This window comes from Enoplosus armatus, chromosome 15 (assembly GCF_043641665.1).
Source record: "Enoplosus armatus isolate fEnoArm2 chromosome 15, fEnoArm2.hap1, whole genome shotgun sequence".
NCBI lineage: Eukaryota > Metazoa > Chordata > Actinopteri > Centrarchiformes > Enoplosidae > Enoplosus > Enoplosus armatus.
The window spans coordinates 10,244,146-10,359,972 of record NC_092194.1 but is presented as its reverse complement, the minus strand read 5'-3'; the positions used below and the strand labels follow the sequence as shown (position 1 = coordinate 10,359,972).

At 42.5% G+C, this 115,827-nt stretch overlaps 12 protein-coding genes across 15 annotated transcripts; 6 read left to right on the top strand and 6 right to left on the bottom strand.

Annotated features, from left to right (window-relative positions):
* Positions 1 to 562: 562 nt before the first annotated feature.
* Positions 563 to 34,007, top strand: LOC139297560 (protein unc-79 homolog). Its single transcript, XM_070920284.1, has 51 exons — positions 563 to 584; positions 2,106 to 2,226; positions 5,561 to 5,874; positions 6,628 to 6,798; positions 7,028 to 7,123; positions 7,218 to 7,273; positions 8,052 to 8,181; positions 8,314 to 8,378; positions 9,666 to 9,754; positions 10,147 to 10,187; positions 10,523 to 10,551; positions 11,784 to 12,013; positions 12,224 to 12,395; positions 12,549 to 12,779; positions 13,053 to 13,243; positions 14,355 to 14,478; positions 15,295 to 15,435; positions 15,958 to 16,173; positions 16,518 to 16,745; positions 17,004 to 17,145; positions 18,035 to 18,114; positions 18,245 to 18,393; positions 18,498 to 18,655; positions 19,901 to 20,082; positions 20,780 to 20,981; positions 21,118 to 21,300; positions 21,885 to 21,943; positions 22,387 to 22,671; positions 22,825 to 23,007; positions 23,165 to 23,327; positions 23,474 to 23,623; positions 23,750 to 25,027; positions 26,251 to 26,352; positions 26,838 to 26,954; positions 27,439 to 27,541; positions 27,627 to 27,767; positions 27,894 to 27,932; positions 28,060 to 28,172; positions 28,457 to 28,542; positions 28,934 to 29,107; positions 29,439 to 29,507; positions 29,603 to 29,713; positions 30,978 to 31,082; positions 31,187 to 31,264; positions 31,386 to 31,475; positions 31,603 to 31,778; positions 32,331 to 32,514; positions 32,622 to 32,825; positions 33,035 to 33,112; positions 33,206 to 33,247; positions 33,358 to 34,007. Exons 1-51 carry the CDS (start codon positions 563 to 565, stop codon positions 33,544 to 33,546), a joined length of 8,082 nt encoding a protein of 2,693 aa, XP_070776385.1. The 3' UTR covers positions 33,547 to 34,007.
* Positions 34,008 to 38,390: 4,383 nt separating this feature from the next.
* prima1 (proline rich membrane anchor 1) lies at positions 38,391 to 47,513 on the bottom strand. Its single transcript, XM_070921080.1, has 4 exons — positions 47,232 to 47,513; positions 46,235 to 46,376; positions 43,681 to 43,813; positions 38,391 to 38,490 (listed from the first exon to the last, which is right to left on the bottom strand). The coding sequence occupies exons 1-4, from the start codon at positions 47,511 to 47,513 to the stop codon at positions 38,391 to 38,393; spliced, it is 657 nt and encodes a 218-aa protein (XP_070777181.1).
* A 6,405-nt stretch (positions 47,514 to 53,918) lies between these two features.
* Positions 53,919 to 54,698, top strand: LOC139298180 (protein FAM181A-like). The gene has a single exon (XM_070921084.1). It carries the CDS (start codon positions 53,919 to 53,921, stop codon positions 54,696 to 54,698), a length of 780 nt encoding a protein of 259 aa, XP_070777185.1.
* Positions 54,699 to 54,843: 145 nt separating this feature from the next.
* Positions 54,844 to 58,322, bottom strand: asb2b (ankyrin repeat and SOCS box containing 2b). Its single transcript, XM_070920401.1, has 8 exons — positions 58,189 to 58,322; positions 57,691 to 57,860; positions 57,353 to 57,508; positions 56,983 to 57,228; positions 56,728 to 56,899; positions 55,941 to 56,541; positions 55,686 to 55,839; positions 54,844 to 55,555 (listed from the first exon to the last, which is right to left on the bottom strand). The coding sequence occupies exons 1-8, from the start codon at positions 58,320 to 58,322 to the stop codon at positions 55,425 to 55,427; spliced, it is 1,764 nt and encodes a 587-aa protein (XP_070776502.1). The 3' UTR covers positions 54,844 to 55,424.
* A 3,766-nt stretch (positions 58,323 to 62,088) lies between these two features.
* Positions 62,089 to 64,427, top strand: ccdc197 (coiled-coil domain containing 197). Its single transcript, XM_070920141.1, has 9 exons — positions 62,089 to 62,195; positions 62,293 to 62,338; positions 62,499 to 62,675; positions 62,777 to 62,934; positions 63,023 to 63,105; positions 63,187 to 63,359; positions 63,445 to 63,555; positions 63,638 to 63,754; positions 63,841 to 64,427. The coding sequence occupies exons 1-9, from the start codon at positions 62,089 to 62,091 to the stop codon at positions 64,024 to 64,026; spliced, it is 1,158 nt and encodes a 385-aa protein (XP_070776242.1). The 3' UTR covers positions 64,027 to 64,427.
* A 1,096-nt stretch (positions 64,428 to 65,523) lies between these two features.
* LOC139297462 (ubiquitin thioesterase OTUB2-like) lies at positions 65,524 to 68,214 on the top strand. 2 transcript variants are annotated; one of them, XM_070920142.1, is made up of 6 exons: positions 65,524 to 65,585; positions 65,708 to 65,788; positions 65,898 to 66,016; positions 66,135 to 66,219; positions 67,097 to 67,288; positions 67,397 to 68,214. In XM_070920142.1, the coding sequence occupies exons 2-6, from the start codon at positions 65,708 to 65,710 to the stop codon at positions 67,601 to 67,603; spliced, it is 684 nt and encodes a 227-aa protein (XP_070776243.1). In that variant the 5' UTR covers positions 65,524 to 65,585; the 3' UTR covers positions 67,604 to 68,214. The 2 variants fall into 2 exon arrangements, with proteins under 2 accessions (XP_070776243.1, XP_070776244.1); XM_070920143.1 differs by lacking the exon at positions 65,524 to 65,585 and having other exon boundaries at positions 65,696 to 65,788.
* ddx24 (DEAD (Asp-Glu-Ala-Asp) box helicase 24) lies at positions 67,716 to 72,398 on the bottom strand. Its single transcript, XM_070920140.1, has 8 exons — positions 71,516 to 72,398; positions 70,948 to 71,406; positions 70,706 to 70,859; positions 69,378 to 69,893; positions 68,770 to 68,845; positions 68,457 to 68,645; positions 68,240 to 68,369; positions 67,716 to 68,144 (listed from the first exon to the last, which is right to left on the bottom strand). Exons 1-8 carry the CDS (start codon positions 72,396 to 72,398, stop codon positions 67,855 to 67,857), a joined length of 2,697 nt encoding a protein of 898 aa, XP_070776241.1. The 3' UTR covers positions 67,716 to 67,854.
* Positions 72,399 to 73,721: 1,323 nt separating this feature from the next.
* On the bottom strand, positions 73,722 to 75,633 carry serpina10b (serpin peptidase inhibitor, clade A (alpha-1 antiproteinase, antitrypsin), member 10b). Its single transcript, XM_070920913.1, is given in 6 exon segments — positions 73,722 to 73,979; positions 74,074 to 74,221; positions 74,421 to 74,694; positions 74,797 to 75,421; positions 75,423 to 75,433; positions 75,597 to 75,633. Coding segments are annotated over 6 exon segments (1,287 nt in total). The 3' UTR covers positions 73,722 to 73,787.
* A 1,533-nt stretch (positions 75,634 to 77,166) lies between these two features.
* atxn3 (ataxin 3) lies at positions 77,167 to 80,651 on the bottom strand. 3 transcript variants are annotated; one of them, XM_070920038.1, is made up of 11 exons: positions 80,597 to 80,651; positions 79,871 to 80,035; positions 79,739 to 79,783; positions 79,556 to 79,641; positions 79,380 to 79,446; positions 79,217 to 79,304; positions 79,007 to 79,136; positions 78,689 to 78,852; positions 78,338 to 78,494; positions 77,919 to 77,983; positions 77,167 to 77,835 (listed from the first exon to the last, which is right to left on the bottom strand). In XM_070920038.1, exons 1-11 carry the CDS (start codon positions 80,639 to 80,641, stop codon positions 77,783 to 77,785), a joined length of 1,065 nt encoding a protein of 354 aa, XP_070776139.1. In that variant the 5' UTR covers positions 80,642 to 80,651; the 3' UTR covers positions 77,167 to 77,782. The 3 variants fall into 3 exon arrangements, with proteins under 3 accessions (XP_070776139.1, XP_070776138.1, XP_070776140.1); XM_070920037.1 differs by having other exon boundaries at positions 77,783 to 77,835; positions 77,928 to 77,983; positions 78,689 to 78,869; positions 78,940 to 79,136; XM_070920039.1 differs by having other exon boundaries at positions 77,783 to 77,835; positions 77,928 to 77,983; positions 78,689 to 78,855; positions 79,001 to 79,136.
* Positions 80,652 to 81,232: 581 nt separating this feature from the next.
* ubr1 (ubiquitin protein ligase E3 component n-recognin 1) lies at positions 81,233 to 96,882 on the top strand. The gene is made up of 47 exons (XM_070919942.1): positions 81,233 to 81,277; positions 82,665 to 82,924; positions 83,453 to 83,531; positions 83,887 to 83,997; positions 85,193 to 85,320; positions 85,404 to 85,542; positions 85,647 to 85,709; positions 85,838 to 85,961; positions 86,071 to 86,178; positions 86,273 to 86,361; positions 86,444 to 86,542; positions 86,851 to 87,008; positions 87,093 to 87,192; positions 87,281 to 87,409; positions 87,534 to 87,714; positions 87,807 to 87,859; positions 88,028 to 88,138; positions 88,250 to 88,315; positions 88,426 to 88,527; positions 88,612 to 88,675; positions 88,753 to 88,877; positions 88,973 to 89,025; positions 89,116 to 89,218; positions 89,306 to 89,354; positions 89,469 to 89,623; positions 89,729 to 89,828; positions 89,948 to 90,051; positions 90,183 to 90,263; positions 90,741 to 90,922; positions 91,013 to 91,221; positions 91,319 to 91,418; positions 91,647 to 91,799; positions 91,890 to 91,990; positions 92,347 to 92,446; positions 92,539 to 92,687; positions 92,776 to 92,831; positions 92,945 to 93,041; positions 93,223 to 93,290; positions 93,406 to 93,553; positions 93,694 to 93,781; positions 94,854 to 94,990; positions 95,076 to 95,184; positions 95,288 to 95,344; positions 95,433 to 95,510; positions 95,607 to 95,777; positions 95,882 to 95,983; positions 96,339 to 96,882. Exons 1-47 carry the CDS (start codon positions 81,233 to 81,235, stop codon positions 96,478 to 96,480), a joined length of 5,226 nt encoding a protein of 1,741 aa, XP_070776043.1. The 3' UTR covers positions 96,481 to 96,882.
* A 2,273-nt stretch (positions 96,883 to 99,155) lies between these two features.
* On the bottom strand, positions 99,156 to 101,679 carry LOC139297793 (photoreceptor outer segment membrane glycoprotein 2-like). The gene is made up of 3 exons (XM_070920591.1): positions 101,099 to 101,679; positions 100,479 to 100,725; positions 99,156 to 99,428 (listed from the first exon to the last, which is right to left on the bottom strand). Exons 1-3 carry the CDS (start codon positions 101,677 to 101,679, stop codon positions 99,156 to 99,158), a joined length of 1,101 nt encoding a protein of 366 aa, XP_070776692.1.
* Positions 101,680 to 113,569: 11,890 nt separating this feature from the next.
* LOC139298120 (transmembrane protein 179-like) lies at positions 113,570 to 115,009 on the top strand. Its single transcript, XM_070920992.1, has 4 exons — positions 113,570 to 113,955; positions 114,437 to 114,574; positions 114,670 to 114,748; positions 114,836 to 115,009. The coding sequence occupies exons 1-4, from the start codon at positions 113,654 to 113,656 to the stop codon at positions 115,007 to 115,009; spliced, it is 693 nt and encodes a 230-aa protein (XP_070777093.1). The 5' UTR covers positions 113,570 to 113,653.
* The last annotated feature ends 818 nt before the right edge of the window (positions 115,010 to 115,827 follow it).

Below are 115,827 nucleotides of genomic sequence, written 5' to 3'. Positions count from 1 at the left end.
AAAAAATATGTTAATATGTTTTCCTCCTGGACACGTCATGATTATGATTGACAACGTGACAACCATCTGTTGCATGTTTATCCTTTTATATGCAGCACAGACACACAAATGCGCAGGAATATTTAGGCAAACACACCGAGGTCCTTGGTATTTCCCTCGTATAATCACACCAAAGAGGAGCTGATAGGGTTGTTGGAATTCTTGAATGACAATTTGTCAAAGCTGGATCAGTCCATTTGGAAAGGTATGCTGTGGCACATGGATACCAACGTTCCTCTCCGCCGTGAACGAATACGGTTCTTAAATTTTTAAAATTGACTCACAAAATGGGTCTTCGTTTTAATTCCGCTGAAAGCTCGCGAAAACGACCGCGCCACCTCTAAAAAGCCACAGTGTATAAATCCTTCGCGCAGAGTGGTACAATCAAGCCGAGCTTGGGCTGCAAGGGGGGTATATTCACTTTTTCACGACCGAGGGAAACACAACGCCGGGGAGGAAGAAAAAAAAAAAACACTAAAACAACTGACAGTCTGGGTTTTATGTTTCCCCAAGTGTCTGCGAGATGTCTACGAAGGCAGAGCAGTGTAAGTACGGCCGTGTGTGTGCGTTTTTTTCCTGTCTTGTCATGGAGGGGGGGGGGGGGGGGGGGGTTGGAAACTGGAAATGTGATTTTTGTTTTAACCAAGAAAGCGAATGAGGGGAGCTGTCCTTGGTGATGAAACCGCGGTTGCCATGGCAGGTTGCAACACGTCCTCTCACTGCAGAGGATGGCTGGAGGGCTCAGAGCACACAGGAAGCCTCTGTATATGTATATTCTTGTATTTCTCGGCGTGTTAATGGGAACGAATTTCATGCCTAGATCGCACTCATGTTATTATTCTTTTTTTTTGTTGTTTGTTTTGATTGACGTGACCGGATGAGGTGCGTGCGAAAAGCGAGGTGTGCTGCTGGTCTCAAGGTCGACCTGGCAGATTCTTTACTGAACAATATGGTGGCATTAGATGTATCGATAATGTGGATTGATCACGCCGTCCTATATGGCTGTTAATTTCCTCCTCCTTCCTCCGATGGCTTTTGAACAGGTGGAAAACAGCCTCTATCTTCAGATTCTCTTCCATGTTACTGAATGATCTATGCACACTTTTAATCAGACATCGCTTTAAGTATATAATAGACATCAAATATAGGGTCAAACTTGGTGTTTGGGGCTTCCATGTCAATTGGCTAAAAGTTGTGCCTTGTTGCTATTGCATGGGAGAATTAATCAGGCTAATGATGAATCCTGATTATGTGATTACACTTACTACTGTCTACTGTTAACATATTGGCAGCTGTTACCTCCTATATTTCTTAAATGTATTAGGTTGTTTAGGCATCAAAATGTTATATATATATATATATATATATATATATATATATATATATAATATAATAATTTGTCTCTCAAGATGTTTTTTAATTTAAGAGAGGAGCATGTGTGCTGCAGTATGTATGTATTACAGCGCAGGCTTTCACTACACATGCTCAAAGCCTGCAGCTGTTATTTTTATTTTGGGGTTTGTCATTTACAGGTCAGGGAGGAAGCTTAACACTACTGCCCAAGGTCACAGAAAATGGGTCAGCGATCACCCGCTCCAACTTATTTGAACTCATACATGTAACTCCTGTCCTTGCTGAAATGTCCCTCAGTATCATCTGTTAAGGGATGAGTAAGTCCCCTCTCATGATCACCCCCCTGACCACATTTCCCCAGCTTGTCTTGGGACTTGAACTGGCAACCCTTTGTACATGAGCTTGTTTCTGTAAGCAATAGTTCACTGCCCCCTCTAGGGCTTCCTGTGACCTCCCTGCTGTACCAAAAAGGTCACCTGGTGAAGACCAGAGAGCCATGGGAACACAGGCCCTTTGTTTGACTTGATAATTGGAGCATCCGTGTTACATGCTGTCCAGTGTGTATCTTAGCCAAGAAACAACAACAACAGAGCAGCTTCATGCATGTTCAACCTCATTTGCCTCATCTTTGTACTCAGATGAATCTTTTTTACACTCCATGATAGCCTCACGAGTGTTGATTTGCTTGTTACTCTGCTCTTTATTTTGTCTAGTTGCCTCTAAGATACGATACTTGCAAGAGTATCACAACCGTGTGCAACACAATATTTACCCTGTGCCCTCCGGAACAGACATTGCAAACACACTGAAATACTTTTCCCAAACCCTGCTCAGGTAAGTACCCTGCTCTGGAGCCAACAGGTGAAGTAACTGTAGAATGTTTGATATTTAGAGAGATAAACTTACAGCAGCTTGTTCTGACACACTTTCTGAAAGGGATGACACCATTAAATGGCTAACATGAATTTAGTATGTCGAAAAGGAAGTTAGGGAAGTGGCCAACTCCGTCTACTGCCTTGCCTGCCCTTCTTTGAAAGCTAGAAGAAAATAGAGACTGTAGCAGATTTCCTATGTAGGTATGGTGTTGTGTTAAAGCAGCAGCAGAGATAGACGGCTCTGTGACGTTTATTGATTCAGTGGTCGGCTGCTAGATGAACGCTTCCCTTGGACGGCCTGGTGTGTCCTTCCCAGAGGGGCCGGCGGAGAGGGCAGCTCCTCTGGCTCTGCAGTTGCAGGGTCAGCCTACTCCCCTGGGTGTTGTGAAAGCCAGAGGAAGGAACAACATGTTATTTCCTCCTCCAACACAGGTCAAGTAGGCAGCCATTTTGGACACATCTTGTTTCACGATGTGTCTTTTTTTTCCCCCGACTGGAGCTTCTTTCTATATCAAAATACACTGCAGAGATAGGATATTTCTGTATGTCATATGCTTGGGTTAGTCTTACTGCCACAGGAAATAGTAGTGCTGTCCTAACTTATCAGCTAATTTACAAAAAGGGTGGGATTACTGGAGGCAGAACTTGTATGTCCCACTTATCATTATCAGCTTAGGGTGCAATCTATTTGAGATTGGCAGCCGGCCTCAATTCTATACTTTATGCCTCAGCCCCATAAGGATTATTCCTCTGCTGTAGCGCTGTCCAGCACCAGCAGCCACTGTGCTGTATTAAACACGGCCTCTCATATGTCTTTGGCACAGATGGAGCGTGACAGGGGGCTGCAACTGTAGGAATCTGTGTGAACTCAAGTGACAGTCTTGTCTCTGAGGGGCAGCGTCGTTTGAGTGCGAAAGGACTCGCTTGCTATGATGCCACTTTTAAAAGTTGCTTGATATTTTCCCAAAGCAGAGCCTCTTAGCCTCATATATGCAGAGCAAATAATCCCCCCCCCCCCCCCCCATCACCACCACCATTAGAGGGGTCTGGTTTCCTCAGCAGGGACTCCAGGATTATCCATACACCTGTGCCTTCTGAAGCCGGGGGTGAAGAAAGTGAGAGAAAATGAAAAAGAGAGAGAGACTGAGAAAGAGGGAGTAGTGAGCCTTGAGAAGTGGAACAAGCATGTTTCATGTTCCTGGAAAGAAACACTGAAATGGCCAAAGGAGGTGATTGATGATTCACACACTAATCTTAGATTCAGCACAGGTCAGATGCAGAAAAGGGTTAGATTTGTCTATTAACTGACAATTATATATGCCTTTATATACATATATATATATATATATATATGACAATAGCTAGGGCATATATATATATATACTGTATATATATATATGCCCTAGCTTTGTCATATTTCTCCAAGTCAGGCTGAGCTCTCTGCATCAGTGAGCCATGCTGACTTCATCATCACTCACGAGAAGAAGAAACCATATCTAGCGCTGTTTAGACGTGATTTTGGATTTAGCACAGTTTTGTTTCTAACCTCACACACCTGAAAGTCTGTTAATTTAGGAGGTCTGATTGTGCTTTGAATTACTGCCACATACACAGTCACTGTTTTTTTTACTGACAGTGCAGGGTTTGACAGTCAGTGTATGTCATGTGTCTGTATCAGTGCATTTCTACATGTGTTTTATGTGTCGTATATGTTTGTGGTTTTTTGTGTCGTTTGTACGTATGTATGTGCGCACATGTGTGTGTGTGTGTCTTTACGTGTATATGTTCAATGTGTGCGCGTGAGTGTGTCTGTTTATGTCTATGTTCATTGTTCAAAATAATGATGTTTTTCTATATGAGGAATGGGCAGTGAAAAAGTCATACTCTGAGATACAGTCTGTTGTTGAGTATTAGTCCTGTTTGAGTTCATGCTGTATAATAACGCAGCTTTTATGAGTGAATCTACACTGACTAAAATCTTACAGAGTATAACTTTGAGGGGATAAGTTAGAAAATGTTATATTCTGCTGTTGACAGTATAAACTGTTAAGCTACAGGCTCAACATTATGCATCTAATGTTATGTTAAAATCTCAATGAAATCCCCTTTCTCACTTGCTGAAAATGCTGTAACTCTACTTTTTGAGTGACCTTTCAAAATAAAATTTAAAAAAATACATCAGCATTTATAATCTGGGCTCTCTTGATAAATCCCAATCATTTGCCTGATAGAACAGCTTAGCTCTCTGATAATGTGCAGTAAAAAGAGCAATGCTCTCTGGCCCCCCCTTCCCCCTCCTCCACCCTAGACTCTCCACACTCAACCCAACTAGTTTCTTGCTTTTGTTTTTTCCCTCCCTTAAAATTGAATATGTCCACCACCTTCCCCAGGGGACAGCAAACACAATTGTCCATCCTGCATTAGCTCACAAACATAATGCTACCAGTCATCTCCCCTTGATACAACCTATTCCTTTGTCATTATAGTTTCTCCTCTACCGTAGATTAGTTGTTTATTTTAGAAACCTGAATCCATATGCCTGTTGGATCTCATTATTTCTCCTGATGATACTGATACAGTATCATAACGTATGCATACGGACATTATTTCTCTGGTGCAATAAACATGTGCTGTGACCTAGGAGCACTTGATCTAACCTCACACACATGTTTATTACTGGCTGAAGCATGTTTCAAAAGTGTCACCTCTGTATTTTCCCGAACCAATTTGGTGTCACTCCCATCCTTGACAGCCCCACTAAAGACAAGGAAATTTCTTTCTTTCTTTTTTTTTTTTCTTTTTTAATTCCACGGCTCATTGGCCTTTTCGAATGGTAGCCTCTGACCTTGCTGATTGGAAGATGGCAGCCATGGAGGGACAGTCATTTGCACTGTGCCTTTTTGGAGAAGTATGGGGTTGCCACTGAAAACATGCCATTTTTTATATTTTTGCTCCTTGTCACCAGATACGCATGAGATGCAGTGATCATTGCAGTTTGTGCTCATGTTTTTTTTGTTTTCCAAGTGCAAAGATAGACAAAATGAGATAAATTGAATTAAAGTCACTCTGAACAGACAAAGCAGGGAAAAATTGCCCGTGCCTTCAGTGATACAGTCAAATAGTGAGACACTGCATCCTATGTGGGGTTTATCTGGGTTTGTTTTTTTCTATTTACGCTGTCTCTGTAGTGCCATTTCAATGTAATGTGCTGTTTTTTTGTGTCTTTGTTGTCTCTTTTTTTCCCTTGTTCCCTTCCCCTACCCTCCCTCCCCTCCCCTCCCGCCCCGGAGCAGCATTCTGTCCCGCACAGGCAGGAAGGAGAACCAGGAAGCTTCCAATTTGGCCGTGCCCATGACCATGTGTCTTTTTCCTGTGCCATTCCCACTCACCCCATCTCTAAGACCACAAGTCAGTTCCATCAACCCTACAGTTACTCGCTCCCTCCTTTACAGCGTTCTGCGCGATGCCCCGTCAGACCGCGGGGGGCAGGGGCAGCAGAGTCGGGACGCTCAGCTCTCAGAGTACCCCTCTCTGGACTATCAGGGCCTCTATGTGACCCTCGTGACCCTGCTTGACCTGGTGCCCCTGCTGCAGCACGGTCAGCATGGTGAGTCAAGGCCCAGTGCACCACTGTTTGTCATCATCATCCCCGAGCCGTCTGGCCTGCATGAAGCCACTGCTGCTTTTTTGGCCTCTTTTGTAACTGGAGGAGAGAAGCTCTGCTGAGGATCTTGAGGGATGCATGGGGGGATTGGGAGCACGCTGGATCCTGTCAACTTATTCGTTCATAAGCCATTGGATACACCAGACATAGGCCTTCTCTTCTGTGTATCATACTTGACTGCATGTTTGTTATGTAAAGTGGGAGAAATGTTTTACTTATGTTGTCATGTGCAAATATATGTAAGTATAAGTATAAGTATAAGTTAAATAGAAAACACATGCAAATGCAATGTTTTATTTCGTTTAATACATTTAGAATACACCTGAGAATGACTTCCACATTGTTGTTCACGGGCCCACAGCTGCATCACAGTCAGTGCTCTTGTTGTTCATGAATATTTTACCACTGTTAAAAAAAGCTCAAAAGCATGAAAACCCATCTCCTTGACTAGAATGCTCTACATTTCCTGAGGGCAAACGTTACCTCAGCGGCTTTTAAAGAAAGCTGACTGCCCTCAACTGAAGCTCATATTTCAAATGTTCTCCTTTTTACTGGTAAATGACTGAAATTCCATGTAACCTTGACATCTGTGGCTGCATACAGTATGTGAATACTGTATGTACTGTTAATTGAATGAGTGTCTGTGTATCTCTCTTTGTCTTTTTTTTTTTTTTTGCCTTTTCCCTTTCTCATCAGATCTGGGACAGTCCATATTTTACACAACAACTTGCCTCCTGCCCTTTCTCAGTGATGATATTCTCAGCACTTTGCCCTATACTATGATCTCCACTTTAGCCACATTTCCCCCTTTCCTCCACAAAGACATCATTGAGTACCTGAGCACATCTTTCCTCCCCATGGCTATATGTGAGTATGACATATCATCAGAGACTAATTCCCTTCCTGTCATAATGAAACTGTACCTATATAATGGTGATTTATAATTTATAACATAACGCTATTAAAGCTTTGACACCAACCCCAAAACACTCTGAATCACATAAACCAGGGCTACTGTCTATACTACTATCTTAAACAGAGCCTGAAAGAATCTTTTAAGTGGATATCATTCTTTCTCTTCCTTGCTCGTCTGTAGTGGGCTCCACTCGGAGGGAGGGGGGAGTCCCGGCCTATGTCAATCTGTCTGCCTCCTCTATGCTCATGATTGCAATGCAGTACACCTCAAATCCAGGTGAACCATCATGTTGGCTGCTTTTGAAGCATGCATGCATATATAACCCACACTGTAACGTTGTGTAACGGCTCTCTCCTCTGCTTCTTTCTAGTATATCACTGTCAGTTGTTGGAGTGTTTAATGAAGCACAAACAGGAAGTGTGGAAGGTACCTCTCCTCTAAACACATAATGCATATATATGGTAATTTGTGTTAAGTACAATTTCAATCCAAATAGAGAGCCTAAGTCATGACGTCATGTCCAGGCTAGCCTCTGCTCCAATGCAGTCTCTCATTCAGCATTTCTTCATGAAAAAATTATGCCTGTTCCTGAGGTTTACCTTCAATATTCAAGGCTGTATTTTAGTTATTAGTGTACTTACAAATGTCACTGAGATTTTGAATGAGGTTTTCTCAGTTCTGGAACAAAACCCGGATGTTCCGGTTTCACTTCGGCTCTCTATTTAGAAATGTTATTTTGGAAACACACACTGTCTGGCCTAAAAGTAAAAACTCTTTACATAATACTGCATAAGCTTTCTTCCTGAGAGAGAATATCCCTCAGTTCATGTGCTGAATTTGAAGCTAGAGCCAGAAAACAGCTAGCTTAGCTTAGCATAGACACATGAACATGGGGAACAGCTAGCCTTCCTAGCTTCATGTATAGCAACATTAGAGTGGTATCCATTTTTTCATCTAGTAACTCTTGGCAAAAAAGCAAATAAGCATATTTACCAAAATGTCTGCCTATTCCTTTAATTATATAGGGTCCTCGGTGTTGACCAAAATATTGAGCAACATCAGGCAACGTTTAGTCTTTACAAAATATATATAAAGCATGTTGGAATGATAACTTTCAACCAGTCGCCTTCCATTCATTAGTATGTGAATGTCTTTGAATATCATTGCACTTTTTAATCACTGTTGATGTTTAAACTGTGTGCAGGACCTTCTTTATGTCATATCATATGGCCCGTCCCAAGTAAAGCCTCCAGCTGTGCAGATGCTGTTTCATTACTGGCCCAACCTGAAGCCACCAGGAGCCATCAGTGAATACAGGGGGCTGCAGTATACAGGTCAGATTCTCTTAATGTCACATCTGCTGCTTGATGAGTCCTTGAACTGACTAAAGGTCTAAGCTATCCTCCGTTTTTCTCCTTTTCTCCTCCTCTACTGCCAAACCGTCTCTCTTCAATTTCCTGGATCAGCCTGGAACCCCATCCACTGTCAACATATCGAGTGCCACAATGCCATCAATAAACCTGCTGTCAAGGTGACTTCAGTCTTAGAACATATATTAAATAAGCCTTCAACATGAACTCTTACGTCACTGAAACATTTATTGTTGTTGGTTGTATAAAACCCCCCCCACATCCCTTTACGTCTACAATGCCTTGTTACAGTAAGAAGATAGATTAGCAGCACTCTGTATTCAAAAGCTGTTTCCGTTGAGAACTTCATCGGGATGCATGGGGCATGTGCCAGATTGCCTTACCGGGTCCAACCGTGCGTGTCGGCATGTTTGCTTTTGTGAGCCCCTCGGTAAATAAATCAGTGCATGCCCAGGCAGCTGTGTGAGTGGGGTAATGATATCAGCTTGTATGCTACTTTACACCAGTCTCTGCTGCTGCTGCTCTGCTTTATCAGCTCCGCCTGCCTTTACTCAACTGTGCTCAAAACTGACAAATAGAGTAGGAACAGGGGCACGGACAGGGGCCGGATTTCAATTACCAGGAGCAGGAGGGAGGGGGTACGAGGGGGAAGGGGGGCTTAATTGGAAGCGGCGACCCTGTGCAGCCCTTGAGGATAGGGTGGCATCAAGTGAGCACAGTAAATTACAGTGCACCAGCTGAACATTGAGGCCATGAGCACTGAGGTTTAGCACCAGGCCAGGCACAGGTTGCAAGAGAACTGAGTGCAGCATATGCACGCAGCCATCCACACAGAGGCATGGGGAGACAGGTATGGGTGTCACATGATTTCTTGGACAAGATCATGATATACTACCTTTAGAGAGGACTATGTGAAAGGGACAAATGGAAAATATTAGCCACAGAAAATGTAGTGAAAATGATTAGGGGGGAAGAGGGTTCAGAAAAGGGGAGGGTTAGGTATTTTTTCTTTTTGTTGAAGGAAGGGTCTAAACTTTTTGGCAGAGTCGGGAGGGTCTTTAGTGCTTGAACTTCAGAGCGCATGTCATTTATCACTATTCTATAACAACTCCTGCCTTGACTTTATTCTGCATCTTAACAGCAAACAGAACTACAATGAAGTTAAATGTGTCAAAACACACACAAGGTTTTATATAATGTGACAGTGACAACTCTTGGTTCAAAAATAAACAATGGCTGCTGCCGGAATATAAATATAAACAGGAGGCATAATTTTGTTATGTTTGCCATTATTTTGGCAAATTCTAACTCTTTTTCAATTGGTGGCTCTGTGGAAATTAACATTTCATTAACAAAGTTTAAATTGAAGAACACCAACTTCAAGTCTTTTTGCACTTTTGGTTATTAGTAAATATCCATGTTCTAACACTACCTGTCTTACTTTGCAGATGTGTATAGATCCTACTCTTTCTGTTGCCCTGGGAGACAAGCCCCCTCCTCTTTATATATGCGAGGAGTGCAGCCAGAGGATAGCAGGGTATGCATCTGTTTCACCTCTTTTTGTACTGCTCCTTCAATAAGATGCCGTTCCAAACATACATCACCTACTGCCTGCTCCATTATTCCTCACTTTAACCCAGGGGAAATACATTGCCATGGTTACGTAATCCCCTCGCGCTGATAATGAGATCATCATCATAAAATCACGCAGCCACTTGTTTCTCTTTTTCTCCAGCGTGTTGCATGTTATAATTGCATGGTTCTGCAGGTTTTGTATTTACTTTGATATTGAGGGAAGATGTTTTGTGTTCCAGCTCTGTTAGGAAGTTGAGACTGCTGCATATACGATAGGTGGAAATGTATATAGGCCCTGAGGAGCAGTCTGCCTTTAAATCAAACATTGTTTATAGATTTCTTTGACCTTTTCAGAGACCATGCTGAATGGCTTGTTGACGTACTCCTGCCCCAAGGTGAGAGGTCACAAACAATGAGGTGTTTGACTTTCAGTCTCTCTTGCTCTCTCACAGACAAAGGGACATTTATACAGTAAATGGGATATACATGGAATATATTCAGTTTTTAAGCACAATACTATTATAATAGAGGTTAGTATAGGTACACATATTTGTTGCTGGACTGTGATTATGTTCAAAGGCATATGAGGATATACTTGAAAAGAGGTGTTTCCCCATAATATATACACAATATATATATATATATATATATATATAAGTTATTACTTTCCATTGAAACACATGACTAATTTTAAAAAGCGACTTCTGTTTTTGTTCATTTGTCTTTGCAGCAGAGATATCTGCTATTTGTCAAAAGAAGGTAAGATTTGTATTTGCACAGCAACATGAACATTAATGTCCCTGCCTACACTCTCATTTGTCATCTATCCCACTACAGCATGATGTCATATTGAACATTGTCCAATGTTTCTCCATATTTAGGACAAATAAACCTTTGCAGTCATTTGTGGCTTGCCTTAAACTGCACATAGAAAACACAAATCAAACAGCACACATGCTTTAAATAGTTTTATCCTTGAAAACAGAAACAAATTATACTTGTTAACCTCTGCAGAAGATATTTCATGAAATCCATTTTTACCTGTGATCCATAGCAAGGTCATTTATTTATGAACCTGAAATGTTTTCTTCATTGAGAAGTCCATTCACTGGAGCGGCTCAGTAAAGGCCAAATCATTTCAAATGAAGCTGCTGGGGCGTGATGTTTGTTCGCTGTTGTTGAACGCGCTGCCGAGGGCAAGTGCTCCCTGCTGGTTTCCAGGGAGACACTGGGAAAACTGAGTGTGAGATGATCTCAGGTATTCCCGTCAGGCTGAGCAGCTGCCTGGTGTTGTCAGGGGAAACGGCTGGCCTCCATCCTGGTTTGTCCATCAGTTTATAATCCACAGCCTCTCCTTCTGATCAGGCTTTGTCACACTCATTTCAGAAAGCCCTTTAAACTCCCACCTGGATTTAGACCAGCTCTGTCATTATTAACTGAGACATTACTCTTCATCTGAGAATAGCTACTTATAAATACACCATGATACCCAAGATAGAACCTACTGTAAACAACATCAGTAACATCAGGGTGGTGTTTTTTTGTCGTTGAAAGCCGGATGGGTGAATGAGAGAACTCGCCATCAGAGGACAGATATGTTAATTTGATAGGGAGCACTGCATCCCTCTAATGGCACAAGATTAGAGGCTGATCAGATTAGGATGGCTCTCTCGTGCCATGCTTTTTATTTTTAGAAACCTGAGACACTGTGGGGACACATAAAGACTTGTTCTATCACTGCAGATGTAGACAGTTCAACATCTCTAAACAAGTGCATATTATTCATATTCACTGTCAGAGCAGTTAGTTTCTTTTGAGGCCTGGAAATATGTTTATTTTTAGAGGCTTGTCATAAGGCATTATTGGATGATTTGCTCTGATTGAGGAATGTTTTTATTTTATTGCCTACTGCCCAGAATAGAAATAAACTAATCTCTCCTCCTCCTCCTCCTCCTCCTCCTCTTCTTCCTCCTCCTTTCTTGGCTTTGTAGAATTGTAGCTCTCATGTTAGGAGGGCTGTGGTCACCTGCTTCTCGGCTGGCTGCTGTGGGCGCCATGGCAACCGGCCTGTCCGCTACTGCAAGCGTTGCCATGTCAACCACCACAGCAGCGAGGTGGGGGCTGCGGCGGAGACCCATCTGTACCAGACCTCGCCCCCTCCCATCAACACCCGGGAGTGCGGAGCAGAGGAGCTCGTGTGCACTGTGGAAGCTGTTATAAGGTACATTCACAGGGTTTACACTATCACAGCCACAGTTACAGGGCATATGCCTGTAATGCTGTGAAACATGTTTTACATGAGTATTTAGACAACAATACTGCATGAAATTAAATTATTAATGTGGATGCCGTGTCAGGGTATTGTCTGTCTGTGTTTTTATTTTTCTCCTTCGCTCTGTGAATCCCCCTCATCCTCTCCATATCCATCCAGCCTTCTCAAGGAGGCGGAAATACATGCAGAACAGCGTGAGTTTGAGCTGAACAGGCGTCGTCAGATGGGCCTGTCCGCCTCCCACCACTCTCTGGACAACATCGAGTTTGATAACAAGGAGGATGACCAGCACGACCAGCGGCTCCTCAGTCAGTTTGGCATCTGGTTCCTGGTGTGTAATCACAGGCTTTTGCTGTGTCTGTCAATAACAGGGAGTTGTGAGATAAGGATGTGTACAGTAACATGGCCTCTTATCACTACCCTGCTGAATTCATGGTTACCTGATTGATTAGTTTACCTCTGTAACCTTCGCTCACATCCTCAGGTGAGCCTGTGCACGCCCAATGAGAACACACCCACGGAGAGCCTGGCTCGGCTGGTCAGCATGGTCTTCCAGTGGTTTCACTCCACCGCCTACATGATGGACGACGAGGTTGGAAGCCTGGTGGAGAAGCTAAAGCCTCAGTTTGTCACTAAGTGGCTAAAGACAGTGTGTGAAGTGCGATTTGACGTCATGGTCATGTGTCTGCTGCCCAAGCCTGTCGAGTTTGCCAGGGTAAGGCCAAAGTCCAGGTCAACTAAACACAGTATGGTTAAGGTGAAGAGGATACCGGGTGCTGATATAGGATGTAGATGAGAAAAGGTTATGAGTCTATTCAGAAAACACAACTAATATAGACATTGTAACTCCAAATATCAAGATGCACATCCCAACTCCTGTTTATCTCAGTTATAGCTCCTGTTAAGGTTTATTTAAGTCATGGTGGGCAGGTCACTATCTGAACTCTCTTGGCTGTGTTTGATCTAAACCAGTCCACTTTTTCCTCAGGTGGGAGGTTACTGGGACAAGTCATGTAGCACGGTGACCCAACTGAAGGAGGGCCTGAACCGGATCCTGTGTCTGATACCTTACAATGTCATCAGTCAGCCACTGTGGGAGTGCTTTATGCCTGAGTGGCTGGAGGCCATCCGCACCGAGGTGCCTGACAACCAGCTCAAAGAGTTCCGGGAAGTGCTCAGGTACGCCCAGCACCTCGTAGTGTTTGACATTTGTTATTGCATATAAGCAGGGGCGAGGGCGATAAGATATTTAAGATACATAAGTTTCCTGTAGCTGTGCTTATTCTGATATATACAGTATATATACACAACTAACAAACAGATCTGTTCCTTGATTTCTGGGACAGTTTTGTCACTTGCTGGTGTATTTTTCATATTCCTGGATATGACTGGCCAAATGCACACAACATGACATAACATGATATTTCCAGTGCATCTACAACACAGTCTGAGAGCAGATATTTATTTTTAGAAGTCTGATCACTAAAGATAAATGTCTGTGTGATGTTTTGATTTGAACTCCACGGATTCAGTGAAAGAAGGCTCTTTTCCAAAAATACTATCTACCGAGATTCAGCAGCCAAACACACTGTAGTAGTTTAACTATTCAGCCTCAATGGTCTATAATGCATGACATTAGCAGCACGGAAAAATCTCAGACTAAGACGGTTGATGCGTTTTGACGTTTTTGCTTTCTTGCCAAGAGTTGATTAATACCACTCTGATGTCTGTGCGCTAGAACCAGGTGTGTTTAGCATAAAGGCCCAAAGCAGGGGTAAACAGCTAAGTTAGTAATTAACAAATTGTTCGGTTAAAACTACAACTTGCCGTTTTTACATTCTGCTTGAGTACTGATTAAACAAACAAACTACAAGGTGTTTATGACATGTTCATAGATGTATTGTAGAAAGACAGGCTAGAAAGCAAATCAGCATGTTTCCCAAATTGTTGAACTATTCCTTTAACCAGCCCAATTTTTTGGACTTGCCAACCCACTTTAGATGAAACATGTCTACTGCTGTCATATATTCTTTAAAAGTTTTACTATCTTGCAGTTAATATTCTATCATTAACACATTGCTGTTGCTAGTGTCTTCCATTTATATGTCATAATGGAAAATGTATGTATACATGAAACCACCAGCTGAAGAAGAGAGAGAAGAGGCAGTGTGAGGACAAAATAAAACTGCAGCAAGAAACAACATTAGAAATAACAGGAGTGAACTGAACATCACTGATTGTGTAACAGTTCTCGAGGAACGTTATATTTTGTCCTGCCTTGTTCTTACAGTAAGATGTTTGATATTGAGCTGTGCCCCCTGCCCTTCTCCATGGAGGAAATGTTTGGCTTCATCAGCTGCAGATTCTCTGGCTACCCAGCGTCTGTGCAAGAGCAGGCTCTGCTGTGGCTGCATGTAAGCACACACACACACACACACACACACACACACACACACACACACACTTGCTGCCTTGTGTCCAGTACACATCCTGCGGTTCTGTCCACAGTGCGTGTGAATTGAACAGGTTGTCATAGAGTGTGAGAGTGCGGGCAGGGGCTGTGCTGAATATGGATCTGGGTCACAGAGTGAGACTGAGAGAGATAGGAGGGATTTTGCCTTTCATCCCATATGCACTCACAGCTTGCCGCCCTGTATACATGGATCAATTTCAAGTTTTCTGTCACAACTATGATCAAGAGATTGCCTTAATTTACCCTCATTAAATAGGTCACATTCAAATCAGTTAGAGAAGTGGTGCCCAGTTTGGACGTGGTGTACCTCTGTGGTGTGCGGTCATATAGGTATTTATACTGCTATAAGAGTCAGTTCACCCACATTTTGTCACTTAACTCATTTTTATTTAGCTCCACATGTTGTGTTTATGTTATAGCATAGAGGAAAAAGCTCCACAACTGCAATTTTCATTACATTTTTCCTGAGAAGAAAATGGTTCCTGACGAAAACACAATGAGGTCTGTGCGTCATCCTGAGTAACTTGGAATTTGTTTCTGGAAAGTCACATTGCTGTTGTGTTTATGTGGTGTTATTTTTCAATGTTTTAAGCAGCAATAAAAAAATCCATTCACCTCCATTGTATCGGGACGGTGGCAGACTTTTTTGCATTGGAAATAAAACCAAAACTATCTGCATAGTAAGAAGAGCACACATTTATTTTGTGATTATTGTGAATGGAACCTTTAAACGTTTGCGTCTCTTGTCTGGACCTAGGTGCTGTCAGAACTGGACATTGTGGTGCCTCTTCAGCTGCTGATTGGGATGTTCTCGGATGGCGTGAACTCTTTGAAGGAACTGGCCAATCAGAGGAAGGCACGCGCCTCTGATCTGTCTGGCAACACTGGGGCCCGCAGGGTGAGGGAAACAGCAATGCCAAAGCTACTCCCCCAAAAATTAAAAGATATGAGGGTTCAATGCTTGTTTTCATTTCATTTTATTCCACTTCAGTTGCCAAATGAGTAATAAGCCAGCCATCTCACTTCACTCTGCTCAAAACATCAACTGACTAGATATTATTACACCTTTGGGAGCTTCTCTTTGGACATTTTGTGCTCTGTCAGATGCCTGTTTAGGATTAGGATGTACACACTTATATCTTAATTTTATACCATTCATTGGAGTGTACTGTATGTTGCCATGGTAACTGCCAATGTCTAAATATAGCTCCCTTAAAGGGTTTAATTGAACTTGACTGTGATGTAGATTCATCATTGAAATTTATAGCCGTGCAACTCTGCACTCATGTGTCATTATAACGGGCAGTAGCAGGGGAAGATTAAAAGAGCTGGAGATTAAAAGACTGTCAGAGGCATAAATGGTTTGAGTTTGAAGTGAAACACATATATTTTACTCTAGTCATGTGCTCTTTGCTTGTAGGTGAGTGTGGTGTCAGATCCAGGACGCCGCAGGCAGCACAACACCCTCAGTCCATTCCCCAGCCCCTTCAGGAGCCCGTTCCGCAGCCCCCTGCGCTGCAGCCCCTTTAAAAACTTGGGTCACGCCACCGGCCACTGCGCTCTGGATCTGGACTGTGACGATGATGACATGAACCTCGGCTGCTTCATCCTCATGTTTGACCTCATCCTAAAGCAGGTGGACCACACCTTTTTACACCAATTGCTAAAATTATAATAATTATATTTCTAAAGGGACTCAGGGTCTATTTCTGATGATGATGATATTGATACAATATTCTTATAGGGACTTATTTTGTTGCCAGATATTTGTGTGTCGTATTACTAAACATATGCCAAGGATGTGCACTGCAGTGTATTTTTACTCACATGCAACACAGTTTCAATTATTCCTCTTGCTCATTCATATAGAGAAAAATGACGCAATGACAACAATGCACACAGGTGGGATCTTGAGATTTGTGTGTCGTGCTCCACTTTTTGTTCCCCTGTTTTTTACGGTCGTCTCCTCTGCTGTCCCAGATGGAGCTTCAAGATGACGGTGTGATGCTGGGTCTAGACAGCAGCCTGGGGAAGGATATCGTGGGCATCATCAACAACGTCTTCCAGGCCCCGTGGGGGGGCTCACACACCTGCCAGAAGGATGAGAAGGCCCTGGAGTGCAGCCTGTGCCAATCCAGCATCCTGTGCTACCAGCTGGGCTGTGAGCTCCTGGAGAGGCTGACCCCCCGGGAAGAGATTCGCCTTGTGGTGAGACACACAGCATGAATGTTTATGCACTAAATATAAATGAACCCTGTGCATTAAGGTGGTAAGGCTTTGAAATGAATGCCAAGTAGTCGCCCTGTCCCCAAAACACAATGCTGAAAACACCACAGCTTATATTGTTGTAGATGACATAAAGTATAAATAGGTAGTTCTAAAATGACTTGTGAATGACACTAATGAATATCATGCTCAGTGGAACATATAAAGGAGACGTTTTGACGTGTTTTATTCCCTCTGCAGGAACCTACAGATAGTTTGGAGGAAACCTTGCTCTTGTCTCAGCCAGATTTCTGTCTCGGGACGGAGAATGGAAGTGAGGAAGGAGACAACCCAAGTGGGGCCCACACTGACAACCCCAATAACCACTCCCCTGATAATGCACGTGTGTATCAGTTCTATACACAATTTTGTTCAAATGACTGTATTGTAACAACTGTAGCCATGTTGTTTTCTTGCCCAGAGTCAGATGAGAAGATACCACTTTTACATCTGTGTGTGTAATATGTAGCTGGAGCCAACAGGAGGTTAGCTTAGCTTAGCAGAGGACAAGGTTATCTAAATATTGTACATAAAATTCATTAAATGTATCAGTCAAAACAAATTATAATTTCATTGAACTGTTTACTGCTGGAGGAATACCAATAATCCTTAAAGGAATACTTTGGGAAATAAGCCTGTTTGCTTTAGCTGAGATAAGCTATTAGCTAAACTTGCTCGATGTAGCTTCATATTTAAAGAAATTGTTTGACATTTTGGGAAATACCACTCTCATGTTTGTATGGTGAATATGAAGCTAGTCTCTGGTTAGCTTAGCTTACCATAAAGACTGGATACATGGGTAAACAGCTAGCCTGGCTCTGTCCAAAGGCAACAAAATCTATCAGCACCTCTATTGCTCACTAGTTACCTCATATCTCCTCATATATTTGTTTAATCCATATAAAAACAGCAATTCACTGTTTCACAGGGGGTTTATATACCCAACTATTTCTTGGCCAGGTGGGGTGTCTTGCTAGTCTTGTTGTCACTGTGTCGACACTCCAGGAAGTTAACTTACAGCTCCCAGGCAAGAAATAGCTGTTTCCCCCTGTTTCTAGTCTTTATGCTAAGCTAAGCTAACTAGCTCCAGCCACACATTTACCATACAGATGTGAAAGAGGTATCAATTTAGGACTCATGTTTGAATCAATATGTGTCACACTTCTGTCTGCTGTTATAGTGCAGAGTAACTTGAAAGTTGAGTTGTTTCACCACACTATTCTTGCTTCCAGCCATGAAGAATAACTCGGATTCGAAGTTCTCCTACCAGCAGCTCCCAGTATCTTTGAAGCTCATATACACCATTCTGCAGGTACTTGTTCTGAATAACTGAATATTAAAACTGAGGCACAAATAGACCGGAGACATTCAAGAACGTGTTCTGTGATTTATTTGAGTGTACATGTGGTACACTCTCAGTCACACATCTCCTCTGTATTCAGGAAATGTCCAAGTTTGAGGAGCCTGATATCTTGTTCAACATGCTGAACTGTCTGAGGATCCTCTGTCTCCATGGAGAGTGTCTGTACCTTGCCCGCAAGGATAACCCCCAGTTTCTGGCCTATGTCCAGGAAAAGATGCTCATCCCGAGGTGTGTGCTGACAGATCATTTTAAGAGAATTGTTGCAAAATTATTGTATTGAACCAAATCCTTTGCAATGTATGTGTGTGTCTAATTTGGTGTTTGTGTTTCAGTCTGTGGTCCATGTTGAAGTCAGAGTTTTGCCAGCTGGCCTCCCTGGCTGTGCCTCAGCTTCTCCACGCCCTCTCTTTGTCACATGGGGCGGACATCTTCTGGAACCTCATCAACACAAACTTCAACAGCAAAGACTGGAAAATACGATTCGAAGCGGGTGAGAGATGAGAGGCTTATGGTGTGAAATGACATATATTGTGTGTGTGATATCTGCATTTGCTTCTCAAGATGATTATATATACATTATGTACAAGCTCATATGCAGGTATAAACATCTCATCTTTAATGACTTGTTTTGAGAGCAAAGTGGTTGTGGTTGTGTATGAATGAATTGTTAGAGGAAGGCCCCCAGTCTGCTTATATAATATGCTTCCTAAACCACCGCCTGCCCACATCTCCCACTTCTGTTGTCATGGTTACCGTGTGGATCAAACAGGCAGCAAAGAGGAATTGTGGGATTAATAAGGTTGTTTTTTCTTGCCTTGTGATTGGCAGAGAGGAGCTGTATGACCTTGAGACAGAGGCAGAGGACAGGTCCTCTGACTCGATGTATGAATAGGGGGAAACAGGGGAACAATTGAATTGACAGTAGCCCCAAACATACTGTAAATATTTCTCAAAAGGTGTAAAGTTATTAGCCTATAGTGTATATAAATACCCTTTAAATTGGTAAAATAAATTCAGTCATTCAGTCTTTCCACCCAGTAAAATGATCACAATGACAGGTTGAAAGGCTGATGGTCTATATCATGACCACAAGCTCTAATAATGTTATTATACCCTCTTATTAATAAATCATACAATAAATATGTACATCCTTTTTTAAAACCTTGAATATGACCAACAGGCAATGTGGCACTTCTCTGGGATGCCTCTTAAAACCCACACTGACACCTAGTGGTCAACACTGGGTGCTATCCATCAGCCCAGAGTGGGTGAGAGCTTATGGATTTCAGAATAAAGCCTCTATTTTTAGATTTTAGTCTGAGTCATGATAAATAAAGCCAACAATTACTGGAAGGATCGTCTTCTTTGAAATGACTGAATTCGTTCTTTTTTCACGCCACACACACGGGATGTGGGACATGTGGGACATGTCTTGTGAACACTGTCTTGCATTTACTGCATTACATTATAGAAACAATTTACATCCATAGAGTAGATGACCGGTGAGACTTTGTTTACCTCTTTTCATACATTTGCATTTAAAAGATACATAGAACAGATATTATGTAATTTTAACCAATTTTAAGTATATTTTATATTATTTATATGATTTATTCCATAATTTCTTAGCTCTTAAACAAAAATGGTTCATGTTGATACACCCATGCACTTGTGTAATCTGTCTGTGCTGCTGATGATGTTCCCTTTCACTCTGTATTCTCGTGAAAACTCCCAGTGGAGAAGGTAGCGGTCCTGTGTCGGTTCCTGGACATCGGTGCAGTGACGAAAAACCACTCGCTGAAGTATTCCCTGGCCCACGCTTTCTGCTGCTTCCTGGCCTCTGTGGAGGACGTCAACCCAGCTGTGGCCACCCGGGCCAGACTGCTACTGGACACCATCAAGAGGCCAGCCCTGCAGGTGACCTCTCACAGTCACTGGGGGCTTTCCTCCAAAACTTTGTTTGACCCATAATGGAAATTTTGGTGCAATTTTGTGAGGTCCAATGCTCATCGTTGGACTTAAATGGGGCACTACAAAATTTAAGTTAATTTACTAAATCCCATTCTGCACCAAAATGTATTACCTCTACATTTACAGCTTTTTCTGTTTTGGGAGTGCAGGGTTTTTTGCGTAATGGCAGCTAAATATAGATCATACATGCTGAAATAGGAGTGAATATCTGTTTATAGACATTTACATTGGTAATATAACAATAGTCTTCAGCTCTGTCTGTGAAACTTAAAAGTAACCCTTAATGCAAACCTGTGAAGAATATGTGTAAATCCAGAACCAACTGCTTTTGGCGACTTTATGTTGCTTTACTAATCTTTCCTTTTTGCGGAAAACCAATAGAAAATTGAGAGGAAAAGCAGCAAATTCTCAGATTTTAAAATCTAGAACCATCCAATGTTTGACAGTGTTGCTTGAAAAAGTTACTTATTGCCAAATAATTTTCAGTCAACTAATCAATTCATCTATCACTGAGTTGACTAATTGTTTCAGCTAAAATTCACATTATATTCAGCATAAACAAAGCTTTGTGTTTTCACAAATATGATATGCATATGTTCATGTCCTGCTGTGTGTTTATATGTGTGTGTTGTCCATTGTCCAGGGGTTATGCCTGTGCCTGGATTTCCAGTTCGACACTGTTGTGAGGGATCGGCCCATCATCCTCAGCAAGCTCCTGCTGCTGCACTTCCTGAAGAAGGACATTCCTGCGCTTAGCTGGGAGTTCTTTGTCAACCGCTTTGAAACATTATCTCTGGAGGCTCAGTTACACCTGGACTGCAACAAGGAGTTCCCTTTCCCTACTAGTATGTAGCTGCTATGTCCCCATTCAGAGTTTTTACACCTGCTCCACCTACTCTGTATGTTTCTTGATATTTATTCTAACAGAAGCATCACAGCCTGATGGTGCCACAAATTAAGTTTGAATCTTTCTTATGACAGCCATCACAGCTGTACGAACCAACGTAGCCAACCTCAGTGACGCAGCAATGTGGAAGATAAGAAGGGCCCGTTTTGCCAGGAATCGGCAGAAGAGTGTACGTTCCCTCCGAGACAGCGTGAAGGGAGGCCCAACTGAGTCTAAACGGGCCTTTTCACTCCCTGAGTCACTGAGCAACCGACTTCGTGAGTAGCACAGATCAGCCAGTCTGTCTGTCTATTAATTTGAATCTTAACCTGTGTCACTTTCACTCAGCCTGTGGTCTAACAGTATTTGCAAATAACTTCTGAGACTTTAAGTGCCTCACAGGAGAGACAATTCATGACTGTATCTGTCCATTTTCTCTTCCTTGTGGGTGAAATCAAATGTTTTTTTATTTGCAAATACTATTTGACCAAAGCCTGGACCCATTTTCCTAATGTTTCTCTCCTCACTCGTTTGTTCCCAACGTTCATTTCACTTGAATGTCTAAAAACACTACTTTGTTTAGTAAAGGAGGAACTCCCCACCATGTCATATATCTTTGGCTCTGCACAGAAGGCTGTCTGAGTTTCTGGGAGATGCTACTTGGTGGTTATTTGATATTTGTGATTCGTCAAAATGTCCTAATTCTTGATAACACTTGGATTGTATGTTGTTTTGAGGCCATACAGTTTGGTATGTGTTTTGTGTGTGCACATGTGTAGAATGACGATGAAGCTCAGACACGTGTCCTGTACTACTCCCCTGTATATTCTCCTAAATCGTGTTCTTCATATGTGGTTTTTAGCTCTAAGGCTTACGAGGCAAGAGCACTCTGCCCCGACACTGGGAGATATGATAGAGAAAGTCCTGCCAGGTAAATAACAACCTAAATCTAAAACATACAGTGTTATTCTTCATAATCACATCATATTGGAGGAAAAGTGCAGTATGATTATCAAGAAAAGCTAATGACAGAAAATATGAAAAAGCAATGTGACAGTCATTGTTTTTTCCTGCTTCTGGCGTACAATAACTCTGACACTGAAAAGAGTGAAAAGCAACACTCATTTTTTGTGTATACTCCGTTTACATATTCAATGAACACATTGCACTGATATATTGCATGAGGATGTCTCCACCTCTCTTAACAGAGAAGTGGACAGGATGAGATGACTCCCCCCACCTCTGTGTTGTCACCCTCCACCCCCCTGCTCCTGCACCCTTCCCTCTCCCCATCTTCTCCCTTGTCTGCAGCACGTTTCCTCCCGCACTTTAACCCTGATGCTTCAGCCCCTCTTGTAGGCCAGACCCCATCTCCTGAGGACGACACCGTCATCAGAGACCTGCTTCCCGAGGACGCTGGCATAGATCACCAGACGGTTCACCAGCTGATCATGGTGCTCATGAAGTTTATGGCCAAAGACCAGAGCAGTGCAGAGGCCGACATCGGCAGTGCCAAGGCTTTCAACACGGTGAAGCGTCACCTGTACGTGCTGCTGGGCTATGACCAACAGGAGGGCTGCTTCATGATTGCACCTCAGAAGATGCGCACCTCCACTTGCTTCAACGCCTTCATCGCCGGCATTGCACAAGTAACTGATATATAATCTATCATCGCTTTATTGCATCTTTTTTTAGTATTTTGTGACTGTAGCTAGAGATGATCGGGTATGTTTAGTAGCATGTTGTGAGGAATATAACAGTATAACATGAATGCTAATGAATTTAACTGTTGTTTCTTCCAGGTGATGGACTACAATATTGGTTTGGGGACGCAGCTGCTCCCCCTGGTGGTCCAGGTGTTGAAGTACTGCACATGTCCCCAGCTGAGACACTATTTCCAGCAGCCGCCTCGATGCTCTCTCTGGGCCTTGAGGCCACACATCAGACAGATGTGGCTCAAAGCCCTGCTAGTTATCCTCTATAAGGTACTCTTTGTTGTCTGTGGGATTTCATTGCATGGATCATTATTCATTCAGTCTTGTTGTTACATATTTTCTTTATATCGTATGATTTACAGTATGAATTACAAAAGGAGTATCAATTATACAACATTAGTTTATTATATTTTTTTATTCACCACAGTACCCTTACAGAGACATGGACGGCAGCAAAGTGGTCCTCCACCTGATACACATCACCATCAACACACTGAATGCCCAGTATCACAGCTGTCGTCCCCACGCTACAGCAGGGCCACTCTACAGCGACAACTCGAACATGAGCCGCTACAGTGAGAAAGAAAAAGGTGAATCAAAATAAAGAATGTTGTTTATCTCAACACCAGACTTCTAAAACGCCTTGTAATGGCAAGATAGGATGAAAGTGACACTCGTCACAGTATCTGTTTCCCTCTTAAATGCAGTACTGATGTTAATGTTTTCTCCATCTTAGAAGAGGACAGTGTATTTGATGAGTCAGATGTCCATGACACGCCGACTGGTGCTGCTAACAAGGAGTCACAGACCTTCTTTGCCCGCCTGAAGAGGATTGGTGGCAGCAAGTCTGTGAAATACCAGCCGGTAGAGCTGAATGCCAAGAAAAGTAAGAAGCAGAGGCTTTCAGAGTAAAGTGTAGTGTAACAGCACATCGATTTAATCTTTTTCAGCAGATTGCAGGAGGCTTTTTGCTTTCACTGGGATAAAGTCTCATTTTTCTTCTGTTTATCAGGTGAAATTGAGCTGTCAGAGTACCGTGAAGCCAGCGCCCTTCAGGACAGCATTCTGCACTGTGTGAGGGAGGAGAGCACCAGGAAGAAGCGGCTGCAGGCCATGCACAAGCAGAAGTCTCTGGACATTTCCAACACTGACTCCATCCTCTTCAATCTAGATGAACATCGACGAAAATCCTGCATTGATCGCTGTGACATGCAGGCGCCCCCTGTGGTCCTGCCCCCATCTTCGGCCACGTCCCACGGCAGGCATCACGGCAAAGGATCATCCGATGGCTCTTCGGTTCGGGTGGAGGGCAGTGATGCTGTGGACCGGCGAGGCTCACGAGGCGGCCATTCCGACACTTCCAAGCCTGTCATCCCAGAAGTCCGCCTCAGCTGCATGGAGACCTTTGAGGACAAGTTTGACCAGGGCTCGCTAGGAGGATCAGCTCAGGGGAAGGAGGACCAAGACCTCATTGACCTCTCCTCCGACTGCACCTCCATTCCAGAGAAACACTCACTGCTCTCCATGTCCGACAGCGACTCCTTGGTGTTTGAACCATTGCCTCCTCTGAGGATCGTAGAGAGCGACGAGGAGTTCGACCTTAACACCATCATAGCCTCCAAGTTCAACGGGAGTCCAAAGGTCTCGGCTTCCCCTGCAAGCAGCAACACTTTGCGTCTGTCTCCTGTAGTTCAGGTGAGTGTAGAGGACTGTTCTAGTAACAAAAAGACCCCCGGCCTTCTGATGGGAAAGGGAGGCTCAGAGCAACCGTTTCTGGAAAAGAAGCCGAACCGTGTGACACCTAGCACCTCTCTGGATCTCCCTGACAGACCAGAATATGTCTGCCACGAAAGCCCCATGACCCTGAAGCAGAAGAGAGACCTACTGAGGAAGACCCAACATGTCCCTTACACATCTCTAGATGACACGGTTGTGACATCTGAGGAGGTAAAGACCGGGATGGGACCAGGGACAAGTCCCTCTGGTAGGACCATCTTCTTGGACATCCCGGAAGACAAAGCAGAGCCTCTTTCCTCGTCAGAAAAAAGTAACAGCAACGACGAAGAAGAGGACGGGGATGATGAAGAGGACGACGACATGGGTGACGAAGCCGACAGCGACCCCAAACCTGACAATGGGGACGACAATGATGAGGCGGAGTTCAAAATCCAGATTGTTCCCCGACAGCGGAAGCAGAGGAAGATAGCTGTCAGTGCCATCCAGAGGGAATACCTGGACATCACGTTCAACATGTTCGACAAGCTGGGTGGTGAGCAGACCACAGAAACTGGTAAGAAGGAAGGACACATAGTTCCTACTGGTTCCTGCTGGTCAGGTGCCGTGTAATTTGTGTCAAAGTGATCTTTTAAGGAGATGCCTAAGATTTGAGGAGGCTTATCCAAACCCTTAAAAGCATGATAATTCCTTTTTGTGCCAGTGTGGTCTCCATCTTTTTCTCAACCATTTAAACTACAATAATAAACTTTTAGGTCACATTTAACCATTTTGCAAACCATGCTGATGTGTTTTTCCATGGTTCCTGGCATCCAGTGGTTTCCATTTTCCTACAATGTGAAAATCACAGCCTCACTCCTCACAGTTTATGTTCCTAACAGATCAGTATGTTCTGCTGACTCTCACATGAACTTTTCCTGGGTCCAGGACTAAAGCCTTGAGTGATGCTACGCTGAGTTGATACACCCCCAGAGTCTGGAACAGTCCCCCTCTAGATCTGAGAGCGTGCACCTCACTTACAACTTTTAAAATTCACTTTTAATCACACAATAGGAATTGTCATTTATTTACTATGGACTATTACTATTTGTTGTTAAATCTCTGATTTGTCCCTTTAGAAAAACATCCTTTCTGCCATATTTTTAATGTTGTAACATTGACAAAAATGAATACAGGCTTAATGTTCACTGTGATGGAGAGCACAGCTCAGGCAGAGTCTACTGATAGATTTTCACTCCATATTCCAAATAAAATAGAAACTAATGGCAGCCTGGCATGATGGGAAAAATGGATGGCATGCCTTGGACAATGGACAGCATAAATGTAAAGGATACATGGTTTGTAGTAAAGGAGATAAATATTGCCAACACACAGGTATGCTCCTTTAAGTCATTAGAATATAAGCTGCCTCAAATCTTTATTTAACCAACCACTCCAGCTGTGTGGTGTCCTGTGGTGTGTTTCTATATATGTGTTCACGTTTCCTTTCCTTTCATACTAACACTTTTTTCAGCACCCATCAGAAGCTGTGAAACTACATAAATTGACTTAACAATAAAGAAGTAGAAGAGGTGGTGAGGGAAACAAAACACTAAACTTCACATAAGAAACGGATATTAAATTAGCCCTAAATCAGCTTTAACTATCTCCTAATGGTAGCGACAGTAGTGCTTATTACTACTGAATGTCTATATCTTGTGCAGTTTTTTTTATTGGCGTAAAACGGCATATATTCTGATGCCAATGCCCCGCCCGTTGTTCACCCATATTGCCTTGCAGATCACAAAGTTCTGTCTACATTGGAAAAGCCACGAGAATCTGCCTCAGCCCCAACGCTTGAAGCTGCTATGCCTGAAACAAGCCACCGCTCTTCAGTATCAAGTAGGATCCAAATACTTCAATAAATTTGACTGTTGTCGTATCATAATGAGGGCCTTAATTTACCGTTTTTAAAATTATATGTGTGCTATCTCATATATTACCTGTGCAGACAACAAAAAAAGCATATTTTATACTTTCTTTTTGCAAACATCATATTGAATGTAGAAATATGCAATAAAATCACTTAATATTATTTGACTTCTTATTGTAAAGTCGGTAAAATCCCTGAGAAAGTTTTATAAATTCAAATTAGTTTCACTCTAAAATATTGTTATAATGCTGTAGTTCCTCAAAAGAGCTAAATACTTAATTTCGTCCTTATGATATAATAAAATTACATTGACCATCTCTTTTCATGTGTGTCTTACCTATCTCCATGTAACCACACACACACACACACACACACACACACACACGTTGGTATTGCTGAAACGGTCTTGGCAGGTACTTCAACCCGGGTGTTGTCTTCTGTGTCCGACCTTTAGCTCAGTACCGTCAGGTGAAACGAGGCTCTCTGGGAGCTCTGACCATGAGCCAGCTAATGAAGAGACAGCTGGAGCATCAATCCAGTGCGCCACACAACATCAGCACTTGGGAGACGGGTCAGTCGCTTTGGACTTTAGACTTTTCCTTGAGAAGATATGTGGACATACTTTAGTAACACGTGTGATAAAAAACCCCAATAACAGATATAAAGAGGAAAAAGATAAGTAAGCAAATAAACAAACATGCAAATGAACAAATATAGGTCTTCATTAGTTACTTAAAAGTAGCCTTTTTTTTTTGACAAATTCACTTTTAGTTACTTTTAGTATTGAATCCTTTTTCTCATTTTAAGAGTGCTTGGATTAATCCTCTCCAAACTCCATAAAATAGTCTTGGAATATAGTCAAGTAGCCTAAATATCTCTTCTTTGAAATTGTTAGATTATGACAAGTGCACTTAAATTTAGATTTAAATTTTAGATTCGTTCTGTACAAGGGGCTAAAAAAAGAAAACTATCGTGTTTTTTTTCTCAGTGACCTCATTCAGCCTCTAATAACTGAATCTTACCAAAAGCTTCCTGTTCATTTATTTCCTTTGTAGCTCCAACGAAGACCAGTCTGCTCTCTGCTCCGAGCACTGTCAGCATGTTTGTCCCTGCGCCTGAGGAGTTCATTGATGAGCAGCCGACCACAATGTCTGACAGGTGGATGAATCAATCAACAGCTACAACTGTCTTGAAACAAGTCATCTTGATGCTAAAGCCGGTTTATTTCGATGTGATGTCCCAGGTGTCGGGACTGTGCAGCCGTGCTGGAGGAATACGACGAGGAGACTCTCGGCCTGGCGGTGGTTGTTCTTTCCATGTTCATCCACCTCAGCCCTGATTTAGCTGCTCCGATGCTTCTCGACATCATGCAGTCTGTGGGCAGGTACGGCCGCTCCAACAATCTACATCCACACAGCACTTCACCGTTAAATGAAGTTTCATAACTCACCCTTAGAACTCATGCATAATTCATCCCTGAGTCCTAATCCACTGCTTTAACTTCTTTCAGGTTGGCATCTAGTGCCAATTTTTCTGGACAAGCTGAGAGGTATGAGACATTAAAGCTGTCACACCAGTGTGCTCAGATATTCACTGTGCTTGCAGATGAGTTTAATAATGGATGTGAAGTGTGACCGGTAGTCCAACACAGCCATTCTCCCTGTGATGTTTTGCAGTATGTTGATCCCAGGGAACGTAGCAGGTGTAGCCAAGCAGTTCCTCCGCTGTATGTTTCACCAGCTGGCCCCTAATGGCATCTTGCCCCAGCTCTTCCAGAGTAACATCAAAGGTCTGCTCACACCACTGACTGCTAAACTCAAAAATGCTTGAAATGTACCTGCACTATTTCTATAGAGATTCTTAGCGTCTTAGCTGCTCAAGCCTGTGTTTTGACCTCGTTGTACTGTGTTTTATATTTTGTAACCTGTGGCAGATGCACATTTTACTGCTTTTCTTTCCATATTTATTTTAATGCATCTATTTTTTCCCATAATGATAAGGCTAACTTAATATGTTCACACTAGTCATACTGTCACCTTCTTTCTGTTTATATCCACCTTTCTTTTCTTGCAGATGGAAGTTTTCTGCGAACACTCGCGTCTTCCCTGATAGATTTCAATGAATTGAGTTCCGTTGCTGCCCTCAACATGCTGCTCGAGGTGGGATTTTTCTTCACGTAATTCTGTTGAGTCAGAGTCAACCAGCAGGAGGAGCTCTTGTCAAAGCAAAACGCTTCAGTGGCTCCAGCTCCATGTGCAGCATAAGCCCCTCTAAAACAACAAATCATCGGGGCATTCAAGAAAACCTGCCTTACTCTGCACCACTGTGCCACTTTATTGTTACTGTTAAGCTAAATAAATGACACAGATAGGAGCCCGCTGATGCATGAGCCCTTCGAGCAATCATCTGTGCTTCATTGTCCTGAATCCCCCGCTCTCATCATGAGCATTGTGATTGATCAGGACTGAATGATCAGCTAAATGGAAATATCCTCACTTATAGAATGTCATTATATAACCCTGTTACGATTTATGCCTCTGTGCCCTCCAGGGCTTGAACAACAAGAAGAGTCTGCCAGCAGGGGGCACAATGCTGCACTGCCTGGAAAACATCGCCACCTTCATGGAGGCTCTCCCCATGGACTCTCCTAGCAACCTGTGGACGACCATCTGCAACCAGTTCCAGACCTTCCTCACAAAACTGCCCTCTGTGCTTCCTCTTAAGGTAGATATCGACTCTTCCGTTCACTTAGTCATGGTCTGATATGGTTTAATGTGATTATGGCTCAAGGAAAAAGCATCTAGCAGTGCCCTTGTCGGGTTCAATAGGACAGAGTCTTAAAATTGTAATTGATTTGACTCTGATGCTTTTGACCTTGGAGGTCAGATTAGTGTACTCTAATAAATTTATCACTGCAGACACATTTCAAACACCATGTCCAGGAATATGGCTTTGCACCATGCAGTAACTTTCAACTTTTGCACTTTAAAACCTACTGACAGTTACAAATGTTCAACTGTTGTTTTTTTTTTTTGCAATCTGCGTGTCTCATTAGTGCCCCATGGATTCCAGCTTGAGGATTATCATTTGTCTACTGAAAATCCCAACTACAAATGCAACCCGGGTAAGCCCTGAGCACAATTGTACATACTGATGTGTCCGAATTCTGGCCTTTTAATATCTAACTTCTCTTCTAACTCTTCTTCTTCCATCCTACAGAGCCTCCTGGAGCCTTTCTCCAAACTGCTGAGCTTTGTCATCCAGTATGGCATGTTCAGTCTGTCCTACCTCGTAGAACTATGTGGACTGTGTTACAAAGCCTTCAACAAGGTACTCATGAGTGTGTTGACATTATTTATTTGTGAGTTTCATGTGTAGGAATAAAACAGGTGCTGACATCCAGTATTTGTGCAGTCTTGAAAGAGTTAAACCTTTTAAACTAATCTGCAGCGTTAAAAATGTTGAGCTCCTGTTCGCAGACCTCCTGCTCATGACTCTTTTGGTGCTACACCTACTTCCCTGACTCTCCAGTCAGCTAGAAATGTGGCCATGTGTCACAGATGATTAAGTAGGCAATCAACCAGTATTGATTAACATGATTAGTTGGTGCGCTAAGGCCGAGGATGTATGGTGTGTTTCTGAGTGGCCATCTCAGACAGAGATGGAGCCAGGGCTGTCTGCACTGTTGGGCCAGATGGATCCTCAGTCCTCCACCACTGTCAACGCTGCATGCTTTATGTCTCCTGCAGTATTGATTTTCTACACCCTCTTTAATTCCTCACCATATAATATCCGCTTTTCAAAACCCAGAGTCACTATGAGCAATTGCCTTTGGAACCTGTCCTGTGCCTGTTGTGTTATGGAGAGGTGAGATTTCTGCGAAGCACAGGGAGGATTTTTCAGCCGGTTCAGTTATCTTTGGAGGTCAGGTTTTAAGGACAAAAAGTCGGGTTTTCTAGACCTACTAAAGTTTGTCACACCATGCACCATTTGTCACAGCTACACTGCACTATGCACCGAATGCGACTGGGCCTATGATTTGCTATTTACCAAATGGACATGCTCCATTAACTTTTAATTATGAGAGTGCTGCGTACAGGTATGCACATTAACAAGCCACACAGTGAGAAATCTCAGAAGCAGCTCTGTATTCTGTAAGAGGCGAGGAGCATGTGCCTGCGCCTAACATAAGCAAACATGACTGCATAGAGAAAGAGAGAGGCAAAGTGGAAGCCAGAAGATGACAGTGTGGTTTGTAAACAGGCAGCTGGGCTTTGTGTGGAAGGGATGAACAAAGAGAGCAGCCTGTCCTCAGGGAGGGAGAAGGCAGCCTGACAGCCTCATCTGAGCTGCCTGGGACTCTGGGAGGAGAGATCTGGACTGGCCTAAATCTACTCCTCAGCTTCACTATTCTCTGTCTATTCTCTGTCTCCCTGCCTCCCCTCCCTCCCCTCTTGCTGCCTGTCCTTCCCCCTCTATTCAGACTACAGAGTTTATGCTCTCCTCGCAGCATGAGTAAGGGAGAGTGATAATAGAAAAAGGCAGTCTTGCTGCATCAGTACATTTACTCCACTCTGTATCTCCTCGCATCCAGGAGAGAGATAAGTTCTACATGTCCCGCATTGTGGTGTTAGAGCTTCTGCAGGCTCTCAAGTTCAAGTCTCCTCTGCCTGACACAAACTTGTTACTGCTGGTCCAGGTAAAAAAAATACTGTCTTTTATGCACTTCTGTTTACACGAAAGAAATACATCACAGTGTTTTCTCCTGAATACAATTCTAAAGCTCGCTGTGGAATTTCTCAGTTTGTTTGTGCAGATATTGGTACACGGCTAGCAGAATCCACCATCATTCAAAAGCACATGATCTTAACGCTGCCGGGGGTAAGACTTTAGTCGATGTGTGTTTGGATCTTATTAGAATCAGCCTCATAAAACAGCAGGAAATAAAGATAGACCCCGCTGCGATTCCTCCTAAAGGATAAACTGCTTTTGTTCCCGACAGTGCACAACAGCAGCCATGGAGTGCATGAGACAATACATAAGTGAACTCCTGGACTTCATTGCAGATATGCACACACTAACCAAACTTAAAGTAAGTCTTGTTCTTCATCTGAGCACCTCAACATGCGCAATATCTTATCATATGTAGAGTTTTTTGTCCTCCATATTTTGCCTATTGTTCTGCCTTGTCTTTTGCTTACTCCATATCTATTATGCAGAGCCATATGAAGGCTTGCTGTCAGCCGCTGCATGAGGACACTTTCGGGGGGAACCTGAAAGTGGGCTTGGCACAAGTCGCCGCCATGGAGATCAGCAAAGGCAATCACCGTGATAACAAAGCTGTTGTCCGTTATCTTCCCTGGCTTTATCATCCACCATCCACCATGCAACAAGGGTAAGAATGACAAAACGACAGACGAGTTTAGAAATGATTCAATTATTTAAAGGGTCAGTTCACCTGAATTAAAAAAACCCAAACATATTTCCTCATATATCTCTCCTGATATCTAGCTTTATTTGTCCAGGCTGTGAGATAGCAGTCTATGAGATTTCTGCCTCCAGTCCAATATAACACAGGTGAATGTAATTGTTTGGTGGTACTTACAAAATTCAAAAATTGCACTTGCACAAATCAAAAACAACATCACGTTCCAGCAGAATCAATAGCCCATAGCTGCTCTGGATAATCCACAGATAGTGCTGTTTTTCCTATAGGAGGGAAGAAAGGAGGGAGGGAAGAAATCTCATAACCTGGAAAAAAAAAATTCACGGCTGGATACCACTGGAGATAAGGGAGAAAATATGTTTTTATGTAACACAAATGTTGGCAAGATTAACTGATGGTGAAATATGAGTATAAGCCTGAGAAGTACGAGAATACAGTTTTATAGAATATATTGTGGGCCGATTTTTAAAACTGAATTTCAATGGGTTTTTTTCTCTGCAGGCCAAAAGAATTCATCGAGTGTGTGTCCCACATTCGTCAGCTCTCCTGGCTCCTCTTGGGCTCCCTGACACATTGTGCCCTGCACCAGGGCTCCACCTCCTGTATGCCCATCCCTCTGGATGCTGGCTCCCACATCGCAGATCATCTTATAGTCATCCTCATTGGTTTCCCGGAACAGTCAAAGGTCTGGCAGAGACAAATCCCTTCACATGACCCCAGCCAGGTTCTGTTAATATGATCTATAACCACCTCACTGGCCTTTTCTGTTTTGATCTCGATCTCTGTCCCCAGACGTCGGTGCTGCACATGTGCTCTCTGTTCCACGCCTTCATGTTTGCCCAGCTGTGGACCATCTACTGCGAGCAGGCGGCCGCTGCTCCGTCCCTTCTGAACCAGAACCAGACAGAGTTTTCCTCCAGCGCCATCCTCACTGGCCTGGAGTTCTGGAGTCGGGTTACACCCAGCATCCTGCAGCTTATGGCCCACAATAAAGTGGTGAGTGCTCTGCCTTATACTTTCCCACTGGGGATCTATTTAAGCTAGCTACAGTAGGAAAAAGGCCCTGGAAATGTGGTGTTCATTTGTGAAATACAAAGAGAAGAGTTTAGTTTCAACTTTTGGGTTCATTCCTGTTTTATGTTTGATGAGGAAACTGTAACTATGTTATAGAAAATAACAGTTATGATTGATATTTTTCCTCTCAGATGGTAGAGATGGTGTGTCTTCATGTCATTAGTTTGATGGAAGCCCTGCAGGAGTGCAACTCGACCATCTTTGTCAAGGTTTTCTGTAACTCTGGTATTTTTCTACATGGTTAATATATGATCGCCTTAACACGTAGCCTAATACTCATCCATCCTCATTTTCTCCTATAGCTAATTCCTATGTGGCTACCCATGATTCAGTCAAACCTTAAGGTAAGGCTTAAGGCTATTATTGATGCAGATTAATAATATAAAAGTCACTATGGACTCTTTTGTTGATTTCAAACTAAAATGTTGTCATCTTCCCTCCCTTCCTTCATCAGCATCTGTCTGCGGGGCTGCAGCTGCGTCTCCAGGCCATCCAGAACCGGGTGAACCACCAGTGTCTGCAGGGCCCGACATCCGGAGCCCCTCCATTTGCTCTGCGCAAATGGCTGCAGTGCACCCAGTTCAAGATGGCTCAGGTGGAGATCCAGTCGTCTGAGGCTGCCTCGCAGTTCTACCCCATGTGACCTGCTCTGTGGTCACCTCGGGTCCAGTCTGGTTCCTTAGACCTGCATGCATCTTATCTGGCTGAAACCTCTGACCAAAAAAGGACTCTTATGTAAACTGACGCTGTGTGGGATTCATTTGGACTGAATCGTTTTTCAGCACCTTTAGTATAAAACCTGTGTATGTACAGTAAATCTATGCTATTTTAAAGTGCTAGCACTGGAGCTGACAATTGAAGGTTTGGCAGGCTTGTGTGTGATAATTGCATCAGGTGCCTAAATCTGTTGAATTCAACAGATCTGAAGAGTCAATAGATGACTGAGAGAATTTCTATAGACCCGTGTTGGTAACAGTGAGGGTCTGAAAGCAAACGTTTGTAGAATCTTAGATATGCTCACCCTGTGACATTCATATTCTATCACTTTTTAAGTTGCTTGGTTGCAAGCTGGATAATAAAAGTACGAGTTTTTCTAAACGTTGAGACGCTTTGTCATTTCCTATGAATCGTCCACCCCTTCAAAATTCAAATGTGACATTTACTGCCCTTTGATGTCCTGGCTGATGCAGAAAATGACCAGTTTAGCATAATGCAGATGGCAGAGTGATAAAATCTGCTCTGTTGTTTACTCCTCCTGGACGAGAAACTGAACCTCAGGTGTCTCCGGGAAAATGACATGACATGCATTACTCAGCTCCCGTCTGAGATCCTTGTCAGACTGTCAGTCATGCTGCCTCTCGCCATCAGAGCGCAGATCGATCAGAGGCCAATTTGACTTGCAGCAGCAGCTTTGTAACTCGATAAGGTGGAGCCAGACATTGGAGGTAAACAAGACTATTTCGGTTGTGCCCCCCTCCCCGCCCCAAAGTGGAAAGCCAGCCCCCACCCCTTCTTCCCCATCCCTCCTCTTCATTGGCAGCAGCGAAACAGATTGGGCCGTGCATATACCAAGCAAACACAATTACCTTTGGCCTAATGTGGTTTGTTGTGATTAAGCATTGTTGTGAGGTCTAACCGCATTACCACGAAGCTCTCGTCTGAGAATAACAGATGACATGACAGCAGGGCTAGAAAGCCGAACAGCACATTAATCTTTGTTTTTATCTTCAGTGCTGCAAGGATTTCATTATCAAGCTTTAAGACGAATTAGATCTGATGATATAAATGTATTCTGCACGAAGAAATTGCTTTATTGGACAAAAATAAGCCCAATTTGATTTGCATATATTCTTTTAAAAAAAATAGTCACTGCATGTATAAGAGGACCCATGTTGAGAGGTGTGTGCCAAATGAGTCACTAGTATAATGATATCACACAATATGACTAATGAACACACACACACACACACACACACACACACACACACACACACACACACACACACACACTCCCCGGTGACCCCAAGCTAGCTGAATCAGGCTGCAGTGCCCCTTCTCATCAACCTCTAGACTTGGCTCATCAAAGAGCACCTCTCCTGCTGTGTGCCTCTGTGTGTGCGAGTGTGTATTAAAGTGAGGCTGGATGCAGGTGTGTATGTGCATGTGTCCCAGCATGTGCATAGGTGTGTGTGTTTAATCAAGTCCCCCTTGCTCTGGGGTTGCATCTGTCAGCCACTGCCACCGTTGTGATCGTTTGAACTTGCAGCCCTTTCCGAAAGAACCTCTCTCATTAGCGACAGCTTATGTAATCAGTGTCCCACAGGTATCCAGCACTTTCCCCGCCCCTGCCTGCCTGCCTGCTGCCTCCTGGAGGACCATATGGGAGCGCTGACCTGATGAGCAGGCAGCTGGAGGTACTGTGGGTAATTAACGCTGACCAAAGGCCTCTCAGGTAGAGAGGGTGTGAGTGGGTCCTCAAAGATTGTGAAGGTCAGCTTTGAAAGGGCCGTGCGAGCTCTCATACACACACACACACACACACACACACACACACACACACACATATACGCACTCATGCACCAGGTGCGTGCATTGGTGACATTCCTTGATTAAAGAGTAGGTTGAGAGAGGTAGTCTCATATGGGCTGCAGCAGATCAAAATAACCAGTCGTTTTGTACAGAAACAATTTCAAGAACCCACACTTTTAAAGGAATCTGTGTATCAGCGTCCTTTTGCTCTGTGGAAATACCTTCTGAGAGCCTCATAAAGCCTGTTGAGACAGTGACAATCCCTGGTCCCCCCGCCTAGTGCTGTCACATTGCTTTTATTACAGTGAAATCCACAGCGCCCTGGCTGGACAATGCATGAATGTTTAAATTGCTCAGAGTGTCCATTGGCATTACCATCAAGTGGCACATCTAAAGCAAGGGAAGGCGAAGTACTCTATGGTCCCTCATTCACATTGTAATTCATTGACATTCCTCTTCAGTGCACCTCTGCATCAGCCTGTGTACTACAGGTTTGTCCCCCTTGTTTGTTTCACATCATTAACTACAGCTAATGTATAATGTGCAAATTAAAATAGAAATGGGAAAATGTCTTTATGATTTAATGTAAGAATGTAGCCTCTTCCACAGAGGTGTTTTGAATGTATTACCTTCCTTTAGCTTCTTTTAAATCCTAATTTTGTTATAGCAGCTTGGAGCCAGGAGACAAGGCACAACGCAGCACAGTGCAGACAGGATGGGCAGCAGACTAAATATAACAGTCTCACTTTTATCACCTTCGCCACTCACGGGCCAGTTTGTCTGCCGTAGCATGACAACACATGTATCTCTTTAAACACAATAGACCGTCGCTCCGTTGTTCTGTACAGTTTTATTTACAACTGAAAAACTCAGCAATTAAATCAACTTATGCTCATCTTTCTATCTGTTTGGTATAATGCATAAATTGTGTATGTACTATTGATTGCCATATATACATTAATGGCTTGCTCCATCAACATGACAACATTGACATAATTCTAAATGGTAGCACATTGTTTTAAGTTTTACTATGTATAAACATATGTTCTGTTACACTGTACATTAATTAACAGTCCAGAAGGCAGATATTTAAATATCAATATTTACATTCATGCATCCATCATTTCTCTCATATAGGTACATGGTGGGGTATACTGTTAGCTAATAACCTGTGCATGTTTAGATGCAAGCATGTGTTTTTCCAAATTTCCACAGTTTAGCCAATATCTATACTTAACTGACAGCCACAGAGTACAGCCCACTCTCACTGAGTACACTCATCTGCATGCACACTCACAGACAGACAGACAGACACACTCACACATGCGCACACGCACACACACACACACACACACACACACACACACGCACAGACACACTCAGATTTAATGTAAAAAAAAAAAAAAAAAAAAGCAAGAAAAAAAAAAGCAGAGCAGCGTTGAGTGATGCTCCAGTTCAGCTCAGTTGTGTTTTTCCAGCGGGGATGTGGAGGATGCCTGTGACAGCACTGAGTCACACACATCCCTGCTGAGGCCATCCTCTGTGCAACCTGATCTCTGGCTATTGGCTAAGTCTTCTGTCTCTCACCAGTCACAAGGTCAGCCCTGGGCTCATGTCCCCTGTTTCTATAGCGATGGGCTAAGCCCTACTTGACAGATAGAAGAACGAAGATTGTCAAATCCAACAAAACACGGCTGAAGGCATCTGGCTGACCCCAAGACTCTGAAACAACAAGATTTAACCAAATGACTTGTGATAGCAGGTTTAACTTTTGGGGGGCTTGCAATGAGTTGACAAAGCGAAAATGCTGGCGTATGCTGCAGCACAGAAATAATGTTTGGAAAACACACATTCACATAGCACATCATAGAGACCCCTGACATTTTAGCTGAAGTCTCTGGGAAACAGAGAAAAGCATATCAAACACCCAGAGACAAGAACAACTGATACCAAAACTCTTTGCAGAGCAAGCGTGTTTTCTGCATCAGTGTCTCAACAAACTGACAGCAGGCTTAAAGCATTGGAGCATCACAAATGAATTATATGGTTTATAAATGATTCACTTAAAAAAAACAGAGCTATCAAGAAATAAAATGAATTCATCAAGATGTTCAAGATTTGTAAAGATGTGAGTAACTTACAAGACAGTTTTGTTTCCTTTTAAGTAGAAAAATAAATTCAAAGGTAGATAAGTAACTAAATAGAGGAAATAAATCGATGAATGACTGAAGTATATTACATTGAGTTTTCGGTGGCATTTTTGGCATGGTAAAATAACCAGAGCGTCCCATGTTGATATCGTTGCTCCTCTCTTTCTTTTTTGATATGGATTTCTTTAAATTGCATAGTCAGATGAATCCACATCTCAGAGCCAGGGCCGACAGGAACATCATGCCTCTCACAAAGCATCTGTCTCGAAAATGGAGAACAAAAGATGGACAGTGTGTGGATTGGAATATAAAAAATGTTGCATTCTCTGTAAAAACTGCATGCACGTTATTTATTGTGTGTGATGTCTGGCCGCCCGTGGGACTGCGGGGCTGCTGTATTGTCTGTTGTTCCATTGCAGATGTCAACAGTGTGTGAGGTCTGGATCTGCGGCAGACTGGCAGACAGTCCCTCTCCAGCCAGCAGCCAACCAGCCTGTCAGCAACACTTGCTGTTACTAAGAGCATAATGTTCAGCCTGCTGTGCCACTTTCGACACCATGGGGGTTTGTGGATTTTTCTCTCCGTCCTTTCTGCCTTGGTTTTTTTTTCCTTCCATCTTTTACAGCTCCTTTTGAGCTGAGTGGTGTCTTCAGTCCGGGCAACATGCCAAGCAAAGAGGGAAGGTTTACCTATTCGAAAACCTTGGGTAAAACCCTGTTGCATTCTGGGTGAGAAGGGATTGTTGTATTTGGGGTAAGGTGAGAGACGGTAATGGTGATGTCACTTCCTGCGTCTGCCAGGAGACAGTCTATACCACAGTGTTGTTCGTACCCATGGCCTTCTTGTTACGGATGCTCATGGCATATTCCCCGCGACTTGTCCCGTTCTCTTCTTTTCGGAGTGGTTTCCTGCAAATAAACATTTTCATAAAGTGAGGACAAATTCCTTGACAAGAGAGTTTTGACGTGAGCTAAAGGCCATGTCATTAAACCGTTTCTAGACTGTTAACCTTTAGGCTGATTTGATTTCATGGGCTGCTCTGGGTGGATACGCTGCTCTCAGCGATTCTTTCTAATAAGCTCAATGTTCAAAGGTCACTTTTGCAAGGAGACAGGAGGGGAAAAGATACATTGCAACACAGGCAATTACCTTCTCTGACTGGTAGATGCAATCTTCCCTCTAAGTAATGAGTATATGTGTGGCTGTCAAAACAACTTGGGAATAACATCGATACATAACCTCCTGAGAGATTCCCTCTCAACACTGGTTGAGCTGTAATATGCAATCCTTTCTATGAGTACGTTCTGGTGCAAAGTAAAGCTACAACACATGATCCCCTTGCTGCTACTGGCCTGTGAAGACCAGTATCATTCAATACAGCCCTTTTCATGCACTCTTCGGTGCCTTTGTGGTTATTATATTTGTCCAGTGTACTGTGGCTTCTGCACCGACCCCCTCAGCTGCTCTCCCCTGCTCTGGCTTATGTAACTCAGAGACAGATCTGAATACAGTTAGTACAGTCATTGTCCCACTCAACACTGTACAGTGCCTTCATTGCCACAGAGGACCCTTGAGCGACATCTTCGCTCAGTGTCTCTTCTCCTCTCCTCTGAAAGCCCTGGCTGACCAGTCCAACTTTGACGAACAGTCATTCCCAGTCCAGTCCAGCACAAATCTTTTCCCCTTCTCGGGCATCCTTACGAGAGGGAATCCTTACAGGGTGAAACGAGCTCATGCATGACATAATGCAATCCTATACAACAGCCCTGCAAGAAAAACTACATTTGTTAAGTTTATTATGTTTAGTTTTTGTTGGGACTGTGTCAGAGAGGTGAGGATAAAACATTTACGTACTCTTTTAAAGAGACGATGTAACCTTTGAAAAAAGACATAACACAATATTCCTGCTACAAAATGAAAAGTTGAACTAATAAACAATAAAACACACTGTTGCTCAATTCAATATACTCAAAGGTTTTGCTGCTGCAGCCTTTTCTGGCCTGGTATGACCAGTAACTAACGACAGCTAATGTTAGCTAACTTTGCATGGATGTTGCTGTGTGACTGAAATTACTGAGTTAGTTCACTGACTTTAGGAATCTTTTGCACTTGTGCTTATGTACAGTAAACTACATTTTAGCACATGCCGTTAATGTATAATTGCCACTTGTGGCCAAAGGTCAGCAACGAAAAACAGACTAGCTTGTTGTTCAGTTGATCTCAGTTAAAAAAATGCATCATGCATACAAATATTCTGAAAATTGTAGTGTCTTTAAATTTCTGTTATGCAAAATGTACAAGCTCATCAAGTGTGTTTTTTTTTTTGTTTTTTTTGTGACATTTCTCTAGAATATAACATGAGTTATATGAATATTTCTTGGTGGTCTAGTAAATGTTAAATTAGGATGTGTAATTTTCTTGCACATGCTCATTTCCTCCTTGCTGTCAACTCAATTTGTCAGCTGTCTTTTTTCGTTGCTCCCACACACTTAAGCCAATCTGATTTCGCCACACCTGTTAAACGACCATCTTGTTGCTGTCAGGTTTTTTTTAAACGGTTCCTGTCTTAGCTGTTTTTCAGCTGTTTTTCAGCTGTCATTTCAGCGCTGTGCACCACCTCCGTCCCCTCCACCTCCTGTGTTCATCAGAGCTCCTCAGAAATCCTGCTCAGCTTAACTTCATCCAGTTTTATAGTTGAAGACACACCAAGAAAAACTTCCATCTGTCACCAAAGTCACTCTCAGGATCTTTACGAGCCTTTAAAGGGTTTCAACTCAACGAAAACAAAAACATGTCAACAACTATTGGATGGATTGCCATGAAATACTGTACAGACATTCAAGTTCCCCTCAGAATGAAACATAATAACTTAACTTTTCATTTAGTGCCATCATCAGATCAACATTTCAGTTTGTCCAATACTTTTTGGTTTAAGAACAAATACTTGCACACCGTGAGTATGTTAGCATGCCGACATTAGCTTAGCTACATAGTATAGCCTCACAGAGCTGCTAGCATGACTGTAGACTGTTAGTCTTGTTATAATGTTATAAACAAAAATAAAATTCATATAAATAATACCAACTCTCCTTAACTCAGCTGAAACTTTGTGAACATCGCACCCTGCATTTAATCTACAGTGTTTGGGGTTGTTGGAGGTGAAGCAATGACTCAGACATCCTGTGGGACGTCAGCTGGGATGAGTCACATGGCTCAGGACACAAGGGATACATGCTGGCCATGTGGGACAGATGCTGCTTGCTGTGTCCCTGTGGGACCTGGGGAAAACCTCAAAAAGGAAACTGTCCAGCCCCAGGGTGGAAACACACATTCTGCTGCGGGGGAGATGATTGGCTGATGCAGGGACGGGCATTGTTTACAGCCAGTCTGGGAATTCTTCTACTTGGAACAGAAAGTCAATGAGGTCAATATTCGTTTAAAGTTATGCATTGTCCTTGTAGCTCACTAATGATTTGCATTTTGAATATTTCTGACAGGTCAGTATTTCATCTGTTATGTTGTAAAATGCTGTTTGACACTGGGGATCCATAGCCTCCTGGAAGGTGCTTCGAACCCTGTTTATTTCTCCCAGGATGTAATCTCTGCTCAGACTGACCATGTCGCTTTGGGCCACCACACAGGGCAGAGCATTGGGGCCTCAAAACCGACCTCTACCGAGGCCTTCAATAATAGATGCCATGCTGTTGACACATGGCAGGTGGCAACACAACACTTCACAGGTTAGATGAATATTTCATATCAAAGCTGTGCAATCACAGCACACTTTCCTGTTTGAAGTTTGGGGAATGGATCATGGCGAAAATTGGGACATGTGTTGAGCTGTTTACAATTACTCCAGCCATCTGGAAATTAGAGTAACATGCTATGGTTCAAAGAAAAAGCATTAAAAAACAGACTGTAAAAATCTGTCACCAGTTTTGATGGTGTTGGTATAGTGATTTTGAAAATAAAACAGAGGAGATTAATAATGTATTAGTAAATATTGGGTTTAAACCATTTTGCCTGACAAGTATTTTCCTTTTATTGTATCTCTGGTTGAGTGTTTTGGAGATACTGCATTGCCCTTGGACAGGACCGGCTGTGATGTATTATCCGTCTTTGGACAAGCCTCCCAGAGCGGTAAGTGATTGGGAAAGGCATCGAGCTTCATTAGTCAGTTGGTTTGAGTTTTGTTTGTTTTGGCTTCTTGGATGGCTGACAGCCTGGACTGCAGCATCATGTCTTTTGCTTCGGATGGCACAGCAACACTGAAACGCAGCGTGTGTCTGAATCCTCGTCTCTATGCTTGCACACACCAGCCTCCCTGGTGCTGCGGACTCTGAATAGAATTGTATGGAAGTGTTTTTTCTTTCCAGCCCCTTTGCTTCTGACAGATGACTGGCAGACAAAGATTATAAAAAATAACAAAAGGCCAGGAGGGCTGGGACCCGCAGAGCTAGCTCCTCTGCTGTCTGTGGTGCTCAGGCCTTGGCCCTCGGCCAGCTGATTTTCATTGGGAAAGCCCGGAGCACCGAGGGGCTGGAAGGGCTATATATAACTGGCTGTGTTTTTCTCACTGACAAACCCTCTCTCACATCCTTATTGACTAAGACGCTCAATTACTGCCTCTGCTTGCTTTGGTAGACAACATTTTTTCTGTCCTTTTCGCTGTGTTGTTTCCTATCCCTTCCTCTCAGGAACGATGGATGATTAGAGCGTCCGTGACAAATGTTAAAGGAATCGCATTTTTCTCCTGGACTGCTCTCCTATTGGCTGGTGACTAATGAATGTCTAATGAGGCCAGTCTGGCTGGACCTGTGTGTTTTTTCCTTCTCATTCAGAGTGGAGGGCAGCTTGGCGTGGCACAAAGTCTGCAGTCTAGAGCCCACAGAGCTTCAGGACACGACCCGCTTGCATGTATAAAAGATGTGGCCTGCGACTGAATGACTGCGCAAATTAATTCATAAATAATGACTTGGGTTTGGGGCTAGAGCCCATATTGCAACAACACTTTCCTACCACTGCTGCATTAAAAAAGGTGCCCCTTGGCTACACAGGGGGCTGGAGAATTGCCATAATGAATTCCTGAGCCAACCACCCATTACTTCCGCTGCCTGACTTTGCCTATTTGTTGTTTAAAGAAAGGAGAAATAGAGTTCTGCTGAGGAAAGCCATATCTGGCATGCAGGCTTAATATAGTTCCATAAATATAACAAGGTATGATACTAAATCAATGTAAATACACATAAATAAAACATCGAAGTAGCTCTCTAATTTAGCACACACATCTGTGGCTGCTCTTGCATGGGTGTGTGAGAGTCAATGTTTATGCCATATTTTATAGAGTGTGTAAATATGCCAAGATGATGTATCTATGTGTGTAAAGATGTTGTGTGTTCATGGATGGGTGCACACAAGTATCCTCTGCATGCCTCCCCGTGCATGTGCAGTGCTTTGCACGATGTGGACGTGTGTGTGTGTGTTTGTTAAATGTCTGCGAACATTAACGTGGATGTCAGAGTGCATGTGTGACACCGTGCTGCCTGAATGTCACACAGAGAATTGGGTCTGGGTTGTGCTGCAGGCTAAAACCTCACGCAGCCTTTTCTCTAATAAGCCAAATGGGGGAAACAGTTCCCGCTGCAACAGCAGCGTCTTGGGATTCCTCTTGCTTTCACTTTCATGAAGCTGCTGTTCTAGGAAGCTTTAGACACTTATGCAAATTAAAATCAACACAGTATCAGGTCATCATGCACCTTGATACATAAATTTAGAATATAGGATGTTTCTGGGTGTCTAGGTGTAGTGGATCTTCCTCTGTGACATTTACAACCCATCCTATTATCTAACCTCTGACCTCAGTGTGACCCAGCAGGGTGATGACAGGGTCATCGAAAGCCTCCTGCGTCATTCACACATGAAGGCAGGAGAGCTAATTCGGCCTCCCATGGGTCAAATTACACATGATATGTTGGGTAGCCCGGCGGTGACAGTTCCTATTTCAATCTGTCATCACTTTAAAAAATATTCGTGATTTTTTAAAGATTTAATTGAAATGCTTCAAGAACAGAACAGGAGAGAGAAAAGTGGCATCCAACCTCTTGATGGCCTTGTAACAGATGATGATGGCTGAGAGGAGGAAGACGACTGAGGCACAGCCCACCGTTCCAAGCACTACAATGTCCATCTCCATCCACCAGGGCCTCATCAGGGGCACCATGGGCTCTGCCACTTAGAAATAAAAAGAGAAGAAGAAGACGGGGGCAGGACGAGAGAGATTTGGATGTAGAAGAAGAGAATGAATAGAGTGCATTTAACAAAATAAATCAGCTCAAAATCAAAATGAATACAGACACAACACTGACAGGAGTCTTGTTATTAGATCCTTAGTGATTGTATTATACAACACAATAACAGAGCAGCGTGGAGGTGCTTTTCTTCCCTGCTCTCTGAGTTGGGAAGACGCTGTGTCCTCGCCTGTTCTGTAGGTCTTAGGTTCAACGTTCAAAGATATCCAACCCGACACCATGAATCATTTAAGGTCCCGTCAGCCCTCCTTACACCAGCACTCTTGTCCACACCAATTACTGTTGCAGGAACCTCCTGCTCTTTCCACATTAGATCCGTGGAGTAAGACCACTCACCAGGAATGTTGAATAACATTATGTGCATCAGCAACTTCGTGTCTGTAATGCAGAACTTTCCTCTTCTCTTTCTGCAGCATTTGATGCTCTCCCACCATCTATAAATCAGTTTAGTCATGTGCATATCTATCTATATGAATGCTGGTTTGTTCCAGTTTTATGCTCCTGAGAAATTACACTGCACTGTATATATATAGCTCCTGCATTTACAGTTATTGTGTTATGAATGAGAGGAAGGGTTTACACCATAGCAACAAATACTCCTTAGTAATGCTGTGGACTATTTTCCAACACAGCACATTTCTACGGAGCAAATAACAAGGCCCGGCTCTCCCCGGTACAGCACACCACGTCATAAGTCACTACGAATTTAAAAGCTCCTCTCAGCCAAACTTCCATTTTAATCCTGCGTTTTGTCAACGGCTGTAGGATTTAATTCAGTCAGAAGTAAGGATCTACTTCATTGTGATAAAGCACACTCCTTTGAAGGACTTCCAAACCATTTTTAGCACTTACTTAACATTGCCAATTTTTCCTCTTTTTTTTTTTTAGACTTTTAGAAGAAAGATAAGGTCTCAGTCTTTGTCCCAGTTTTTCATGTTAGCTATGCATAATCATTGCATTTTTAAAGACCACAGTTTAAAGCAAAATTTCAGCTCTAACCGTTCTGCAAATTGGGCTACTGAAGGAATATCAAGATAATTATGCGTCTGTATAGATTAAATTGAGAACTGAGGAAAAAAAACTCCCTTTAAGTGAATTATTCATGGTGTCTCCACCCTCTGCAAACATTTCTGTGTAAAGCTGAAAAGGAATAAAAATTGGCCTGCTTATCATATTTATCATGACATACTGCTGCTTATGGAGGCATCAAACACTGTAGGTGCAGCGTTCAGAGTACCACTCGTGCGTTGGCCGTAATTGGGCATTCAAACCCCCACCTTAGCTTCCAGTCAGATGGTCCTGGCAGCATTCATGCAGTGCAACATTCACAGAAGGGTCTATAACTCTTGATTCATATGTAGCTCACATGGGTAGGTGGGGGGGTGGGGGGCAAGGTCCATCTTAATTGACCAGACAGGACAAAAATCATTGGAACTGATTGATTAAAACCTTTACACTGCTGTCTGTTGAGTCTTTAATGATTAAGTACTCCTCCCTACTCTTAATATTAAGGGCTCAGGGTGAGTGATTCTAAAGAGTCACAGTAATAGCTCAGAACGGCTGCATCATCAGCAGCGCCTGTCGCATATTTCAGTGCACTGTTCATTAAGGTGCTTGAGACTACATACAAATCATATCAACTTTCAGTGAGCAGGCTGGTGTTCGCCGATCTGTCAAAGGATTTACCATCTCAGAGTGGGTCGAAACAGGGAGTGTCGGAGGGAAAACTGCCGCAACAGGCAGTGGATCCACACAGGTATATGCGCTTGTTGTATGCAAGCACTAACACACACACACACACACACACACACACACCCTTATTGCCGCCAGCTCAACTTCAAAACTGAGCTGGAAGTACTGGGCTGCTTCATTAGCCCCTTATCTCTATCAAATTAAAGCTAATTTAATTAACTCATCTGTGTTTTAATCAGGGGTCCTCCGGGGGAAACCCTACCACTGAACCACTGAGCTTGGCAGCCCAGCAGGCATGATTTCACAGGCAGCTGGGTACTCCCTAAGGTCAGACCCGGCATAAATTAGTCCTGTGTTCAGCTGTCAACATCCTGCTGGCTCTATCACACGCACAGAGGCACACGTGCAAAACTGCGCCCATGCACCGGCACTCACACAGCAATCTCTGGGGGTTGAAGGTACAAATTTTCTTTAGAGCACAAAAAGGAAACACTTCACGTCAAAACAGTTTCTTCAGACTAGCCAGTTGCTTGACACCTGCGTCTGGCTAGGAATGAGATCCAACTGTGGGGTGAGAGCAGACTGAGAGTGAGACAGACAGACTTGGAGAGAGACAGGTGTGAAACCTGGGAGTGCGAGCTGGGAGCCTTACCTGTGGTGCCCAGTAGCCGTGGTGGAGGCGGTGGAGGCGGTGGAGGAGGAAGGGGAGGGTATCTTCTACAGTGGCATGCCAGCTGGCACTGTTCGCTAACTTTCTCCGCCACAGTCTGTGAGCATGACCTCTGGAGTTCTCCCTTATGGTGAGGGAGAGAGAAAGAGAGAGGCATTGAAACGGCTGAGGCACCATCCTTCAGCGCATTACCCAGAAGTACCATCAGCACAACACGGTGCAGCACAAATGGAGATGCTTGAACACTCAGCAGCCTCTTAGTTAGCAGCACTGTGGATATCCTCTCAGCATTCTTTTCATATTACAGCTCCAGTGTTGTTGTCACCGGGGCTGCTGTGTATGTAGTACATGCAGAATAGTATCACGTCTATGGCTGCAGCCCGATCCCTGTAAGAAACCACCCACCAACAGAGTGGGCAGCAGGCTGCCCCGAGGAGTGTGCGTGGGTGGACTTGGAAACTCAAGCAGATCACATTACACATGAACCCTGGCAACACTGTGTGCGTGTGAACAACAGCTCACCACTATCTGTAGGCAGCAGCACAGGGCAGAGGTTAGAATACTCATCACTAACATATGCCTGCTGCAGGGATCCTGGTGGGATAACTGAATACTGTTATCATGAAAACACAGTTGACTACTCCATGTTCCCACTACAGAGAGAGCTGAGTGTCTCTGTGTGTGTGTGTGCGTGTGTGTGTGCATAGCTATATTTCTCATGCCTTACTGGAAACTCTACACATGCATGCCTGTTTAGTATTTCCTAAACACATGTGTGCCCTGGACTGGTGACCCCAACACACATGCAATGTATTGTACGTTAATTGAAAGCATAATAAGTACATAACTTGGGAAAAAAAGATGAGCAGTTCCACAGCTCTCATCCACGGTCCATCAGTAAATCAAACTCCAGCTACATTAGTGCAAGCTCTCCTCATGCGTAATTTGACAAGTGGCGCGCCTGAAACATGGTCCTTACCTGGCATGAGAGTAAAAACAGTGAGAGAAGGCAATGACCGAAGAAAAAAGGCCAAAGACTTAAAGTAAATGGCATTAGATCTTGGACCAGCATTCCTCTTGCGCTGTTCTCGAAGATACTAGGCAGCGTTTCCAACAGATGAATGCAGTATACATAGGCTTGAACAGTTTGGGAAATAACCATCCACCCTGTCCAGTTCAGCGGCGATGTTTGTGGCAAGCGTCTCCAGAAATAGTTTATGCCACAATCATTTTCCTCTTGAAATCCCGTTGTCGGTAGCATAGGACAGGCGAGCCGGTGGAATGAGTAGCAAATCTCGATAATTCACATCTCGAAAGTAGTTTTTTTTTATTGGCACTCAGATAGCGACCTGAATCACGCCGCTACTCCGTGCAATGTGAGGGCGGTGGATGGCCCGTACCGTACATCCCTCCTCGGCTGCAAGCATGAGTGCAAATGGGCCACTCAAGCCATCGAAGTTGGAAGAGAGAAAAAAAAAAAAAGAAAAAAGAAAAAACGGAACAGAGAGAGAGATCCTCAGGAATATCGTGCGGCAGGATTCCTCACAATAGGATCACACATCCCCTCAACTTATCTAGGCTGAATACTGTATGGGCGAGTCCGGAGGGCAGAGCCGAGGGTTAAACTGATGCATCCCCCTCTGTGCCAAAATACAGCGGGCTGTTTTATACGGGAGCATCACCGCCGCGCACTTGATGCAGCGCTCACATCAGCTCATCCTGACAGCGTGTGCTCAAACAAATTCACCCTCCGCTTCTCAAAAAGTCCCCCCCCCCCCCCCAACAAAAAAAAGAGGGGAGGGAGGGAGGGGTTGGTGGTGGTTATGAAGGCGTCGGTAATGTCAGCTGGGATTTGTTTGCTTTTGTTTTTGTTTGCTTGTTTTATGTTTTTTTTATTTTTTTATTATAGTGGTCCAGGCAGAAAGTATAAGCCCACAATGCGTGGAGGCGAGTCCGTAAGGATGACGCGTACTAGACCGAATTAAAGTCAAGTGGAGAGAGAGAGGTTGAGAGGGAGAGAGGGAGAGAGAGAGAGAGAGAGAGAGAGAGAGAGGTGGAGAGGGAGAGAGAGAGAGAGGTGGAGAGGGAGAGAAGGAGAGAGGTGGGGGGAGAGAGAGAGAGAGAGGTGGAGAGGGAGAGAAGGAGAGAGAGAGAGAGAGAGAGGTGGAGAGGGAGAGAAGGAGAGAGAGAGAGAGAGAGAGAGGTGGAGAGAGAGAGAGAGAGAGAGAGAGAGAGGTGGAGAGAGAGAGAGAGAGAGGTTGAGAGGGAGAGAGAGAGAGAGGTTGAGAGGGAGAGAGAGAGAGAGGTGGGGGGAGAGAGAGAGAGAGAGCGAGAGAGGTGGAGAGGGAGAGAAGGAGAGAGAGAGAGAGAGAGAGGTGGAGAGGGAGAGAAGGAGAGAGAGAGAGAGAGAGAGAGAGGTGGAGAGGGAGAGAAGGAGAGAGAGAGAGAGGTTGAGAGGGAGAGAGAGAGAGAGGTGGGGGGAGAGAGAGAGAGAGAGAGGTTGAGAGGGAGAGAAGGAGAGAGAGAGAGAGAGAGAGGTGGAGAGGGAGAGAAGGAGAGAGAGAGAGAGAGAGAGAGGTGGAGAGGGAGAGAAGGAGAGAGAGAGAGAGGTTGAGAGGGAGAGAGAGAGAGAGAGGTGGAGAGGGAGAGAAGGAGAGAGAGAGAGAGGTTGAGAGGGAGAGAGAGAGTGCAAGACGCCTACCGACTGAAACACCGCCATACCCATGTTTGATGTGCTGTGTGTGCCTGCAAGAACACTCTGTGGTCCAATGTCCCAAAGTAGACAAACAACACTGATGTAACCTGGCATTCACTGCTAATGCTCACCAGCAAAGACATTTATAAGATATTTATTAGGGTGTTTATTTTTAAACCCCAAGCTTTCATTTCATTTCTTGCCACCATTACCTTTGACACCATATCGAAGTGGTTCATGAGAGGTGATGGCTGTAGGCCAGAGTGCAAAGAATCAGGCTGCAATGGGTAGCTTTTTCTTTTTTAAGAGCAGAGTTGCATAATGTTGTTGGTGGTCTCCACTAGGCACAGTTATGAAATTACCCCACAGCCCACAGCCATGGACATGGTACTAGAGAGCCAACGTGACACTCACAGTTTATTGGAATTTACTAAGACACATAAATACAGATAAAGCAATATAGAGGAATTGTGTTTGGACCGGTATCTGTTGGAAATAATTCTTTGACATCACCACATTTATAAAAGTCCTTGTACTAACTACCCCTAGCAATGGGTTGCTTTACTGATCACAATTTGAAGCAATTAGTTGATTAATTGACATGGGGATTACAGCAAATTAAATAGGCTACTATTTTTTATAATTGTTGATTGTCATTCTAAAAGAAAAAAAGCAAACTATACGTAAGTTCCAGCTTCTCAAATGTGAGAATTGCTGTTTTACATCATTGTAAAGGGAATGTCTTTGGGGTTTTCGACTGTTGAGTTGACAAACTAAGACATTTGAAGACTTAGGAAATGGTGATGGTCATTTTACCCTACTTTATGACATTTAATATATTTAATCGTTAGTTGCAGCCCTGCACAATTTAAATACTTTCCCCTTCTGTATCTTCTACAGAGATCTTTGCTGTGGAGCCCAAACACCAGCCCTTAAACTGTTCCCTTCAGCAGGGAGTTACACTTGAGGCTGAGGTGTCAGCTTTAGAGGGGCAGCGTCTCTGCTCAGTACACCAACACACTTCCCAGCCTGTGGGTCATTTTCATTGCTAATTCATGTTTCATTAATCCACAATCATTTTGTCGTGCCCAAAAGGACTTCTGTTTGAAAGTATTGCTTGTGGTTTAAATAACAGAAGTGACAGCCAATTGTGTCACAGCCTGCTTATTCCAAATAACACAAACAGCATCGAAGCCAACTAGTCGAAGAACTTTGGATTAAGATCAATGGATTCAGCATCTAGCCCTACAGCCTTTTGTTGCGGCTGAGCGTTTATCACATCTCTTGCCTATCAAAAAGCTCTTCACCGACAGTAATGGGGTGAGCTCATGCACAAGAGCTGTGGGTGACTTTTAGAGTGGAATATCCACAGCTGCTGTTAAACTGCATTTGCGCACACAATGCAGAGGTTTTGCAGAGTTTTTGAAGTGTACAACGAGCCTGGATCTGCCATTTAGTGAGCCCAGTGGTTCAGCTCGTCCATCCTCTCCTACAGTCTGTCCCGGTATCGATTATCTGACAAGGGAAAAGCACTACATCCTCCTGGTTCCTTCCTGCTGCCTCACCTCATTCCAACTAGCAGCAATCTGCCCCACATACATCACAGCCCCTTTAAACTCCGATAAGAAAACCTCTTAATAAGATTACTGTGGTCTTTCAGTGTTATTATTCTTGCCAAGATACTTAATCAGCACTTCTGCAAACAAACAGAGCCCTAACATATTACTTGCATCAAACAAAAAGAGATTTTTAAACCCTCTGTCATTTAAAGAACATCAATGTTCAGAGAATATAAACTCTACATTTATTTGTTTCGTTTACTATCTGTGTACTTCTCCTTTATTGTAGAAGTGCAGCTTGGCTGTATCATAGTGGAGGTAGATTGCCATCTAGTGGGGAAGTCTGGCAACACATGACATTAAGGTGCTCCATATAAATATGTTAACAGACCACTGAAAAGGACATTATTTTAAGAGAAACACTGTGAGGAGAGTGCACTATTGTTTGAAGTTGGATCTTTTTTGCACATATTTACTGATTTTATAGATGATATGATTTTTATAGATCTTTTATTCACTGTAAACTCTTCTGTACTTATTTTGTATCTCTATATAGCTCTTTGTCCTTTTTTAGTCATAACAATTTAAATATATTTTACAAGAGAAAAATAGAGAGCAAACATCAACAAAGCATGGGAACCAGATGGGGAATACATTAGTATAATGTCTTGCTGTCTATGTCCATATTGTCCTTAGATGTATCCAGATCCAGATATGATAGCTTCCTTGTTGTTTGCAGTGAAGGTGATCCATTTCTCCCATTTTTTGGGAAAGGTGTCCCCCTTATACCTCAGGAAAATGCCAGTTTTTCCACCACACATATGTCCCTTAGTATGTCCATAGCATAATGTTAAAGATGCCAGTTTTTAGTTGTTGTTGTTTTTTGCTTTCTTGTAGCCAACCAGAAGAATCTCACAGAGATGCAGGTCGCTTTCTAACATCACTTCTTCTGTTATCAATCAGATACAAGATACCAAGATACACTGGCTTAATGTCCTCAGGAATCTAAAGATATATTCTCCCAAAATATGATCATCTGTTCACAGGGCCAGAAGATGTGAGAACAATCCGCATTTATCTCCAACAGCCAAAGTCTCAGTCTTAATTTCCTGGAATTCGTAGATGTGTGTCGTGTGACGCACATAGAGTCTCCTCTGATATTTCTACATTTAGATCTGATTCCTATTTTAGCATGACCTAAAGGGACATATATTATCTTTATGGATCTGAATAGCCTGACGCTGTATATAGCTCATTTTCTTTTCTCTGTTTTCATCTTTCTTGTCTGTTTATCTGGTCTGTTTTCTGTGCTGCTGTAACACTTTGTTCTCCCCTGCAGAACAATACAGTGTTTTCTTATTTTAGCTATTTAAATAAAGAATAAAGAAAGGGCTTACCATAGAAAGTTCCACTAATGGATGTATCTTGGACAGCTTCTGCCCAGGAGCTAGTACAGACAGAATCAGATTTCAGTTGTATTAGAGCTCCACTGGGCTTCTACTAAATAGATTTCTGCTACAGAGTGCAAACATGGTGAGGAATGATGGTTCAGTAGTTTGTAGCATCACTGGTGCATCATTTGAGACCCCAAACACTTCCTGGCTGCAACCTTTTCTGAGTGCAGTTTGCATGTGCACCAAAGATATGCAGGTTAGGTGCACACATGCAGCAGTTAAAGTGACACTTAAACTTTGACAGTGCATACATTTTCAGAAGTCCTATAAAGCAACCCTCCAAATATCTTGAAATGATGGACAAACAATCCCGTCCACCTGTCTTGGCACAAGGACAGCGACACATTGTGGGATTTATGAATGCCACTATGCTTCTTTCTTCTCCCTCACTTCAAAAACACAGGAGAGGGGTGACAGGCCGTGGGGAGGGGCGACCCATTGTTAATTGGCCTTTTCAGCTGAACAGAGAGGTGAAGAGAAGAAGAAGAAAAGGAGGACAATAGGGTCCCATTGCCTCTTCAGAACAAGAGGGATGCACCGCCTTAAAAGATAGACCAGTCAGAGCACATATAGACCTGCAGGGCTCTCCTCAGACAACCCCGAACTGAGTGAATGAGGCAATCAATCATGCAGCCTGCAGCTCACGCAGAATAAATGGCCTGTAACCTCGATGTAGACTGCACAATATTTTTTTTAATTCTCTGTCCTGGTGCTAGAGGGGTTCAGGGTGTGTGCTTTGAAGGCAGCATGGTGCACAAGCATGAGGTGTTACTTACCAGACAAACCGTTTCCTCACATCTCACTCCGCTGCTGCTGCTGCTGCTGCTGCTGCGGCTCAATGGGACGATAGGTACTCTCTTTCCACTTCAATAAGGGGATGAAGCTCAATTAGCATTTCACAAGTCCCCCTTTTCCTCCTCCATTGCAACCTTCCCCGCGGAGCCCATGCTTTCTCTGGGGGATTGTCCTGTTTTGGGCCCTTGTTGCCGTTGGCAGGGTGACAGTATTCGAGTGTGCAAACTTGTGCTATTGTCCGCGGGCCAGAGGGAGCCATGGAGACCCCATAATATGACACAGGAAAATGTTTGCTGATGGCAATTCTATGGGCTTTGTCCGACTCTTTCTCCTTCATGACGACTCGATTTAAGTCTCTAAATGTTTGACTACAAATGCAGGAGTGCTATCCAGCTCCTTTCCCTTTGTCCCGCGAGGTTTGAATGAGTAATTCAGCCTTTGTGTCGCTCGATTGAGGGGGCAAACAGAAAGACAAGATTCTTGAGCGTTCAAGCCCCTTTCCATGGTTATGCACTCTTTAGATCCCCCCTCACCAAATCCTACAGCTGACATCACTCTTGGGGGGGGGGGGGGGGGGGGGGTATCTATGTTACAAACTCAACGTTAACAGCTCCAGAGTAAAGTCAGCATGCATGCATATTTCAGCTGAATTTGCACTCAGTTTTATTCCTGCACACTCCGGCTTTTAGGGGATGTTTGGTCAACGCGCAGAAATCACCGTGTAGGAAAAATATCGCATCCCCTCAGCGGCTTTTTCCAGATCTCCATGACAACAATTTGAAATGGTGAAGAATCCGATACCAGGGCGCTTGGAGGCTGATTGGGGTGCATTGTGAGGGGCCTGGGGTCGCTGATTGGTTCAAGGAAAGCACCATAACTACAAGGAGTTTATATTCATTCAACTTGTTGAAGTGCTCCTGCTGCAGGCTGGAGAGAAGACTGTGCTTGGACTGTGGCTGCGAGAGAGTGTGGATTCACCCAGCAGTGGTGAGTAAAGGGTTATTACTCTCTGAGGCATCACTTCCAGTTTATGTTTGATTGGAGAGTTCCTATATAGACAATTACCAAAAACTAAAATTTGTTTTCTGGTTTCCTTTTAGATCTTGATGGTGGATTACAAGTTCTAACATGGACTGATTTGAACGAAGTCTTTGGCAAAAACAATGGCAAATGCAGACAGTGAGGTCAAGACGTTGCTGAATTTTGTGAATTTGGCATCCAGCGATATCAAAGCGGCCTTGGACAAGTCAGCTCCGTGCAGACGCTCCGTGGATCACAGGAAATATCTGCAGAAACAACTGAAGCGTTTCTCCCAGAAGTACTCCAGAGTCCCAAGGTGCCACACGCACAGGTCTGCCGAGTATGGGTGCGCCAAACCGGTGGGGACAGTTCACCAGAGTGTGAAGGTCGCAGAGAAGGTCGGCTCGGGTGCTGAAGGTGTGGAGACCGTGGGGAGCGCTGTGGAGCAGGTGCCTATGAGGAAACGCCAGCTACCGGCCTCATTTTGGGAGGAACCCAAGTTGACCCAAACTAAGAGGGAGCACTCACATTTAGGAGTGAGAAAGAACCCCGCCGGCACACCTGAGATCAGTGAAAACGAAAAGAGGAAAAGGAGTTATGATGATGATGCGAAGGCCAGTCTGTCTGCGTCAGGTCGACGCAGCTCCGCGGACAAAGAGACGCTGAAATTGGACCTGACCTCTCACCACTGTGTGAGCGTGTGCGGCTGCTGCCCCTTCCAGTACCACGGACACCAGGTCCTCCACAGTCACATTGTAGTCCCCCATCCGACCCTGGGACTGTGGAGCAAAGCAGCAGGGACTGAGACAGAGAGACCCGAGCATCCTTATGGACAGAAACTTCACACGCACGTTGTGGTCAAACCCATACCGACCAAACCCACCGTCCAGTCACCGATCTTCAGTGTGTTTGGATTCATTTAATGACCCTACTAATGGACCAGCCACACACAAACATGTAAATAGGACTAATTATTTTCATTTTGTGTTCAACACTCTTTCAACATTTGTACACGGGACACTTCCTCAAGCACTTATTGGACTGCTTCATCTAATTTTATTGTTTAAATCTTAAGAACTAAGTTGCACTTGCAGAATAACTTCAACATGTTCACTTTCATGGCAGTCTGATGCCTCCAAGCATCTGAAAACTGACAGTAAGTTCAAAAGGTTTCTACTTTTAGGTTTCTACAGAGAGTGATGATGTTCTTTTTTTAAGTACCAAAAGTCACGCAAATGAATGAAAGCATCCTGTTTTAGTTTTCTCTTTCGACTATGAGAATAGAATGTGGGGCATAGATTGCTTTTTTTTCTTTGTCAAAGTAATGCTTGATAGGCACACTTGAAACAGTGACTTTTATTTTTAAATAAATGATTCAACCTCCCTTCAAGAACTCCTTTAGGCGTTAGATCATTTTGACTTTCACTGAGCGTTTCTGTGAAACTACAAAACACTCTGACAGACAGATTAAAAGAAACTTACTGTCACATTACATATGTTATAAATAGATATTTTATACATAGAGAACTGCTTTTTTGAGAGGACCATTTACAGATTCAAGACATTAGATGGCAACTAAAAAAAGAAACACAAAATGATATATTTAGTCACATCTCTGGTGCCTATATTGCTTGACATTCATCTTAGAGTCAGTCAGCCAGGCTCAGGTATCTGATCAGTCTGTCTGGCAGAGGTAGGCTGGTGAGCGATTTCAGGCTGTGTCTCCCCATTTGGGTCCGAATCCTTAATCTGCAGAGGTGCAGCAGTGGACGAGGAGACACTGTGTACAAGACAAAGAGGATTGTCACTTATTTGTGGACTACATTTGTGTTGTATGCATGTGTGAGGAAGTGAAAGAGACACGTTTGCATGTGATGTAAGTGAATGATGAGATTTTGTCTGATACTCACATAACTTCCTCTTTACAGCGAGCCATTCCTCCCGGCCGTCCAGTAGTTCAGTGAGTTTGCTGCACAGCCGAACATGACCAACGTGCTCCAGCAGCAGGTCTATGATCGGTCCTGCCCATTTACACATGACTGACGTTGAGATCCACTCACAGAACTGAAGAAGCAAATCAGAAAAAAAGCTAAATTATTTACAAAGACCATACAAATTTCAGTTATTGTGAAATGCATGGTGCTGTTTTTGCTTGTTTTTCACACCTGTATTGCTCTCTCTGGTGACTCACAGCAGTTTAAAGGAAGCGTATTGTCATTCTGCAAAACATATCCATTGCTGCCAGTTCTTATATGGGATCCTCCTGATGTTGGGTGAGGGGCACTGCCATGTGTACAGGTAAAACAGGAGAGGGCGTCACAGCCATTGTCCAAGAGGCACTTGAGTAAAGGCAGATTATTCATGCAAAGTGCAACAACAGCAGGGAACGTAGTAGCATTAGACGGGACTCTGGCGTTGACATCAGCCCCTCTCTCCAGCAGTAAGGACACAGTGCTGACACAGCCCTGCTGGACAGCCACCAGAAGAGGACTGACTGGGTCCAGGCTTAGACTAGCGCCTGCGTTCAGTAACACCTCCGCTGTCTCTGTGCTGCCGTTGGCAACAGCGAAGTAGAGGGCTGTTGCGCGTCGATCAGCGTACTGGATGGAGTGACTGTGGGCCAGTGTGGCGTTGACATCTGCACCTGTCTTCAGTAGCACAGCTGCCACAGTGTGTCTGTTGTGCTCTGCTGCCAGGTGGAGGGGGCTGATACAACTGTGGCGGAGCCTGGCTCGACTTGTCACCGAGACAAGCAGGGACACAATCCTGGACACAAAGGGAGGATGTTAATAACACAAAACGCATAAAGACAACAAATACAAAGCAGTTTCTACAACTCTTAGCATAGCTCCATTTACAGTAGTACATTATGACCACACATTTTGTATCTGAATATTGAATACTTTCTATTATAATAATACTTAATTAACAAGTTATAGTATCTCAACTTACTCATGGTGTCCATATTGGGCGGCAACATGCAGCGGCAGCAGTCCTGAGTTAGCAGGTTTGTTGGCGTCTGCGTTTTTAGTCAAAAGCACTGCTACACTTTCCTTGTGGCCATTTTTACTGGCCTCATGCAGCGCTGTGACCCCATCACATGTCTGCATGTTCACATCTGCACCTACAGAAAAGCATGAGTCCTTTATAACCTTTAAATGGGGATCAGAAACATGAAAAGGAGGAATATTTTGTGCAGGAAGGTACCTTTCCCAATAAGGTAACACAGTGCCCTCATGTGTCCTCGCTGAGCTGCTACAATGAGGGGTGTGATGCTGTAGGTATTGGGTGGATTGATTGAGGCCCCGGCTCTTATTAGTATATCACAGATCTCTGTGTTGTTCCTGGATACAGCCTCATGGAGGGCTGTCCAACCCTGACCACACCGCTGGTTCACAGTGGCTCCGTGGGACAGAATGAGGCTCACCATGTCCACATTCTGCAACTCACAGGCTACAGAAACACACAAGACACTGAGTCATTTCTGCCAAATACCTGGCTGATATACACTTATCCATACTTTTTTACAGCTTTTTCTAAGTAGTTCTGCTGTATTCAATTGATTTCACAGCTGTACCTTTGTACAAAGGCGTTTCTTTGTTCTTGCTGCTGATGTCGGGGTCAGCGCCTGCCTCCAGAAGGCACCGCACACATGACAAGTGTTCACAAGACACAGCAAGCAGCAAGGCCGTCTGCTCCTGTAAGGTACGCTTGTCGACTGAACCTGGATGGGCTGGAGCAGAAAACATACATATCACACAAACCAGCTGGGTGACTTCTTTAACATTTTGAAAATATGCAAACAGTGCACCAAAACACCTCTTTGAATTGTTCTGTTTTCTTTTCTTATATTATCACACTGAGCCTATGTGATTCAAACTGAACTGACCCTCAATAATGCTTTCAATGTCATACCCCTCAGTAGGGTCTTCAAGCACTCCGTCTGTCCACAGTAGGCAGCGTCATGCAAAGATATCCACCCATCTTTGTTCTCCTTCAGCAGGCTGTGAGGAGCGGATGTTGCCAGATCATTAACAGCCTCCACATCCCCTCTCCTGATGGCAAAGACCACCGGGTCAACATCCCTTGAAAGGAGAAAACCCCCCCCACTTTAATTCACTTACACTTAAATGTGATAACGTGTAATTTTAGACACGCATCAGCACAGTTTGACCTTAAATCTTTACATTTAGGTGATTATCTTCATTTATTTTGGCTTTATTTAACCTAAATAAGCAACTCGTGTATGTATGTTATGGCATGTTAGGTATGTTATTAAATCAATCAAGATTAAACATGTCTCGTTCATATTCTTCCACAGTGACACAGAAGACCTCAGTCGCTCACAAGGACCCCCAACACACACAAACACGCGCGCAGCCTCAGTGTCAAACACGACAACAAAAGACTCACTCCGGCTCTGACGTGACGTCGCTGTGGCCGTCTCCTCTCCTCCTATCTCCTCGCGGTCGCGGCAGAACATTATTACATTTACCTCCAGCATTACGGAACTGAGATAAGTATTCAGAGTAGCTGAATTTCGTCATTACTGATGATCCACTGCTAGATTTCACGGCAGTGTCTCTCCACACAGCGCGGCGGAGCAGCAGCAGCAGCAGCGTGCAGCCTCGAGCGGGGCTCAACTGTGCCCTCTCAGATTATTTTGGGACCGCATTGTCAGGCAGCAGGGTGACGGGTTTATCCATATATGTCAAGAGACTCGGACATCCAGAGATAAGCCCTGCACTGGAGATAATGCAGTCTACGACGAGATGTCTTTCTTTGCAATGAAGCCTTTATTTCATTGGCTGGCTGCCACATTAAACATCCAGATAATCAAATAATCTTAAAGGGGAATTTTGGAAGAATAGGCCTTTAGTACCAGAGAGAAAGCCCAAATGAGGAATAACAATGACTACTACAGAAGATAAAGATAGATCCACCATAATACATCAGTCACTATTCATTCACCCCTCCTTTAGAAACGTATGACTGACCGCAAGAAAAGTGTGTGAACGTTTCTAATTTAAATTTTTTTTTGACACATTTTGAAAATTGTGTAAATTGTTTAAATAAAAGAGTGAAATTTAAACTTCCAAGGGAAGTTTAGATTCAGTTTGTTGTCCTTGATCCAAGAAGCACCCGATTCAGCTGCATATACTGCTGGAAGATGCACAGAGAACCCCTTGTTTTTACAGCATTTACATTAAATCCTATAGAGGGCGCTATTGAGCAAATTGTGTCTTAACTAACTAAAACGTTGCTTTGGCTGCACAATTTGTCCGGCAAAACTATAACTCCTACAGACAGATTAATTTCCTTTAAGACAAACCAGATATTGTTAGTGCCTGCAGAGTCACGTGGGGACAGTGACATAGTTATTCATGTTCATAACCTCTGGGCAGAGCTCATGCTGCAGTTGTTTTAGATGTGAAGCACCTCAGACTGGCCTCTAACAAACTCACTAACTCACTACATCACATTTGGCAGGCTGCAGTTTCTCCACAAGAGGGAGGTGTTTTGTGATTGACCAACCACATGCCACATGATGGTATCTATCAGAAATTAAAGTCATAGCAGCAGCAGCTCTTTTCTTTGTTTGTGTATTTTTAAAGTTTTAGATGAAAAACGTGTACCACGTTAGCTGAAATAAAATAATTATAATAATGGAATATCATTTTGTCACATTTCCCCTCCAGTGTAGGTTAACTACTGTTAACTACTCCAGCTTGTTGCTGTAAACACCAAAAGTTAGATTAGAAAGATTTTTTAAATGTGATTTAAACATTTATTTCCCCTCACATGAACCAGATTTAACATTAAGGTCATTTTCAGGCACTTGACCACTGGAGAAATAGTCACCTGTCCTGAGCTAAGCCAATCAGCCTCACATATTTAAATTATTTCACAAACAAGTCTAACCTTCAAATATTTAGCACAGACAAAACTTCAACATCACAACCTACAGTTTTCTTTGCTGTTTTCTTTTGATGACTAATTACACTGATCAACTGTTACAACTTATAACCATGCCATGTAAAACAAACAAACAACTAAATTACTTTATTTCAATTTATATAGAATTTAAATAATCATTTTTAACCACATAAAATAACAAATTTTAACATTTCAAATGGATCGTACTCAGGGATTGTTATATATATATTTATTTGTAAAGGGACATCTCTACTATAAATATATATATATACCTCTTATAAAAAAAGTGCCTTTTAAAGTAATATCATGTTTCCTCACCTGAGCAAGTTTACTGTTGAGTTGGCTGAAGTGTGGCGACTCAGGGAGTAGACAGCCAGCCTGTCTTTGATATCATTGTTTAGTGTCTGGTAAAGAGACCTGGATCTGCTGACTGCGATCATCACAGGAGATGTGTCGTCCAGTCTGAGGACCCGGACATCCAACAGTGTGCTGCTGTCGTCTTCATAGACCAGTGATGAGGCCGATGATCCAGACTAGAAGAGTAGAAGTCAGAACACTAATAGCAGCAATTGTATTAACAAGTTTGCAAAGTCCCTAAAATATAAGATAATAAACCGACACACACAGTAAAATACACACATACTATGTAGTCATACTGGGTGAATTAGAGACCAAGCTCATTTGACAGAGCTGAAGTCTGCACTGGCAGACATCAGAGAGCAGCAGCTCAAGCAATGAGGACAGATGCCTTTTAAGGGCATGTTCAACTGTGTTTGATTCCACTTGATTCTGCTGCTCCAGAGGCAACACGGATGTGAGGTCGTGCGTAGTGCTACAGTGAGTTATGCAGCAGAAAGATGTCCTTAGAATAACACATGAAGCTGCAGTTACAATTTATTTGCTCAACTATGATTAACGGACTAAGAAAATGCTGTTATTAAAACAAAGATGAAATGCAAACACACACACACACACACACACACACACACACACACACACACACACACACACAGAAAGAGGAGATATTTAAGCATTTGTGTAAAACTTTTCCTTAAAGCCTGAACCATAACTTAAAGACTTCAACTCACCCTTGTGACAGTGTTCCTGATTCCTCCGTCACAGAAGTTGCTTTAACATTACAAATGTGTTGATGCACCTCTATAACACGATCTAATATCCGTTTGTTGTATCAGCTCTTACTGTGACATGATGAAGTGTGAAAAACAAGCATGCAACAATGACAGCTGATTTTTGTTTCACAATCACTTCTCTGGAAGTGTTTGCAAAAAATGCTTCCTGCATCTAAACTGGAAGTGGCCTCTGGTTTTTCTTTGACACAAACAAGTCCTTCAGCGTATCTGTTTACAGCTGGAGGAACTCAACTATGTAGACTAGCTCTGAGGCTGTTTCAACATTTCTGAGGAGCTCCACATTTTAGGCCAACAAAGACACACTTGGTTATTTAACTAAAGCAGTGAAAGTTGAGTTAAACATGTGCTTTTCCTGTTATGACATAAAGCCTATCAAATGTGATATTTTTTAAAGGCCCCCTCCACTCAAAAATGTGTTTTGCTAATTGTTGCTTCTCTGTGCAGAACGATGTATCAGCAGAGTTAGACACTAAAAGGCTGTTTTCACATTCATCTGCTGAAGGAGGAAAGTTTCTCTCTGCTTAATCGGGGTTTAGTTTAACTAGTTTGTGTGTTGTGTGATGTGGAAACTTGAAACCTCCAGTTCACATACACTGAGAATGGACCTTTCAATGAGATCTTGCATCCACCACATAAACTCACGAAATGGAAAACATTTGCATACTAAAAGTTTCTGGAATTTTGAGGTAGAGGTAATAGATGTAAATAAATAAATAAATTTCATTTCAAAAGTAGTATTTTATCTAGTATATCTGTCTGTCTAAAAACATGACTGAATGGGATCTTTAATGGAAAGTTTTTATTTCTATTTATGCTTTTTATTATTATCATGTCTGCAGAGTAGCAGAATGTATCATGTAACAGTGCGTCCCAAACACGTCCTGGACTTCAGAGTCAGCAACCCACAGTTAGGTCCTCCGTACAACTTGGTTCACGGGAATTAGATCGGAGTGATTCCTCTTAATGTCCTCCTCGTCTCGGACCTCTTGACGATCTCATTTCTATGCCTCTCATTCAAGTCAATAAAACAGAACCGCCTCCTTGGCAGTTGCCATGACAACGGAGGAACGATACCGGCGCATTCCCTGTTGTCTCGCCCGCGTTTCCCAGGCAACAGCTACACAAATCCAGGAAAAACATCCGGAAAAGACCCTCGTCGTCCCTCTGATCGTCCGAACGTGGAATAACTGTCTACTCGTCGGGATTCCTGGACAATATATAAAACATGACGACTTCTTCTCTTCCGGTCTTAGATAGCAGCGATCCCCGTCTAAAACTGACGGTGGAGAACAGAATAAAAAACATTTTTGTTACACAGTCGGAAGACACCAGGTAGAGGCCTGTGCTTCAACTTCCTTTCTCTTTAAAAACCCATTCACGAATGTTTCCATTGAATGATGTTGTTACTGAAAATCTATTCTCTCCTCAGACATAGAAAGCAGGAAAATGTTAACCACATACCTGTTGTAACAGAAGTAAGTATAAGATGTCAACCTGTGCATTTAAGAAATATTATATAATATTAAAATAATACAGAAAATTACACGTTGTTGCCTCTGATGACTCTTTAGGATCTTTTAGTACATGGAAAGCGTTTTAGTGTTTGTGCAGCTAATGGTGTTTTTATGTGTGTAGACTTCCAGCAGAGTCCTCGAGACAGGAGTGAACACTTTGCAAAAGACCCTGGTTCTGAAGAAACAGGCCGAGTTGGCTGAGGTGGATGAGCAACTTGCACTCAAGCGGCAGGAGTTTAAGAGCAGCGTGGAGGCTCTAACTCTGAGAAGGTCTGAACTGGAAATAAAACAACAGCTGGTGAGTTGACATCTCCTAAAACTACTTGAACACAAGAATGATTGGGGAGTAGATATCTGTCACTTAAAGTGTCCTAATACAGTTGGGGTTTGTTCACCCAGACTAAAGAGAGGGCGATGAAATTTCAGAAGTTTGTGGCTGAAAATGAAGTGAAGCGACGCAGAGCGCTGAAGAAGTACGAGGCTGCACGGGAGCAGAACATGTCGAAACAGAGAGAGGTAGAAGATCTGACAAAACAGCTGAAAGAACTTAGAACCAGGTGAGAACTTTAAACCAAAGCCTTAATGTGAGGATGATGCTCATTAAGTCACTTTTTTACAGCAGATTTACCATATTTCAATTCACAGACAACACGTTTTAAAGGAGAGAATGGCAAAATACAAAATCTATGAGGACTACTTGATGAAAACACTAGACTATCTCCCCAGCAGTAAGTTCAAAACTGACTTTGATTGCCCTCCATGAGTGAACTTTTACATGAACTGGCTGTAAAATGGACCATCTTTTTCAGCTTACCTTAATAATGGGTCTGAATCTTTGGTTATGCCCATCATTCGGCGCCATGAGACCTTGTCCATCACCCACCAGGAGCTGCTGCAGCGTTTGGGCCGTCTGGAGGAGGAGGTGGAGCAGGGACAGCGACTACTGCTGACCATGAAGCAGGAGCACAGCATTAAAAAACTGGTCAGACACAGATATTCACAGCAATTTGTCTTAAGTGACAGTGCTTGAATGATCAACCTATTAAGAGTTTCCATGTGTGTTGCAGATGGCCAATAAGGAACTGTCTGAACTCCAGAGTGAGTTAGAAACCCTCAAAGAGAAGAACAAGCAGGCGGAGGTCAACCTGCTGATGGAGCAAGGCCTGTCCCGAGTGAAGGTATGCCTTCAAGATTATAAGGTGGAAATTACCCTTTTGCAGGTAGAGCATTGAATAGAAATAATGTACCGTTATCACTCAGGTTGAAGAAGTGGGAACCTTGCTTATGGCCATCAACAGCCTTGCAGATCAGTGTTATCTAGCAGCATATGGTCCCCTGGAAAAGATGAACATACTGACAATGATGGACATGGTGAAGGTAATATCTTAAGAAAATAGTTGGTTATTAATATACTAACAATTTACGTTTCCCTAACCTTTAACTAACCAAGGGTTTGATTTCAGGAGTACATTCTGGACAAGGCAGACACAGAGAAGAGAGCGAGGAGGCTGATGGAGTCGGGGTCTGCAATGACGAGTAGAACAGCTCTGACTGACAAAAGAGAGAGGGGATCAATGAAAAGCATCGGCAGTAAAACACAAATAAAAAGTTTGAGTAAAGTCAGCAGAAAGAGTGAGACAATGAGTTGATGTGGAACCTTTACAAAGTATAGTGGTGTTTTCATGCTTACAATAATCGAAGTTTGCTGAGTGTGAAAGTTCATTTTTGACCTTGGAAGTAGTTGGATAAGAAATGTACTTTTGAAATGTAGAACATGATAACATGAAGACTGTGAGATGCAGTTGAAAACTCTGGAAAAAGCTAGTAAGTGAACCTTGTGTTAAGATATTTTTGTCAGAGCGGTTTGACTCTTAATTTGTTTGAGTTTGTGTAAGAGGTTCAGTGTTCAAAACTCTTAATGCAAAATGCTATGCACCAAATTTTGCACTTACACCTTTTGAAAATGTGGTTGCCACATGTATTTGAGAATCAGAACTTTGCAAATGTCATTGTTGCATTTTAAAATAAAATGGTCACAATTAAATGACGCTATCGGACAGGAAGTAATACCCATTAAAACAGGGTGTGCCATGGTATGTATGCAGTTTTCTCAGATTTAGATTATACAAACAGCAATGAGGAAAGACTATTACTGTGTTATAAATGATGTAAAGAGTAAAGAGATTCTTATTTATTAAATACAGAAATATAACGTAGCAGAGAGAATCTGACTTTCCTGTTGTAAATCTTACATATTGTGCAGGGCCAAGTGTTGCATCCATTTACATTTTCTGTTCTGTGTCTATCTATCTATCTATTTTTGCACAAGACACCAAACATTAGCAGCAAAGCAAATTCTTGATTCTGGCCTGCTCCGTGTTGTCAGACACTGTCGTGCAGGTGCAGACAGTGAACACCAATTATATTGCAATGCTACTCCTCTGGACAATGCAGCCAAAGCAGCAAAACATGTTGAGATATACATTTTAGGGGTTTATTTTGTCAGTCATGTATTGTACTTAATACTACATAAAATGAAAATACACAAGTAAAGTACGTTGTACTTCCACTCCACTACATTTCAAGGGGAAATATTAAACTTTTCACTCCTCTACAATAATGTGACAACTATAGTTAGGCTACTTGTTACTTTGGAGATTCAAAATATATCAACAGATATATGTTGCATTATTGTATATAAAGTTATTAAAATTAGCCCCACTTCGACCAGATAGATTGAAATGCAGTATTTTTACTATGATACTTACATACATACTTCTGTACTTTTACATAACTAAGAATTTAAATGTAGGATTTTACTTATACACAAAGTTTTTCATATTTAAGTTTTGCTCATTTTTCTACTTATGGGCGTGAGTATTTCTTGATGACTCTCATGCCAGCTGACCTTACAGCAATGGAAACAGAGAGAAGCGTGTCCCATAATAGGCTAATTGTGGGTTGCCATGTTTTGAGCTAACATGGATTATTACACTGGTTTCTATTTTTAGACTCATTTTTAGGGTTGACGAGTTTTTCGATTTCAAAAAGTCACGTGCGAAGGCATGACTCCAGCGTTCAACAAACCATGTACTGGCCCTTTAAGACGACACGTGGTACATGCAAACATCCGGTTTTCAGAAAAATGGAAATAAAATTGCAACAATGTTTTGACACGCCGCTTTGACGCACGGAGTCTTGCCAAACTGTAATTACGTTTTCTTACGTTGTTTCCATGTTGTTGAAATACGAAGGTATGTCGTGTGGCCGGTCGACCCTCGAGACCGCTGTTTGGTCTCGCGGATAGTAACGCTGTTTGTTTCTCGACAGATGGAGGCTGGCGGTCTTGTCTCAGGCAGAGAGGACATTTCATCGCTGTTTCCTGAACAAACGCCGGGTGCCAAATATAAAGTAGGCTTGGGTGGGGTATGGTGGTGTAGGCTACTGCAGGGGGTCATAGCCGCCCCTCTCAAATTAACGGGTCCGCCGCATATTAATGACACCCATTGTCCTTTGTTAGGATTTAAGCACCCAGTTTTCCTCCGTGAGACAAGTGAGCGGGGACGGGAACTGCTTCTACAGAGCCCTCTGCTTCGCACACTTGGAGTCAGTCCTACACAATGCCAGGGCTTTGCAGAGGTAAGTTATCATCATCATCATCATCATCATCAGCATCATCATCATCACTGCCATCACTTGTCCAAACTGAAGTGACTTCAAATTTAAGGTGGTCTTGTCTTACTGGTTTCACTTTCAGATTTAAGGAAACAATTATTGAAACCTGCAAAGACTTGTCTTCTGCGGGATTTGAAGAGAGTTCCTTCAAGCACCACCTGAACACAGTAAATAATGCATGTTCCTTTTACAGTCACATCCTGTTCATTACCCACCAGGTAGCATTAGGTCAGTAAGGCACAAACTCTTAATAAGCCTGGGAAATAAAGGAAATGCTCAGAAGTAAGTAACACTAAGGGAGGTTTATTGTTAGGAATGAACCAATCAGAAATAACCTCATGTCAAACAATGCAACAAAGTTAGGCACAAGACAAGCCGATCACATTGTCGAGGGAAAAGTGGCAGAGGACCTATTTTATCTTCAAAAATCCAGTTTGGGCCTTTGGGCAGTCCTTAGTATTTGACATAATACACACTTATAGGCATAGCATGAGGTATATAGTAGAACATGGATAAAGCAATAGTATTAACTTGGATAGGTTAGGTTTATGAGAATGTTTTTATGGTGGGCGTTTGTTGAGTCAGCTGTAATTTCATTCAGAAAATCCTCTGGATAGAAAAGTCACTTTTCCAAATATATTGTAATTGTACTTGAATCTACCCTTTCATTAGATTGTCAGTCCACACTTTTAACTGCATCTTCATGCAGAGTTTTAAAGTTAAACATATTATATATATGGAAAAAAACTGTAACCAGCTGAAATCTCACATCTCTCATGTGTTTGGTAATTAATTACATTGACGGAAGCTGACTGAAATAGGGAGGGCCCACTGATCTGACACCATATCACCTTGGAACCTCCAAGTCCTTACATGAGGAGCTCCTTACTAAGTGTGATTAGTCTGCTATTAGATCCCTCTGCTTATTAAAAATGTGCAGGGAGATGAAAATCAAAGTATTCAAGACCCACTTCTAGAACTGGGAAGAGGAGTTTTTGTGAAATCAATAAGTGAAAATACCTAATTGTTGCTGTTCTCTTGAAGGTCGTAAATGTGGTGGAGCAGTGCCAGGCTGATGAGCAGGAAGACCGGCTGCTCAGGCTCTTCAATGAGCAGATGACGTCTGACAGCGTGGTGCAGTATCTCAGGCTGCTCACTTCAGCGCACCTGCAAAACCATGCCGACTTCTTCCGCAACTTTGTCGAGGCGCCCAACCTACAAGTCTACTGTCATCAAGTTAGTAACAAAGTGTTGCTGCCATCTAGTGAAAAAAATAGTAGGTCATCTTTTAAGTGAAGTTTAAACTGTTAGGTTTGGTAATGTCTTCATTTTCTCTTCATTCAGGAAGTGGAGGCCATGGCGATGGAGTGTGATCACGTGGACATCTTGGCGCTCTCACAGGCCCTGGACATTTGCATCCACATTGTCTCCATGGAAGGTGATGAGCAGCAGTTGGCTCACCACATCATTCCAGAGGGTGCTGAACCCTCCCTGCACCTCCTCTACCAAACGTCACATTATAACATTCTCTACCCACGACCTCAACACTGACCAGAGATCCACTAGGACTCAGCTCAACTCAGGAATATAGACTTTGGTTGAATAAAATCCCAACTGGGCTTTAAGAAACTTGTGAAAACAGATTTTTATAAAAATCTTGCAGTGTACAGCGATTCAACAGCATCTGGAAATACAATTTTTGCACATTGTGCAAGAAGTATTTAAATTCATTTATGTAAAAAGAATACATAAATCAATGTTTACATAAATCCTGTCAAAGATGGCCTTTTTAAATTCACATGTCACTGCTGCTGCTGCTGTTGCTGTTCCTTCTTCTTCTTCTGCTTTTTCTGCCGTGGTTGAACACCTTTCTTTAACTTCTGTTTCTCCCCCTGTATTGAAACACTGGTGAGGGCAGATTCCATCCCTGCTAGAGGCAGGTGAGGCAGGGAAAGCTTTCCCATTTGAGTGGGGTACTTGGTCTTTGCCAGGTTCTTGAATATAGGCTGGTCGATCAAATGCTTCAAATGCTTTTTCATCCCCTTTACCATCTTCTGCTGCTCTCTGTCATCGTCCTCATCCTTTCCTCTGCCTGTGGACATAGGTCGCATATTCAGTTGTCTGTATTTAACATTTGTCATTAAACTGAACATGTTACAAGAGATTGTGTGCTTTGTTGGGTCTTACCAAGTAAAAGATCATCATCCAAGTCCACCTCCAGGGCCTCTGCTGCTTGTCTCAACCAGGAGTTGTGGTGCTTCTCCCTGCTATTGTGGAACTCGATCTTCTCTATCTGTCTGGCCAAGTTTACCCGCTCCTGTGGAGGGACACACACTCGACGATAAACTACCAAATATGATCTCTTTAATGGCACAAAAAGGCAGGACCTAATGCTGGATCTCACCTTGATTGCTTCCATACATTTGATCTCTATGGGGAACATGGGAAGATCCTCGTCCTTCCCAAGAGCCCTGTAAATCTTTTTGAAGTTCATCATGTCGTCCGGGCCTATTAGCAGCAAACTGAGACCCTCTTTGGTGGCTCTTGCTGTTCTGCCACTTCGATGGACGTAAGTCTCAGATGTCCTGGGAACCTGGTTAGTGTCACAGTTAATCAGCACCCTTGTTTTTATAAGATATACTCATGTTGTTTGAATATAGGTAACTGGTTTTCAGTTAAAAATTATAAATGCTATGGAGAAGTCAAAAAAGGCTTACCTGATAGTGAATAACATGCTGAACGTTGGGGATATCCAGTCCTCTCGCTGCCACATCAGTAGTCAGCAGAACACAACTGAATAACATTTTGAAATTCAAGAGTCAATTCAGTAAGTGGCGAGGTGTCTGAGACAGAAATATGTTATGTTATGTTGATAAAAGGAATGTGCCACTGAAGAGATGCCAGATTTTTTTCCTTCACTACTACTTAATAATAAAAAGGTGTGAATATCACGTTCTATGACAGTGAGCACAGGGTTACTATTAATGACAAGAACTGCAAACAACTTGGCCTCTTAGTTACCAAATTAATAATTAAGATTAAAATAAGTACATCTCAATGTGATAAATGATTGTAATTCTATTTTTTTTTTAACTTCCACTGAACATATTCTGTAAATATATCACTTATATATCATAAAACTCAATGATGGAACTAATCATGGGAAATATATTCCAGGACTTTTCGCACAAACCAGATGAAACCCTAAAGCCCTTAGTTACAGTTAACAGGTTTTATATTTCATCATATACACACGATTACTAGATGAAGTCCCAACCTAAGGCAAATACCTTCAGACTGCTACTGCAAGTGTGTGCACACTCACCTCTCCCTCTCAGCAAACCTTTCCAGGTTTTTGAGGCGTTGCTTCTGGTGCATGTTGGCATGAAGAGGCAGTGGAGTACGGTCCAAGATAACCAGCAGGGAGTTCAGTCTCTTGATACAGTCTATACTGTTGGCAAACACCATGGTGCGGCCAGGATACTGGAGCAAGAAGTAATAAAGGTAGAAATCCTTCTCCTCCTTCTGACAGTGGATTCTGGTCTCTGTCAGCGTCTCAGCAGTTGCCTCCTTCCTCGTCAGGTCAACAATTTTGGGTTTGGACCTGATCCCCACTTTCTCCATGAGGATTTCCAGCTTGCTCCTCTGGTCCAGATTCTTCTTCTTCTTCTTCTGCAGGAGGCGGGTGGGCAGGCTGCGAGCCATGGTCAGAGTGGCCGAGAACACAAATGTTTGCCTCATGGGGTTAAAGTGCACGGTGTTCAGCATCTCCAGAAGACTCTCCAGCTCTGCAAAGTGGCCTCTCTCCACCATGCGATCTGCTTCATCAATGACAAGGCACCTGTGGAATGACACAAACAAGAGTAGTTAATAAAAGGTCGCATGAACAGCTAACAAATGCACTAAATTCTGGAAGGAAGTCACATTTGAAAATTGGCTAATGTGGTTCCTCATCCTGACCGGCCTATAAAAATCAAAACACACTCCATATTTTTATTTATTTTTCAGTGTAAACATAAACAGCATGTTGCTGTAAAAAAGCATTTGTCATCCCCCTGCCCTTCAAGAGCCAAAACCAATTACTCTGTTTGTCAAAATCTGATGAATAAATGAGAATTCAGTACTACAGTCAGTTTTTTATTGACTTTCAGTGGCTTCGTTTTACAAAATCTGTTGTCCAAATTATTGAAGCATATTGTAATTAAAAACAAATATGATATACCGACCTGTATCAAGTTTGAGGGCTCTCTAAAACTTTTTACACAATTTGGAAATCCCTGATCACCCCCTCATCCCCTCCACTGATAATCGTTGTTTTCTTTTCCCCCTTATTTTGTGCCCAAGAAGTTAAACTGAGTGGGCGTGCAGGTGGGGATACACTGTATGTTTTTTGTGTTAAAAAGTAAGAAAGTAGAAATTAAAATTTGAAGAAGTTATTGTAGTTTTTGTTCTACATGAGTGATGACCTTTGTCTGATGTAATGCAGTACAGTGGGACGCAGTTTATTGTACTGAATTTGATTATTTCATCTGTGATTTTGCCTGTTGGCCATATCTTGATACATAACGATATGTGAAAATATTCTTCTTCTATTCTATTTTATTCTTATTTTTACCATATCCTACAAAAAAAGAGGTGCAAATTGGGATTTACCTGAGCTGTCTCAAGTTCAGCAGGTGTGGATGCTTCTCCTGGATCAGGTCCCACAGACGTCCTGGAGTGGCAATAATGATCTCTGGTCTTCGCTTCAGCATCCTTCTTTGTTTCTGTTGAGCCATTCCTCCCACCACTATCGCTGTCTTGATGTCTGCACAAGAGTGACATCTTTAGTATTCTGACTTTCATGATTCTGTTTTAATTCATTCAAAAAAAATCGTTAAACTTTTATGACGTACCTGTGAATTTTGCGATAGCGTCAATGTGGTGCTTGACCTGAACAGCCAGCTCCCTGGTGGGAGTGAGCACTAGACCAAGCAGAGGCTGACTCCGACTACCAGCAGGTTTTTCTTCTGCTTCAGCTGTGGGGTCAAAGTCCAAGTCCGCATTTTCGATTACTTTAACACATCCAAGCCTCTCGTCGTCATCTTTTTCTTCACTGTCATGTTCATCTGAGTCACCTTGATCCTGCTCTGTGATGCTTTCACCATCTTCTTCCTCAGCTTCCATGTTGTCCTCTTCCATTGTGGATTCAGCTGTGTCTCTCGACTTTGTGGACTCATCTACATCTGGTAAATACAAACTCTCCACCTCTGTGGTTGGTTCAGTGCTGTCATCAACAGGCTTTTCTGAACCGGCCCTCCACTCCAGGATGGTGTGGATCATGGGAATGCCAAAGGCCAATGTCTTTCCACTTCCTGTAATGACAGTGCTCACATTAGCTTCACATGCAGAAATATGACGACAGATTGTTACGGGACAAAAACTTTAACAGCAACTTAAAAGAGCAAAAGTATTTTTTCTTACCTGTCTCAGCCGCCCCCAGGATATCCATACGATCCCTGATAGCTGGAGGCAAAGTCAGGGCTTGAATAGGGGTCGGCGAACCAAATCCAAGACTGCTCAGTGCCTCTAGCACAGGAGCAGGAACAAACAGGTTCTTCCATGCACCCACATCAGCATTTTTGTCATTAGAGCCAGAAAGTGCTGCATTAGTCCAATTCTTTTGCTCCTTTTTGGGGGGCTTTGTCACTTTATCTTGAGTGGATTTTTCTTTTTCCTGAGCCTGAGGTTCTGATAGAGGCTCCAGGTTTGGTTTTTCCTCTGGGACTGTGTCCTTTTCTATCTGCTGCTTCTGTTTCTTTTTCTTCTTTTTGTTGCTCTTCTTTGTGAGTTTTGATTGGGCATGGGTTTCTGAGCAAATGGCCGTTTCTTTTACAGTGTCTTCTTTAGCTGTTTCATCTTCCCCTCCCTCCTCAGCTAGATCCTCCTGTGTCACTTCTGCAGAAATGTTTTCTGGTTGGACTGACTCCTGTGCAGTCAGTTTCTTATTTTTCTTCTTCTTCTTGGCTTTTTTCTTGGCTGGTTCAGCTGTTTTCTCTCCATCTTTGCTCTCCACATCTACCTTCTCTCCAGTCTCCTCTTCCTCTGTGGCTTTTCTTTTCTTCGCTTTCTTCTTCTTCTTCTCCACTTCTTTTCCTGCTTTAGCTGCAGTCTTCTCGGAGTCTAACAGACGGTAATTTGTCAGTTCTTCAAAACACACCAGACCCTCCAAGCCCTCCTCGGAGAAGATACTGGGATCAAGCTCTACAGCTTTCCATTTGCCTTTCAAATGGATGCTCCGTTTGTCATTTTTCTTCAGTCCGGAGGGCAGACGTTTATTTTTCGGCTTCATCTTCTTTATTTTCATTTTCCTACAAATAAATAAACTAGCCCAGTTAGGCCAATATGTTAAACTGTCTCCCACAAACTGAGTTGTTAAAAGCGTGTGTGTGAAGTTAGCTAGCAGCTGGGTGCCGAGCCACTGCAACTACGTAAAAAATGCTCGTAAATATATCAGATTCAATCGGCTGGTAAACAGTAAACAACTATACAAAAAGTATAAGTAAAAACCATTCAAAACAAGTACTACCTTGACTGGCTGTGGTTTTTCGAAATGTCAAAATCGTGTTACAAATGATAACAACCACGCATGACACGAGGGCGCAGCCATGACAGTGTTGGTCACGTGGTTTGAAAAACTTTATTTGTCCAACAGCAGTTACAGTCAAAGATACAGTGATTCTCTCCTGCAGGACGCGGCCGTTCAAAGGTTACCTGAATATATTTATTCTTCACTGGGAGTAACAAGTCGTTCCTGCTACTATTTGTTTAGTCAGATCCTGTCTTATCAGCAAATCACATTCACAAACATCTTAAAATCCTCTATTTGAAAACATCAATAGCCTGATATCTGGTGATCTTCATGAAATCCCATATTAATACGATTCAGAGAAAGTAATACCTTCAGACATTTCTAATCTGACTAAGCTCAGTGGGACACGTCTAATTAAGGTTGGCTGTATTGGTACCACCCTTAATAAAAGGTTTATAGATTTTAAGTAATGACTTTATTGATGAATAATAATACATCAGTTAACATCCATTAATAAGAACAACTTCCATGTTACCAGGTTGTGAACAATCTCTTGCTGGTGAGCCGTCAAGTCATTAACAAATGTTCATGAGTTTCCACCAAGTCTGAAAATACATCTGCAGAGATATATGCAGTTATAAATAACTGTTAATAAGTCATTAATAAAGGGTTGTGTTTCTCATTTTCTAATAAGCTATCATTAAAGTTTGCAGATCATCTGTATATAAATAAGTCATGGGTTAATGGCTTTTGCAATAGCCAAGTGTGCAGTTTGTAATGTTAATAAATATTTAAAGGTTGTTGTCCAAATCCCGTAAATAGTGCCTTATTGGAAAGTGGTACTGACGTATTTGATTGACAACTGCAATCTAACTAAGTTATTCATTTACTCATTATATGAAAAGTTATTAAATTGCTGTGGCGCTCACATGTATAAACCCAACGCTGCTCTTATTTAGTATGAGTTTTGGACACTTTTGTGTCAAAAGCTGAAATGATTTGATTAAACCCAAAAGAAAGACATACTTCTTAAAATTCTTTATTAATAGGCATTTTAAGCCAAATTTAAAATTAAAGAAATGCATCAAAATAGCCTTTTTTAACCTGATTAAACTCAATGTCATGTGCAAACACTTCCCAACACAAACAGTACAGTCATGACTGTTAGTTTCTGGTGGGGTTGATCACCCTGCCCATGAACAGCAGACAGTTTGTGTCTTCGTGGTATATAAAGAAGAAGAATGGTCTGTTGACAGTGAAGGTCCTGGGTAGGGAGTAAGGAATAATGCCAGTTGTTGTGGCAGCGGCTGCAGTGGTCCCTGCCTCATCCACCTCAATCACAGCCTTGTGCAGCATCTGCGATTTCACAGTAGACATAAAAGTTCAAAATCCGCAGAGGTTGGAAAATTTGCAAGTATGTTGCTACAGCATGGTGAAAGTGAAAACTAACCTCTGACACTTTGATGCCTTGGTCCTTAGTCAGCTTTGTCAAGTTGGCTGAACTACCGAAGACACTGGCCATGCCCATATCTGGTAGAAGGTTGTGCAGGGAATACGACTGCTCCATCTTGAATTTGGGCATGTTGACTTCCAGTTTGCTGTAAACAAGACATGGCCGTGTGAAGTAGACTCACTTGTTATCTGTTGCTGTAGCTATTTGATATCATGTATTTGCATGTTTGTTGCTGGGGGCTTTTTACAGCACCTTTCCAGAGAAGATAATAATAGCTAAAATAAAACAGAATACGGACCATAAAATAGTAAAAAAGCTAAAGAAAGAAGAGCCTGAGCACCTACGTTTTTTGCAGCTTTTTGATCCAGCTGAGGAACCTCTCAGCAGTGATCTCATCATCAATTGCAGTGTAGTCCATGCCTTTGTCAGGTAGCAGGATAAGCATGGAAACGTCCGTCTGGTAAGGTAGCTTCAGCACTTTGGCACCAAGAGGATCATCGTCCATTGTGTAGAACTTATCCTCTTTAAACATCATCGGCACTTGCTCAACACTATAGTTGTCGATGTAGAAGGGTGCATTTTCAGTGAAATTGGGGTTGAAAGGCATCTGCCAGGCTCCTGTGGAGGAAATAATACTGTTAGTTTAACTGTGGACACTAAGAGTCAAAGCACAGTTATAAATCCAAGGTGAAGTTCTGAACTATGACTGATTCAGCTTACCCTGGAAGAAAATTGTGTTGATTAACATGAGTTGGGTCATCGCATCCAGGGTGGAAATCATATCTGTCACTTTGTCATCCGTCTTCTGCTTGATGTACTCATTGATGAAGCTGATACTCCCTTTTGAGTCCGCAAAGTCTAAACTTTTAACATCAGCATCAAAAAACATCTTGATTTGGTCCTCAAATTTCTTCTCCACCCCAAACTGCTGCCGTATTAAGAGAGCCATGCCTTGCTCCAGTTTCAGTGACCCATTCTGTGTGATGTTCTCATTGAGGAGTTGAAAGAGTTTTGGGATAAGTTCTGGCTGGTCGTCCCGCTCCAGCTGCTCCAGGTTGAGTCCCTTCAGTATTTCCTCGTGCGTAACACCATCAGAAGCCATTAAGAGAGCAGCAAAGCTGGTAGAGATGCTCAGAGGTGAGAAGAAGATGTTTTTGTCGTGGTAGCTGGATATTTTCCTGTAAAGGTTCATGGCAAAGTCCATATTTTTGAAGGAAAGATCTGAGATGGTGGCATTTGGAAGGTGTGCTTGGTGGACAGGAGCTAGGAAGCTCATGTAGGTTAAAATGAAAATAAATCCCATCTTCATTTTGTGTGCCGCCATATTTTGAGCCTGAGAGGGTTTTTGGTGCACAACCTGAAACATGCAGACAAGTCGATGTCAAAAGATATTTCTTTAAAAAGCACATTGAACAGTAACACAATAACTCACCCATCTACAAAAACATTGTTTTGAAATCCAGTATTCAATTGGGACTGAAAAATATTTTTTTCCACGATTAACTATCTGTCATACATACCATTCCACTTGGGCAAGATTACGTCTGAAAGCTCCATCTATTATTTGGGGAGACAAAGTGCAAGTGTGCTCTGAGCGTTACATATTAACCTCGACATGCCGCCTGTTGTGTTGACCCAAACGTCAGAGCTGTTTTTCGAACGGTCTCTTTTCCAGAGGTGATGTCACAAGAACCAGCCATAACTGCACAGTAACATTAAGTTACAAACAAATGACACGTGAGAAACTTCAGGAGGAGTGAATGTCACTTTAATCCTCGAATGAGAACTGATACATTAAATAAAAAGAATGTGCTATGGTAACATGTGAAATGTAACAAAAATGATGAGTACTTATTGTAAGAATGTAGTGAGTGAAAATAATGTAATGATAAAAACCCAACGGCCAACATTTTATACTCTGTCACAAGTGCATTTTAAATAGGAAAAAAAAACAGATCCAAAGGAAAGGAAAACAATAACGAAATCATGGAATCTTCTTGGAAGTCATCCAGCACAAGAAGTCAAACATTGCATGACGTCCAATACTTTTTTGGAGGCATCAAGATCTATCCATGCTGAGCCGTCGTGGGTTCCAGAAAACATAATAACTGTAAACAAATTTCACTGTTTGTGTAATGCTGTAATGTGGTCTACTCCTTAACATTGTGTTGTAACCAGAGTTTGGTTTTCAGGACTGAACGGAAGCTTGTAGAGGAAAATCAGAGAGATTCTAAATGGTCTCATGGACAGAAGCAAAAGCAAAGGAAAAATACAATGAACACTTCAAAGTGTATCCACGGTGACACATTTTAGATGTTTTGTTTCTGTCTTTGGATTTTAAATGACACAAATTATGAGGTTAAATAACAGTCACCCTTCGTTCTCAATATTCTATTGTTATTTACGAAGGTCATCAATCAGCCAATGATGATGTATACAACACTGCTCTAAGTATTACTGGAATACAGGATGAATCAAATCAGTGCAATTAAAGTATTTCCGGGGCTGTAACATACGAGAGTAAAATCAACGGTTTGTGAAGGTGTGTCAAAGGGAGAAATATCATTTTAAAAATATTTTCTTTATAATGAATTCCTTCTTCAGGTGAGTGACAAATACTGATGAAGAGAAACAACAGATGAAGTCATATACAAGGTAGGCTGGTTGGACATGTCAGACTTTTGTTTTTGGTTTTAAGTGATCACACTGTGCTGGAAAAATGAACAATGTATTCTATCTATCAGCTGCAGTTTCATGGCGTTTACAGATTGCTTCTTTGTTCCCCATTACATGTCGACTTACTCTGGACAAGATATGGAAAATATGCATCAGCCAAAATGATCTGACTCAGCAAATAGCTCTATAATATTATTTTGTTCACTGTCCATCGAAATGAGACAAAACACCCTTAAATTTAGTGTTTGTGAGCTGTGTAATCGTACATTATTCATTATGCCTACTTATACACTTAAAAGGTAAAATCAAAGCCACAACATCAGAAAGTTGTTGTTGTCTAAATACCTTGGGAGTTCACTCTTAGACATTCACAAGTGAAATGATTGATGATGTCAAGAATAACTGACCCACACATGTTAGTGCTGCTGGCTAAAGGGATATTTCAGTACATTGAAACAAGAAATGATTTCAAAACTACAATGGTGGTCTGGTGGGACAGGCGTTGGAATCACATCTCATGTCCAACAAATGCAAGTCCAATATAAAGGAAGGAGGCTCTGTCATTATCTATTAAACATTTATCTGTGGTCTTAACATTGGTGTCCTATGGTTTTCACAGAACAGCCATCTCTGCATGTATTCAGTAAACACACCCTTTGTATGCTGAAGATTCCTTTCCATCTCTTACAGAGGAAAAACGAGAATAAAAAACAGTATACAATAGAAATAGAAGGCGCCATGGTAAAAAGGCAATTGCAAACTTGGATTAACTGCATTATGAGTTCTGTGGTCACTCTTTTCCCAGCCTCAGGGCCTCAGTGAGTTAGATTAGACTAACTTCTGCTTTTCTTTGTCGTTGTTCTCTTCCCTATAGCCTGTCAGCGAACTAACCAGGGGAAACGTGTCAGCCTTCTGACTGTCCTTATGTTCGCGTGTGCAAAAGGTTAGAGGAAGGAGCAAAGCTACCCCTGTAAGGGGTTGCCAATCCAGGCAGCTGGTAAACAACATAGGCAAACCTTTCACACCTTCTTCACTGGCTGGGCTTTTGTTGTTGGTCCTCTTCAGAGCCAGTGTTTACTGATCCTAGATGAGGGAATAGGGCTAGGTTAGATCATATTCATAAAATAATCTGCGCTAGATTTATAGTCAAAATCAGATGGACTTACCTGAGCCACCTGTTGATTTTGTGTCTGGTTGTTGAGGAATGTTCGGGTGAGCTTGTTGCTGCTGCCTAAGAAGTCAACAGAGAGAATTTGAATAAAAATCCACACACTCATTTTCCGTTCACACAAAGGGGGTGGACAAAATATCATGAACACTTCAATCAGCTATAAATACAATACAGCAACAAAAATGGCCATATATAAATACCACCACATAAATGTTTATATCAATGGGTGTTGATATCAAATGTAATTTTCAACAATACTTTTTAATGAGGACACATTTACACCATAAAATTGAACATCATAAAATTCACAAAGCAGTTCTTATTGTAGGACTATTGAACTGGATCTCTAATAAGTGTTTACAATATTGTGTCCACCCCCTGTACACTGGTCACCAGACATGCAGTTAAACCTACCGATCAAAATAGGCTTGTCTCCTCTTCCGCAGTTCCTCTGCAGTGAGCGTCTCATTCTTGCCTCCTTTTTGTCCTCCTGCAGCACTCCCTGCTACCTGGCTCCCTGATTTCACATTTCCCATTTCAGACTCTGAGGACTTGTTGCTCATCACTGCGCCTATAATATTATAACAAAACAAAAAGTATTGACACAAAATGGCAAAATGATAACAAATATATGCTTAAGACAATGCTATCATTATTAACCTGGAATACAATTTGTGAAAATAAGACTGAAAGGCTGAAATCACAATTCATTTGGACAAAGACACAATATAATATTCTAAAAGCTTTGGATGACTCATCCTTTACCTTGCATGCTGAGCTGTATAGCCCTGCGAAGGTCAGCTTCTTCATCTTCCACGTCTATGTCCTGTCTGCTGAGTGCCAGAGCTCTCTTCAGCTCTTCATCGTCATCCACAACCTCATCCTCCACAGCAAAGCCCATCTCCGTCTGGCTCAGAGCTGCTGACCTGCTGCTCACAGTACAAGGCTTAATCAGTTACCACATGTAAGTCAAAATTTTATTTTTAGTAACATAGTTTAGAAGCATAAACATAAACTAAGACACTTCTTTTTGAGTAACTTCTGGGTCCTCCATATTGTATTATCTGTACATATAGCACATACCCTGCACTTGTCTGGGCCTCATCCTCTCCAATAAGCCTTGGCCGCTGCTGCTGCTGCACTCTCATGATCCCAAGGATCTGCTCTGCTTCACACTCAGGGAGGTTTCCTCGGATCACAAATATGGAATAACCTGCACAAATACAACTTTTACAATCTTTTCTGCATTGCAGCATCTGAACATACTATAAATAAAAGTCAATTTTACATTACCTTCTTGCTGTAACTGTGCAAGGAAAAGGGCTAGATAGGTATCTGATATCAACTCTGGTCCAGTCAATAGTGAATTCAGGTTAAACCACTGCAATGAAAACAAAACACTGTTTTTAGTAAAACAGATGTATTAAAATTGTTTATGATGACAAGAGCCTCATACCTGTTGTCCAAGTTTGCGTATAGTAAACCAGTGCTCCTTGTAGTTGCAAATGAAGGCTTTCTCATTTCTGAAACAGGAAAGTAGGAATAGCTGTCACCATCAACTTAAACTGTAAAGCAGTTATGTGAATACAGATTAAGACATCACAAAATAAAGTCTTGACAAAGAAACTTTACATTGGATTAATCATCAGGCTCTGGTACTCCCGGCTGTTGAAGAGGATTAGCTCCAAGCCCCACACTCTCAGAGCATTGCTAATTACCTAGTGGAATAAGATGACAGAAAAGGGAATTAATATTACTGACTTATAATGGTTATTAATCTGTTGTAACAATAAAAAGTGAATCTCTTAAACTCACTTGTATTGAAAAGAACCCACTGTCATCCATGTTCCCAGATGGTTGCTAGAAACACATTCATAGAGCATAAAGTTACTGTTTGGTAATAGCATGTATAAATAGGCTCATCCTCTACAGTATAAGTCTCCTCACCTGTAAGAAGGTCCTATACTCCTCACTGGCCATGCCTCCCTCAGCCATCCTCATTCTCTCCTCTTCATCAAGCTGATGAGCAATGGAGGACAGATCTACAGGAGTGAAATACTCACCCTGCAGAAGGTTGTTGAGACAGTGTTGGGCGCAAAGAGAGCCCTCTTGCTACAAATGAAGGATCAGTTAATGTTAAGACACTGGCGCAAATGACACTTGACACATGATAGCACGATGAAATAGTTGTTTTCTTTACAGCTAGCTAAGTTAGTTAGCTTTATGGACATGGAATTAGCTAACACTAAATTGTTATGGAGTTGGTCTGTCCCCACGGCAACAGTCATACACCAGTGGAGCTACATACAGCTAGCTCACGTACAACTACTCTTTATGGTCCTTTATAAGACCTGACTAGCTTCACATAGCTAATGTTAAACCAGTTATTTTACTAACTTGACAAAAACAAAACAAAAACATGCGTGCGGCTGTTACAAAGCTTTCTGCGATGTTACTCCCATCTGATAAAGAAACTTTTCATAAGCTCTGACTAGCAGGTGCAATTAGCATGTTAGCTGCCTGGACAACAATACTGCCAAACACCACCACAAATCTCTTAACACCGGCCAGATAGCGCCGGTAAACAAATCGCCGCTAGATGGCCCAAGGCTTTCCAAATAAACACGACTAATTACTTATAGCTAAACATTTAAGTTAAACGTTTAAACTTACTTTCTCATGAAATATGGAATCCATATTCAGCTTTCTGTCAAACATTCAACTCTGACCTCTAGCCCCGCTGCATTCATCACCCTGGAAAGACGGGAAATCTCGACCAGCGCCCTCTAGTGGCTGGGTTCCTTCACTAGCACCATCTACATTCAAATCTCCATTGGTGAATTTTTACATTTATACCAGCGACATCACTGAAATTACTGGCTTTGTGTGACACACAGAGCAATATACCCATTCGACATATTATACACACTGACCCACAAAGTGTCTTTGTTAGTCACATTTTTGTCTGGAACATAACATTGAACGAAAGAATATTATACATGGACTCAAACACAACCTAATAATTGTCTAATAATGTATGCAGAACTTGTAGGATACCACCAGAGGGCGAGTCTAGCATACTTTTTTGTTTACAAAATGCTTTTTTTGACCAGAGGCATATTATTAATAAAAGAAGGGACAATTTTGCAAATAAGTGTCCTTTTTGGTTAATAGACTACGGTATGAGTGCTTAACTACATCTAAATACTTCTGACTATTCTAATTATGGTCTAATAGCGTCGCAAAAGGGTTTCGATTACAAGGCGAGCAGTCTCCTAGTGACACCTCCTCCTTTACGGCAAATGGAATATGGCGGAGGGTGAGAAATCCCTAGACGGACTGGAGCTCAGCAAGGTATGATTTTCAAATAGCTAATATAGCTGACAGTGATTACAGAGACTCAAGGACAAAGCACGGAAGTATAATGCGTTAGTTCCTTTGTTAAATATAGTTGGACCGCGCAGTTAAAGGGTATCTAGTTACCAGGCTAGCCTTCGTGGTTAGCTCCTGTGCTAGCTACGTAAATTGTTAAAATGTCCCTGCAGAGGCTGCAATATTTCTTGCTCACGAAGAGTGAGTGTATGTTGCTGTTTTTTGAGTCGGGACTTGTTGTTGTTGTTGTAGATAATCGGGAAAAATATAGCAATGTTCTCCGTAGTGTGCTAACCTCCACCCTGTGGTATTTTGGTTTTCGCTTTTGTCCAAAGCGCTTCAACATGAGTTGCCATGAGTTTATACATTTTGAGCAGCATTGTCCCGACTGTTTTAGGACCTCAAACTCTTGCAACGTTTTGTCAGTTATAAACCGTTGTCCAACATGTTGTTCCCAGTGTGAAAGTGAAACTGGCCTACTTGGATATGATTTTATTCCATTAGATATTTACTTTATTACAATTGACTTGATGGAGTACAACAAACAAAACACGGAGATGACAGGCATGGTTTGTATTAGATGTGGCCTATTAAACCTTTCCCACCAGCACTATAAATTATGAAAATGATTTGATATCTAGTGTATCTCCAGCCTCCATGGACAGTATGCAAATACAGCGTATAACGGCTAGTATGAATGCAGTTAAAATTAACACTTCATTATTGATTTCACCCAACCGCTTCAGTTGGCTGTTGAAATTAAAAAAAATGCTGGAGAAATACATGTATGTAGTAAAACGGGCACTATATGGAAATCCAAATTCGTGCACCGAGAACTGTAAAAATGTTTCTATTTTTTAAAACTACCACATGTTTCATAATAAAAACCACTCATCATTCGATTAATGTTCCCGAGTTTTGACATCTCTATGGGTCCACACAAACTAAAGCATGTTACCTCGTCAATCACTAGTCTCTGTGATGCACCCATGTGAACATATTTTCGAGGTCTACTGGTTCCACCCTTTTAGATGTAAAGAAGTCAGTCCATGTGTCAATCACACTTCCTAAAAACATTCAACTATGAAAGATCAACTTTCAGTTACTGTTTGTATATATTTTTTAATGGTAGCCAGAGCAACACTCTTTTTGACTTGTGCTCTGTCATATCCACAAAAGTTAACGACTTCATCATTTTTATCAAATGCAGTTTAACCAAGATTTGACAATTAAACATCATGCTAAAGGTTAATATTTATCTGCACATCTCTATGAGAGCAGTGGCTTATACATGCGGTTATGTGTCAGTAGTTGGAGGCTGATGTGAGTAATTGCAAAACGAGTCATGTTCTTCTCTTTTGTCGTGCAGGAATGGCTGGAGGCTGCAGACAGAAGGGCGGAGCTGCTCTGTTACCTGAAGGAGCAGGTGCCACAGATCTTCTGCCTGAAGAAGTTGGCCAGCCCTCAGGAGGAGGAGGTGCTCATGCAGAGCAGACTCCTCCATCCTCTGGAGTGTTTCCTGTTTGGAGAGGATCCTCAGGAGGGTCTGGAGAAGCTCAAGCAGGGCAGCACCTCCTCCCAGCTCTGTGGACGTGTCTTCAAAGAGGGAGAGACTGTCTACTCCTGCAGGTCTGAATAGACCCGCTGATCTTCTGTAATAAATACGTTATAACAGCAATAATAATAGTAGTTACGATAAAATCCAAAATGTAGTCATGAAATGCAGGTGTTAAAAAGTATTTTCACGGTACTCAGCCCCAGTGGAATCTGGGGTTTCTGGATGAGGTATAAAGTCACAGAGTTCAAAGACAGGAATATATGCACAATATTTGGAGGATATTTGACTTCATTAAGTACTTTTGGAGGGAATAGTTTGGCCTCAAGAAGTTTTAGTTCTATAGTTATATAATTACACGACAACCCCACAGTATTTAGGCTAAATGTTAAAATGGATAGTTAATGAGTAGCCTTTCTCAGGTTTCAGTATGTGGCAGTCTGTGAGTGGACCTGAATTATGTGAAATACCGTGGATGCAGGAGAAGTCATCATGCAGTTCAGTTTGTATAGTAACTTGAGTGGCATGTCTTCAGCCTCAGATGATACACTGTTGTTGATATTTGCTTGATCAGGTAATAAATCCTCCTCAATTTATTGCAGGGATTGTGCGATAGATCCAACTTGTGTCCTGTGCATGAACTGCTTCCAGGATAGCGTGCACAAAAGCCATCGTTACAAGGTTGGTGTCAATATAAAATTTTCTATTTTTAGTGAAATCCAAATGAACATTTTTTATTCCTTCTTCCTTATTCCGTCTATATGGGCCCACACAAACTAAAGCATCCTTACCATATCCTTGTCAATCCCTAGTCTCTCTGATTCCCTCCAGTGCACAGTTTGCTATAATGTCAACTTCATTACCCTCCTGTTTGCCCCTTAAACTTTGAGGAAGAAACACAACATATTTCTAGATAGATCATTGTAGGGCTTTCATGTTAGAACATTCCCACAGTTAAAGCAGTTGAAAAACTAATTGCTGTTGTGTGTATCCATTACTTGCCCTCAGTGACATATGTGCTTATTTCCCCCCCCAGATGCACGCGTCATCAGGCGGGGGCTTCTGTGATTGTGGGGATGTAGAAGCCTGGAAGATTGGCCCATGTTGCTCCAAACACGACCCAGGGACAGCCACTGCCATGGTAACGGTGAGTTACATAATAGAGTGGAAAGAGGGACGTGGGAGGGGCGTACATGTCCCATTCTGTGTCAGTGAACCCCAGAATGCTTATTTTCCCATCTTAGTCCTGGATGCCGCTCTCTTGGCTGTGGCTTTGGCTCCGGAAACGAGAAAGAAAAGCACTTAGATGACCTGCACCAACTGAGAAAATGTATTACTAGGTTAAGAGATTGGGGGGGTGATTGAGTGCGTGAAAGCTGGTGGATAGTAGTTGTCAGTGAGACTGGTTGAGAGCTGCCTTTCTACAATTGCTTAAATCCTGCTGAACTGTGTCTATAGCTGCTGCTGGGACACCTTTTGATGATTGGTTGTTACTAGCAGTTGTTTGCCAGGCCTTTCTTTGCTTACATCACAGTGTTTGAGCTTTTCTCTGATAAGATCATGCTGGGCTTTGAGCAGACGTGCAGCTTGACAGCTTTGTGCCCGTTTCCGTAAACAGCAGTTGCTTCTATTAACAGAGACATCACTGGTCCGAGTCTAGGAGGCTGTTTTATGTTGTGTACACCAGATCTGAACCTGTGCTTAACAATCAGTGACACAGCACATGGCCATGAAAGCATCTCTACACTGAACATGAAAACCCATCATGCAGATTCCAGTGCTTGTTCTCACACAGTAATGTGACGTAGAGACTGGTGTAAATATACAGACTCACTGTATGTTTGGTTTGGTTTGTATGTCAAATGTCAGACATTTGTATGAAATGCGTAGCTGCTATGTGAAATGTTTGCTCTCAGGGAATTTGATATTAACTTTACCAGGCCAGCTGCTTATTTAGCTCTTATTAAGCAAGATATGTAGACCAGTTCCTTGTCATATTGTAGAGTCACTGCTGGTGACACAGGAAATAGGGAATTAGTTAAGGTTATTACAACAAACTTTGCCCATTATTAGCTTCAGTTTCTGCAAAGTTGAATATTTGTGTTGAAAGTTGATGTTTTTTCTGTCTTAATCTCGGAAATTTACGATATTAGAAAAACCACTTCTGGAAACATGTTTATTAAGTCACTCCAGGTTCAATATTGATGTCACAAAATGTGTGAGAAATATTTCTGATAAGTTGAAGACGGTGTTACAAGTTTGTTGCTTGTGGAGCAAAAGATCTCCTGAAAGTGTTAGTGGTGTGCTCAAAAAGTCCCGTGTGATTCTCTCACTTTGTGCAGGATCAGTGTGGGTTGGAGCCTGAGTTATATGAGCGTGCTGAGAAGTTGTTCCGGGTACTACTGCAATACATCACAGATTTCTTGGTGTGGGAGGAGAACTTGGAGCTATCAGCTGAACTCCAGCCCCGGTATGGCCCGTCTAATCACATACATAAATCCATATGCAAAGCACTCCACTTAACTTTGACAGTATATTTCTTCATCCATGCAGGACAAAAGACAATGCTTACTACTGTGTACTGTACAATGATGAGCACCACTCGTACGACCATGTGATCTACACCCTGCAGCGCTCTGTTAACTGTGATCCGGCTGAAGCACAGACATACGCAGCACTTATTGACAAGGAGGTATTTTTTGTTTTTGTTATTGCTGATTTGAATCAGTTTCCATACTTGTACTCATATCCATTGCCGATCATGCCATTATGTAATTACTGTTAACTGTTGCACAGGGTCGACGGGCAGTAAAGAGAGGAACCCTTCGTTCCTGCCAGCAAGCAAAAGATCTCATCAGGGTAAACACCAGCCACTGACTACACCAGTTTAGACATTGATTTAGAAATTTAGAATAATGTTAAATCTTGAACCTGGAATGATAATTGTCCAGTTTTGCAGTTCTAACTCTTTCACTGCTGTGTTGCAGTCCAACTCTGAGCACATTTCCCTGCAGCCACTACGTGTGGAGATCCTTCACGCGGCAGTAATGGCTCATCAGACTTTTGCTCTGCGCCTTGGCTCCTGGTTCCAAAAGATCATCAGTTACTCAGGTGCTGCCATTATTGCGCTCCTTTGACATGTACCTTTTTATAAAACTTACTCCTCAGTTAGCTCAGTTGTCCATGCACAGTTGCATGAACCTGTGTGTGTCTTGTGCAGTGGGCTTCAGGCAGGCCTTCTGTCAGGTGGCGCTAGAGACCAACGCAGACGAAGACCGGCCTTGCCGCATCAGCAGACTCATGCTGCACGATGCCAGGATGTACAAAGGCAAGTAGATCTGAGCTTGATTTTCATGCAAAGTACGAGCTTAACTTAACTCGAGTCCATATGATGTTAACATGAAGACTTTTCTTTCCTCAAGGAGCTCGCAAGATAGTACACGAACTGATTTTCTGTAGCATGCTAATGGAGACAGAGTTCAAGAGGCTTTTTGCAATCGAGTTTACAAAGGTAAAAAAGGGGAATCTTTAAATATTTTTTGCAATTCTTTCACTTTCTTAAATTAATACACGCCCCATCTTTGCCTTTTCAGCACTTTAAGCAGCTGCAAAAGGACTTCATAAATGATGACCATGAGAGGAGTATATCCATCACTGCTCTGTCTGTTCAGATATTCACTGTGCCCACATTGGTAAGTGTTGTTCGTTGTTAGGGTATCATTGTAGATATTATGTTACAGTGGGGTAAGTATTATACGTCTTTTAATGTTATTTATCTTATCTTATTTTTATTTTTATTCTTATTCTTATTTTAGCTTTTATATTCTACTTATTTGTTATCAAAACAATAGCACCTTCAGACCACAGCAAATTCCTTGTAATGTATGTTACTTGGCAATAAACAGTTTCTGATTCTGATTCTGATTAATGTTTGTGCTTCTTTAGGAAGACCACATAATGAACATCCATCTCTGTCCTCACATTCCTGTTTCTCCTCTAGGCCAGACAGCTGATCGAAGAGGCCAATGTCATTAAAGTGATAGTTGACACCGTCATGGAGTTGCTGCGTGAACATCTGGATGTCAACAATCGCTTCTTCTTCCTTGGCTACAACTCAGACAAGTTCTCACGCATCCAGGTCATCTTCCACGACCTCAGGTCATTAAAGAGGAAACAATTTAAACAAAATCTTCGTTCCCAACTTTATTGGTCTTTATCTAAGATGTAACTTATGTCTCTCAGGTATATTCTGATCAGTAAACCCTCAATATGGACTGAAGAGCTGCGGACAGAGTTCATAGAGGGGTTCAAAGTCTTTCTTGGGTTTCTCAAATGCATGCAGGTAATGATTATCCGATTCATTGTTTGATAGGTAACTTGACAAACCAGATATTTAATGAATCCTGGCCTTCTTTCACTTTCCTTATCAGGGTATGGAGGAGGTGAAGCGCCAGTTTGGGCAACACATTGCAGTAGAGCCAGAATGGGAAGCTGGCTTTACTCTTCAGATCCAGCTCCGCCACATTCTTGCTATGTTTCAGGACTGGTGTTCCTCTGATGTGAGTTGTCATTTGTCCATCAGAAAATAGAGTTGTCCCATGAATAGAGGGAGCACTGTCCATTCACTTTCACAGAGGAGTAAATTGCTGTGGTCAATTATTGCTTGTTTGCCCCCCCCTTCAGGACGAGATCTTGCTGTTTGCATATAAAGAGTGCCACAAAGTCCTGATGCAGTGCAATAACCAGCCCTTCCACAGGGAGGCCACTGACTACTACATGTGCAAGCACATCCTCCATGTTCGTCCGTACAAAGTGTCTCAGGAGCCTGTGAGCATACATCTGCCCATCTCCAGGTTACTGGCTGGTAGGAGAACTAATATTTGAGACTCTCAGTGATTTATTGGCATTTCTTTCTGTCAGCTGTAAACTTACTACCCTCTACATTGTGATCCCCAGGCCTGTATGTACTTCTGTGCAGAACAGGGGCAATTGAACGTCTGGATGATCCTGTAAGTGACATAAAAAAACAACGATGATTTGAATGTTTAGTAAGCTAGTGTCAATGAGTTATCAAGCAAATATCCGTGTGTATGTGTGCTGTGTACTGTTAATTTTAAGGACAGTCTTAATTTCCATGCTGGCCTTTGAGAGTTGAGGTTTCTTTCTGTCTGTTGCAGCAGAGCTATGACCACACTCAGCTGGCAGAGCATCCTCTGCGCTGTGTGGTGCTGGCTGCGCAGGTCTCAGCTGAAATGTGGCGGAGAAATGGGCTCTCTTTGGTCAGCCAGGTATACTACATTCTTAGGATGTTCAAGGCATTGTTTTGATTCTGTATGCTCTCTTATTATTTCTTCAATTAATAAGTGACAAGTCAATTAAGTGTCATTTCACTTGATCAGGTCTACTATTATCAGGATGTGAAATGCAGGGACGAGATGTACGATAAGGACATTCTCATGCTTCAGGTTGGTGACAGACAAAGAATTTTTCTCATGTTTAACCTTTTATATATATATACACAATACGGTGACACAAGACGTTCCCCACATTTCTTTTTTCTTTTGTTTTTTTACAGATAGCTGCTTCCAAAATGGACCCCAACCACTTCCTCATGCTGATCTTATTGAGATTTGAGCTCTTTGATTATTTTAATGGAAGTTGTTCAAGCAAAGACCAGGTAAGCAACACCTCAATACTCATTCAGAAGAAAGGTTTTTGTGCCACCAAATATTCTACATGTTAAATGCAACTTAATTTGCAGGATGAACTGATCCAGTGGAATCGTTTGACAGAAGAGATGCTGTTCCTCCTCATCGTCATCGTTGGTAAAGAGTCACATTCCACTAATCAAACTTTGGAAGTAAGTTGGTTGGATGTGAACTGACCAGTGTTGTGTTTCCAGGTGAACGCTATGTCCCCGGTATCAGTCAGGTGACCAAAGAGGATGTGACGATGAGGGAGGTTATCCACCTGCTGTGCATTGAGCCCATGGCTCATAGTAGCCTGGTCAAGGGTCTGCCGGAGAACGTAAGCTACATATACTGTCTAAATTATAGAGTTCATGTCTTTAGTTTAAAAAGGAATAATCATTTAAAAACAAGTTCATGATGTTTTCTTTGTAGGAGAGCCATGAAACAGGCCTGGAGAGTGTAATTACCAAAGTTGCCACCTTCAAGTATGTAAAGACTGTGAAAGAGCTTTTGAGTTTTATCTTAACAGTCAGATAAGAGTGGGTTTAATCTGTGTGTTCTGCTTCTGTTTTTAGAAAACCAGGAGTTTCAGGACATGGCTTGTATGAAGTAAAAAAAGAGCGTCTGGTAGAATTCAACCCTTTCTTCTACCATTATTCAAGATCTCAGCATAGCAAGGTAACGCACTGTCTCAACAACAGGTTGCCATTAAATTGGCTTCTGTTGAATATTCCTCATTTCATTCTCACCGTTTACTTGTTGTAGGCAGAAGAGTCTCAGAAGAAGAGGAGGACTCAGGAGAGCAATGATAAAGGTGACTATCGTCTTTGCTCTGTACAGTACAGCTCCAAGATGTGACAGTCTTCTGTACTCCAATTGCTAATGAATCAGCTCTGCTAACATTCCCTCTGTTTGTGTTTGTTCTCAGCTCTGCGTCCTCCGGTGCCCCCGGCCTTCTGCCCAGCTTTCTCCAGCATAGTGCGTCTGCTCTGTTGTGACATTATCATCCACGTCCTGAGACGCGTCCTTCAGAGAGCTGCAGAGGACCGGGCTACTCACTGGACAGAAGCCATGATCCAGAGGGTACGCATTACATCTGTTTTTTCCTATATAGCGACCATGCTCAGCTTTTGCTATTTATTACTGAAACCACTTGCCGTAAACAAAATGCATGCGTTTATTACGCAGGCACTACACTTGATAGGTCAGGCATTGCTTGAAGAGAAAACACAGCTTGAGGACAGCACTGTGGAGGAAGTGACCTTTGATTTCAGCCTTAAGGCCCGCAGTGAGTGAAAACCAATTATTTTGTGTCATGTTTTCATCACTCACTTACTTTTTATCATAGTTCAGAAAGCAATAGGTTTTGTGAATTTCGTGACATAAATGTCTCCTCTGTTCTTCCAGAAATCGGTTCAGAACACGGCAAGTCAGTGTTCCTCTTGTTATCCAAGATTAAGGCTGTTCCTTCCCTTGAAGCTCAGAAAGACATGGTTAAATGGGTTCTGCAGGTAGGCTATTCAGTTAGCCGTTTTTCTTTGTTTTTATCATTTACGTCACATAACAGTTTCTATAATTTTTCTATACTGATGCATTTATTTTTCAGTTACTTTACCATTTGATATACATGTTTTTCTGTTAGATGTTTGAGATTGTCAAGTGCCTTAGAGAGAAGTCCAGTCCAACAGCCTCCATGAGCGTGGAGACAACCAAGCCAGAAGAGGTAAAAGATCAATGAATGATTCATTTAAAAATGTGAATTTACCAATACAATTGACTAGACCATAGTACCTATAGGTGAACTTCTATAATGGACTGCCTTATACAAAGAGAGCCCTGGGCAGTGTTAACATCTAGTGTTAACATCTAGTGCAGATGAAATAACAGTTTCAAGAGAGCTTTATTGTCATTGTCTCCAACGGTGAAATTGTTTCATGAGCTGAGTCGCCAAGAAATGTAAAGATAACATTTTAAAAGTACCAAAATACCAAATGTACAATTATTCAAACTAAAAGGCACCTCAGAGAGCTCAGAGTTCTGCCTTTACGCACAGCATCCCACTGACTTACTATTCATTTGGTTTCCCAACAAGATCTGAGTTGAAGGTGCCAAACACAATCTGGCCGTCAGTCATGCCGTCTTCTGAAATTATAAGAAATAGAATAGATTTAATGGAAAGCTTTTGCCGTCATTATTCCAGAGTGCTCAGGACAAAGAGAAAGCGGAGCGCAAAAGGAAGGCAGAGGCAGCCAAACTCCACCGGCAGAAGATTATGGCCCAGATGTCAGCAATGCAGAAAAACTTCATTGAATCAAACAAGATGCTGTATGACAACATGCCAGAGAGCGGCACACAGGGAGAGCCTGTTACAACTACTGAGAGGTGAGAGGACCATTGAAAACAAAAAAACAAAACGTGGGTGTGTTGAGCTGGCTTGAGTTCAATCCAAACCAAATCTATTTCTTTCTCTAGCAGTGCCATGGAGCAGATGGAGCTGTGTGTAGCCATCGGGCCCCACCGAGGGTCCACTCCAGCTGAGAGGGAGGTGCTCACCTGCATCCTTTGCCAGGAAGAACAGGAAGTGGCGGCCCAGGCTCAAGCCATGGTACTGACTGCGTGTGTCCAGAGGTCCACAGTGCTGACACAGTGCAGAGGAAAGATACCGACCAACAGAGCGGATGGTCAGTCTGCATTCGCTAATCATCTCATTTCAATTGTTAACTGTAATTTCATAGGGAAAAATAGGACTCAAATGTTCATTGTATTTATCTCTTAAAGGGACAGGGACATCATATCCCCTCTTCATGCCTCCTGAACTGGCAGTTGGGACCCACACTGGCAGCTGTGGACACGTCATGCATGCCACATGTTGGCAGAAGTGAGTTATTAAAGGAACAAATGTGTGGCATGTGTGTGCAGTGGTTAGTACTGTCGCGCGAGAGGTAGAGCGGGTTTGGGGTTCGATCCCCAGCCATCGGTGTGAGAATGTGTATGTGACTGAGACCTGATCGGTAAAGTGAAGACCATTTGCCATTTAATTATCATTCTTTCAGTGCTCCTCGTGTGTGTGGTCCACTTCATTTGTCATTTGGGTGTTATTCTCCAGATATTTCGAGGCTGTTCAGAATACGACCAGAAACCGGCTCCATGCTGAGCTGATCATCGACCTGGAGAATGGGGAGTACTTGTGTCCCCTGTGCAAGTCTCTGTGCAATACTGTTGTCCCTCTCATCCCATTGGAAACACTAATGTTTAACTAGTAAGTCCACCGTCTTCTGGCCAATCTGCGATGGATTGTTGGTTGTACGAATGTGTTGAAGTTTCTTGAATATTTGTTTCCTGTGTGTAGTGAAAATGCAGAGATAATTGGACAGCATTTGACCCTGCCTCGCTGGATCCAGATCCTCTCTGCCAGGATTAAAGGACTCAAGTCAGTCACTCAGGATAATGGTAAGAGGACATACTCACCATAACTGAATATAGATGTAGAGCATCGTCTAACCTGGCAGAGGCTCGCATGTGAATGCTTTCTGATATGTTAGTCTGCTGTTAATGTGAACACTGCAGTTGCTTCATGATAAAAGCCATAATTGATGGAGGACTTTCACTGTAAAGCGGCTGAAGAAAATGCTTTAATTTGCAGCGAACAGCCTTCACTTGTGAGTCTCTGCATGCATCTGCTTACTGACTGCTGTTTACTTCAAAATTTGATATAAATTCTTCTGCTTCAATAGTTAATTGTAACTGCTGTCAAGTGTCATTATGCCCAGTTGTTTGTAATGTGTGACATTCTCTCTATCGTACAGATTGCAACACAGAAGGCAGTAGTGTTGATGAGGACATGGGGATGTGTGGAGAGGGCCAGCCAGACTTTAGATCCATTCTGAGCTATGGAGTACAAGAACCGTGAGTGAAGCTGTCAGCTCCTTCAGTATTATTATGTATCTATGTTTCCTATAGTGCAGCAGTCTGAAGTCTCTGCTGCTGGTTGTTTTTAGGAGGAAGTTCTCAGACAGCATAGTGGAGATGCTGGTTGTGTGCGCCACCACAGTCCACAGGGTGGGACTGCAGACGGCACCCAATGAACTGTGCCCACGTGTGCCCCTTATGGCTTGGAACACATGTGCCTTCACTATTCAGGCCATAGGTATAGTAAGACTTGGCTTATTGTGTCACTCTGTCCTTTTTTCATATTTTCACAATTCTCAAAATGTGTTTGCTTTGCTTCGTCACAGAAAACATATTGCAGGAAGAGGGCAAGCCACTCTTTGGGTCCTTACAGAACAGACAGGTTGGATGCCACATATAAACTAGCAAACAGCTGTCACATAATGCATGCATTGCATAATGATTTGGGTTTAACTTTGTCAGACATTAGTTTTGTGAAATGCTTCTCTATTTTAGCTTGCAGGTCTGAAAGCAATTGTTCAGTTTTCAGCCACTCAGAGACTCAAGAGCTCCCAGGCTATCATTCAAAGGCACTTCACGGACATGTTGGGGGGTATGCGTTCATTTAAGAATACATCATATTTATCTATCTAATGGATGTAATTCTACAGTTTTCCTTTTCATGTATAGCACATTGTGTTTTCCTCTGTGTATGAAATGTGCTATATACTATAAATAAATGGTGCCTTGCTGTTCATTTGCCTTATGGTGATAACTGCGACCTGTTTCCCCAGTCTTGCTACCAGTCATGAGCAGAAAGAACACCCCTTCTCTTCTGGAGGTGGACTTCTTCCATCTTCTGGTAGGTTTCCCCTAAAAAAGAAAAGCTCTGTTGAGAGCTTTTACTTGCATTTGTTAACATGCTAGAATTAAAATGTTTTTGTTAATGGTGTATGTGTTCTTGTGTGTTTTGTCAGGTGGGGTTGGTGTTGTCTGTACCCTCACTGTACCAGGAGGAGGCTGTGGACTTGCAGCCTTCTGCTGTCAGCTCTGCCTACAACCACCTGTACATCCTGCATCTGGTCACCATGGCTCACATGCTGCAGATACTCCTGTCTTCTACAGGTACGAACAGCAAAAACCTCAACCATACGTTCTAGTCACAACAATATCACTGATGGCTACCATTCACTGAACTACCTCAGAATGCTTTACAATAACAAGGATGATTATGATGATTAAATAAAGGTGTCAATTCTGCCTAGATTTCCCTGCAGTAGTGGGTGGAGAGGAGACAGAGGAGGCGAGAGCAGCAGTGGAGCTGTGCACTACAGTGGCACAACACACTGGAAGGTACAAGTGTTTCTCATCATCCTATTATATATGTATACAGTTAAGAAAATCACCAAGTACGAGATCTGTGAATTAATTGAATTGCATGTAGTTTTTTAATTTCAGTTATCCTTTATGAGGATAATGGTAAACTAAAGGTTAATGAGGTACACTGTCCCTCCCTAATGAATGACAAACAAAACAACCAGCAACAACATGCGGCAACCATTAAAAGCTAAGACAAGCATGGCCTTGAATACATGTCCTGGCTTTATTATCACTCACGTAGACGTCTAATTCTTTTGAGTTCAAAACTCATGAATAGAATATTAACAAAACCAAATGCCTTAATTATGGAATTTAAAAGACAATACAAATGTGAGCCAAAATTATTGCCTCATAAGATGTGCATTATATACAGTATATAAGATTAGAACATTTTTCACAGTACTAAGCTCAGAATTTATCTTGTAAAAACACAATTGTAGAAAACAGCATCCAATGGGGGGACGAGGTGACTTGCAAATGTCTCTGTTGTTAAACATAGACATGACTGGATTGTGCATTCTGTCCATTAAGTCCATTAAGAGTCAGTGTATGGATGTCATTCTTAGCACTTATTCATTTGTAAGCTCAGGTTGACCATTCCTCTACCTTACAATAAGGAGAAAAGTGTTCTTTTGAAAACCTATGTTCACTTTAAATGGCAGCTCTTGACAAGAAAAGCAAAAATTAAACACTTATAAACCACTGCCGTCCTTCTGGGGTTGAAACCACATATGTGTTTTTCGGGGACGATATACTTCATGTCAGTTTTTGCCTTCAAAAATTCACCATGTTCCTCCATGAACACAGTCGACAGACTTTTTCACTGTGGGAAAAGTTTGATGTAGCAGGCAGAGCAGGACATACATTTTTTATCAGCTTGCTTCATAATCAAAGTTGACAGGAATCGCCCTCTCAGTAGAGGCCAACATTGCTCCTTGTTCCCTGTTGTCAAGGCCCTTTTCCAGGCTGCATGCTCAGAGATGTATGTGGTAATGTAGACTGCCTTCAGCTTGTTTGACAGGTTGTTCTGTGGTTTGCTCATCAGGATGATTCCACACGTGTCGGGCAGCTCTGTGGCAGAAAGAGTGAAGAAAGGGATCGAACCTTTCCTTCGCTGTGCTGCTCTCTTTTTCAATTGCCTTACAGGAGTACATCCTCCAGAGGAGCTCTCAAGCACTGCTGGTAAGTCAAACCGAAGTATTACATCATTATAACATGCTGCATATGAAGATAGATGAATTCAAGGTGACATTTTGGGTCTTTGCAGTTACCTCTCAAGGACAGATGGAGGCACTGTGCAGCTACTTGGCACTACCCTCCAATATGTTCCAGCTCTTCCAGGAGCACAGAGACCCTGTTACTCCACTGCTGCAGAGGTAGGTGATAAACATTGAGGCAAGGTCACTGTATTTGATCAGTGATCTTTTAGTATTCACTGGAGAGGTGGGCAGCTTTATGACGATGTCTTTTCTTCCTTAGGTGGTGTGGGAGCCCAGCTGTAACCAAAGCCCTGAAAGGCAAAATCCAGACAGTCAGGTAGACTTTGGCTTTTGCATTCCTTCAGCCCCACTTTTATTTTGCGATAAAATGTCTCCTAATAATTCCTAATAAATTCTTTCTGCAGATACCCCAGGAGAAGGAATCGTTTAATTGATCTTCCTGAGGATTACAGTGCTCTCCTCAATCAAGCCAGCCATTTTCAGTAAGTGGGTTAATGAAGTCCTTTCCATCACCACCTTTCAGTGGAAAGTCTGCTGATGTGACATGTCTCCTCGTCTCTTCTGTGCTTTGTCCTCAGGTGTCCCAAGTCTACAGATGATGAGAGGAAGCATCCGACCCTGTGCCTGTTTTGTGGGGCCATGCTGTGCTCTCAGAGCTCCTGCTGTGTCACCCAGCTGGATGGGGAAGATGTTGGAGCTTGCACCGCCCACGCTGCTACCTGTGGTGCTGGAGTGGGCATGTTCCTCAGGTGGGGCAATTCTAGGCCTTTAACTGCATTTTTTTTTACTTTGAATTTTATTCGTTCTTGCATGAAATGTTCGACATAAAGGAAGTTTGATTTCTTGTTGACAGGATAAGAGAGTGTGAAATTGTACTGATGGCCAGTAAGACTCGAGGAAGCACATACCCTGCTCCTTACCTGGACGATTATGGGGAGACTGATCCTCACCTTGTGTAAGAATCATAGTTTCTTTTCCAGGTGCTGAATTGTTGGTACTTCTGCACAGAAGTGCAAATTAAGACATGTTGATTTTCCCCCTCCAGGCAAAAAAGTAATAGCTGCTGAAAGTTAAACACCTCCACCACCTGCAGACAGTGAATTTTACAACTGCAGTTTTTATTTATTTATTCATTTTAAGTGATCTGTACTAGACCTAATTAGGTAATCTCTGTTTCTGTAGGCAGTGACACTGAGCAGCATGTAGCCATGGCCATGAAGTACATCATTTTGTCATATCAAATGTATTGTGCGTTTTCTTGGAGAAACCCTTGAATAAATCAGGCCCTCTGTCTTTTTTTAAATTTCTAGAAGGGGCAATCCATTGCACCTTTGCCCAGAGCGCTACAGGAAGCTGAACCAGCTGTGGCAGCAGCACTGCATCTTGGAAGAAATTGCTCGCAGCCTAGAGGTGGTCAACGTTATGTTTGCCTTTGAGTGGCAGATGTTGTGATGATTGCTTTAGCTGCGGTGGCCGGGAAGTAAAGAGCACAGCCATAGAGCACAGTCTGCTCCAGTGCTCCTGAGGCACACACACAAACACGCACACACACACACACACACACACACACACACACACACACACACACACACACAAAAACAACCCTCCTACAATGAAAGGAGGCCTGAGCAGCAAATCCCTCCCTGATGAAACCCCTGCTGGAGTCTAGAGAAATGGAACAGTCAAAAGAGGAGGAGGAGGAAGATGAAGAATAACGGAGGGTGATGGATAATGAGTAAACCCAAGTCGCCTTGTTTTAATTTGATTGTCTGCTGTGAGAATGAGTTTCTCCTAGAGTAATGTTATTTGCAATGAGGCTCATTTAAATAAAGACAAACATCAGATACACACTAACATGTTTCTGTTATCAGTTTATGTATTTGGTTTCTCTCCTCAGTAATGCTGTGAAATTTCTGCATTCTCTCTTTGTGTTAGAAATTATGATTTGTCATAAGTTTTGATTGATGAATGATGCTGTTTTGGAGGGTAGTTTCATTTGGAAATGTTTCAGCATGGTCAGAGATCCTACACGTTTTTGCTTTTGCCCATTAATTATGTAGACGGTCCAAATGATGGAGCCACATCCTACTGTCACGTTTACCCATATATAGTAGACGGATAAAACATTTCTAGCATATACATAAAGTTGTTTTGAAACAGATTCAGTATTCTTCCAGAAGTATACAGTAACCTGCTTCCACGATTTCCTGATGTAGATGCTTTTAATGATAAGCAGACATTTTGACACCAGATTGAAGTTTTCAGCCATATTTAGACATTTATAGTCACAAGTCCTCACTGACCTTAAGAATCAGTGAGTGAATTATATGAAAACATCACTAGCATACTATGTAGTATTTTGAGATGCCCTTTTACAAAAAAACTTATTTGGCCAAAGTGATTATGATTATCAGATATCCACTGTATGTAATGATTAAAACTTATCAAAGGGACCATTGCTAGACAGATTATTAGTCACATTTAACCATGTGGTGCTGATTCACGTAACACAAATTGAATATTTCAATATTCTATTTAAGAAAGAAATGTACTTTTTATTGAAAAAAAAAACAATCTAAGGTAGTATATGATATCTTTTCACTTACTCCATTCGTTATTGCTCAGCCTTTTCAGGAAAAAAATGTGTGAATATAAAATGTCCTCCTTTTTGTGTTTGACAGTACTACATGACTTCCAGGCTGTGGAAATAAAGACAAGAGCCTATATACAGACGAACTGCTCCTGTGCTCTGAATCATTCTGAGTACACTGGTGTCACGATATCTAAAATCTAATGGAACAAAACCTCTCATGTTGCTCACCCACAGAAGAAATTAAGGATCTATTTTCCACCATCAATATCGTTTCGAGCTCCAGATGAAGTAAAAATAGGCAGAATTCTTTCACGTGATACTTTTACATGATTTGTGTATTTTAACACATGAATGTCTCATACCCAGAATTAGAACTTTATTAACCTACATTTAGCAAACTCCAAATTTATTTTTTCCTCTAAATGCTTAAGCTGTGATTTGCCATCTCAGCTGCCATGTGCTGTATAATTTCTGAAAAGAAAGGCAGAGAAAGCAGCCGAGAGTTCTTTTGACCAACAGACAAGCCACCAGCCAATATGTTGAAGGCTTTATCATTAAAACAAAGTAAGACATAGTAGCCTAGTTTGCAATGTACTGTAGGTTTAGAGCTGTTACAAAACAATCACAAACAATAAAACCCAGCCATCACCAGCTCAGAAGGTTTATTGTCAAGTTTTTGGTAACTCATCCCAGCACAAATGACTGAGGTGTTTTCATAAGACCATGGTGGCATTGCTGAGGCACATGAAATCCATTGTAGTGACAGCTCAAATGTTCTAGAAATTATGTATTATGAAGTGTTTTCAATTAGATTTCTGTCTGGTTATGTGCATGTAACTAATGTGAAAGCAAGAACATACTGTATTTATCCCATTGTTTACTATCCTTGGTACAATTTGAAGGGATCCAAAAAAAATTACAAATGTTACTATGGATCTAAACACCCAGAACTATTGTGAAATTCATCATCATACTCTTACAGGTCTTATACTGCAAGATATTAACTATATTTAACTTGACGCCAAATCCCCCTTTGCCTTGGTTCGTGGAATTTCATTTATATATCCTATAAATTCTTTTGACTGCATTTTCTATCATACTTTGAGGCAAAATCAGGCAAAAAGATTTGTGGGCTTCAACTTCTGACCACTAATTTGTCTTTATCAAACAATAATATACAGTATGTCAAGTTCAGTTGCACTCCAGTGTTCCAACTGACAGGTGCAGGAAAACCACATGATAGACAGGCAACAAGATATCATTTGTAAACAATGATGGAAAGATTTTGATTAATTAATGGTAAAGTCCACAAGGCATTATCTGCATTTTGTAAAAGATGTACCCTGTCATTGAAGGAAATGGATATATTGTGTGATATTTTGCACAATGTATGTTGTTTTCCACAAACACCTTTGTGTCGGTATTTCTCAGTTGTAATTTTTTTTCGAATAAATGTAACATGAACAACTCTTTTTAAGTAGTCTGGATGAAGGCTCTTATTTGGGCCTTCAGGGATGCTCTTCACTGAGAAAGGTCAAGTGGCTTCAGGTGTTTGCTTCGGCGGCACATTGTCTGGCCCATAGTGCGCTTTAGATGTGGAGGGAACATTAATGTTGGGGTCTCCATTGTTGGCTATGTCTATGTGGTTGCTCTTGCCAAGGCTCTTGATGATGTGCAGGTTGGTGCGGGCCGTTTCCATAAAGCTGTTTTCCAGCAGCCAGCCGTCAGACTCGGAGTTGGGGTCACCCTGTCTCAGCACATTTTCCAGGGAAGTCTGGAGGAAACGAACCCCTGTCAACACTGACAGCTAACACAAGACACAGAGACGCATTTTAGTGACAACATCACACAAAATGTGAACACAAATCATGATACAAGAGGTCAAAGAAGTGGAGCTTTGTTTGTTTCCTCCATATAACGGTAAATCTAATTTCTATCTGCAGCTCTGACAGATACGTTTCATAAACTGATATCCAACTGAGTAGAGGACAATGGGAGAGTCCACTTCATGTGCTGCATGGATGACCCAGAGATAATACGACAGTAGAGATTTACTCAAGGATTAGTGCTGCAAGTGTATGAAGTGAATGTGCAACAGTGCTAATGCAACAGCTGAGGTGACAGCGATCACGTCCTCCACTAGTGTCTATAAATCTTTTTTTTTTAAGGGAAAGAAGAAAAGCCAGCAGCCAAACTTTTCTTGTTATTGTTGAAGTGGTTTAACTTATCTGACAAGATAATGTCTCATATTTCAAATAAGATAAGGATAATTCAGATAAGGAAGAATTTATGAGAGTTGTACAGCTACAGTGGTAGTGCCAACACAAATACAGCTCTTTTTGGAGAAAGTAGTGTCTTTAAAAGAGAACTCCAGTGATTTAGCATTGCAGTCCTATAACATTGTTTAAAAAAGCATCAAAATCGATGTAGCAGAACCAGAGATATTGTCTTTTTTTATGTCACGCAGACTTCTATTACCCACAATGCAACTCGAACGGCGATGGTCAGTTGGAGATTCAGGTGTGTTATACTAGTAGCTGCTAATGTAGCCTCGAGCCACTAGCCTCAAACATAACATAAACAAGCGAGCTACAGAGGTCTGCTAAGCTCACTTCTTTATAATGAGACACCCCCAGATACCCCCCTTTTTTAATGTTCAAACTTATTGTCTGGTCCAATCGACATTGCTTCAAGTTACGTCACTTGAGGCAGTTATCAGACTTCTGGAGCCACAAAATGGTTTACTTTTTTTTCACTTATGCAGTAATACTCCCAAAGACCTGCCGCAAACTTTGATGTACAGAATAAATGGAGTTCCCCTTTCACTTCACCATTAAGACATTTTGCATCTCTTCACCTCAAACAGCCAGGTGATGAGGACCGTGAGGCCGATGGACTGCATGATGTAGGTGTAGTACTCCAGCAGCGCCTGGCGACACCCTTTCATCCACAGGTTCAGCTCCTCCGTCTGGTGCTCGTAGTTGAAGTGAGCAGAGTTGTTGGTGATCTGCTGCTGGATGCAGGGCCGGGGGGAGTTGATGTTGCAGCAGCTGAAGGGGACCCCGTCCATCAGGTACTTCCCCTCCACGTTACTTCTTAATCGGCTAGAAAGCAGGAAAAAGACGGAGAGGCTTGGGTGACTTTAGTATGCTTTACGGATATTACCATTTACGTTTTATCTGTACTAATCGTCGTCCCTTCCTTCACTTAAGTCAAGTTAAATGTGTTATTATAATTCAAGTTTACCCTTTTATTTAATATTGTTTTATTCTAAAACAGAGTGGCTGGAATATTCATAATTGTGTTATGTTTTCTATAAAAATGGAAATTTAACTTTTATGGTGAAAATTATTATTCAATTAATATGTTAAGGTTTAAAGTATATAACACAATCTTACATGTTTTGCCTGTGATAATTTTTATACGGTCCCTTTTTACGGCATCTTAAGTGTGAATATACTCTGCACTTGCACTTACTCCACCACCTCTTTTTGGGACATGTCCAGGTAACGTTTGCTGATCCACTGGATTTGAAACCAGTCTTTATAGCCACTGTTTCCACAGCACTGGAACTCTATCTGCAGCATGTCCACGGTGCGCTTCAGGAAGCATCGTCCCGGTGTGTCTGTGTCCTTGTAGAACCTCATGGCCTCTGTCAGCCCCAGGTTCAGAGACTCCTCTAGCTCCCCACGCATGCTGTAACACATCAGAGCCCCCACCAGCACGCAGAAGGTGAAGAAGAAGGTGCATATAATGTAGGGCAGCATGATCAGCTTCCAGCGCAAGAACTTGGTGGTGTCCACGCAGTCGTAGCAGATCTTCCCACCCAGGAAGTTTATGGCACAGGCAATGAGGCCCACAGCAATCAGCATGTTGGGCACATACTGGATGTCCCTCCCAGCCATCAGCTCTTCTCGCTTGTTGATCTCCACCTTGAGGAAGATCCCCAGGCTGAACAGGATGGCCCCTGTTACCACTGAGATCCAGTTCAGGATCCACAGCACCTGGGCCAGCTTGTCCCTCTTGGTCTTGGTGAACTTCACTCTCAAGACCGCCATTGTACATATATTTCCTCTCTAAGTTTTCTTTTAAGTCCAGGGGGGGATTAAGGGTGGGACACAGGTAAAGCAGGGGAGAGGAACAGTTTATCCTCCTGGGGGTGCGGGGGACCAAGGGGAGGGGGATTGCTTGTGCAGTTCTCTGAAGGTCCTCTCATAAGCAGCTTAGCCTGGTAGCCATGATCGATATCTTGTGGACGCTGCATTATGGTTATACTGAAGATGCACGCAGGTCTGTGAGACTACAGTGGTGAGAATATGAAAAATAAATACCCTCACATGACAGGCACAACTTGTTGGAATGGAAAACACTGTTAAGACAAAATGAAATGACGTGATCAGTTGTACGCAAGCACAAAAACAATCTACATGTGAGACAACCTGAGAACAGATCAGCGAGATGTAATGTGGTTTAAATTATATAGTTTAAATCCAGTGATCCTGGCACTTCTGTCGGGACAAAGTTTCTAAAAATAAATAAATATGTATATATAAAAATTACATAAAATTGTAAGAAATAACTGACACAATGAAACAGAATCCACTGTACCTACCTTATCCTGGTCAGCATTCACCGAGAAACATCATTCTCCTCTCATTTTCAGTTTGTTTTCCTGCTGACATCCTCAGATTTAGTCCTGAGAGAGGCGAGTCGTAGTGACACAGATAGTATGAAGGCAGCCGCATCGGAGTTAGACCAGTAGCCAAGTCCTGACCCTCCTCCTAATCCCCTTTAATCATTAATCATCCCTGGGCCCCACGTGGGATTTGGACCTTCTGCCACCTATGCAAATCTGTCTGTCCCAGCACTGTGAAAGTAATGGATGATGGTCATTGTATGTGTGTGTATGTGTGTGTGTTTTCATTTGTGTCAAAAGTAAAAGTAGTAAAAAAGCTTGGACATCCGACTGGACTTTCTGAAAAGTGATATTTTATAGTTCATCTCCAGTATCTCCAGCACCAACTACACATTTTAAGTCAGCCAGCTTGTAATGACCAATAAAAAAATGTATGTACTCATAAAGGATTAAAAATGACAATTATTAATAGTAATAATTCCTCAACTTGTGACCACATGACCACACACATATGATCTAGAGAAGTGAATAGGTCATAAAGGATAAACTAAGGGTAAATACGCACAATTGTGGAAGAAAGAAATGCTGCTGCACTGCTCTCTACAGATGCAACTACTGCTTATTTTCAGTACTGACAAAGCTGCCAATCATTTCTGGTCTTTTCATTTAATTTCTTGATTAATTGTTTTGTCTCTAAAATGTTAGAAAAAAGTGAAAAATGGCCGCAATTATTTACTACAGCTCAAGGGGACGTCTTAAAATGTCTTCTATGACCAAAATCCAAAGACATTAAGTTCACTATCATGTAAAGAAAACAAAAACTTTGCTTAGAAAAATGCCAAACATTAGAAAAGATTATTCGATCATCAAAATAGTTGCCAATTAATTTGATTAATCCTTGCAGCTCTTCTTTCCAGGCATGTGGTGCCTGTCAGTGAGTGACGTCACAGTCTGTGTTTTGCCATTGCAAACTGGCGAAAAAATGTGTTGTGACATCACTGACAGGGGTGTGGCCAAAAGTGCCAAATGCCTGAAAGGTTCAAGCTGTAGAGAGCAGGGTAGTTTTCTTCCCTCTGTCATTCAAGATGTTCATTTTATACCATCATCTCACCCCTGCTGGTCGTAACTATTCTGTTTCCAACTTTCATTTCAACACACACACATTAACATATACTCACAGCCACGCTGCAAATCAGCCAATGAAATGTTAACTGAGAGTGAGATTAGTGGATTAACATGTACCAAAGTAGCTTGTGTAAAAAGAGAACGTTACCGTAGCCACTGGGCCAGACAGCTAATCCGTGAGGCAGGCAGAGCACACAGCATTCATCGCTGCACAGACCAAGAGTGAAGCTCCTGGACAACCAAAACACGTCTCCAAGTAAGTACTGTGAATCCAACAAATCTTTACAATTCTTTCTATGGAGGCTCCTCAAAAAAATGACATTTCATACATTTGCACTTTAACCTGTTCTTGCACAATCCATTGAGCTAATTATGGAAACATGTCTATGAGAGCTTTTCCAGGCTTAAGTGCACAAGTTATTTAACCACTCGTTGAGATACACTACAGTACATTACGTTAGCTATGGTTTAAACACCTCTAGTACACAGAACGCAAGATGTTTTCATGAATAACCATTTCTTCCTTTTGCTATAATGAACCATAGGTGTCAGCATTGGACCCCGGGGCGTGAGGGCAGTCATGCTGGATACAGAGGGCCAGTGGTCCGAGGCGTTAGCCAGCAACAACATAAGAGCCATCATCCGCTGGCTCAGGAAGCTTACAGCTGAAGGTACATTATGAGCGTTTTGACAACCATAAAACTATAGTTCTGTCCACTATTTACAAAAAAGACTTGTTTGATTCCTTAACCTTTCATCTCCAACAATGCAATGCTGCAGGTGAAGGTGACGTGGAGGAAATCCTACGGACTTTCAGCTGCTGGGTACAGAGGACATCAGAGTTTGCTAAAAAGGAGTTATTAACCCTATGTAAGAACATAGTCCTTCATCAATCATTTTTAAGTGTTTGAAATTTCAAAGTACACACTAAGGATCTTTGTATCTCTTGTGTATTTCCACAGGTTTCAGTCGCTGCCAGGGCCTATGGATGTTTCTGGACCGGAGCTCTTTCACCAGAGTGCACATGCTGCTCCAGAGACTGAGGAACCTGCACACACTGGCCCAGTGGGCCAGAAGGCAGCTCAGCTCAGCCCACCTTTGGCACGGTACACATTTCAGAGCACATACAGCTGGAACATCAAGATGGTTCGGGTGAAATTGTAGTCCTAAACGTCCGTTTTTTTTAGGTGTGGGGGTCCCATGTGTGACGTGCAGGGATACATTCGGCTCCTCAGATGTCAGACATGGCTGCTGGAACCGAGAGCACAGAGCTCTAAAGCAACACATCTGGCTGGGACAGCTGGTTCAGTGGTTGGGCATCATGGGCCTTTTGCCCAAGTACCCTGGTACAGATATGATCTCACACATTACATTATATTGACGTGATGAGCTGTTATGACACCTCTAAAGGTTTTTCTGTTCTCTGCGGTTGCTGTCAGAGGCTCATGAGGTGAAGCGCATCTCTCAGATGTGGAAGGAAATGGATCGGACAGCTTGTCTAGGGACACCTGGGTAACTCAGATGATTTGACTTGATGGGGGATTTCCAAGCCATTTTAGTATTTTTTCTCCTACTGAAGTTTCTCTCTTTGTTTGCTCTCTGCTTTTCTATTTTCTGACATTTGACCAGATGGGAGGAGGGAGAAAGACTTAGGTCTTTGATACAGGGTATGGTGGCTCAGCTGGACAGGCAACATGGGTGCATTTGGACTTCTGAAGACTGCTCAGACCAGTGCTATCCTCCTCCTAATCTGCAGGCCCTGCTGAAGCTCGTGCTGGTGCCTCATATCGACAACATGTCCGTCCAAGCGCTTGTATCCATCTAAATACGACATCAACAAAGCCTTCTGTGGAGCCTACTCTCTCTCTCTCTCTCTCTCTCTCTCTATATATATATATATATATATATATATATATATATATGATTCAGGTTGTAGTTCTTAACCTATATGTACTACAGCTCATGTACTTTGTCCTGGATATGGCGAATTTCCTACAGTGCAAAGATGACCTCCTCCAATCTTTCTGCCATGCCTTCACTATTCCTCTCAGCTTTTCCCAACAAATCATGGCCTTCTGGATGCTCGATCATGGACACATCAAGGTATATAACAAGGAGGCTGATTGAGAGAATTGATTTTAAGCATTTGGCGAGTGACTGATTCTGATTTCGATGAAGTCATTAAAATGAACACATGCAAGCTGACTGTGAGTGCGATTCAAGGGCCAGTTAACCATCCTGTTGATTACATTAGTGTCCTTGTTTCAGCAGCCATAATGGTCTGCAGGTGACACTAATGGGCCTCTTGTGTAGCACATATGATTAATGTACTAACGCTCCACTGTGCCACTCATTAGTGATGAACAGTATGGCAGTATATCTCTCTTTTGGAAGAGGAGATGCTTTCATGGATGATAAGAAATTTGCCAGTTTACTTGTTGAAGAAGGAGAGATGTTAAAAGACAACATCTTAAATGTCAGTAAAAAAAAAACCCTTATATTGCTGCTTTATGTCATATTACTGTACATCTTACCCAGGCCTCCATGGAGCTGTTACTGAGCCCTAGGGCTGCTGTTCCCCGGCTCTCCTGGCAGCATCGTTGCATCATCCACTGTCTGCTAACGAGGAAGCAGCCTCAGTTGGCGTTTAGGTACCTCCACTGGACCAGACTCGCAATAGAGAGCGTTGAAGATGCTAAGCTTGTTGCAGATGTACTACTTCAAAACAGGTACATTCTGGCACACTAATGGCTTACTGGTCAGATTATTCATAATCTTTCCTCATTGGACTTATTGTCTTCTTGTGTGTTGTTGACAATGTCTCCGGTCTCCAGTTGTGTCTCTGAAGCCTGGGCTCTGCTGAAGAGAGGCCACACAGAAAGCAACGACATGGTCATGCACTTCCTTCAGGCTTGTAATGGATTTGGTCTGTGTGCAGAGGCTTTAAAGTACATCCCTGCAGGATACAATGTAGGTGAATCTCTTGAATCTCTTGAAATACAGCAAAACATATGTACCAAAGATATTCAGCTTTGACTTTGACTTTGACTTTGACTTTTCTTTTTCCTAAAAATCTCAATCAGGGTGAAGGAAACAATGTAAATTGGATTGAGACTACAGGGTCACAGTTGCCACTGATGAAGAAAGGTGAGGTAAACTAAATTAATAGAATATTAAATGGTATCAGGACAGAATAAAGCGCATCACATGTAACCATGAGATTTCATTTTATACAACCATTCAGCAGGAAGGCCACTGTGCCCGCTGTCTGCCAAACTGTATCAGGCTCAGAGAGTCAACAGAGTGTCCCCAGAGGAACTCGTCCAACTGGTCAGAAAGGCCGTGATGGAAGTGAGAAAGCCACATCCCAAGATAAGGTACTGAGGTTGTAGATAAAATGTGGATAACAGAGGTTGAGTACCACAGAAAGCTCAGCAGATCATTCCTCCGTGTTCTTTATTCCAGTGAGATGGTGTGGCCAAAGCACACAGAGAGAAAATCAAACAGCAGAGAGATGTTTCTGTCAACCCATGCTCTGCGTCGCCTCATGCCCAGCCCCTCCCCAATGGACATGGTAGAAGAATCAGAGCAAATAGCACATACAGATGAACCAGAGGAGGAACAGCCTATCCATAAAGTATACACTTTCATTGTTCCTGCTAAAAGATCATTTTTACCACATGTGATAATAAACATAATAAATAAATAATGCTCTTTATGTGTGCTCTTGTCCCAGCAGCAGTCTGAGCCACCAGAGCACATTTCTTCTTCTGAGGATCTGAGCGCCGAGTCTGTCTCCTCCTTTACCTTGGCCTCCTCCTTGCCCCAGTTGAAACGGGACTGTCCTTATGTGTATGAAAGTACCGTGACTCTGCAGAGGATCTCCTCTCTCCTCACCGACGGAGAGGACCAAAGCAGGGAAGAGGAAGACGAAGACGAAGAAGAAGACAGCAGAACCCCTTCAACAATTGACACCCTGCCAGATTGCCCTGAGCTGACAGTGACACTAGATGGCGCCACAGCCCCCATTTTCCTCAACTACATGAACAAAGATGCTTTGGTAGAGCTGGTGCTTTCTGCAGAGGGTAAGCTTTGTGTTGGATTTTATTTGCACATCATTCACATTAAGAGGCAGTCAAAAGATGAAGACAAAACTCTTTTCTAGAGGGAGAAGAAGATGTTAAGACAGAAGTTTTCTCAAGCGAGGCCTTTCTCAGTGTTGATGCAGTTGAGAGGTCAGAGGTCATCTTATCTCACACTATGCTTATGGTGCACTTAACACTGCCAAGTAAATTTAAACTGAGTGATATTTGTTTCCTGTGGTTCTGTTTCCCAATGAATCTTCCATCTTTGGTCTACAGCAACGAGGACAGCCAATCAGTGCCCACTGTCTGTGAGCCCCTGGTGGGGAGTCACAGTTTCCTCTCTCCTGACAACGGTGTGTAGGTGCATCCAGCTGGAGGGACAAAATTATCAGGCTGAATTGTGGTCTACTGAATGTTCACATCACTGCATGAACCTTTACCTGCAGAGAAAATGGCCTGCTGTAAAGGAGTGTCTGAAGAAATCGTTCATGGCCCCCCAGATGTCACTGATCTGTGGAGCGCTGAAGTGTCACTCAACCAAGAGGACCAATCAGATTGCATCCCTTATGCGATTTCCAGTTTTAGCGAGGAAGCCACGTCTGACTGTTTCCTGGAAGAAGAATTCACTCAGGTAGGCAGTATCTCTCTTTAACTAAACAGTACACACTGTAGGTTGATTGTCACAGTGGCTGTTTTCAGAATGGGACTCTTCATGTGTAATGTTTTTACAAACTGTATGTATCCAGAAAACATACAAGCATCACCAGCAAGAGGAAGCAGTGGGATGCTTCAGTCAAGGCTTCTCCTTTGCCACGTCTGAATCCACTCAGGACCTGCCGACTGACCTTCACCAGAGCCTTCTGTCAGAGGATCCTGTAGCCAGTAACTCAAGCACCTCAACAATGATGGGTCTGCCTGACATCTCCCTCGTGTGCAGCTCTTCCTGTCCCACACAGCTTCAGATCTCTGGTTGCTCTCTGACCCCCAGCTCAACCTGCAACATCAAAACCACCTCTGCTGCTTCTGACACCACCAACGAGAGCTCCCCCAAAGCCCAATTAAAGATGGATGTACCCTGTGTCCCAAACACCTCAACCCATAGCAAAATGGCAAGCTGGTGGAAATTGGACATGGAAACCCATAGAGCTTCCGGTGGCCTTCTACCGGCTACAGAGCCGGGAGCAGCTATCACATCAGGTGAAGAATTTTAGATGTTTCTTTATCTTTGCAAATAAACAATACAATACATATACAACCCTATGGACCCATATGGTGTGCGGTGGTCAGATATAATGAAATATGTGCAACCAGTTGCCTTATTGACATTTAGAGCTCCCAAAATGTTGCAAATGGTCATTAGCAATATGCTAATTGAAAAACCTATTTCTGTCATTGCCAGTAATGGTCTAAGGCAGAATAATTTGTGTGTGTGTTTTGGCCAAACATAATTGTATGTCAGAGGTGCTGCTGTCCACTGCAGGGTGCAGGACACATGTACATGTACCGAAGGCTTGGCTGCTGGGAGAGGGAGACTGGTGAGGAAGTGAAGTGTCAGAGATTGGTTCCCTTAACCTTGCTGCAGCAGTAAGTCATCCATAAAACAACCTCATCTCCCCCCCTTCCCCCATGCTTTCTATTGGGGTGGGGTGTACTGTCAACCACTGCAAGCAGACCTCCCTCCATCTGCTGGGTTGTGCTGATCACCGCTGGGCCTCAGGGATCTACAGCCTATTGCCCCACACTGATGCCCCAACCTTGTCTCTGGGACAAGGGTTAAAGACATAACAGAGGAGCAATGTTGCATAAAATCAAAAGAATAGTGTAAGATTCATCCATTTTGGGGGTAATGTTTCCAGCAATGGATCATTACAGCTCATGAATAGACAACAATTGTGACAATGTTAACATGTTTCTGTTCCTTCGCAGATAATAAGAGGCCTTCTCTTGTACTGAGCCAACCGTATTCCTACAGTCTGGTCAACTTTATGGACTTCACTGCAAAGCAAAAAGGAGACAACAGAGACGGCAAACAGGTACTTTCTTCTAATGATACATACTGTGCATTGAAGCTGTGGCGTATTCATCACAGGGAGATGAAAGCCAGTCTGGTCAGTAGGGGTCACTGTTGCTCCAGTTAAGAAGCTTGACAGCATCTCTGATTTGGATGATCTCATTTCTGGTCCCTGAGGATTTTTGCTTCATCACAACCCAGCAGGTGCCCTCTTTACTACCCTTCATTTCTCCTGTCCTCCAGCATCAACACCATTGCCTTAAAGATCTCCGCCTACAATGATGTCATCTTCCAAATATGAAGGCAGTGTTTTCAGGGGATATGAATCACTTGTATTGTATTTTGAAGCACACAGTCAAATGTGCATGAAATGTAGCTATTATTTCTGTCAAAAATACAACATCTGACGCTGATGTAGTCGCCTTTTTATGCAGCATAATTTTATTGCTTTCCCGTCCATCGAACTGAACATTACACTGCTAAGCACTGTAATGTCGTTGCACGGATATGACCAGGTAATTGTTTTACTGAGGTTTCATTGGATAATTGTTTAATTGGGATGCAGTCACCTAATTATTTTGTTCAGTTTTGGAGGCCATATGGAGCTTGGCAGGTGAAACATAATTAGGTCATGTTAATTTATGATGATTATACCTTGGGCCTGAGTAGCCTATACTGTACAAACAGTGCATGTCTATCACGGCCAATCTATTTTGGTTGTACAGTGCATGCTTGTGGTGAATGCATTACATTCATTATCTTGCGGTCTCAGTGTGAGTGTGTGATTCCAGGGGGTTGTTTTGCCGTTAGTCTTATCTAATTGTTCATCCAGGCCAGAAACAAGGCTGCGTGGCATTTGCTTAATAGAGAGATATTAATGACTAATGTGTGAAAATTAGTTGAAGACAAACCCTTAATGGCTGATCAAACTGTCATCTATTTAATGCCAGAGGGGCTAAAGATAAGAAAATCAGGATATTAAACATAGTTATTAGTGAAAACTAGAAATTCTGATCTCGTCCCATATGACCTGATGCATGATGTTTATGATGATTATTGGGGCTCCTTTATAAATTAGATATTCACAGTGGTGAAAAACAGTCATCGATCAAATCGTTGAAGCTCACAAAGAGATCATGCCTGCTTAAACAGATATCACAAAATTAAATATTATCGACTTTGCTGTCTTTATAAAAATGCCAATATTTGCACAGAACGAGGCGGGTAGCAGTAGTGTTAGGTGACGTTCCATGTTGAAACATTCAAGATTCAAGGGGAGACGAATGGCCTCTATTAGGAGCATTTAATCAGAGTTCCCAGTCTCCTGCGCCCCCTGGGGAAAGATTAATGGGTACAGGATATTTCATCAGGCCCTCCACATCACTGGCCAGGATATGAGGCTGTAATTGTGTCTGTATTTTGCTGTTGTTTTGTGTTACAGGCAGACAAAGAGGAGCCCGCAGGTTGGAGTAGCTTGGGGAAGGGTTCACAAGGTGCCATAAGAAATGTGAGAACGCGCTCAGTGAAAGGAAAACGAGTGAAGAGAGCGTGAAGATTTAGTACATCTAGGACACAAAGCACTGCGCACGGAAAACTGAACTGAATGGGAAATATATTCATCATGATGCATCTGTCTTTTGATTCAGAAATACATTTTAAATCCCAATCTGGAGCTGATGTATTAACCCAAAGCCATAATGTAAGGATGTACTCACTCCAAAATGAACTTAGTGATCATACTACAGGCTTGATGATCAGCACATAGACTTTTCACCTTGACGTGATCCATCTCCCCTTCCTCATCAATCAACTGGTCTGATTGCTCTGACGGCCGCCGCTGCCACCGCTGCGTCTATCAGCAGCCTTCCCCACCCACCGATATTCTCCTGCCACACCCTTTTTCTTCATGTCAGAAACACTCATTCAATAATGATTTTCTCAGGAATTATTGATAAACGTGAATTATTAAATGTTTCGCTAATTAAAACTCTAGTAAAAACTGACTCATATGATGTATTTTTATTTTATAACATTACAAGGATGCATGTTGCTCCATTTGAAGCCTTAATGCACTACTATTTAAAATGCTGTCCTTGAAAATGATTCTGCACTTTAGATTCTTCACTGTTTCTTTCCCCTTCAAAAAAAAGGATGTTTGCTTTGCTGCCATTGAATCTCATGAAAAATGGATGACCTCCCAGTGCTTTCTGCTGCCCATCGCTCCCCATATTTGCACAGAGACCAGGGACTGCATTTGGGTTAGCATCCTCCTCCCTCCCTCTGTGTCTTGTTCTGGGGGTGAATAACTTAACACATATTTCAGCTTGACACACTTCTGCTCTGGGTCTCCCCTGGGTGCCCAGTTCACGAGCCCACACATGCTGTATTATTTAAAAGTGTGGTTTGGAGTTCTGTGTGTGTGGATGTGCGTGTGATCTCCTGTTTGTGTAAGGGGGGGCATGCTTTATGGAGTCGTTGGGCTTTTCCCTATGACCTTGCAGGTGTGGCACAACCTCTGATACCAGATGATGTCTGAGGTCTAGCCAGAGACAACGTAAGCATATCAGCACAGTTATGATTCCCTCCAAAGTTTTTAGACTTATAGCTGGAGAAAATGCTGTTCCACAAGCAGTGCAATACTCCAGCAATAATGTACTGCAAACCTGCAAAATGATTTATTACAGGAAATAGTAATCTGGATATATTTATCATACACCCAAGAATAAATATCTGCCAGAGCCAAAAAAGCCCAAGGAGCATGAAACGTAAGTAACAATAGCTAATGATGCTAAAAAGCAAACCGTCTCTGAACGTTGGAATGAAATCAGCTTAGGCCGGTCTTAGGCCAAGACTGCACACACACTCTATAACTCAAGCTAATCTGAGAGTTGATAACGTCATGGAGTGCTGTGGGGCAACAAAATGACACATAAATCATGTGCGAGGGAGAGGATGCAAAATGCTGCAGTTTGTATGATGGATACAAATAGCCGTCTGATGTCTCTAAAGCTCTCATATAAATACTTGTCTTTGTGTTGCATGGGATACTTTCCAGGAAACTGCAGCACGATTAATATTTTCTGACTCAAAATGACTCAATGCCAGCCTCTAAAGAAGCTGGTCACTTTTGCCACTTAATAATAAAGGTTTTTACATTTTCTCATCAAAATCAAAGCATTTCTAGACCATTAACTTCAGGTTTTTTCATCCCAGCATTTGGCGGCATCCTGCATCTGTAGACTGTACATCAAGGCAATGATCATTCTTCCAACAGAGGGCCCTGACTATGCAGCTACATTGCCCACTGGAGGGCACTGTGAGCGGCACTGAGGCCGGGTGGCTGAGGGTTGAAAGACACCTTGGCCAGCTCACCAGATGGGCTCAGTGAGGCATGTCAGATGGCTGTGACAGCTACCTGCCCTTCCTTAAGGACTGTCACCATGCATAAACAAACCATTACTCTAATTTGTGAGTGCACTGCCTTATGTGCTTACAAAATGTGGGTGCGTGTACAAGGGCATAATTGCATTGAACCCACTGAATGAGCATATCTGAAGAGTTGCACCTACAATAGCCTACCATAATAAAAACCTGTCATTTGTTTGTTTAGGTATTTGCATTAAACTCTTAAATCTCAGTGAGTACAAACTCATGCTGTGCAGCCAAACTTTGTTCAAACTTTATTTTATATTCTAATGGTGATAAAGTTTCCAAAGATAGCAAATATGTCAGGCCAAATTTGGGGGAAATTGATAAAATGATGCACAAACCATCTATAATATTTCCATTTGATAGAATAGTGCAGCCATAAAAACATGCAGTTAAAGCTTTGGTTATTTTTCCTCATTGTAAACATCACATGGCTTCAATGAGGAGTTTGAACAAGCTGAAACAGAGACGACTTGTCCTCATATCTCAGGGGAAAATTGTATGTTAAGAGGTTAAATGTCATAATGAACTGTTAAATACTAGAGCTGCTGCAAATGGGAACACCAGTGAAGAGGAACATCTCCACAGTCTGGATGTAGATAAGATGGAGAACCCTGAAGGCCTCAGCCTGCTCATTAATTTGCAGCAGAAAGCGTCGTCGGATGCTGCGTCTCCGCTCATCGCTGCCGCCACTGCGCAGCCGCAGTTCCTCCAGGACGCAGAGAGCCGAAGAGTGAGACAGAAAAATGGCCCTCGATAATTTAATTTTCGCCCAGTGCATCCTTTATTTTTTAGCCTTCGTGTTCGGTTTTATCGCCGTGGTGCCTCTGTCCGAAAACACGGAGGACTTCGGGGGGAAATGCCTGCTCTTCACGCGGGGTATGTGGCAAAACGAGAACATCACTGTGTCGAAGCAGCGCTTCATCGTGGAGGAGTGGGGACCCGAGTCCTCCTGCAGCTTCATCACTTTTGTCGGGATAGCGTCCCTCATCCTGTCCGCGGTGCAGGCATGGAGGCTGCTGTTCTTTCTGTGCAAAGGACACGACGAGTGAGTGACAACACAATTTAATAGCAGCACTGTAAAAAGCTCCGTAGGACAGGCTCAGGTTTAACGGCTCAATGTAAATGTGTTTTTTCTGTCCATCTTCCCACGCCCGCACAGTAGCCTATATGCGCGTTATTCTGTCAGAATCATACTGACTGCATATAATATAGGCTATGATATAATGTTAAAAGCTTAGCATGAGCTTTTAAAAATGACTAGTCACTGTGGCCCTCCATGATAAAGATGGAGGGAAATGTGTAGCCTTTCAAATTAAAATCATATTGCGGCTCACATGCAGTATTTCCAGCCTGTGTCACTATTTTCATGTGTGACTGAAAGCCACCATTCATCACAGAAAACCCAATTAAGCATGTGTGACAGGCCCAACTGTGTTTCAGGTTTATTGGCTTTCACGTTCCAGAGAGAAATGACTGGGCTGTATGTAAACATTAAGCAGAGACTTCACAGCTTCTTTTACCTACAGCTCCATCTTCAACGCCTTCCTCAACCTGCTGATCAGCTCCCTGGTGGTGTTCACAGTCTTCCTGTCCAGCACCATCGTCAGTGTGGGTTTCAACATGTGGTGCGACTCCATCACTGAGAGCGGGACCATGCCCAGCAGGTGAGAGAGCAACACACAAACTAAACTTTTCAGACACTTTAATTAAGCAGCGTGGCGGTCCTCCTAAATCCAAGCTTATGTGTGTCATATTTCAGCTGTGAGGACCTGCAGGACACTGATCTAGAACTCGGCCTGAACAACTCTGCTTTCTACGACCAGTTTGCTATAGCTCAGGTGAGACTGTTTTATTGGTAATATCATTCGGACAGTTTAACAATATCCTGACTCTCAGGCAAACTTACAACAATGTCCTCCCTGCAGTTTGGCCTGTGGGCTGCCTGGCTCACCTGGCTTGGGATCGCAGTGATGGCCTTCCTGAAGGTCTACCACAACTACAGACAAGAGGACCTGCTGGACAGCCTGATCCACGAGAAGGACCTGCTGCTCGGCCGCTCCTCACGCCGCAACTCTGACCTCAAGACCGGCCTGATCTAGAAACCAGAGGACGCACAAACAAACACACACACACACACTCACACTCAACCATATAGTCCTCTCGCCTGCCATGAGAAACACCAATGTTTGCCTATGTAGACAATCAAAATGATTTGGCTTTTGCTCCCATTGACCATGGATTGAATCAAACGGAGGGTTTTAGCTTTGTTCTCCAAAGGTAATTGATTTTCCCTCAAAAAGTCTCCCAGTGGTTGTTAATCCTTGAAGAGGCCTGCTTTATTGAGTTTATTCATCCTCTGCGTGCATTCCTCTTCAGCACAACACACACAACCATAGTTCAGCTCTGATAGCATTAAAACCATTTAATGGAAATCATGACTTTCTATTCAGCAACACAGTATTAATGACTTGGACAGATTGGCTGATGGATCATGTTGTCTTTGTGAAACTTCTGCATGGACCTAATGCATGACCAATTAAATAGGGTGGTGGTTTTTAGATGTAAAGGGATGTTCTTTTATTTTATATACCATTAAAAGTGTTCCTAAAGTAGGCTTCCTTCTGGTAGGATGCGCACTGCACACTACTCGATGAAGTGAGAATTCTTTGCATGCTGCAGCAAAGCAAACCCATGTGTGCTTTTGCAGTGTACTCACACTTTTACCAACAGTTACAAAAAGGTGTTTTATAAAAATGACCAACTGTAGTCAGAACATTCATGTATCAGGCAGCCAGTGCTTTCAGCAAACTGTGTGAGATGAAGAAAAACAAATCCTATTTTGTGCCATATATAGTAGTAACTCAGGCTTCTCCTTTACACTTTATAGGCTACAAACCAATATACTGTATTACTGTGA

Bases quoted from the DNA above. Each gene is read 5' to 3' on its own strand.
- atxn3 (XM_070920037.1), bottom strand. From the start codon at position 80,641: ATGTTTGACAGAAAGCTGAATATGGATTCCATATTTCATGAGAAA. The intron at 79,784-79,870 runs GTGAGGAGACTT...ATGTGTTTCTAG, and splicing joins AGTATAGGACCTTCTTACAG to CAACCATCTGGGAACATGGA. The intron at 77,836-77,927 runs GTGGCTCAGGTA...TCCCTCATCTAG, and splicing joins ACCAGACACAAAATCAACAG to GATCAGTAAACACTGGCTCT.
- LOC139298120 (XM_070920992.1), top strand. From the start codon at position 113,654: ATGGCCCTCGATAATTTAATTTTCGCCCAGTGCATCCTTTATTTTTTA. The intron at 114,575-114,669 runs GTGAGAGAGCAA...GTCATATTTCAG, and splicing joins AGCGGGACCATGCCCAGCAG to CTGTGAGGACCTGCAGGACA. The intron at 114,749-114,835 runs GTGAGACTGTTT...TCCTCCCTGCAG, and splicing joins ACCAGTTTGCTATAGCTCAG to TTTGGCCTGTGGGCTGCCTG.
- LOC139297793 (XM_070920591.1), bottom strand. From the start codon at position 101,679: ATGGCGGTCTTGAGAGTGAAGTTCACCAAGACCAAGAGGGACAAGCTG. The intron at 100,726-101,098 runs GTAAGTGCAAGT...CCTGCTTTCTAG, and splicing joins TCCCAAAAAGAGGTGGTGGA to CCGATTAAGAAGTAACGTGG. The intron at 99,429-100,478 runs GTGAAGAGATGC...GTCTTGTGTTAG, and splicing joins TCATCACCTGGCTGTTTGAG to CTGTCAGTGTTGACAGGGGT.
- ubr1 (XM_070919942.1), top strand. From the start codon at position 81,233: ATGGCGGAGGGTGAGAAATCCCTAGACGGACTGGAGCTCAGCAAG. The intron at 90,264-90,740 runs GTAAAAGATCAA...TCATTATTCCAG, and splicing joins AGACAACCAAGCCAGAAGAG to AGTGCTCAGGACAAAGAGAA. The intron at 92,832-92,944 runs GTTGGATGCCAC...TCTCTATTTTAG, and splicing joins GGTCCTTACAGAACAGACAG to CTTGCAGGTCTGAAAGCAAT.
- prima1 (XM_070921080.1), bottom strand. From the start codon at position 47,513: ATGCTACCGACAACGGGATTTCAAGAGGAAAATGATTGTGGCATAAAC. The intron at 46,377-47,231 runs GTAAGGACCATG...CCTCACCATAAG, and splicing joins TGTTTTTACTCTCATGCCAG to GGAGAACTCCAGAGGTCATG. The intron at 38,491-43,680 runs GTTGGATGCCAC...GTTTATTTGCAG, and splicing joins TGTTACAAGGCCATCAAGAG to GAAACCACTCCGAAAAGAAG.
- asb2b (XM_070920401.1), bottom strand. From the start codon at position 58,322: ATGACGAAATTCAGCTACTCTGAATACTTATCTCAGTTCCGTAATGCT. The intron at 57,861-58,188 runs GTGAGTCTTTTG...TCTCCTTTCAAG, and splicing joins GACGTCACGTCAGAGCCGGA to GGATGTTGACCCGGTGGTCT. The intron at 55,840-55,940 runs GTGTGAAAAACA...TTGCTTCTTCAG, and splicing joins CACCAGAGAGAGCAATACAG to TTCTGTGAGTGGATCTCAAC.
- ddx24 (XM_070920140.1), bottom strand. From the start codon at position 72,398: ATGAAAATAAAGAAGATGAAGCCGAAAAATAAACGTCTGCCCTCCGGA. The intron at 71,407-71,515 runs GTAAGAAAAAAT...CTGTCATTACAG, and splicing joins CCTGGGGGCGGCTGAGACAG to GAAGTGGAAAGACATTGGCC. The intron at 70,860-70,947 runs GTACGTCATAAA...ACTCTTGTGCAG, and splicing joins CGCTATCGCAAAATTCACAG to ACATCAAGACAGCGATAGTG.
- LOC139298180 (XM_070921084.1), top strand. From the start codon at position 53,919: ATGGCAAATGCAGACAGTGAGGTCAAGACGTTGCTGAATTTTGTGAAT.
- ccdc197 (XM_070920141.1), top strand. From the start codon at position 62,089: ATGACGACTTCTTCTCTTCCGGTCTTAGATAGCAGCGATCCCCGTCTA. The intron at 62,676-62,776 runs GTGAGTTGACAT...TTGTTCACCCAG, and splicing joins TGGAAATAAAACAACAGCTG to ACTAAAGAGAGGGCGATGAA. The intron at 63,556-63,637 runs GTATGCCTTCAA...GTTATCACTCAG, and splicing joins AAGGCCTGTCCCGAGTGAAG to GTTGAAGAAGTGGGAACCTT.
- LOC139297462 (XM_070920142.1), top strand. From the start codon at position 65,708: ATGGAGGCTGGCGGTCTTGTCTCAGGCAGAGAGGACATTTCATCGCTG. The intron at 66,220-67,096 runs GTAAATAATGCA...GTTCTCTTGAAG, and splicing joins TCAAGCACCACCTGAACACA to GTCGTAAATGTGGTGGAGCA. The intron at 67,289-67,396 runs GTTAGTAACAAA...CTCTTCATTCAG, and splicing joins TACAAGTCTACTGTCATCAA to GAAGTGGAGGCCATGGCGAT.
- LOC139297560 (XM_070920284.1), top strand. From the start codon at position 563: ATGTCTACGAAGGCAGAGCAGT. The intron at 12,780-13,052 runs GTAAGGCCAAAG...CTTTTTCCTCAG, and splicing joins AGCCTGTCGAGTTTGCCAGG to GTGGGAGGTTACTGGGACAA. The intron at 33,113-33,205 runs GTTTTCTGTAAC...TTTCTCCTATAG, and splicing joins ACTCGACCATCTTTGTCAAG to CTAATTCCTATGTGGCTACC.